We start from the raw sequence: 125,840 nt of genomic DNA on the forward strand, positions 1-125,840 counted from the left end.
CTCTTTATTTCCCTATATAAACAAGTTTCTCTACTCATTTGTCCTTTTACATGTTGATATTGCTAAATAAATGCTTGAACATAAAAGTGAAGACTACTGCAAAGATAACTGCAACAAAAAAGATATGGGAAACAAGGCAATGTTTCAATTCGGTTAATGGTTTATTCATCGATCAACGAACTTTGTTCACACATTGAGTAGTACAAATCACAAGACTTCAAGACACAGATCAAGTTCCTATAAACAGCTTCCATTGTTTTCTGTCTCTTCTCTTCTTTTTTTTTTGGTTTTGAATTGAATTCTCTTCTATGAACAAAACGCTTCTCTCATCCAAAAATGAGTATTGGCGATTGGCTTTACATCAAACATGTTGCAAGCGAAAAAATAGTGTCCTGTTCTATTGTAAATCAAGATACACAAGTCTTTGTTGTAAAGCCTCAATTCTCGGATAACGAGTTATGGCGCTGGGATGGTCAATATTTATTAAATAAAAGCACTGGTCTTGTCTTGGATATCCGTAAAGGTAAAGCCATCACTTATCACAATACTCTCAATTCATACATGTCTCTGTATAGGTCGACTTCGATTTATTGAAGATACCGAGATTTGCTTATGTTCTAAAGAAGATTTAGTCAATCAATTATGGTTTGTCAATACAGACTATAAGCCTGCTCGTCATCTTTTTGGTAGAGAAATCCGAGCAAAGACTCCTCTTGGGAACACTATTCATTCTGTCAGCAATAGTGATTGGGTTCTTGAAGTCTGTGCTAAACAAGAAAAAGTCATTTTGTTCCCTTTACATAGCGACCCTTCAAAACGCCAACAACAGAGATGGGAATTTATTCCTGAAGAAGACATGCATTCGAATGAAGACGAAGAGCCTGGTTTGCTTTTCGAAATTGAATCTGTCAATTCAAGTATTGTTACACCTGTTGATTATTATAGTCCTGCGCCTTCTATCTCTACTCAATGTGATTCTTCTAAATTTGCTTATGGATTAACTCCAGCTAGAAAACGAGGATCCTCTCAATCTTCTGTCTCTTCAGGTCGTAAACAAAGTGTAGAAGATATGTTTAATTGTCAACATTTCCTTTATCATCCTAAACAATTTTGAATAATAAAACTAATGCCTTATTTACTGAATACATTTTTTTTCTCAATCCTGTCTAGAGATATTTTGTGCTTTTATTTTACAATCAAGAATTTTTGTGCTGGTATGATACATGTAATTAGTTGGAAGCTTCCTTGACTTTCTTTGCTGCTTGTTCCATCCATGGCTTGGGTGCTTGAGGCATAAGTTGAGCCTATAGAACATACATTAGTTATTCATACAAAACCAGTTTGATATTTACATTCACAAGAATCTTCTCGACAGTCTCTGTAGGTTGAGCACCCACAGTTAACCAATATTTAGCACGATCAAAGTTCAAGTTGATCAACTTGTTGCCTGCTTCATCAGGAATAGGGTTGTAGGCGCCAATTTTTTCGATAGGCTTACTGTTGCGTCCAGTACGAGCATTGGCAACAACAATGTGATAAAAGGGTAGATTGCGACGACCGTGGCGAGCGAGACGAATACGAACGACCATGTTGTGTATAAGAAGCTGGAAAAGAATTAGGTCCCCTTGCCCACTTTTTTTTTTTCTTTCGAGAGCATCAAACAAGTCACAATCATGTTTTTCAAGTACCGCTACTGGCCATTTTCGTGATTCAGTAAATGCATATCATAGTTATGAGTGTTTAAAAGCTTAGAACAGGAAACTTTTTTGTAGAATTGACTAAAAAAGATTCGTATAGACATTTTATTTTGAAACTAGAGCTCTTGAAAAGCGATTTTTGCTTGGTTCAATCTAATCTTCGATATCTTTTTGCGAGACTCATACTGGCAATGCCTGTCAAAGATTATATTGGTTTGATTTCGAGTGATAAGTGACCTCAAGCTGAAACAAGCAAAGATCTACAGTTTGAATTCAAATCCACTCAAAGAAACTGAGACAGAAAAGCAGAATGATTGGATTTGCCACATCAAAGCTATCAATCCAATTGACTTTTTTAGTACGCATAAAGCTTATCCATTTTTTCTCTCTTTCTTTTTGCTGTAAAATGAATGCATACACACACAAACCTGCTGATCTGAGTTTTAAGGCATTTCATTCATCATGTACAGTGTGTCCGACTCAAGATTACACAAAGGCTATTTTTTTTCTCGACTTCACGTTTTCTTTTCTTTCTTTCTTTTATTTCATACCTATAGACCGTCATGGATGAAAGTATCAGCCCTGCTTTGATGCGACTTCGCAACAAGCCCGAAACACCCCGTATCGATTTCTCAGTGTTCACACAAGAAGATGGCACTGTTGTTAGTACAAAAGATCGTGTTATTAAAGGTAGGAAAATTTAGGTTAAACACAGTATTGACACTCAAACAAGATGTCCCTGCACCTGCTGTAACATTACCGGCGGACGAAGAATTTTGGAGCAAAGAGAGACCTGGATTGCCCGACATAAAATTCTTGAAGGATCATTTTTACAGAGAAGGAAGGTTGACTGAAGAACAAGCATTATATATTCTCGAGAAAGGTACCGAGATCTTAAAGACGGAACCTAATCTTTTAGAAGTGGGCGCACCTATCACAGGTAAATGAAAGAAAAAAAGAATCATATTGATTGTCTATGTAGTCTGTGGCGATATTCATGGTCAATATTATGATTTAATGAAATTGTTTGAAGTGGGAGGCGATCCTGCTAATACGACTTATCTTTTTCTCGGTGATTATGTTGATCGAGGCTATTTCTCAATTGAGGTAAGTCTCCCTCTTTCTTTTTTTTTTATAAAATTCATACTAAGCAATGTCTAGTGTGTTTTGTATCTTTGGTCACTCAAGATGTGGTATCCCAACAGCTTCTTTTTACTTCGAGGTAATCATGAGTGCAGGCACTTGACGGATTATTTTACTTTCAAGATTGAGTGTAAGTTTGTAATAAAGAATGACTTTAAATAAAACTATACTAATCTATTTATAGGTCGTCACAAATACACCGAAAGTGTCTATGAAGCATGTATGAATTCCTTCTGTTCCTTGCCATTGGCTGCCATTATGAATAGACAGTTCTTATGTATTCATGGCGGTCTTTCTCCTGAATTACAGACATTGGACGATTTAAAAAAGGTAAAGAAACCAAGATAGATAATATGCTGATATGCTTCAGATTGATCGATTCCGTGAACCACCTACGCACGGCCTTATGTGTGATATTCTTTGGGCAGATCCACTAGAGGAATTCGGACAAGAAAAGAACAACGAGACGTTTATTCATAATCATGTCCGAGGTTGTTCCTATTTTTTTAGTTATCATGCTGCTTGTCAATTCTTGGAAAGAAATAATTTATTGTCCATCATTCGTGCTCATGAAGCACAGGACGCCGGGTAAGAAGGGAAAAAATAAGCATGGTTGTATTGACATGGCAATAGATACCGTATGTATAGAAAGAGTAAAACAACCTCGTTTCCTTCAGTCATGACTATTTTCTCCGCACCTAATTACCTTGATGTGTACAACAACAAAGCAGCTGTGCTGAAATACGAAAATAATGTGATGAATATTCGTCAATTCAACTGTACTCCTCATCCTTATTGGTTACCCAATTTTATGGATGTGTTCTCTTGGAGTTTACCTTTTGTTGGTGAAAAAAGTAAGGCAGAAAAAAAAGCTTAATTTGTTGTCTCACCTTATTTTAGTTACCGATATGCTTATTGCTGTACTTAATGTATGCAGTAAAGAAGAACTTGCGGACGACGACAAGAAACTTTTGGAAGACAAGACAAACAACGTACCCGATGATGCAGAACAACGCAGGATTGTCATTCGAAATAAAATCATGGCTGTTGGCAAGATCTCGCGCGTATTCTCTGTTTTACGTGAGAACTCTGAGCGTGTGATGGAATTGAAGTCATTATCACCTACTGGTAAGCTGCCTTTGGGTACATTGGCTTTAGGTGTGGAAGGACTTAAATCAGGTAAAGCATGATTGGAATACAATGATATGTACATACTCATTCCTTGTAGCTATTACTACATTCGAGGAAGCTAAGCGATCCGATTTGGAAAATGAACGTTTACCACCTACTCGTGAAGTCAAGGAACAATTACTAAGAGAAGAGACCGATAATAAAATCCGTACTGTAGTAGAAGAAGAAGATCAAGCCATGGAAGAAGTTGTTGATGCCATGTTTGATTAATAAAAAAAAAAGTCCCGAGAAACTTGTCCTTATTGTTTGTTACGTATGACAAGTATGAAGAAAAAGGAAAGCTATAAACATTTATTGAAAGGAAATGAAAACAAAGTCACTTTATATTATGCCCATTGTCATTTTAGGGCCTCTTTTCCTTTTCATTATTTACATTGATGAACGGAACTTTTCAGTACAAGCAAAAGGAACCTATGTCTTATTATCGACGTCCAACAGACGATTACCCATTGATGAACTACAGTCAGAGCAGTAGCACTTCAAGTTCTCAGCATACTTGGTCACCATCGCCAATGCAACAACGAGTACATCGAAAACCAGTGGCAAGCAATCCAGTCTATCAAGAGGTACCAACATCTATTTTGAAGTCTCATGCCAGTAAGAGCTATACTACTGCTGCTGATACAGTTCATCCCAACAGAATTAGGTCATACAGTCAAGTAGCACCTATTTCAAATAGAAATCATGCAAGAACTCGACGTCATTCTCAAGGCACTTGTTTAGTGAATGATCCTATTACTACTTCTAGAGTTATGTTAAAACAAACCTTGTTGGATGATAATCAATCTCTCACAAGTTATAGTCCTCATACTATCACTACTACTACTACTGCCACTACTACTACTACTAGCAGTAGTAATAGCAGTATCGTTTCTACGCCAAGCTCAAAACGTCATACTAATTTTTGGTATCCGCGCACAGACGATCAAACGGAGCCACTTGAACCATTGAAAAGAGGACTGAGCAAAAAGATTCGCCGCTTACTTCAACCTCAGCGCACTCAAATTGAGCAAGGCGGTTCGAAAGAACAATATCAAAAAGACTATCAAGAAAGCCTTGAACGATGCCAGTCGCCTGATAAAGACAATAGCTACAACCCTTTTGAAATCTTGAGGTAGGCCATTTCTTTTTCTACAGTACATTAAAATGACTATAGTCAAACATGGGATGCGTCCGGCCAACTCGAGTTGAATCAAGCCGAGTTTACACAGATCGATAACTATTCTTTTACTGTACAACAAAGAGGACCATTGCTGACGCCTGTCATTCTTTCACAAAAATTTCTGACAAGACCTTATAAGAAAGAAATAGCTAAAATGAGAGCCTTGTTTATCTGGCTTGTACAAAACATTCGGCCCGAATACCATGCAAGAAGAAACGACATGCTGATACAAAAACAACGAGAGATAGTAACACAACCACCAGCATCCTCTTTTAACTTAAGAAAGCGATTAAAAGAAATGACGCAACTGGACGTCGATCATCCGCTACTGTTGCAAGAAACAAGGTTGGACGCCATGAGTATTTTAGAAGAAGAAGCAACTTCCCTTGTTGTGAACACAAGAATGTTACCTGAATGCATGAATGAGTCAGCTGAAGAAGTACTAGAGAAAAGGAGTTGCAAATCGGCTTTTGGTATGGCGCACCTGTTGGTCAAAATGGCTCTTGCTGCTGGATTTGAGGATGCTCAAGTGGTTTATGGTTATTTAAAAGGTTATTATCAGGTAAAAAAAGAGAGAGGAAAGGAGGGGGTAAGGGAGTATGGTTAGATGGCAAGAAATATTGACTGCCATGTTGTTTAGTTCCTCAGGATACTACGGCCTCAGCATCTAAAAGCAAGTTGCCCATTAATCATGCTTGGTGTTCGGGTAAAAAAAAAAATAGCTATTCAAAGAAAGCACATCATTTAAAATGACAATAGTTAATATCGAAGGTGAATACCGCATGATTGACTGTTGGCTTGCATCGCCTTTCTATCCTCATAATGAAAACAAGTTGGAATCTCACTGGTTTCTGACAAGACCAATCGATATGATCATGACACATTTGCCTAAAAAGCCACTGAACCAGTTCCTAGATCCACCTGTTTCTCCTGCTGCATTTTTTGCATTACCCTATGTCCGAAACCCATTCTTTTGGCATCGTATTCAAATACTCAAGTATCATATGGAGCCAGAAGGCGAAGGCATTTTTTATGTAAGTCTCAAAATGGACTCCACAAACACAAGTTGTTATGCAGAAACAGAAGGTCAGGACGGAACCACCTTAAGAGGACTTGCACAATGTCTGACCGATGACCAAGACAACCAAATATGCAAAATTAAGGCTGTTTTGCCTCCTCAGCAGACATCAGGCTGGCTCAAGGTTTATGCGGGCCAAAAACCTATTCCTATCCATACAAACCATCATCATCAAGAAGTTGTCAACAAAACGCACTATCCTCTAGCCCTCTGTATACGCATTTCCTATCAACAGCCACGGCAAGAAGCATTTCATTTTGTTCAACTCTATGTAGATCAAAACGAGTTTTATATTCAAGAGCCTCAATGTCATCAATTGTATCCTCTACAGACATATCATTTCTGCATTAAAGCCAGTCGAATTGCGTACCGAGCAACACACCATAAACTAGCTTTAAAAAGTCCAAGTGGAAAACTAATGAAGCTGATGTACTCGCCACAAGATCAAACATATGATGGTATGGTCACCATATCTGAAGCCGGTAAATGGTCCCTTATTTGTTTACTGCATCAAACAGGAGGGTCCTATACTGTGGCCAGTTGGTTATGTAAGATCAATAAAGTTTTTCATTGATTAAACTAAACAAACAAACAAAAAAAGACATTTTATATTCAACAATACAGCAAAAAACCAGATTTAGTTTGATTGAAAATCATATTTTTGAGACCCATACAAAAATGTATACTTTTTAATGAAAATTGAGAGCGACACAAGTATCTTTTGACAGGCTAATTTGGAAACGGTTTATCAGAAAGACGGACATGAGAAACAGCCGAATTTCATGAGGACTTGGTTCAGAGAAACTAGCCGTTAAAGGTTCATATAGAATTTTTGTAAGGACTTCACAAGATCAAGCATATGATGTTATAGCTATTATCTCTCAGAACTGATATAGGATTTCTTAATTGCATCATACACAGGTTATGTAAGATAAGTAAAGTGTCTCACTGATAAGTTTATCAGGATAAAGGGAATAAGCATATCACATGGTGTCATATGCCTATAAGAAAAAGATAAGAGTAATGTTTTGTGTTGTTTGTATTGCTCATATTAGTATATACAAACAAAAGAAGAAGAGTTTTCCTTGTATATTCTTGTTACAACAAGTATCACAAACTATGCTTTCAGGAAAGGAAAGTCGGGCAGGGAAAAAGAGGGAGAGGGAAGGGGACATTTTTTTTCTATCTTTATCTAAATTTGTCTTATCTTTTATTACCTCTTCTTAGACTATATGTAAAATAAATCGATTTGCTTACTTTCTTCTTTTCTTTTCTTTGTTTTCTTTCTATCAAAAAAAAAAAAAAAGAAGCTGAATTTAATGCTTGTATCACATCAAGAGGGCACCAATAATTCGCCAAGCTGCAATAAAAAGGAATTTTCAGCACAAAATTATGCGAAATTATCAACTCCTTCAGCACCATACGGGATTGTTCCCAAAGAAAAGGTAAATATAGCATACTCCCCTCGGTATATTTTAAGCGTTTTGATAAATAATTTTTTTATTTCTTTTTTTTTCATACAGTATTCTATGTCAAACTTAGATGAGAAGCAAGTCCAAAAAGAGCCTTTTTCGTTATTCTTTACAACGAGTCATTTCTTTTCTCTTGTTCATGGTTATCTAAAATCATTCAAAAATCAGCACAATGACAGGAACCAGTCATTTGTTAAGAAACATAAAGGCCTGATGCCCCATACACCAACAAAAACCATTGATGCTTATATTACACCTCAAACAGTAACAAGTGCACCTATCAAGATTGCAGATAATGATGATTCTGAAGACTATATGTATCTTGGCAGCAGCAACGAGTCAAATCTGTCTTCTAGCTGGAGCTCACAAGGCTCTTCATTTGATCAACGCAGTCATCGCTCAAGCATAAGCTCAATGACATTATCCAATATCCTATGCGATTATTATGTCCAAACCCAAAAAAATCATCAAGATAATAACAGTGATGTTCCTCTAGAAACATACAAGATGTTTGAAGCCTCATATCCATCTTATTGTCGTTCTGGTAGCAATGCTGATGACGACGATGAAAGCTGGTTTATTGGTGATAATTTCCAAAAAACACGAGAATGGATTCAAGTAGTTGTAGATGAAGAATTGCAGCTGTCAACTGAAAAAACAGCAGAAGCAAGCTCAACAATAGAAATCAAGACAAGAAGCCTGCGTACCAACCCTGCTCATTTACGTATGATTATAGCTGAAGTGAATATGATGCGCTCCAACAAGATTGTTGGCCCATTAAAACCTCGAGGTTTCTTAGCTGCTAGAACTGATATATTTAAACCTTGTTTACCCAGTCCTTTAAAAAAAACATTTTCATCTTGTTAATCATATACCCCCCCACATACTCTCTTATCATATTAAAAAAAAAAGCGTTTTTTAATGTAAAAAAAATATACAAAAAATAGGTGATGAGTATATATAGTGTCACAACATGAACGTGTTTTGTATTATGTAGTGTTGTAAAGTGTCGAGTATTTTAGAAACCGGGGGCTCTAATCTGTTGTTGCTGTTGTTGTTGAGGTTGTTGAGGTTGACCATAAGGATTGCCAGTGCTCAACATCTAATGAATCATTAACATCTATTGGCCCCATTTCTTGTCATTTACTTACTTGTTGTGTACCCTGTTGTTGCATGGCTTCCTTTTCATAAGCAACCAAAGCTTGTTCTTTTTCAATTTCCAAAGCCAAAGGCAAGACTAATAAAAACATGGAAGTGGTGATAACCCAAGCACTCTTGCCAACAAAAGTAGCACCTGCCTTTCCCCAAGAACTCAAGGTAGAAACGCTATTAGAAATTCTGTTTCTGTGTTTGAGAGGAATGATATCCTTTAAAGCAGCAATTCTATCCAAAACAGACTCGTCTTCGTCGTCAAACTCGTCGTCAGAAAAGTCAGAGTAGTCGTCTTCACTGTAGACTTCAACTTGTTCATATTGCTCGGCAGAAACTTCTTCAAGCTTAACCATGTTTACTAGTAATAAGAATAATGAAAAAGAAAGAAAAGAGAAAAAAAAAAAAAGTACACTAAAAAGACGGTCTTTTTTGTGGCGGAGGGCCCATGTCTCTAATTTTTTTTCCTTTAGATTTTGACACTCAAATGGAGCATGAATTTTAACGCTAAAAAAGAGTAAGTCTTTTTTTTGTTAGTGCATTAAAGAGCATTATAGTCTATCATTTGAACGAATAAAAATGTCCTCCCTTTGAAATACAAGTTTATGTTCTCTCACTTACTTTCTTGTGTGACCATGTAGGTAAAAAGAAAGGTACATTGGTGATTCCGCGGGATAAAAAAAAATAATAATAATATAAAAATCACCCGTTTCACTACTACTTATTTTTCCTCTGGTCTATTGTTTTTTCTTCAAAGCATGAGACTTATCATTAGAAATGATTATGACGAAGTGTCAGAATGGGTTGGTAAGTAATATTAAATAAACCCAAAGAAAGAAAGGTATTGATTTTTTTTTGTGGATAGCACATTACATTAAAGAACGCATCAATCAATTTGAACCAACAAAAGACAGACCTTTTGTACTTGGTTTGCCTACTGGATCATCACCTATGAATGCTTACAGACGTCTAGCAGAGTTTGTCAAGGAAGGAAAACTATCATTTAAGCATGTTGTTACCTTCAATATGGACGAATATGTTGGCATACCACGGTAAAGTGATTTATAAATCATGACAAAAAAATTCTCACACACAGCTTCTTCTAGTGCTCATAAGCAATCTTATTATTCTTTCATGTGGACAAACCTATTTCAGCATATAGACATTCCTACTGAGAATATCAATTTCCTTGATGGAAATGCACCTGATTTGGAAGCTGAATGCAGACGTTATGAAGCTGAAATTGCAAAATATGGTGGCATTGAATTGTTTATGGGTGGCATTGGGCCTGATGGTCATATTGCTTTCAATGAGCCTGGCTCTTCCTTGACTTCTCGTACAAGAGTCAAGACGTTGGCTTATGAGACCATTATAGCTAATGCTCGATTCTTTGAAGGAGATATCACCAAAGTACCTAAATTAGCTTTGACAGTGGGTGTAGCGTAAGTATTAAATGTTATGCTGATCAATGAGAACTCAACTGGCTCTTGTAGTACAGTAATGGATGCTAGAGAAGTTTGTATTATTATTACTGGTGCTCATAGAAGGTAACAAAAAGAAAATGACTCATCGATCTCATGATGTGTAGTATTGCATTAGCTAAATGTATGGAAGAAGGTGTCAATCATATGTGGACAGTGTCTGCTATTCAAATGCATCCTAAAGGTTTGATTGTTTGCGATGAAGACGCTACTTTAGAACTTCATGTCAAGGTAAGAGTGAAAAAAAAAAGAGAAAGAGAGAAAGGAATAGTAACTCATATCCAACAAGACCGTCAAATACTTCAAATCGATTGAACATGTCCACCAGGCATTGATTGGGCATGAAAACTTGGGCTTACAAGGTGAACTGTTATCGACAAAAAGAGTGAGGTCAGATAAACTACAACGAGAAATGATGGTCAGAAAACTAATGGATCAAGAGCTCAATAAAGACGTAGATGATGATTTGGATTATGAAGAGCTTCACTATTCTCCAAAAAAGAAACGTCTTATTATCAGTAGCTCACCTTCACCTTAACATCAACTCACATTGTTCATTTCTTGCTTCATGTCATTGTAATTTATTTATTTACCAGTCTTTTATTTTGCTCCAAAATGCGTCGTCTAATACATCCTTGTGCTCCTTTACAACAACCTTTCCATTTTGGTTTGCCAAATAGTATAGTGTATCAATGCCTGTTTCTTTCAAATAAACTGGTAGCTTTTCATAATACAGACCAACATCGTTAGGTCCATGGCAATCATCAGAAAGTGTGAATTTACCACCCTTTTGTTGAATGGCTTGTATAATGTCTTTTTGTGGGTAAGCATCACGTAAACCCTTCTTCCAGGATCTTGAATTGATTTCAAACAATCCACCATATGCAATAACATAATCCAAATTGCGTGTCAAGCATTTCCAAACTTCAGGGTCTAATAGTGTTGCGTCTGCTACAGTTTGATTAGCAAAGAGTCGAATGAGATCAAAATGACCCACAATTTCTGGCTTGACAGACTGAAGCATGGCATATTGTTCATCAAAGTAGCGAATATACAGCTGTGTTAATTGACCGCCTATCTGTGTCAATGCTTGATTGAAAAAATCAAGCGAAAAATCAATAGGTATCGAATTAACATGGTGAAGAGAACCAATCACATACTCGATATGATGTGCTTGTCTTAGCTTCTCAACATGGTCTGCATAATTGGGCGTGATAAACTCGATCTCTGCTCCAATCAAGAGGTTTATCTTGTCCTTGTATACATCTCGAATACGTTTTGCTTCTACTTGAAAATCATGATAGGTTGTCTCCAATGATTTAGGTGTACATTGTGCCTGAAATGAATGGTATGTAAGTTAGTTTTGCATTTTATTTCTCTATTTCTTACATCGATTTCTTCAGGATAGAGTTCTGTATCGACATATCGAGGCATATGTTCGCTTAAACCATAAGTGTGAAATCCTTTGCGGATAGCTTCCTTGACAACGTCTTCTAAAAGACCATAACCATGTTTACAAAACTGACCCGAGTGACTATGAAAAGAATAAGGCATGGTACCAAAAAAAAAAAAAGAAGAGAAAAAAAAGATATCAGTCACTATTTGTATCATCGCTCATTTAATCGATCTTCACTATCAAATTTGATCTTTACAAGAGATAAAAAATATGTATGTCTACACAAGATAATAGGTTGATTAAAGGCTCTTATCTTTTGTATCAGGTAATGTCAAAGTCTAATTTCTTGACATTTAAACTAGAAAAAAATGACACCTAAAGACAACGGATGTCATTGGACGAGAACCTCCAATAAAGCAGTTAACAAATTGTGAGTCAGAGTTATTTTTTTCTTCTTATTTTCCTTGTTAAAACTTTAAATCACCCCCTTCTCTTTAAAACCATGTCTCATAACCGCACTGTCATTACTGAAGGTAAGCTTGAATGATCATGATCCTTTTAAATATTAAATTATTTTTACGGATCCAGCCTTAAATGAGCTTGATGATAAACGTATCAAGGGCATCAAGCCCCTTATTCCTCCTCAAATCTTGATGGAAGATATCCCTCTTACTTTGAAGGCCGCTCAAACTATTCTTGAAGGCAGAAGAGCTGCTGAAAATGTAATCAAAGGTTCCGATGATCGTCTTTTAGTTGTTGTTGGCCCTTGTTCCATTCATGATGTCAAGGCTGCTAAAGAATATGGTAAGAAAATGAAGTGGAGTTTTTTTTTTGCTTATGCTGCTTTAGCCAATCTCTTGATTGAATACAGCGAAAAAGCCAAGGAAGATCTCTTAATCATCATGCGTGTTTACTTTGAAAAGCCTAGAACTACTGTTGGTTGGAAAGGTTTGATTAATGATCCTTTGATGAACAACAGGTATATTGATACAGTGATATATGATATCTAATTATTGTTCAAGTTATGAAATCAACAAAGGTCTTCGTATTGCTCGTCAATTATTGTTGGATCTTGTAGGTTATATAGAAAAAGAAACGCAGTGATTCATTAGTATTTTATTTAGAACGAAATGGGTATTCCTACTGGCTGTGAATTCTTGGATACTGTAAGTACCTATACATGTAGCCCAGTTTTTCTTATATTTATTTAGATCTCTCCTCAATATACTGGTGACCTTGTTTCTTGGGGTAAGGCATTCATTCCATACAAAGATTACAACAACTCATCTCATATAGGTGCTATTGGTGCTAGAACCACTGAATCACAAATCCATCGTGAGTTGGCCTCTGGTTTATCTTGCCCTGTTGGCTTCAAAAATGGTAAGCTATACATCACTAAAACTGTATTCTAAGCCCTTGATGAACAGGTACCGATGGTTCTAATGGTGTTGCTTATGATGCCATCCGAGCTGCTAGCAATGGTCACCATTTCTTGTCTGTAACAAAGCAAGGTTTATCGGCTATTGTTCAAACAGAAGGTAATGATGCTTGCCACGTCATTCTCCGTGGTGGTAAAAGTGGCACAAACTATGACGCTGAATCTATCAAGAAGACAGCCGAAGAACTTCAAAAAGTCAAGTTAGCTCCAGTTGTCATGGTTGACTGTAGCCACGGTAACTCGAGTAAGGACCATAAGCGTCAACCTCTTGTTGCACAATCAATTGTAAGTTCAAAACAATAGGTGAGATTGTGTCTCATTTTTGAATAGTCTGAACAATTGGCTCAACCCAAGGTGACAGGTGATAACATTGTTGGTGTCATGATTGAGTCAAATTTAGTTGAAGGTAAAAGAAAGGAAAAGGATATGTAACATGATTAACTTTGTGGATCAGGTCGCCAAGATATTCCTAGCGAAGGTCCTCATCGCTTAAAGTACGGTCAATCAATCACTGATGCTTGTATTGATTGGGAAGATACTGTCAAGGTCTTAGACAACCTTCGTGAAGGTGTTCGTGCTCGTCGTGCTGCTAGAAATGCTTAAGAAAAGTGACTCAAAACTGTTTAGAAGATATACATAAATAAAACCAAAAAATGCTTGTTTTGTATCTAATTTTTAATGAGTATCTTCCATAAAATTCTTCGAATGAATTTTTTGCTCTTAACCCCTCCTCTTGGTTTCTCGTTTTTTCTTTTTCTTTACTCGAGCCTATGTCGAATAGTCCTAGCACACCAGACTTACCTCCTCCTCCCGAGTATGTCTTTCGGGAACATAAGGCTACGGTCAATCATGTCCACATCTTTGACAGAGATCAGCACTTTGCGTCATGGTAAAGAAAATACGCGATGACCAAAAGAAAGCTCACACTCTCTAGTGATGCTGAAGGTTGGGTTGTAGTTTGGAAAATGAAAACAAGACGACCTATATCAAAATGGAAAGCACATAAAGAAAGCTGCTTAAAGGTCACAACTATTGAAAACCACACACTGATAAGGTAATCAAAATACATGTACGAGACAGTCCATAAATAAAAAAGAAAAAGAATAGTCAGGGCAGAGATAACATGATTCATATTTGGAAATCATGTTTGAACGAACCTGAGCTTGTTTCTTCTGTTGTCTATAATGCTTTAGGTTTCTGTAAGTTTTCGTGTTACTCTCAAGACAATGGTAAGATAATCTTAAATGAAAAAAAAAATTAAAGCTATCCTGATTTTAGATTCAACCTTATTGTGTTTTCCTTCAAAAGACGACATTGCCATGGTAAGCGCCCATTTTATGCGAAAAAAGAAGACTAAATGGGGAAAGTTTGATATCTATGATTTGACTTATCAAAAATATGTGCTGCAAAATGTGGGAGGTAACACAGATATCGGCTCAGCTCGGCAAGGCGCCTGTATGGCACTACAATTGTTTCGAACATTAGATGCTTTATTTATAGTGGCGGGATACGAAAGTGGACAGGTAGCATTATGGCAAATAAAGCAAGATAAAAGCAGCCTGATTTGGTATAAACAAGAGCATCAAGAACCGAGTAATAAGAGAGAACACAGAAAGAGTGACAAGCAATTGACCAGCTTTTATTTTAGTTCTTGATCTGTCAATTGACAGCAACAGAGCGTTTCTTATATCTTCATCAGCAGACAACCAAATTTGTAAATATATGCTTGGAACAGGTGATGTTATCAAAAAGATAAAGATAAAAAAGTCTGGCGTTGTAGCACTCAAGATTCGTTCTGACAATAAGATTTTTGCTTCGGGTGGATATGATGGAAAGTAAGTACATTCTACTCTACAAGATGCTTATCTACTCTAGAATACGAGTCTTTTCTGTAAAATCAATGAAGCCTTTGGCTATCTTGTCTTACCATAAAAATACAACTTATGGACTTGATTTTGGCGCAGAAAACAATTGGCTGATGAGTGCAAGTCAAGACTATCGTATCAGTTTATGGAGCATATTTTAGTGTCATATGAACAGAAAGGAATGATAACGATAATAAAACTTAAGATTAACTGCCGATCTCTGGTTGGTCATGATTAACGTATTACAGACTTTTCCGAGTATTGTATTTGAATTGAAACTCCCTGACTACTTATCTATTCGAAACAACTATCTTCTATCACTTTGATTTATCATATATATATAGAGATTTGGGTTCTCTTTTCCTTTTTCTTTTTCTTTTCTATTTCATAAATAAATATGGACTCAGCAACAACATATAACGCAGGCGATATTGCTTGGGTCTTAACCTCTACTGCACTTGTCTGGCTTATGATCCCGGGTGTTGGATATTTCTATTCTGGCATGGCACGCAGAAAGAATGCTCTGTCATTAATCATGTGCTGTGTATTATCGCTGGTTGTTGTGAGCGTCCAATGGTTTATATGGGGCTATAGTTTAACATTTAGTAAAACTGCAACCAATGGTTTTATTGGTAATCTCGATAATGCATTCTTGCGAGGTGTATTTGGTGATCCTTCTATTTCTTCATCTGCTGTTCCTGATCTTGTCTTTTGCGTCTTTCAATGTATGTTTGCTGCCTTGACACCAGCTCTTGCTATCGGTTCTGCAGGTATGAAAAAAAGGCTATTTGTGTCACCTTTCTTATCTTTTTATCTTAGCTGAGCGTGCTCGTCTTTTGCCTATGATTATTTTCATCTTTATTTGGTCTACACTTGTTTATAATGTTGTCGCTAGTTGGACTTGGAATGTGAGCGGTTGGAGTGCCAAGTTAGGTGCTATTGACTATGCAGGAGGAGTAAGTTTAGATAAATTCAATTTGATCCAATAGACTTATAGTTTTATTTAGACACCAGTTCATATCACTAGTGGTTTTGCTAGTTTAGCTTACGCTTTAATTTTGGGTCGTCGTGAAGGTCATGATCACAAAAAGGAAGAATTCAAGCCTCATAACATGTCTAATGTTGTTCTTGGCACTGCATTGCTTTGGTTTGGCTGGTTTGGATTCAATGGTGGTTCTGGTTTAGCTGGTAACATTCGTGCTGCCATGGCTTGTGTTGTTACCAACTTGGCCGCTTCTGTCGGTGCCATCACTTGGATGTTGATTGATTACCGTGTAGAACGCAAATTCTCTGCTCTTGGTTTCTGTTCTGGAGCTGTAGCAGGTCTTGTAGCCATCACACCTGCTTCAGGCTTTGTAGGTCCTGCACCTGCTGTCGCCATTGGTTTCCTTGGTGCCTGTGCTTGTAACTTGGCTTGTCACTTGAAGCATTTGCTTCGTTATGATGATGTTGCTGATGTCTTTGCTGTCCATGGTGTAGGGGGTTACATTGGTTCTTTATTGACTGGTATCTTTGCTGAATCTTATGTAGCTGCTTTGGATGGTACTGAGATCGCCGGTGGTTGGATGAACCATCATTGGGTCCAATTAGGTTATCAACTGGCTGAGGCTACTGCTGGTGCCTCTTACTCTTTTGCGGTAACATTCCTTATTTTGTTTATTATGAACAAGATTCCTGGTCTTTCTCTCCGTGTGGATCGTGAATCTGAACTTCAAGGTTTGGATGCTGCAGAAATTGGAGAAATGGCCTATTATCATGTTGATAAGATTGTTGGTGTTAACCAGAATACAGGTGAAGAAACAGTCATGAAACAAGACGTAGAAGGCTATAACATGGAACCTCAAGCACAAGGATCTATGGGCTCTGAAAAACCATTCAACAACTCAAGCATGAACAATGTTTAAATTCTCTTTTGTATCATTTTATTTCCTATTATTACTTTTACTCTTATTATTACCATTTCAACTTTAATCTAATTTATCATGTACCATATATAAACGAGACAATTCAATGTCGTATAACACTGAAAATATATCTATTTTTCTTTTATCAAATGTGGCATCTATGAACCAACTTTTTGATGAAGAGACCAAAGCAAATAAGGATGTGAACATAGTAGTCAAAGTACAAACATCTGCCAAAAAACAATCCAAAAGGCAAACAGCAACAAAAAAAAGACATGTCTTGAATTAGGTAGTTAAACGTACATTGGTTATTTGGGGGTTTCTCGAGACGGCATGTGAATGATTTCATCAAGCTGTTGTACCTTTCCTTCTGGATTTATCTTTACTATAAAAAAATCAGCAATTAAACTGGAATTATGAATATAAGTTACTTCATCACATACTTAGTGAATGTTCTAAAGGCATTCTTTCATACCTCATGTATTATGAAGTTGAAGTGAATCCCCCCAGCATTTTGACATTTTCATAAGCAAACATTCTTATTTTCTGAATTAAGAGAGCAAGTATATTCTTAGCAAATCATTTTTATGAAGATAAGTAATTTAGTATGCATTACTTGCTCAAGTAACAGAGGCATGGCAAAAAAAAAAAAAAAAAAAAAAAAAAAAAAAGCTCCAACAGCGAAAAAAGATAAGTAGTCCTTCAAGTCTTCTTTTCCTTGGTATATAAAGGTAGTATGAAGCCTGTTCATGCACGCATAAGTGCTCTAAACACCTACAAACTATGTTTATTAACAAGCATGATACCTTTAGGGTTGCTTTGGACCAAAAGAAGCGATTTGTAAAATTTGACCAAAATGACCAAAATGACCAAAATGACCAAAATGACCTTTTGATCAAAGGGTACTACTCATGAAAAAAGCTCTACTTTGCAGTTTGTGATCTTCTTTTGTTGCTACAAGACGAAAAACCAAGCTATCGACAAGCTTAAATACTCAAAATGTGCGTCAGAGGCTCTAGTTTTTGGTGGATGTGTTTGCGTAACAGTTGTACTATAAAAATGGTATGCTAGAAGCGAAAACCCTTATAGACATTTTCGCCTATTTGCTTAATATTTTAGCAGCAAGGTTACTGTGTTATTTATATCAATAGGCTCAGGAAGCAAATATCTACAACTCTTGTCACTACACCAACGCCCAATAATTGCATCTTTATACAGTTCTCAACAAAAGCCCGATTTCTGATGCGGCGCAAGAAGAACTGGAGTTGTCTTTCATTTTCAATCTCCGTAAACCGTTATCTGGTATGTTCTATGTCCATTTATATTCGCATTTACGTTAGAAATGCCTATATTTCTGCTTTTCTACATTATTTGTCACTCAAAGTAACATGAAATACTTTATAAAGGCCAATTTTTGACAATTTCTATATGACATTTAGAGCAAAAATGCTCAAAAATGCCCAAACCACAGCTTAAACATACCAATCTTTGATGGACCATTATTCGGCAACGGCGTTATCAGAACAGCCTCTTTCTTTGTTTAAAGCATGTTCTTTCAATCCCTGAAATCGAATGGTACCATTGGTTTGGTTGTTTTGTGAAATTTATATTTTTTGAAGATGAAAAATAAAAACTCGATCGAGATTTTTTTTTAGAATGACCCAATGTAGGCCTGATCTAACCATGGCTCGGGCAGCAGCTTCTAAGCCTACTGCCTGACAGTCGTCTCTTTACGGTTCTATCTGTCTGCCAATAGAGAATATGGTCCGCTTACTGGCGTTTCGCCTTGGACAATCAACCCTTCAACCCTGAGTGGGTCATTTCCGACATTATTAGTCAGATTTTGATCTCACTACACCAACATTATTTGCTTGTAAACGTTTTTTGAGTCTCTCAAAGACTAATTTTGTGCACTCTTTTTTTTTTTCAGCTTATCCATGTTACGCCCCTCTGTGATGTGTAACTGAAACATACATTTTGAAAAAAAAAAAAAAAACTAATCCAACCGAAATCAGATAAGACCATGTCTAGATACTTCTTGCAAAAAGAAAACGAGTTTACTAAGATGAAAACATCGACTTGATTTGAGCATTGGATTCAAATTTGCATTCAAAGTACATTATACACTGTAATCGGTACAAAAGAGGTCCTTTTCAGTATATATTAGATAGTGAAAGGGTAGCTATTTATACATCATTCGATGCGAAAAATGCGCAAGAGTAAGTTCTGTTATAATATACGACATTTCTGAACCTGAAAAGAGCAACTTTTAGACATGATCAACAATGAATGTCATGGAAAAGAAGGATTCGATATTTTCAACCCTGCCTTTCTTTGTAGCTTGTGTAGTGAGCGTACCTTTTTGTCTATGCCGACACTTACAACCACAATCACGTTTTGATCGAATGAATACAAAAAAAAAAAAGTAAGAAATAAAAAGGCTAGTAGCCAGACGTAATACTGTGGTGTATTAAAGACAATATCACCATAGTTTAGCAAGTGAATGATGCTCTGTTCAACTCATACTGAAAATGAAAGACAGCAGCCCTGAGTGGATAAAGCCGTTGATACAAGTGGATTCCACGCATAGCTTTTATTACACAAAGACAGCAGCAAAAAAAGAGGGACATGCATAGCACAGGCATATTGTGAATTCTATCAAGGTAATCAAGCCTCTTCAGTTACTCCTTTTTATCTAAACAAGGGTCGATCAGACTCTCGAACAGAAACAAGAAAACTCAAAAAAAAAAAGTAATACACTATGAAGATTTACCAAGCCTCAATGAATATTCACGGTTGTCAATGGTAAACAGCCTAAACATGACAAGCAAATATACACTTAATAGCTCTTTGATGTGGTTCTATTTCACTATTGAGCTAAAAACAAAATGTACAGTATCAAAACGTCTTTTAGAGGGAAAAATAAATAAATACAATCACCGCTCAAATTGATCCAATCAGTATCGACTATTGAAGCAACCTGAATTCAACATGTACGTGTTTCATTCTTTTTTTTTTCTCTTACAATAAATACAATAACGCAAGCAACCATGTCAGACATGTCAGATGATGATTTCCAACCTCTTGAACCTACTCTTCAAAACATTTTAGACCAAAATTCCCTTCATTGGATTTTTGTTGGTGGCAAAGGTGGTGTTGGTAAGTAAATACAAGATAAAATATTCTTATTGACATGACTAGGTAAAACAACTACTTCTTGTTCTTTGGCTGTTCAACTTTCCAAGGTCCGTGAATCTGTCTTGCTCATCTCAACTGATCCCGCTCATAACCTTTCTGACGCGTTTGGACAAAAGTTTTCCAAGGAAGCCACACTTGTCAATGGCTTCAATAACCTTTACGCTATGGTAAGTACCTTCTATTGAGTGTGCATCATTCATCTCTCTTTGTCTAGGAAATTGATCCTACTTCAAGTATTCAAGAAATGATTGAACAATGTAAGTCAACGTTTATCATCATAGAAGATTAACTTGTTTCTAGCTGATCAAAACAATCCTATGGGTGGTATGATGCAGGATTTAGCTTATGCTATTCCTGGTGTGGATGAAGCTATGGGTTTTGCTGAAGTCATGAAGCAAGTCAAGACCATGTCTTATTCTGTTGTTGTGTTTGATACTGCCCCTACAGGCCATACACTTCGTTTCCTCTCTTTCCCTACCGTGCTTGAAAAGGCATTGGCCAAGATCAGTGGATTGAGTAGTCGCTTTGGCCCTATGGTGCAACAAGTATCAGGCATGATGGGTATGAATGCCAATCAAGAAGACATGTTCTCCAAATTGGAGGAAATGCGTTCTGTAATTACTGAAGTCAATAACCAATTCAAGGATCCTGTAAGTGCAAGCACACTTGTGCAATCATATGACTAACTCTGTTAGAATACCACTACTTTTGTCTGTGTCTGTATCTCTGAATTCTTGTCCTTGTATGAAACTGAACGTATGATTCAAGAATTGACTTCTTATCATATTGATACACATAATATTGTTGTCAATCAATTACTATTCCCTAAAGAAGGTAAGAATATACAAATACAATCTTTTGTTTATTAAATGGGTTAGGATCTAACTGTGAGCACTGTACTGTTCGACACAAGATGCAACAAAAATACTTGGATCAAATCTATGATCTCTATGAAGATTTCCATATTGTGCGCATGCCCTTATTAACAAAAGAAGTGCGTGGTGTAGAAGAAATCAAGGAGTTCTCCAAGATGTTAACCGAGCCTTTTCAGGAAAAGAAATAAACGTTAGCCAATCATATCTTTTAGAATTTTTTATCATAAGCCCCCTTTCTTTTTTTTTTTTCTTTTTAGCTTCTCTCTTTCTCTTATATCATGGTTGCTGAAACAAAGTTTTATGACATCTTGGGTGTTGGTCCTGATGCTTCAGAATCAGAACTCAAGAAGGCTTATAGAAAACTTGCTTTAAAATACCATCCTGATAAGGTTTGAGCTCCCCCCCTTTTTTTTTCCAAATAGCTCATCATCTTTCATTAGAATCCTGATGCTGGAGACAAGTTCAAAGAGATCTCTCATGCCTATGAAATCCTTTCTGATGCCGAAAAGAGAGAAGTCTATGATCAATATGGTGAAGAAGGCCTCAGTGGTCAAGGTGGCCCTGGTGGTATGAATGCTGAAGATTTGTTTTCTCAACTCTTTGGTGGTGGTGGTGGATTTTTTGGTGGAGGAGGTCGTCGTGGACCCCAAGGTCCTCGTCGTGGAAAAGACATGATGCATCAACTCAAAGTCAGCCTTGAAGATCTTTACCTTGGAAAGACCAGTAAACTTGCCCTTCAAAAGAACGTCCTTTGTGCCAAATGTGAAGGCAAAGGAGGTAAGGAAGGTGCTGTTCAAACCTGTCGTGGTTGTCATGGTCAAGGTGTTCGTATGATGATGCGTCAAATGGGTCCCTTGGTTCAGCAGTTCCAACAAACCTGTCAAGATTGTCGTGGTACAGGTGAAATCATCAATGAAAAAGACCGTTGTAAGGAATGTTTAGGCAAAAAGATCTTGAGTGACCGTAAAATCCTTGAGGTCCGTATTGAACGTGGTATGCGTGGTGGTCAAAAGATCACTTTTGCTGGTGAAGGTGATCAAGCACCCGGTATTATTCCGGGCGATATCATCATTGTCTTGGATGAAAAGCCTCATGCTAAATTCACACGTCAAGGCGATGATCTTATTTATGAAGCCAAGATTGATCTCTTGACTGCTTTGGCTGGTGGTCAGTTTGCTATACCCCATCTTGACGACCGTGTTCTCTTGGTCAATGTCATTCCAGGTGAAGCTATTCAGCCTGATATGATCAAGGTTGTGCCTTATGAAGGTATGCCTATCCAACGTATTGACAGTCGTGGCCATCTGTTTATCAAATTCACGGTTGAATTCCCTCAATCAAACTGGACAGATCAAGACACATTAAAGAAATTGGAGAGCATCTTGCCTCCTCGTCAGCCATTGCCTCCCTTGGGCGACAAGCATTTGGATGAAGTTGTCTTGGTGGATGCTGAAGGTTATCAAGGACGAGCTGGTGCCGCTGCTTATGATGAAGATGAAGATGAAGATCATCACCACCATGGACCAGGTGTCCAATGTGCTCAACAATAAAAAAGACTGTATTTTTTATGCTTGTTTATTACACTTGATATTAGGATTATGAATATTAGAAAGGGTGAGTTGGTAATAATAATAATTGTCTATTCGTCCTCTTCTTCAAGGATTTCATCTTCTTCAAGATAATCTTCATCTTCCATAAGTTCATCATCAGCAGTAGCTTCTTGGTATTGTTGGTATTCAGAGACCAAATCGTTCATGTTGGATTCGGCTTCAGTGAATTCCATTTCATCCATACCTTCACCAGTGTACCAATGCAAGAAAGCCTTTCTTCTGAACATGGCAGTGAATTGATCGTTCACACGCTTGAATAATTCTTGAATGGCAGTAGAGTTACCGATAAAAGTACCAGACATCTTGAGACCCACAGGGGGAATGTCACAGAGAGAAGTCTTGACACCGTTAGGAATCCATTCAACAAAGTAAGAAGAGTTCTTTTGTTGAACAGCCAACATTTGGTTCTCGACTTCTTTGGTAGACAAGCGACCACGGAAGATGGTGGCCACAGTCAAGTAACGACCGTGACGAGGATCAGAAGCAGCCATCATGTTACGGGCATCGAACATTTGAGCCGTCAATTCAGGCACACTCAAGTTACGGTATTGTTGAGAGCTAAAGGCAGTCAAGGGAGCAAAACCAACCATGAAGAAGTGAAGACGAGGGAAGGGAACCATGTTGACAAACAACTTACGCAAATCACTGTTGAGTTGACCAGGGAAACGCAAACTGGTAGAGACACCGGACATGACAGTTGAGACCAGTTCGTTCAATTGACCGTAGCCAGGGTTGCTCAACTTGAGTGTACGGAAACAGATATCGTAAAGGGCTTCGTTATCGATACAGAAAGTAGCATCACAGTTTTCAACCAATTGGTGAACAGACAAGACAGCGTTGTAGGGTTCAACCACAGTATCAGAGACCTTGGGAGAGGGCACAACAGAGTAAGTACACAACATACGGTCAGGGTATTCTTCACGGATCTTGGAGAGCAAAAGAGAACCAAGACCGGAACCGGTACCACCACCAAGAGAGTGACAGAGTTGGAAACCTTGAAGACAGTCTGTGTGTTCAGCTTCCTTACGAACCACATCCAAGACTTGTTCAACCAACTCAGCACCTTCAGTGTAGTAACCTCTAGCCCAAGAATTACCAGCACCATTTTGACCAAAGATGAAATTGTCAGGACGGAAAAGCTTACCATAAGGACTAGAGCGAACTACATCCATGGTACCAGGTTCCAAATCGACCAAGACGGAACGAGGAACATATTGGCCCTGAGATCCTTCGTTGTAAAAGACATTGATACGCTCAAGTTGCAAATCATTGTCACCAGCATAAGTGCCGTTAGAATCAAGACCATGTTCTTGACTGATGGTTTCCCAAAACTTTTGACCGACTTGGTTACCACATTGACCTAAACCAAAAAAAGAGTCAATCAAGGTATTTTTTTTTTTTCTATTCACTTACCAACTTGAACATGAATAATTTCTCTCATTTTAAACTAAACATGGTAAATAAATCATCCATATGATCTTAACCTTACTTTTTATATGTTTATAAAGGAAAGTCTATAATAACAGTAATAAAGAAGAAAACAACCAAAAGGAAAAAGAAAGATATTTAAAATCACAAACACGAGCAACGATTCCTTTTTTTTTTAATTTATTTTTAACCAATCGTTCCTTTTTTGACAACAAAATAAAAATTTCGTGTTACAACAGATGATTTATGAGGATGGATTCTTCTTGAGTTGTATTAAAGAGTTCATACAAGCATAGAGTAATTCTGGTATACCCTTTAAGCCTAATTCTGATAGATAATCTAGATATTCAACACGGTATTCCATATAACTGATTGAAACACCTCCTTTCTATTATTATTATTATTATTATTATTATTTTCAGGCACAGGACACTTACTTGATCCAATTGTTTTAAATAGTTGGCTGTGATAGGTTTATCGTGATACACATTTACTTTTTCATCTTTCTCTATTATCTATAAACAAAAAGGGGATTAGATATCATGTCTAACTTGAGTTGATATTTGCCTCCATAAATCGTTTTGAAAAAGAAACAAGTGCACCTGAATGAGTGATGGACAAGACGAGTTTTGAATCTACATGTTTATGTTGACAGAGTTGAATGAAATGTTCAATGTTCTTTCTATAGAAGAAGAGTAAGTGAAAGGATAGTTTGATACAAGTCATCTCTTTTTACTCTGTAAACGAAAAGGCTTGTTCGTTTTCTTTTGATTGACTGAGTCCTAGATTTCGCCATAGTGAATTACAGATGTCCATCATATAAGTATTAAAATGTTCCAAATACTCTTGTGTATGCTTTGAACTCCAATCAATCGTTTTGCGGTCATTTTCTTCAAAAGCAACCTTGTATTGATGAATAATGCCACATATTCTACTGACTGCCATGGCTGTGGTTGAAAAGAAATTACGGTGTACAAAAGTAGCTGCAGGAATAATAATATCGGGTATGTCATCTTGTCTTGAGATTTGGGCAACAAGTTCAAAGAAGGTAAGACCAGCATGCTGCATTAAAACATGGTCATCTTCAGCCAAAAGTCCAGAGACACATAGCTTATCTACATGCTCCACAAACTTCTGAATGGTACGGAAATAGTTGACATCAAACGAGAGTTTACCAAACAAGCTTGTTCTATTTGACATTAGACAATGCAGTGGATGGTTTACTTACAAATGATCTATACTTGTGTCTGATGCTTCTTTGCGTAAGCGTACATGTTGTTTCCAATCTAATGCCGCCCAATTCTTAAGCCATTCAGTGTAACACAGAATCAATTTTGATTTCCATTTCACATCAGATGCAACATACAATCGGCATAAAGGCTTCAGGATATATTCACTCAGCTCTTGAGCTTAAATTAGTCTGATGCGTATTTTATATAGGACTACCTTTAAAAGAAGCAGGCTTAAGATAAGTGATCAAAGTCAAGATTTCATCTTCATATTCATATCCATTCCATGTCTTTAGATAACGGTATAAAAAGATTTGTACTGCTGGTAACTGTGTCTTTGTAAACCGAGTAAACCTGACAAGGGTACGCAACATGTCTCCTAATTCTTGTTTACCAGTGTCTTTCTTATTGCCATAGATCAATAGATCAAACAAGATCTGTACAATATAGTAACTAAGTCGTGTTACAGCAGTACCTAGTAGTTAACTGTCAATAGACACGCTATCTATTATTATTATTTTTCTTTTTTTTTTTTTTACCTTCTGGGTCATAAAGTAATGCATATTGTAATGATCTCTTTTGTAATACCATACTCAATTGGTCTGATAAACCTACATGATCTACACTGTTGATCACATCAGACACATCCACCACACTTAATTCTTTTCTCGCTTCTTCAGTCGCTTGTTCCAGTCTCTTCTTCTTGGACATCCTGACTCGTTTCATAGTAGGCAGTCTGATTTCCCCTTTAATGATGTCTGTCTTGAACTGAATATCATTCTTCCAGAGTATTCGTAAATTGGTCAAATTGTGTTTCACTTGAGGCAGAGGATTCTATAGAAGGGTTATAGTCTAATAACAACAAAAGATGCTTACTCTAAACACAAGCATATCAGCCAATCTGACATTGTGTGGTACATTAATAGAAGCATCATATGTCTGATAAACAAGTAAAAGAGCAATCAATTCTGCATTATCTCTTTCTGCATCAATCATTTCTTTCCTAATAGACATCAGTATGTGAATAAGAAAAAGAAACATACAATCTTGTCACTCTGTATTTTGTAACATGCTCTTTCTTTGTCAGAAAGTAAAGTAAATGACAAAGACTACGTCTAATAGAATCATGTCAACTATCTTTTCTTGACTAAACTCACTTGCCTTAATTCTTCATAATGTAAATGGCGAAAAAAGACATGATACAAGTGATTTAATCTTTGCTTATCACTAATGACATCAAACACAGCAATCGTCCACTTTAACAATTCTGCCTAAACATACTATCAGTACTTGAATTCATCATAAGCAGGAACATACAAGCACACCCAGGTTTTGATCTCTTTGAGAAACAGATCCAATAATACGAATAATATAGTCATCGGCAATATCATCTCTGGGTAATAACAATTGAACGAGTCCTCTGCTCATTGAAGGTCCCAAAGAAAAAGACATGATCATTTCAAACACAATGTTGAATTCATCCTGATCCAATCCGAATTTCTGAATCAACGGTTTGAGTTCTTCAATACGTTTATATTTCTTTGTTAATGTGACCTTGCTGACGGCTATCGACAAGATGAGTTCATGGGTGAATAGACTTGAGGTGCTTACTTGGAAAAAAACCAGCAAACACTTGCTTCAGTAAAAGATCGACATTGCTTGTGGTTGCATTCTCAAGTGAGATGGTAACTCTTCTTCTTCGTCGTCTTTCTTTACGGATCATGTCTTCTTCATCTTCTTCACTGTTGTCATCGTCTTCCTCGTCCTCGTCGTCTTCTTCTTCTTCTTCATAATCGGGATCTTTTTCTTTATCAGTCTTTTCATAGTAATATTCTGATTCTAATTCAATGTCGCTCATGATCAAAAGAAACGCGTTAAAAAAAGGGACGCGATTTTTTTTTTAAAAAGAAAAAAAAAAAAGTAATGCTTTTTGATTGACTTGATCAATAGAAAGGCTTTCTTTTATGTTTATGTCTTAAGATTGTATTCACTTGAGTATGATAAGTCTAAAAGGCTTCTATTTTGTTGTAAATCAAAGGCTGAATAAAATACAACCCTCATGATTATTGATCTTTTTTTTTTTCATTTTCTTTATTCTATGATGAGCATACAAAGATAGATCTTAGCCAAAGTAGTCAATCCATAGATGTCTAAACAGTAATGTAATTGTGCTCAACGAAAACTTTAAAAACGTTAAAAATGTTAATAAAATGCTTGAACGACACACCATTTCTTGTAAAGAAGGCTACCGTTTTCAAATTTAGCTCAGTATTGGAGTGACTGACGCTTAAGGAGAAAGCAGGAAGCGTTTCATGAAAGAGCAAGGTAGTTATGCCTGAGATAGCAATGGCTAAAGCTAGATATTTTATCTCTTCCACTTATACTACGACCATTCTTGATTGAGGTACATTCAGGACTATATAATAAAACTAAAGACATCTTTCATGTTTCTGTGCCTTGTCGTTCCCTGCTTTCGGATCAACTGCTTAGGATGTTGAAGTTTCTGGAAACAATAGACATAGGTCTGAGATGTACCTTTATTTTAGTGCTAAAGTTGCCATCATTATGCGCCTTTTAGCTTTGTCTCAGTCTTACTTACCACTACTGTGAGATAACAAAAGATAATAGTAACCAAACTTTGTGTCGAGGCTTAGCTGCAACATAGCTTTCACTACTTCAATTATGGTTTACTGCTATAGAATAAGATAAGAGTTTCCTAAACCTAAGCAAGTCCAGACTATAAACGCAATGAAGTATTTATAGTGACACAAGTATACATGCATAAAATAACATGTATTGTGTCATAAAAACTTTTTTTAACAAGTCATAAAGAGTAGTTTTCATTAGAAATTACACCTAAAAACACAAAGAAAAAGGGAAAATATAATGATGACCTCAGCCAATAGATCTACAATGAGACAGCCAATAGGCCTGGATGTTTTTAGTGCTCTTGTTCTATCATTGCTCCCATCGAAAATAAATGACAGTTAACATATCATTCAATTTCCCTTTGCAAATGAATACATCATAACTACTTGTAGCCTTATTTGTGCATTCACATAATAGAAATCTATACTTTGTGTTAAGATGTTCTATGTCATAACCAAGTGCTTTATAATGTTATTAGGATTCCTAACATTTCAATACGCTTAAAGCTGTCCTTGTGCCCAATTTGTCTGACACTGAAAATTCATGATAGCAAATCAGTTTTTTGAACGTAAATGCTGTTCTTTTTTATTGATTGGCTGAACCTGATTCGACTCATACTCCGCTCATTTACTTTTTTATTTTTTTTTCTGTGTTTTTTGGTTTCTTTCTTTCATTGACAAAACGCGCGCATCATGTCTTTGATTCGTTTCTCGACACTTGTTTTATTGGTAGCCTATTTGGCTGGCACACAAGCTTTATATTTCTACTTGGAAAATACGGAGAGAAAATGTTTTATTGAAGATTTACCTAAAGAGACCATGGTCATTGGTAAGACAATAACTTGAACCAACCTCGGTAACACGTTGATACATATAGGTGTCTATAAGGCAGAACAATACAATACCAATACAAACCAATGGGCCGAAAACCCTGAATCAAAAGTTGAGATTTCTGTCGAGGTAACAAGCACCACTATATATATATATATATATATAAAAGAGAGCTTACGTTAGGGATTAGGAACTTCCTGCTCGTCATAAAATTGTAGATACCAAGGGCAAGCCTTCTGGCCGCTTTACTTTTACTTCTCTTGAATCTGGCGATCATGCCATCTGTATTTCTGTTAGCTCCAACTCTTGGTTTGATAGCCACAAAACTGTAAGTGGTGGATATAGAAACAAAATGATTCATGTTGGTATAGAAAATCACATTGGACATGGACTTTGATGACCCAACTGATCACCATGACCATCATGCTGAAGGTGTTTCTGGTAAGTTTATTATATGATAAAATAAAGCTGATCATGTCAAGATTTGGTAAAGCGAGTTCATGAATTAAATGAGCGTGTTGAAGATATTCAAATTGAACAAAATGCTCAACGTGTAAGTCCAATAAGAGCACATTGGTGTGTTGTTTAACGGTGTTGATAGGAACGTGAAAGAGATTTCCGTGATCAATCTGAATTGACGAATTCTCGCGTTATTTGGTGGACTATTTCTCAGACTGTTGTTCTTGGTGTTGTCTGTTTCTGGCAAATGCATTATTTCAAGAACTTTTTTACAGCTAAGAAACTTGTATAAAATCAATAAATTGTTATCTTTAAGAATTTTTTATTTTATTTTATAGCTTTCAAAGCCTATACTATATATATATATATATATATATATAATGCATATTGTTTTATGAGGAGGAGAAGGAGGGTAACAATTAGAAATTTACATAATTATACAAAAGAAAAAAAAAAAAGATATTAAGCTTGAGGAACTTGTTGAGGTTTAAATTGAATCATGTTAGGCACAGGACGATAGATGTACTATATAGAGAATGTGAGAAAGAATATAAGAGAGAGAAAAGGCAATAGACTTACATCACGGTAAAGTTCATCAATTTTCATACGAACTAAACATTTACCAGGCACCTTGGCAGGTTCCATAAACATAGCCCACATGACATGATCCTTAGGAATCATGTCAGCCATATGTTGACGAACAATTTCCCAACCAACACCATTGTAATGCAAACCCAAGACACGAATCAAACGTTGGAACTGACAGTGGAATAATGTATGATACAACAACTTGGAGACTTCATCCAATGTTTGTGCTTCAACACAACTATCAGGCAAGATATCGAGTTCAACACCAGCTGACTTCTTGAGGGTCTCATTATGAACCTTGACACCACCAAAATCACGAATAACAAAGCCCTTCAATAAACCTGTCTTACGATCAAAGCGGGCCAATGTGTTTTGACCGTGAGCTTCAAAGGCAACACCGTTTTCAAGACAAGGAGGCAAGAAAGCTTTTAAAGCAAAGCTGACATATCTATCCTCGTATTTAGTATATATGTATATATAGACAGTGTTTTTCTTACCTAGTCAAGAATGCAACACGCTTTTCTTCAGTGTCAAGTCCCCAAACGTGAGTGACAAGTGTTTCATCTGTGTCGGGTCTTTGGATCTTTTCAACCAAGACACCACAAGGAATAAACAAATCATCTCTGTACTCAGGATCATACTCAAAGGCTTCACGAATCACACTACTGCAGTGCTTGGCAACATCTGTATCTTCATGACGGTAAGTAATAGTACCCAATTCACGTTCAATAGCAAGGACAGAAGCATCATACGTCAATTTGGGCACAATCTTGGAGAAACCAGGACCAAAATAGGTAGTGAAAGGTGTCACGGTACGCAAAGCAGAAGAAATCTTGACACCCAGACAGAGCTTGACACTAAGACCAGGCAAAATATCAGGACGAGCAACGGAGCGCAATGAAGCCAAAGCCTCGACAGTGATACTGTAACCTTCAGGGAAAATCAAAGCATCGCTGAATTTTTGTTCAATATTGGGCAATTGGAGTTCGTGGATGGCGATATAGACATAATCAGGATCGTATTTACTGCGCTCGGCCTTTACGTTGTTTTCACCGCAACCAGCTTCAAAAAGAGCATTGACGAGCTTATCAGACAAGCTTTCGTAGTCACCACGAAGAACAGCATTGGCTCTGGGGACACCTACAAGGCGGACCTTGGGATGATCGAGATCATAGGATCCAGGAGAAAGTGTCTTCATAGGAGGGAAACTCTTACGAGCTTTATGCATCTATAGAAATGACGTGATGGTTAGTTCATGTTAAAAAAGGAAATTTTCAGAAACACTTGATGGTTATCAAACTACTTACAGGGTGTGTAGCATGGCCTTCAACAACAGACTGCTCCCAAGCGATAGTAGAAGAACTCAAATTGGGCAAATTTTTGGGATGGTCATAAGTGTATTCTAGGGAGAAATAAGGCATGTCAGTCATGATCTGAAACCTTGCCTTTGAACTTACTTTGAAAAAGAATGGAAGATCCAAGTTCTTGTCCGATTTGCTCGCGTAATTTAGCATTCACATTTAAATCGGTTGCAAAGCGACCCCATAAACTGACTGCGTCATAGCCATCGACCAAACTAAATTGTGTAGCATCTGAAAGCACAGTCTTGAGGACTTGCTTGACATTGTTTTCACCTGAGTATTGCGTGTTGACAGCATAGATATGGGGTTTCATATCGAGATTATCGACCAAGTCAATACGAGGACATACGATACCATTCCATTTAGCACAAACTTCAGGGTTGATGATAGGCAAACCGCGAAGAGGAACAACAGCCAAGACATCTTCCAAACGTACTTGGCTAGGAATTGTGTCCTCTTGGATGGTAGGACGTAACAATAAGCAGAGACCAACTAAGCCTTCTTCTTTAGAGGGCACAAAATAGACGGGAACCAAAGATTCACTTGTCAAACAAGCAACCAAACGAGATGTGGTAGCGAAACTAGCAAAGTGCTCGTTTTTGTTAAAATCAGTGGATGCGACGGGCATGTTTAAGAAAAAAAAAATTGAGAGATGAAAAAGAAACAAGTTTAAATTTCTGTCAACTTGGACTACTTAAATAAATAAGATAATCGGTGCTTTAAAGAAGCGAAAAATATGATGACACTACAAAAATTTTATCAGATCTTTATGAACATGATGTGTAACACTGTCACCTTTGAGCTTTGGTACACTGATGGCCATCCCTTTACCTGACCTATTTTACCTGACCTTGCTTTTCTACTATTGACACGAAAAAAAATGAAGAAAATAAAGTCATTCTTATCGTTTTGTCTTTGTTAAGATTATCAGATTTTACTGAAGAAAAACAAGCAGTAACAATAACATTACACAAACATGCATTAAAAAAGGGGGACCTTATTTTTAACAAGGTAAACCAATCTTGATGGTTACAAAATGATGATTAATAGGTACAGTTAGCCGCATAATAAAGTTTTTTTTTTTTTTGGTTTTAAATCAAGCAAATACTACTGTTTATAAACTGCTCTTATTTTTTTTTAGCTTCCGGCCTAGTACAGCACACAAAGGATCAGATTGTAACCATACGCAAAACGGGGACTATATAAGCTTATCCTTGATGCGTCGTCATTTTGTCCTACAATATGGTAGAAGGGCTGGAAATACAAACATCCCCTTTTTTTACAAGGGTGCTTGCGCCTTTTATGTTAGAGATTTCCTTTCTTTTTTTTTGCACTCCCAAATCAGCAACATATAGTTTTGGTGAGACTGGGGTTTTTAAGATGGGCATGATCAATGCATGGCTTTCTACTTTTACATATATGTCTCTGTCAACAATAACCATCCATTCAATTCACATATTCAAGCTGAGATAATTAGATTAAGATACCGTTCAGTCATGCTAAAGGTCAGTTTCTTGATCACCTAACTAAAACCTGACCATCAAAAAGAAAATGAAGCACAAAACAAATTCAATGAAGCATCTTTCTATGTTCTCAAGTTTCGATACTCAGAGATTGAGCTTATCCAATCAGTATTAAAAAAAAAGTGGCACCTACTAGATATCTGTCTTTTTTTTTTTATTCCTCCTCCATAAATAGTTAACATGGCTTACACAAATGACTAGCTGATTATCTTTTTGTCTTAAAAAAACAAAAATAGTCTATCTAGACTAACATTTTCCAGTGATTTTTTATTTGGTTATTGAAACAATTAGATTAATTTCTAGCTTTTATAAGCAGCTTGTGGTACGCATGCACACTGTATTTGTGTCTCCAACGTTAATTTTTTGTACTGCAATATAGGTTACATCTAAAAGCTTGAAATCGACAAGAGCCCTTATCAGATTGTCGTATGCCTTTTTAAACTATCAGATTAAGACCAACAAATTCCAAATAAACGCCATCATGGCTTCCTATTTGTTCCATAGCCTAGATTCGTGTGATTAAAGACATCACACAAAAGGAAATAGAAAGTGATCATCATTTGTGAGATTGTATTAAGCTGATCTTTATTTAGTAGGAAATTATGGAATTTATCTGATTTTTTTATCCTTTATCTTTCTTCCATGAACAATCTTCTCATTATTACTGCATGCATCATGATGTGCTGATGATTACAAGCTTTAACTTTACAGGGGCGCACTTTGAGCTCTGTGTAGCAAATAACCTTTTTCGTTTTGAAAGGCCTTTGATGGTATGATATAGACAAACCTAATGCTATTTTATCTTATTATTGTTTCGAGAAAAGAAATGATTTTCAGGGGGCAAGTAAAAAGAGCCGTTTAAATAAAAGCGTTGTTAACTATCTTTAGTTATCTGATTCAATAACAAAAAAAAAATAAGGCGCATCTCGCGTCCTACTTCATGTATGTACAACCAAACAAATTTAGAGATCTACTATGAAAAGAATTGCTTTAAAAGAAAAAAATGAGGGGGGGGGATTCTTTAGGCTGAAAAGTGATCAAACCTAACCCACGTTGTCATTATTGAATTGTAAGCCAACACTTGTAACCAGTTTTGTTTTCTTTGAGCAAAAGCATATATACAGTATGTTTGAGCCATACATATCTTTATACATGTGTATAGACAAAACAATTGTTTTCTGTATTTTTCTGAACAAAACATGCCTTTTGACCAAAAGGTACCACTCACGGAAAATGCTGATTTTGACAACTTTGATTTTTTTTTTGCCGCCACAAGACGAAAAAATGGAGCTATCGACAAGTATAAATACTCAAGATGTGTGTCAAAATCTCTGGTTTTTGGTGCGTGTACTTGCATGCTAACTGTACTATGGCAATGATGAGATATGGATGAAAACCCTCATAAACATTTTTATTGATTCTCTCAATATTTTAGCAGCAAAGTTGCTGTGTTCTCTGGATCAATAGACTCAGAAAGCAGCCATCCACAACTTTTGTCACTATACCAAGGCAAAATAACTGTATCTTTATACAGTTCTCAACAAAAAGCTCGATCTTGATGCGGCGAAATGAAGAATCAGGCTTGCTTCCATTGTAATCTCCGCTGCATAGTCCCTCTGTATCTCTTGTGTCCATTTGTCATCACATTCACATTAGAGAATGCCTATTTTCTATTTGACTATGTTCTTTGGCACTCTAGATAGCACACTGTTTCTTTTGAAAGTCTATTGATAACGCATTATATATGACATTCAGAGCAAAAATGCTCAAAACACAGCTTAAACGAGCCAATCTTTGATGGCTCATTACTCGACAACTACATTATCAAAACAGTTTATTTATTTATTTAGAACATTTTCTCTCAATTCCAGGAATCAAATGGTACCATTGATTTGGCTGTTTTGTGAAATTTATTTTTTTGACCCATGGAGGATCACGAAGGCTCGTATTTAAATTGTTTTTATTGATGATATTTATAAATAGTCCTTTTGAGCGCACGACCTAATTTGGCCTTTAATCGCTCGGACTCGATCATTTCATAAGAAGGACTACTTAAACTGAAAAGACTCTTGGAGAATCAAGGGCAAAAAAGGCTTGTGAAAGGAGAGTGTTGGGCTAATGTTTTTTGTGGGCATATGTTTGTAACCATAGAAGGAAAAGCGATAATTGATTGGTTAGAGTCATGATCAGCGGTTCTATGTTAGCATGTTGTATAGTCAACTTGTGATAAAAGTGCGTGAATTGAGGTTCATTTGACACGAAGGCTCGTGAAGATGAAAAAAAAAAAACTCGATCAGAAAATTTTGGAATGACCCAATGTAGGTCTGATCCAACCTTCGAGTATTGACTCATTTGAACATTTCATTCTTTACTGTCCTTGAAAATGGACCATTTGGATTGAAGTCCTCACTTATTTCTATCCACAGATGTATTTTTCAGCTGATACGGTTTATCGCCTACTCTGTCTCGAACCCTGCCCTCCTTTCCTACTGCCTGACAGTCGTCTCTTTACGGTTCTATCTGTCTGCCAACGGAGAATATGGTCCGCTTGCTGGCGTTTCGCCTTGGACAATCAACCCTTCAACCCTGAGTGGGTCATTTCCGACATTATTAGTCAGATTTTGATCTCACTACACCAACATTATTTGCTTGTAAACGTTTTTTGAGTCTCTCAAAGACTAATTTTGTGCACTCTTTTTTTTTTTTTTTTTTTCAGCTTATCCATGTTACGCCCCTCTGTGATGTGTAACTGAAACATACATTTTGAACAAAAATATTTCACAAAAAAAAAAAATATGATCCAACCGAAATGAGACGAAGCCATCTCCAAGTACTCCCGAGAAAAAGAAAGCAAGTTTACTAAGATAAAAAAGGCGACTTAATTTGAGCATCGCCTTCAAATCTACATTCAAAGCTCATTGTACACTATAATCAGTACAAAAGAAGTCCTTTTTAGTAGATACTACTTATTAAGATGGCACTTGTTTTAGCACCATTTAGTGTGAAGAGCATTTTTGAGTAGAACTTATTATAATACATGATACTCTTAGGGCTAAAGAGAGTAACTTTGAGCACAACTAACAATGAATGTCTTGTAGGAGGATGCTACTGTATTTCAAACCCCAATGTTCATTTTCTTGCTCTCTGCTTTGATGACCACTCGTTTTCCCTTACCAACACTTGCAATGCTAGACATCAGATACGCATAAGCAGAACATAGTGTCATAGAGTGCTTGATACAACATAATTGTAGTTCAACAAGTGAAATTTACTCTCATCGACTCATACTGAAAATAAAAGACAACAATAAAGCAGCAAGCTTGCGTAGATAAAGCCGTTATACAAGTAGATTACAAGCATAACATTCGTCTAAGAATGCTTTTGTAAATAATTGAGCACGAATAGACAATTCACGAGCACGAGGTTTAGGCAAAGACATGACTTGATTGTAAGGCAAAAAGAAGCAAAGATCAAAAGGAAAGAAACGCACTTGTAAAAGATACAAAAAGAGCTTGACATACACAACATAAAAATATATTAGATTTGATTAGGATGATCAATTTTTTCGAGTCCTCTTGTTTTCTGAATGAGAGTTGATTAGATTCTCAATCAGAAATAAGAAATCCCCCTCCCCCAAAAAATAAACATACACTACGAAAACATACTGAGGCCTTGATTGAATATCTTCGTCACGTCTGAGAGAAATGGAGCTGGGAGAAAATATCTTGATACACTAGTAACACTTGTTCGAACGCCTCATAGACAGATACTTAAGGAACCAACTTGAGTAGATCAAACCTTGTGGTTGCGAGGCCTATTAATACCTCGTCTTCGTCTTTGTTATAGGTTCTGACCGCCTCTACAAAGTTGTCTACAGCAGTATTATAAACGTTTTCCTGAGGCATCAGTCATGAGTTGTTCCTCTGTTTAGTTATGCCTGTAATCGCCTCAGTGGTCTATTTTACTGATTCTGTTACTCTATGGTCCAACCAGACAGTTACTTGTAATTTGAAAGCATACAGATATGTTGGAGTAAAAGACTGACTTAAAGTTTCCCTCTTCTTTTTGCTTGTTACTTTTATATAATATTGTTAGTTCAAAAAATTCTATGTTCTCTGAGAAGACTGTCAGAACAATTGAAGCTGTAAAGCAAGGTTTAAAGGCCTTGTGAAAGATATTGACGAAGGCAAAGAATCTCAACTTTGGCTTTATCTAGGTGATGACCTAACAGCTACTTTTTCTGCTTTCACTAAGAATATACTGGTATTAGGCTTTGTAGTTATCACTTTGAACCTTTTTTCTTTTTTTATGAAGAAGTCCTAATAAGTGATTTCCATCTGGCTTGCCTTATCAAACGCAGAACACACTAGTTGAACAAAATGGTCGTATGATCAAAATACACAGCAGAGTGTTTATCGCTAAAATAGAGGCAAGTTAAGCGTTTCTAGTCTGCATACTGAGTACTAACAAACGCACTTTAGGGTAGCTTTGCTAAAATAGGTGTCACTGTGACTGAGGTCTCATTCAAAAATAAGCATAAGGTTTAAATGAAAAATGAATGAATACTATTGAGTATCAGAAAAATGTAAGTTATATATTGCATAAATTTTATGGAATATCTATTTTGACACTTTACTATGATTTATGTCTACTTATGCCATTGTCTTATTGGTAAAATGTCTTAAATTAATTGGAAAATCTTAGGTATCAACTTGTCAATCATACTGAGCTAATTAGAGATTGATTGGTTCATCTAATACAGATCCTTGTACAACAGTAGCCAGTGAATCATCTGGACCAATTCTACTATCTATGGAATAAAGATTCTTGAAAATCGTGCTGAACCCTGACATAAGTAATCTTCTATAAATATGAATCTACTGTTGACTCAATAAACCGCACTCTTTGATCAATCTTAATTTTCTTGCTCTTATTTTGACATTGATGAATTAGTAAGGAATAGCATGGATGAACACGTACAATCATGAGTGGGCATACGTAATCATGGATGAGCAAGGATGACCCTGGATAAGCATGGATAAGTAGAGAACAATAAAGTTTTTTTCTTGTATTATATTTTATAATTTTGAATTAAAAATAAAATATTAAATGTTTTCTAAATTTTTATTTTCGATTTTTTTTTTAATTTTATATCTAATTTAAACAAAAAAAAACAAAAAAAAAACAAAAAAAAACAAAAAAAAACAAAAAAAAACAAAAAAAAAACAAAAAAAAAACAAAAAAAACAAAAAAAAACAAAAAAAACAAAAAAAAAAACAAAAAAAAAATTAAACATTTTTCTTCCATTAATGAAAAAAATCCTCCGTATTTCAGTGAAGATTTGGCCAAAATCTTCCATCGCTTACGCTGCAGTGAAGAACCAAATTTTTTTAATTGCTTTTTACTTGAAAGCGATTATTTAACACAAATAGCACATTTGTGTATCTGCATAAATTTTGTCAAATCTATTGATTTAATTTTGAGCATACGGCTTAATTTAGTCTAGATTATTTGGACTTGATCAATTCGTCAGAACAATTAAATTAGATCAGACTAAACCCCTCTTAAGAGGACAAGGATAAGAAATGCATAGAGGAAAAAGTGCTGATCTGACGATATTTGTGGACGTATGTCTGTAGCCAAAGAAAAAAGAGAGATAATTGGTTAGTTGCTAAAAGGAGTAGAGTGTTTTTAGTAGTATGTTTCATAAAGACGATCTGTATAGGAGGGAATGCATAGAAGTTTATTCGATGCATGCTGTGAGTGAGTTGAGCATAGTATACATATATTAAGATACCGGATTAAGACACCGGATAACATGTGAATGATAGAGACCTGCGCCATAGGAACATGACTTAAGGCTACCTTCAGGCAATCAAACGAGTCGCCATCAAATTAGACAGATATAATCGAGATTGGCTCTAGGAAACCAGAGAAAAAAGTGTTGTTGACACCAATAAAGAATAGCATAGTCATAGTTGAGCAAACTCCATTACAACCTATTTGCACCAGACCTTTAGGGCTAGAGATGTCTCTGGTTCTGAAAGAAATTCAGAGGTAGGAAAAGATGTTTTGTCGTGGGACAACTCTACCAAAGAGAATATACTCAGTGGTGTCTTTCTCAGATACATTTAGTAGAGTTCCATCTATAGCCTAGTGTAGGATTATGCTCAATATATTAGTTTCGCTTAGGTACCGCTTAGGTGCCGCTTTGATCGAGAAGAAGCTGCAGAACTTTGCCAAAAAGAAACATGGTAAAACTCGTAAACATCAGAAGTCTTCGATGAGTGTAATGGGTTTCTCTCAGAAAAAATAATAAAAAATAATAAAAAATAATAAAAATATTAACGGTTATGCCGACATAGCAAGTATGCCATTTGCGTACTCAAAGAAATATTTTCTAAAAAAATAATAAAAACTACTTTTCAAAATACATCAAAAATATTTTCTGTAATGATAAAAAATAAAGAAATAAAAAAAGTATGAAATTTCTGATTTTCCTGTTTTAAATTAATAAACGAGTCTACGGAATAGTGATTTTATTGTTTTAGTTTGAAGAGATCACTGGTTTTCAGATTAGCTTATTAATTCAAAACAAAAAAAATCGAAAATCAAACCTTTTTTTTTAATTTTAAGCAGAAAAATCAGGAATTTTCTACTTTTTTAATTTTTATTATTGTAGAAACCATTTTTGTTTTATTTTAAAGTAGTGGTTTTTATTGTTTTTCAAAAAATCATTTTTTGAGTACACAAATGGCATACCTGTGGTTTCGGCATACCTGTTAGTATTTCTATTATTTCTTGAGAATACTTTTTTGTAAGTCTATCACACTGTTCCTAGAGGCCTGAGGTACACAGGTCCTTCAGTGATTTTTTCAATCGCTTACGCTGTATTAATAACTCTACAAAAAAAGTATTCTCAAGAAATAATAGAAATACTAACAGGTATGCCGAAACCACAGGTATGCCATTTGTGTACTCAAAAATAAAATATTTCTTAGCAAAAAGTAAACCCATTACTCTAAAATAAATCAAAAATGTTTTCTGCAATGACAAAAAATTAAAAAAGTAGAAAATTTTAATTTTCTGTTTCAAATTAATAAAAAAAAATTGAAAAATTGATTTTTTTTAAATCTATAACAAGAAAATTAAGGATATCCTTCTTTTTTTTTTTGATTTATTTGAAAATAGTGCTTTTTATTATTTTTCAAAAAATATTTTTTTGAGTACGCAATTGGCATATTTGCCATGTCGGCATGAATATTAACGGAATTGGGATTGAATAAAAATCCTGAAGATATTTTCTTGACATTTGTTGTGAGATGAAGAGGGAATAGATTCGCAAAAAAAAAAAAAAAAAAAAAAAAAAAAACGGTAGGACACAGAGAAGACCTGTTGGAGCTTGTATAGAGTTTCTGTTCTCAGAAGAAATATGATAAGATGTCGAGGTATTTATACTTTTTCTTCTCGGTCAAAATATTGTTTTGGGGTCAGCTTCTTGACTACGGATTGGTTTGCTAGATCAGGAGCGATTAAGAGAAATGCCTTTAGAGGAAGTTGTCAGCTCAGCCAATAGTACATGATCTGACCTGAACTTGAATAAACTATTACATATTTGTCAAATGCCAATGCCAATGTATTTGTCAGCTCTAACTGTCACTTTATGAGGGCCATTAATAATAACAAAGTCACTAGGTTCATAATCTCTGTCTATGAGGATGATGTAGTACTTCTAGTAGAATGAGCGAATGTCAGTGACTATAGATCCATTGCAATTGCCATAGATGTGATCTGGTTTTTTGCCATGATCATCATTTATTGATCTATGCATATGAATTCATATATGTTCACAACAACGATGAAGATGAAGCTATTTGAATTAAGACATTTCAACTTGATGCCTAATCTCCCTCGATTTGAGTTTTTTCTTTCATTAAGAAAGAACAAATATAGCGTTCAATGTGAAGAAACAGTCTTTTTTGCATCAGAAACTATTTCTGAAAGTATTCTAGCATCAATAAGTGTATCAGAGGCAAAATTAGCATTAAAATACTGCTACAAGATTTATAGAATGATATCCAAAGTAAAAAGTTGATTAAACAAGCAATCCATAAACACAGCAACTTACTTACAAACAGGGAAATAAGGTATGAATGGGTAAAGGCAGTTAGTCAGTTCATTCACCTTTGATTCAAGTTCTTTTTCATTTCAGCCTATCAAACAGATTTAGATAACATGTCTGTTATTCTCTTTTTACATACATGATTCAATAATACCTGTCCAAGCACGTTTGACAAACTCCTAATCGCATCTTTCTATAAGATTCAACAAGCATAAAGCAGGTTCATACAAAGTATGGTCATAAACTATCTCTAGTAACTTATCAGCAGACAAGAGCGTATCAGCTAGACTTGCAAGGTCTCGTTGAGCTTCTGTAGAGGGTTGGTTGGCTAGTACGTTGTGCGCATCAAGCTGAATTTGTGCCTCTCTCTATGTGTATTGAATGGCAGAAGCCTTTTGTTTGGTATGATCAGATACTGGAAACGAGGACACTTCATCACAAACAGTCTTGAGAAATAGAACACGGTGACTAAGAACTACTTGAGATACTCGTGTCTGTTGTGAACATATATGAATTTATATGCATAGATCAATAATTTGTAATATAATCACTAATAAAATGGTTAAATCAATAAGTCGATTAGAACCAAAACGGCCAAAAAGAAGTTCTTCTTTATTAAAGGTTATACTTTGTATTGTATTTATACTGTTTGTATGATAGTTGATTATCCTTGATTTGGGACTGAGTATGTATACACTAGCTAATCGGTTGAATGAATTAAGGTACACAAGAACTGGGTACATGATCAGGACACAGACCTCGCCTACCATTGGCATTAATGCAGATGTCAATTTGTGATTATGTGATGGTCTGATCTTTAACATGTTTAAACTAAGATAGAAGACATCCATCGAAGCTGCGGATAAAACTGTGATTGAAAGATGTATTTATACATGGCATCAATACTTAGTCTTTTAGGACATAACTAGTGTAAGAAGGGATAAATAATGCTGTGTATACAACATAAATGATGATCATGGCAAAAAACCAGATCACATCTATGGCAATTGCAATGGATCTATAGTCACTGACATTCGCTCATTCTACTAGAAGTACTACATCATCCTCATAGACAGAGATTATGAACCTAGTGACTTTGTTATTATTAATGGCCCTCATAAAGTGACAGTTAGAGCTGACAAATACATTGGCATTGGCATTTGACAAATATGTAATAGTTTATTCAAGTTCAGGTCAGATCATGTACTATTGGCTGAGCTGACAACTTCCTCTAAAGGCATTTCTCTTAATCGCTCCTGATCTAGCAAACCAATCCGTAGTCAAGAAGCTGACCCCAAAACAATATTTTGACCGAGAAGAAAAAGTATAAATACCTCGACATCTTATCATATTTCTTCTGAGAACAGAAACTCTATACAAGCTCCAACAGGTCTTCTCTGTGTCCTACCGTTTTTTTTTTTTTTTTTTTTTTTTTTTTTGCGAATCTATTCCCTCTTCATCTCACAACAAATGTCAAGAAAATATCTTCAGGATTTTTATTCAATCCCAATTCCGTTAATATTCATGCCGACATGGCAAATATGCCAATTGCGTACTCAAAAAAATATTTTTTGAAAAATAATAAAAAGCACTATTTTCAAATAAATCAAAAAAAAAAAAGAAGGATATCCTTAATTTTCTTGTTATAGATTTAAAAAAAATCAATTTTTCAATTTTTTTTTATTAATTTGAAACAGAAAATTAAAATTTTCTACTTTTTTAATTTTTTGTCATTGCAGAAAACATTTTTGATTTATTTTAGAGTAATGGGTTTACTTTTTGCTAAGAAATATTTTATTTTTGAGTACACAAATGGCATACCTGTGGTTTCGGCATACCTGTTAGTATTTCTATTATTTCTTGAGAATACTTTTTTTGTAGAGTTATTAATACAGCGTAAGCGATTGAAAAAATCACTGAAGGACCTGTGTACCTCAGGCCTCTAGGAACAGTGTGATAGACTTACAAAAAAGTATTCTCAAGAAATAATAGAAATACTAACAGGTATGCCGAAACCACAGGTATGCCATTTGTGTACTCAAAAAATGATTTTTTGAAAAACAATAAAAACCACTACTTTAAAATAAAACAAAAATGGTTTCTACAATAATAAAAATTAAAAAAGTAGAAAATTCCTGATTTTTCTGCTTAAAATTAAAAAAAAAGGTTTGATTTTCGATTTTTTTTGTTTTGAATTAATAAGCTAATCTGAAAACCAGTGATCTCTTCAAACTAAAACAATAAAATCACTATTCCGTAGACTCGTTTATTAATTTAAAACAGGAAAATCAGAAATTTCATACTTTTTTTATTTCTTTATTTTTTATCATTACAGAAAATATTTTTGATGTATTTTGAAAAGTAGTTTTTATTATTTTTTTAGAAAATATTTCTTTGAGTACGCAAATGGCATACTTGCTATGTCGGCATAACCGTTAATATTTTTATTATTTTTTATTATTTTTTATTATTTTTTCTGAGAGAAACCCATTACACTCATCGAAGACTTCTGATGTTTACGAGTTTTACCATGTTTCTTTTTGGCAAAGTTCTGCAGCTTCTTCTCGATCAAAGCGGCACCTAAGCGGTACCTAAGCGAAACTAATATATTGAGCATAATCCTACACTAGGCTATAGATGGAACTCTACTAAATGTATCTGAGAAAGACACCACTGAGTATATTCTCTTTGGTAGAGTTGTCCCACGACAAAACATCTTTTCCTACCTCTGAATTTCTTTCAGAACCAGAGACATCTCTAGCCCTAAAGGTCTGGTGCAAATAGGTTGTAATGGAGTTTGCTCAACTATGACTATGCTATTCTTTATTGGTGTCAACAACACTTTTTTCTCTGGTTTCCTAGAGCCAATCTCGATTATATCTGTCTAATTTGATGGCGACTCGTTTGATTGCCTGAAGGTAGCCTTAAGTCATGTTCCTATGGCGCAGGTCTCTATCATTCACATGTTATCCGGTGTCTTAATCCGGTATCTTAATATATGTATACTATGCTCAACTCACTCACAGCATGCATCGAATAAACTTCTATGCATTCCCTCCTATACAGATCGTCTTTATGAAACATACTACTAAAAACACTCTACTCCTTTTAGCAACTAACCAATTATCTCTCTTTTTTCTTTGGCTACAGACATACGTCCACAAATATCGTCAGATCAGCACTTTTTCCTCTATGCATTTCTTATCCTTGTCCTCTTAAGAGGGGTTTAGTCTGATCTAATTTAATTGTTCTGACGAATTGATCAAGTCCAAATAATCTAGACTAAATTAAGCCGTATGCTCAAAATTAAATCAATAGATTTGACAAAATTTATGCAGATACACAAATGTGCTATTTGTGTTAAATAATCGCTTTCAAGTAAAAAGCAATTAAAAAAATTTGGTTCTTCACTGCAGCGTAAGCGATGGAAGATTTTGGCCAAATCTTCACTGAAATACGGAGGATTTTTTTCATTAATGGAAGAAAAATGTTTAATTTTTTTTTGTTTTTTTTTTGTTTTTTTTGTTTTTTTTGTTTTTTTTTGTTTTTTTTTGTTTTTTTTTTGTTTTTTTTGTTTTTTTTTGTTTTTTTTGTTTTTTTTTGTTTTTTTTTGTTTAAATTAGATATAAAATTAAAAAAAAAAATCGAAAATAAAAATTTAGAAAACATTTAATATTTTATTTTTAATTCAAAATTATAAAATATAATACAAGAAAAAAACTTTATTGTTCTCTACTTATCCATGCTTATCCAGGGTCATCCTTGCTCATCCATGATTACGTATGCCCACTCATGATTGTACGTGTTCATCCATGCTATTCCTTACTAATTCATCAATGTCAAAATAAGAGCAAGAAAATTAAGATTGATCAAAGAGTGCGGTTTATTGAGTCAACAGTAGATTCATATTTATAGAAGATTACTTATGTCAGGGTTCAGCACGATTTTCAAGAATCTTTATTCCATAGATAGTAGAATTGGTCCAGATGATTCACTGGCTACTGTTGTACAAGGATCTGTATTAGATGAACCAATCAATCTCTAATTAGCTCAGTATGATTGACAAGTTGATACCTAAGATTTTCCAATTAATTTAAGACATTTTACCAATAAGACAATGGCATAAGTAGACATAAATCATAGTAAAGTGTCAAAATAGATATTCCATAAAATTTATGCAATATATAACTTACATTTTTCTGATACTCAATAGTATTCATTCATTTTTCATTTAAACCTTATGCTTATTTTTGAATGAGACCTCAGTCACAGTGACACCTATTTTAGCAAAGCTACCCTAAAGTGCGTTTGTTAGTACTCAGTATGCAGACTAGAAACGCTTAACTTGCCTCTATTTTAGCGATAAACACTCTGCTGTGTATTTTGATCATACGACCATTTTGTTCAACTAGTGTGTTCTGCGTTTGATAAGGCAAGCCAGATGGAAATCACTTATTAGGACTTCTTCATAAAAAAAGAAAAAAGGTTCAAAGTGATAACTACAAAGCCTAATACCAGTATATTCTTAGTGAAAGCAGAAAAAGTAGCTGTTAGGTCATCACCTAGATAAAGCCAAAGTTGAGATTCTTTGCCTTCGTCAATATCTTTCACAAGGCCTTTAAACCTTGCTTTACAGCTTCAATTGTTCTGACAGTCTTCTCAGAGAACATAGAATTTTTTGAACTAACAATATTATATAAAAGTAACAAGCAAAAAGAAGAGGGAAACTTTAAGTCAGTCTTTTACTCCAACATATCTGTATGCTTTCAAATTACAAGTAACTGTCTGGTTGGACCATAGAGTAACAGAATCAGTAAAATAGACCACTGAGGCGATTACAGGCATAACTAAACAGAGGAACAACTCATGACTGATGCCTCAGGAAAACGTTTATAATACTGCTGTAGACAACTTTGTAGAGGCGGTCAGAACCTATAACAAAGACGAAGACGAGGTATTAATAGGCCTCGCAACCACAAGGTTTGATCTACTCAAGTTGGTTCCTTAAGTATCTGTCTATGAGGCGTTCGAACAAGTGTTACTAGTGTATCAAGATATTTTCTCCCAGCTCCATTTCTCTCAGACGTGACGAAGATATTCAATCAAGGCCTCAGTATGTTTTCGTAGTGTATGTTTATTTTTTGGGGGAGGGGGATTTCTTATTTCTGATTGAGAATCTAATCAACTCTCATTCAGAAAACAAGAGGACTCGAAAAAATTGATCATCCTAATCAAATCTAATATATTTTTATGTTGTGTATGTCAAGCTCTTTTTGTATCTTTTACAAGTGCGTTTCTTTCCTTTTGATCTTTGCTTCTTTTTGCCTTACAATCAAGTCATGTCTTTGCCTAAACCTCGTGCTCGTGAATTGTCTATTCGTGCTCAATTATTTACAAAAGCATTCTTAGACGAATGTTATGCTTGTAATCTACTTGTATAACGGCTTTATCTACGCAAGCTTGCTGCTTTATTGTTGTCTTTTATTTTCAGTATGAGTCGATGAGAGTAAATTTCACTTGTTGAACTACAATTATGTTGTATCAAGCACTCTATGACACTATGTTCTGCTTATGCGTATCTGATGTCTAGCATTGCAAGTGTTGGTAAGGGAAAACGAGTGGTCATCAAAGCAGAGAGCAAGAAAATGAACATTGGGGTTTGAAATACAGTAGCATCCTCCTACAAGACATTCATTGTTAGTTGTGCTCAAAGTTACTCTCTTTAGCCCTAAGAGTATCATGTATTATAATAAGTTCTACTCAAAAATGCTCTTCACACTAAATGGTGCTAAAACAAGTGCCATCTTAATAAGTAGTATCTACTAAAAAGGACTTCTTTTGTACTGATTATAGTGTACAATGAGCTTTGAATGTAGATTTGAAGGCGATGCTCAAATTAAGTCGCCTTTTTTATCTTAGTAAACTTGCTTTCTTTTTCTCGGGAGTACTTGGAGATGGCTTCGTCTCATTTCGGTTGGATCATATTTTTTTTTTTGTGAAATATTTTTGTTCAAAATGTATGTTTCAGTTACACATCACAGAGGGGCGTAACATGGATAAGCTGAAAAAAAAAAAAAAAAAAAAGAGTGCACAAAATTAGTCTTTGAGAGACTCAAAAAACGTTTACAAGCAAATAATGTTGGTGTAGTGAGATCAAAATCTGACTAATAATGTCGGAAATGACCCACTCAGGGTTGAAGGGTTGATTGTCCAAGGCGAAACGCCAGCAAGCGGACCATATTCTCCGTTGGCAGACAGATAGAACCGTAAAGAGACGACTGTCAGGCAGTAGGAAAGGAGGGCAGGGTTCGAGACAGAGTAGGCGATAAACCGTATCAGCTGAAAAATACATCTGTGGATAGAAATAAGTGAGGACTTCAATCCAAATGGTCCATTTTCAAGGACAGTAAAGAATGAAATGTTCAAATGAGTCAATACTCGAAGGTTGGATCAGACCTACATTGGGTCATTCCAAAATTTTCTGATCGAGTTTTTTTTTTTTCATCTTCACGAGCCTTCGTGTCAAATGAACCTCAATTCACGCACTTTTATCACAAGTTGACTATACAACATGCTAACATAGAACCGCTGATCATGACTCTAACCAATCAATTATCGCTTTTCCTTCTATGGTTACAAACATATGCCCACAAAAAACATTAGCCCAACACTCTCCTTTCACAAGCCTTTTTTGCCCTTGATTCTCCAAGAGTCTTTTCAGTTTAAGTAGTCCTTCTTATGAAATGATCGAGTCCGAGCGATTAAAGGCCAAATTAGGTCGTGCGCTCAAAAGGACTATTTATAAATATCATCAATAAAAACAATTTAAATACGAGCCTTCGTGATCCTCCATGGGTCAAAAAAATAAATTTCACAAAACAGCCAAATCAATGGTACCATTTGATTCCTGGAATTGAGAGAAAATGTTCTAAATAAATAAATAAACTGTTTTGATAATGTAGTTGTCGAGTAATGAGCCATCAAAGATTGGCTCGTTTAAGCTGTGTTTTGAGCATTTTTGCTCTGAATGTCATATATAATGCGTTATCAATAGACTTTCAAAAGAAACAGTGTGCTATCTAGAGTGCCAAAGAACATAGTCAAATAGAAAATAGGCATTCTCTAATGTGAATGTGATGACAAATGGACACAAGAGATACAGAGGGACTATGCAGCGGAGATTACAATGGAAGCAAGCCTGATTCTTCATTTCGCCGCATCAAGATCGAGCTTTTTGTTGAGAACTGTATAAAGATACAGTTATTTTGCCTTGGTATAGTGACAAAAGTTGTGGATGGCTGCTTTCTGAGTCTATTGATCCAGAGAACACAGCAACTTTGCTGCTAAAATATTGAGAGAATCAATAAAAATGTTTATGAGGGTTTTCATCCATATCTCATCATTGCCATAGTACAGTTAGCATGCAAGTACACGCACCAAAAACCAGAGATTTTGACACACATCTTGAGTATTTATACTTGTCGATAGCTCCATTTTTTCGTCTTGTGGCGGCAAAAAAAAATCAAAGTTGTCAAAATCAGCATTTTCCGTGAGTGGTACCTTTTGGTCAAAAGGCATGTTTTGTTCAAATCACTCCATTTATATCAAGATTCTTTTCGAATTTTCTGTTTTGGGTACCTAAGCCCCGAAACAGCACCTTCAACTAACAAAACACAACAACAACAACAACTTCAACATAAACGACATAGTCGACAGACCTCCAGTAGAACCTTCTTCTGTACCACTGCAACCGACATCGCCTTCAGTTTCACCACCACTCGTAGACGTAACATCTGACGCACCTGTAACTATTTCATTCAGTCCAACTCTACCTCCCCCAAGGAAACGACTTCGATCAAATTCATTAGACCACAAATATAACTTCGTTATGAATACCCCTACTATCAAGAAGACCACCCCACGTGCGAAGCGTGTTGAACCTTACAGCAAACTATCAACCACTGGTAGTCCTTCCAAGGCTACTAGACAACAAACCGCCGCCCTCATTGCGGAAGCAGCTGCTAAGGCTGCTATACCCACCAGCTTGCAAGACCAGATGCTCTCGTTCCAAGCTCAACTGGCGGCATTTAGCCAAGACAACGAAGGGTTTCGTCAAGAGCTCTAAGACACTCGCTCTGCTTTAGCGGAGACGCAAAAGGCTTTGGCAGAAGCTTATCAACAAATTGCCGCCTTACAGTCCGCCGCCAACAGTCAGTCAGACTTGTCTCTGACTCAACCAGAGGCAATTCAAAATACAGATCATGATATGGCAATTCCTACTGATTCCCCTCCCTTGGCTAAGGGAATTGAAGCATCTCAATATGCCCATGCTTACAAACCTTCTGGGGAGCATGTCACTTTTGCTACAATAGCAAGACGTGCGCCCACTCGTCCTTCAAAACGCCTCTTTCCTCGTCAAGTGGCTAGCGTGGCCAGACAATTCATACCTGTGTCTACTGATCAAGGGTTCCAATACCTTTATCTCCCATGCAGACGAAAGCTCCCTATCAGAGACATGCGTCAACAATTTGCCCGCCTCGGACTTGATCGTGGAAGAGTCTTGGATATTCACTATCCTGATCGAAATGTCGTCGCCATCCTCGTACACAACGAGTACGCCTCCGCTGCCTCTGCTGTCTTTGAAAAGCATAATATTAAGCCTCTCCATGACTTTGATCCACTCGATCCAACAGTAGTCCGAAACCCAGCTTTTGCTGAGGCTTCTGAGGAAGAGCGCAGACAAGAAGCATGTCGTATCAACTCTACCAGAGCTCTATCCACGCTGCAGTACATCCGAACACCTGTCAATGTAGCGGTTGCTAGATCCTTTGCTAAAAAGAATTGGATTACCGAAGAACAACTCCGTGCCTTTCTCCCTCAGACCCAGCCAAAGTCTGCATTACATGAACAAGACCAAACAGACAATGATGCTCCAGCATTTATTTTCTCTCGCCCAACACCTGAGAAGATAACTGACGACTCAGAAATGCAAATTGATCAAACAAGTAGTTCTGAACCTCTCGCTGAAGGTGAAGCGAATTCACAACAATAAATATGTCGACTTCAAGCACAACCCAATCTCGTAAGTTCCCCTCACATTCATTTACTGACCTTTCTATATGTTCCCTTAATTGCCGAAGTTTAACAAAACCATCACAACCAGAAGTTAGCAGCAGCTTTATTCGATACTTGAAAACTAAACAACTAGACATCCTATGCTTCCAAGAAACACATGCCAGCAACATTACTATGCAACAACAACTCGACTTCCTTTCCAAACCGACTTTCTCAATATGGACTCAGCACTGTGGGATAATTAGCAACAATCCTAATATACAAATCACACCATACTTGATTACCATAGACCAAAGGGTCATCATATGTAATATTACACACACTTCTAACCTTTTTCCTCCATTCCTTCTAGCCAACATTTATGCTCCAGCGACAAAACGCCTAAGACAGTTCTTTTACAACGATCTGATGACTATGCAACCATTTTCAGATTTCTTTGATCCCCTCTCCAGTCCTTTACCATCAGAGGATGACGATACATCCACACCTTCCCTCATCATTGTAGGCGACTTCAACTACGACTTTCACTCATATTCTACCTGCAACCTTCCTGACAAAGAGTCTCCTATCAATTCATCCAGCATTCTTTCTCAATGGAAATGGCACTATTTGCTATCTACCTACTTTACAGAATGCACTCATGTGCTTCAACACGATCAACGAATTCCCACCTTTCGTCGTGGAGAGTCGGATACATCCACCATTGACTACATATTTGCTTCACCTTTCTTTGCTGACAACATTCTTTCTCATGACATTGAGTTTCTCTCTCCAAGATGGACCGATCATGCTTTCTCTCAGCTACTTTCCGCTTTGCACAAAACAAACAAGGTCGAGGTCTGTGGCGTGCTCACCCTAGTCTGGCCAAGAACTCTTACTTCATCAAAGCCTTGAACTCTGCATTGGATGATTATCATTCACTGATAGAAACCTTTTCTGAAGAGTCATGCCCCACAACACAACAACAATGGGATGTAATCAAACAGATCACAAAAACTATTGCAAAAAAGATTGGCAGACAACAAGCAGCATGGCGAGTTCGTCTGATGAAGCGTCTTCAACGCAAGCGCAACAAGTATTTCAAAGAATACGGTACAGCTCGCATTCCTCATCCACTCCTTTCAAACGTTGAAAAGAAAATTGCAATGGTACAAGAGGACTATGTCAACAATCTTGCTCTTTGTGCTGGTCGACACTGGAGAGAAAATGGTGAGACTTCAGCAGGTTACCTCAAGAGAACTATTGAATCCAAATCAGCTAAGAAATCCATGTCGCCACTCATTCACCCCATCATCGGCAACCTCTGTCAATCGACCGAAGAAATGGAAGATGCAGTCTCAACTTTTTACGGTCAGCTTTACTGCCCTGACCAGGTAAGTATGAAACATATTGCAGATCTCACTAGCACAATTCCTTCTAGTGACAGCATTCCAGATGTAATGCATAATCGATTATGTGCTCCCATCACCCTACAAGACCTTCAAGAAGGTGCGGCTAGAACCCCAAGTCAAAGCAGTCCTGGTATAGATGGGTTACCGTACGAACTACTTTCCATTTTATTGCAGCATCCACTTACTGGCGCTTTGGCCGTAAAGGTATACAATGATGCACTCACCTCCTCTAGATTTCCAAAGTCCTGGTTACAAACTTGTATGATTCTACTACCAAAAAAGGGCAATCTCTCTTCGCTAACAAACTGGCGACCCATTTCACTCATTAACGCAGATGCCAAAACTTTTACTCGATTAATCAATGCTCGACTTATGCCTTACCTCAACAAATATATTTCATCACACCAAATCGGATTTATGCCTGGTAGATTCATCGCAGAAAATGGTCAGATCCTACAATCGATACAAGCTATTGCACACCATGTTAATTCCAACTCTATTGCCCTTCTTCTCGACCAAGAGAAAGCTTATGATAGGGTCCATCCTACTTATCTGACTCAAGTTATGCATGCATTTAACATACCCCACACTTTCATTGAATCCATCACATCTCTTTTCTTCTCTACTGACATTAGTTTCAATATCAATGGTCATATCTCTTCCACAACAGTCCAACAACATAGAGGTCTCCGACAAGGAGATCCACTCAGTCCTTTATTATTCAACATTGCTTTCGACCCATTCCTTCGTTCTATTCAACAAAATCCTAATATTCAAGGTTTTGACTTTCAACTAGAAACCAAAAACCATCATCCGCCATCCTCCGTATCACCAAATGACCTCTCACTTTCCTTTCAACAACTACAACTAGACAATCCCTCATCTCCATCCTTCTCAGCACCACCTGTCAAAGTTCTCGCCTATGCCGATGATACACTCGTTTTACTTCATAATCGCCAAGACCTTCTATGCCTTCAACAATTAATTCACAATTACATGCTAGCCTCCAATGCTAAACTCAACTTCAACAAGACTACAGCCATTTCGCTGTCAGGTAAACCTAATCCAAGATGGAAGTACTTTTTAGCTTCACAGAACATTACAACTTGGCATGACAACACCTCGCCTGAAGCAGTTATTTATCTTGGTTATCCAATTTACTCCGGTCCCCATCAACGAAACTCACATATCGACAAATTATTCCGAACCATCCAGCAAGCATGTCTCATACACAGCACTAGAAATTTATATGTTAGAGGCAGAGCTACTGTCCTCAATTCACTCATTCTATCACGACTATGACATGTACTTCGCCTGCTTCCTCTCAACAAAACACAACAAAGCACATTGCAACGCCTCATCACTTCCTTCATCAACAGTCGTCGTTTTGGTGCCATTCCTTTCTCAACACTCATTTTACCTCGTTCTCAAGGTGGATTTAGCGTCATTGATCCTCATCTACAACAGAGAGCTCTTCAATGGCAATGGGTCTACCCTTTATTAGTTCCTCACTCTTTTGCTGTTTCTTTACCTTCACTTCCTTATCTCCAGTTTACCCTCTCTTTCTTCCTTTGTTCCCCACAATACCCTACTTACCACTGGCCTTTGTTATTCCCCTTTATACGAAAAAAACTTTCTATTGACATTCCTTACTTCAACCGTATTTTCTTAGCTATAGATTATCTACCCCACAACTTCTCCAATTGTCATGTTCCCCTTCACGTTTGCCTTCGCCTTCCACTTTCTGAACTTCTACATTCTATCTATCCTTCTCCACCTCCATCCAACCCTCCTATTTCTAAAAATGAATATTTCAAACACAATCCCAGTATGCTAGCCTTAACAGGTAATCACATTTTTGTTTTTGATTCTTCTAGTGAATGCCTTCGGTTTCGCTCTCGGCAAGAAGTTCCTCGTTTTGAATCGGCCACCTACCGCGCTTTACTACACTTTCGTCAAAAAAAGCTCTTCCTCAATCCCTTTGTCCTGTCACTCTTTTCTCCTGCTCCTCGTATTTCTTCCTCTTCTATTCTTCCTTCAACCTCTCACATTAGCTCCACTGATTTACAGTCATTCATTTCAACCCTTACATACTCTCAATTCCCCATTACATCTTCCACTCATTCTTATCGTAAATTATGCCATAGCTCCTCCCCTCCTATACCGCCTGATCCCCGCCTATCGCCTAACTGGAAACGCTTTTGGTCTCTCAAGATCCCTCTCCCTGCTCGCAATGTCCTCTACAGGATGCTTCACAACAAAGTCAACAACCGTTTTCACCTACATCGTCTTATGCCCCATACAGTTCCTAATAACTTTTGTATCCACTGTCCTTCAAATCTCATTACTTCCATTGATACCCTTGATCACTTTTATTTCCTCTGCCCTACCAAGTATGCTGTTTGGTCTCATGTCTTCTCCAAGTACATCAATCCCAACATCCGTGCACCTTCGGTCAATCTCCTACGTCAAGTCCTCCTCCTTCGGGTTGTTATCCCTCGTGTTTCTCTCCTCCATTTTCCTTCCTTAAGTACCTTCCAAATCTTTGCATGCACTGCTCTAGCCCTCTGGCAAGCTCACTGGCAATCTGTTTTTTCTGAAAACCCATTCCTCTCCAAAACTATAACCAAGACAGTTTTCCGCTTAGCAAATAAGCTGCATGATGAATCCCGCCTTGATTATGAACCGTAAATTCTCTCCTCCGCTTTCCTTTCTAGTTCCTCTCTCACTACTCATGATGTTCTCTCCATTTCAAGTATCTATCAAGCTCTCTTAAACTCTTATTCTTTTCTCAATTTCTTCTACCACAGGCTCATTTCCCATTCCTTAGTCTAGTTCTTATAATACCACAGTCTTTTCTTCCACTCTTTTGACGTCTAAAGGACTTAAAATAAAATTGGAGCAAGTCTCCCTTACAAAAAAAAAATGTTTTGTTCAAATTTTACAAGTCGCTTTTTTTTTTTTTTTTTTTTTTTTTTTGGTACATATCAACCCCCAAAGGTACCCTGTATGTTAGTAGACATGGTTTGTAGGTAGTTGGAGCTTCCATGTGTATATAAGCGGACTTTATGGCACCTTTATACGCCTAAGAAAAAAAAAGACAAAGATATGTCTTCTTTTTCACTGGTGAAGCATCCATCTGCATGTTGTCTCTATTTCCTGAGCAAGCGATGCACTACTACATTGCCTGTTCAAATAAAACACCACATCAAAAAAGAAAAAAAAAAAGACATTTGGCTTATTGAGCTGGTCACTCTTTAATGAACCGAGTTTTAGTCAAGCTAACTTGGTTTTTGTAGCAGTAAACTGCTCGATAAGCATTTGGTTGAAGTCCATGGTCTAGGTGTTAGTGTTATCAGAATTATGGTATTTATTTCTTAAATAATCATACTCAAGTTGCACCTTCAATAGGCTACAGGTCTTTTTTGTTTATTGAGAAACACAATGAAAAAGGTATTCTAGATTTTACAATATAATCAATTAAAGAATGACACCTCTGGGAGTGTAAGGTTCTTCCAAGTACTTGACATCTTCTTCTGTAAGCTTGATATCCAAAGAGCCAACAAGGTCGTAAAGTTGTTCAATTTTGCTAACACCCACAATAGGACTGCTGACATAAGGCTTGGTGAACTCCCATGCCAAAGCAATTTGAGCACAGGTAGCATTGTACTTTTTGGCAAGTTCTTCAACGCGGTCAATGATAGTATTGTTGCTTTCAGCTTGTGTGGTGGGGAACATGGACATAACAAAACGAGAGCCGCTTCTTGTGGTTTCTCTCTTTTTACCTGTGAGTTGACCCATAGCAAGAGGAGACCAAGGGATCCAAGCAATACCACTGTCAGAACAGTAAGGAGCCATCTCTCTTTCTTCTTCTCTGTAGAGCAAGTTGTACAAGTTTTGCATGGAGACGAATTGAGCCCAACCTCTCTTTTCAGCGACGTGGTTCATTTTAGCGAATTGCCAAGTGGCCATAGAGGAAGCACCAATGTAACGAACCTAGTGTTGTGTATTGGTCAACTGAATTTATCGTGCCGTCAAATCCCTTACCTTGCCGGAGCGCACCAAGTCATTCAAGGCTTCCATGGTTTCTTCAATAGGCGTGTTAGGATCAAAACGATGAATTTGGTATAAATCAATATAGTTTACACCAAGACGTTCCAAGGAAGCATCAACAGCATCAAAGATATGCTTGCGAGAGAGACCAAATCGATTAATCATATCAGGGTCTGTCTGAAGAGTGCTACGATCAGATTTACCAGTATCGTCATAGACAGGACCAAAGACCTTGGTAGCAATAACAACACGGCTTCGAGGGGCATTGAGTTCCTTTAAGGCTTTACCGAGAATTTTTTCACTATCGCCGTTGGAGTAAGTGTTGGCAGTATCGAAAAAGTTGATGCCCAAGTTGTAGGCTTCCTTGATATCAGCAACAGCTTCAGCTTCATCCTTGACCCAAGGACTCCATTTAGAGTTACCATAAGACATACAGCCAAGACAGATACGAGAAACCTTTAAACCAGTGTTTCCGAGGCGAACATAGTGCATTTTGGTGGTAGTAGTAGTAGCAGACATTTTTGAAGAAGAATAATGATCTATAGAGTTAGACTCTGCCTTTTTTTTTTATACCTTTTACTATATTACTAAATTGGACATGAATTACGTCTCAACTTGCCAAGTTTTCGAAATAAAGTTCAACGGAGATTGCAATACATCCGCTTGTCCCCACATTGAAATTCGTCATTGATTAAGCATTATAGACTCAAGTTTAATTTCGACTAGAGTTATTCAAACACCGTTATGAACTATGTCAGTTGAATACTATGGACAAAGTACATTATGTTTCAGAAAAAAAAAAAGATTTTGGTGAAGAGCAAGGGACTTTAAGTTATTTCAAAACCTAATCTATTTTCAGCAGCATTGGTTGTGTCTGAATGTCAATATCCCAACCAAATCGAAAAGAAAGCTTGTTTTTGTCAAGAAACATGATTTATTTACCATCGACTAAAGTCATCTACCCATGTTAAATCCTCTAAAGATTTCTTTTTATCATATTTCTTCATTGAATTTTGAGCATGCTCCCATTCTAAATTTCGCTTCAGACTTTCAGACAATGGGTCTGATGATTGTTTTGTGTTTGTTGGGATCTGAATGGCCTGTGTTTGTGTGGACAATAAGCCCGATAATAAAGAAGTCGTAAATGGTTTCTTGGGTCTCTTCTTCTTGAAGTCAGATTGATAGGCGTCTTCATCAATATCTGAATCTGATTCTTCAATTGAGGATATCATTTCTTTCGGTGTTTTTGTTTGGTTTATTTCAATAGGCATATGTCAACAGAAAGGGAATATAAAGAAAGAAAGAAAAAGTGTAATTCTCGGAGAAACGTCTTTAATATCTTTTTTGTAGGTGTCAGATTCACTTGTCATAAGAAACAACTTGTTTTTAACGTGATATAAACAACGCGTAATAAAACATGGACGCGTTTAATATAATTCAATGCTGATCATTTGGTTAGGCAACCAATGATTGGCTAACAAAAGAAGATTTCATATGCTTCTTTTTATTTTAGTCCTTTTTTTTTATTCTCATAAAAAAAGAAGAAATGCAGAACAGGATTAGTAAATGCCAATTAAGAAAGAATAAACGAGCAGACAGACTACGTGATCTGCTTCAACTTACACCATCAGATTCTATTCTTCTTGATGCTTGTGCAAGAAAACAAGCGAGTGATGGTATGACTTGACACTCTACAAAAAAAAAACATATCACTCACATAAACACAAGTCAAGGAAATATTAGCTGCTTTGCCAGAAATCAACCCAGATACCATTCGAGATAAACATTTGAGAACACCTTTACATATTGCTTGCAGTCGAAGGGATGATTTTTCAGTGGCAACCTCAATAGCACAACTACTTGTACGTGCAGGAGCTGATGTGAATAATGGTGTAGGGGATGTAGATGGACTTTCACCTTTACATATGGGTAAGGTGTGTTGTATGGAATAACAAAAAAAGCTTATTGTTTTTCATAGCTGTGTTGGCTGGTAATCATCAATGCGTATTGATGCTGTTACACGAAGGTAGGTATGTGTGGTGTGTGTGTGTGTGTGCATCGATCTGATAAAATTAAATCCAATATATATATATATCTATATATATATCTATATATATAGGTGCCAATATACCAGCTACAGATCCTTTTCGGTTAACACCTCTCTTATTGGCTAAATTGAAAATGGATAATTTGAGACAATTTCGTCGTACAGTTCCTGGAGAGAATGAATGGACATCAGAAAGTGCTAAAAGTGAATATCAAGATCTAGAGTCAGTAAAGTATATTTAGAGTGCTAAAATAGATAGCCTAAAAAGAAAACTCAATATTAGAGTAGATTACACAAGTCCTTGTACAGCACTTAGCCAACAAACATATGACATCTTTTGATTTACCTTCCTATGACAGTTCTTCAGGTTATTATGGATTATCTGATTTCTTATTCTTGAGAGAAGAAGATCAAGATCTAAAGGACACCATCACAGCCATGACAGATAAATTAGCCTTGATAGGTATGAGTGATTCCAAGACAGATGAAGAAATCATACAAGATTCTGTTAAAGGATTAATAGAGAAAGTAAAGCAATTAGGCATTAAGTAATAAAAATTTTATTTGTTCTTAATCACAAGTCCATCTGAAGTAGAGATAGAAGTATTTGTAGGACTAAGAAGACTTGCTGAAGAAGAATGTGTGGTATTTAAAGTAGGCTCTAATCGATCAAGATAAAGTTGCATATCCTTAAGGTATTGCCTAAGAGACCTTTGTTCTGTCTTGCCAAACACAAATCCCACTAAAAGAAATACGATGGCCAATGCTGAAAACAAAACCAACACAAGTCCAATCAACATGCTCATGAATATACTAGGTGCAATCAACAGACTTGTCCATGTTGCAAACACAATCAACAGAGACAAGGCAAACCAAAACAGATGACCATTGGCTGTTGTTGTTGCTCTATACAGGTCCTTTTGTAACAATCGAATCATGGGTTTCAATTGACCAGGCACTAATTCTGTTGTGGTAGGTTTGGCTAAAGCACTTGCTATGGGAGCAAACTGACTATTGAGTGCACTGGATGTCTGATTTGTGATCTGAAAGACAGAGAGTACACCAAAATGATCCGAATAACTCTTGTTGGTATTGGGTATAGGTTCATACATCACAACTTGGGATGATTGACATTGAAGTTGAGGGGATCTTCTATAGAATATATAGTCTAATCGATCCCCTATATCTTTAGCATAAGGCTCTTGTTTAAGCAAGTGTTTAGACCATGTATTGATAGGTGAATCACAAGTGATACCAAACTGTTGAATGCAATCAAAAGCAGTTAATTCTTGACTGTCTGTAACATCTCGATGCATCTCAAGCCAACTGTCTGTCATAAATCCATGGTGCTTTAACAGTTGATAGCAATGGCTGGTTGGAATACTATTAAAATCTCCTGCCTTATGTTCATGTCAGTATCCTATATCATCACTCCTCCTCCTTATTAAATCCATACCAGAATAACATGTCTACCTTGTGCAGCAGACATTCTGACACTATTGGCTATTTGCCAACACTCTGTAATTCGTTGTGCTTCATAATCATCTTGATCTCCATAAGCAGCTTGTAGCTAAAAGTTTTTTTTTTTTTTTTTTTTTTTGTTTCAGTACAGTGTTAACTTGATGGTGTATCACTTACATGCGTCGTATAGACATCGATAAGCCCAATATCTGGGTGGTCTACACAGACAGAACCAAATCCTTTACCAACATAGAAATCACCTTGAAATATCTTGAGTGGTCTACCAGCCAATGTAAACTGAACATAATTCGAACACACAATAGGGAAACGAGACAACAAGACTAACCCACTTCCCAGCGTACCACTAAATAGAAATAAGATTCAGACGATCCCTTAATGTTTACCTATAAAAATATCTTGAATAAGGCAATACACTTTCTGTTGTTTCTTTGATAGTATCAAAATCAGACCACATCCATACTTCTTGAAGAGCAACAAGGTCATAGTCTTGTTGACTTATGTAGTCTGCAATAGCCTGTAAACGGAACTTTCTTTCTTTAGAAACAACAAAAAGACCCCTACAAGCGTATCAACAGAGGATAAACATAAGAAGAAGATGTTACCAACAATTCAAAGACAAGACAGTTAAATGTTTATCAGGTTCAATATTCATCATGTTGATAATAATAATGATAAAAAAAAAGAAAAAAGAAAGAATTTAAATTTAAACGCCCTATTATTATTTAAGCATCTTCGACAAGCTCATCTTTAAGTTTGTTTTTTACAACATTCAATACAGTTTGTTTTCTGTCCAAAATATCGTCCAAATCATTTAAATAAGTCTCGAAATCATCGCGTGTCTGTGGGTCTTCTTCTTCTTGATGATCAAATGCGTCTGGTATTTCATATTGGCTCTTTACTTTAAGACAGAGGGTTGCAATCATCTTTTTCTCTTCTCTTAGACAACCTTCCATTTCTTGTACTTGAGCTCGGTGAAGATTAATAAATCGACGCATACGTGTATATAAAGATTCCTGCACTTCTTCTGTGGGCTTCTTGGATAATGGTGTTGAAAAGAACGGATCTTCCATTTTTTCTGAAAATACTTCAGCAGGTGGTGACTCAAGTCGCTTCATGTATTTCTCTTGTCTTTGAGGAGATGCTTCTGTGGTTGTATAATGTCGATCTGAAGTAGGTGTAGCAAGTGCATTGGTCGTCACTTCAGTAGGGAAATCAACTTCAAACAGGTTCTCGGATACTTCATCTTCCCAATGAGCATCAGAAGTAGTCACACTCTGACTATCATGGTTGCTCATCTCCGTATCTTCTGTTGGCTCGACTGTCTTTTGTTCTTCTGTATTGACCAGACGAGGATCAGACTCACCTCTCAGCTGTTTAACTCTGTCTGCATAACGAAGTGTGTTAAGTGTATGTTCACTATTGGCATTGTTCGGTGAAATAGTAGCAATCATGCATGTTCTTGAGTTGCCTGTAAATGAGTCCCTGAGTACCTGAGTTAATTTACTGCCTCGAAAGGGTGTATGGTTCTTGTTTTGATCTAAGGCACGAATGCACTCTTTTAATGCTAGCAGGCTCTTGTTGATTTCGGCTCCTTCCAATCTATCCAAAAGTGAGTGGATGATATCCATAGACCTAATGCTTACCTTGTCTTGGTATCACCATCACCTCGGTCTGCTCCTCTTTCACTACCAGCCAAATCAATAAAACTCAGTTTACCATGCAGTTTGCGCGTCTGTTTCTTTTTCAACAAGACTTGAAGCACAGCATGCGATCGAGATGATTTGTTATTCGCCCCTGTCTTGCCTGTTGTTCTTCCTGCATTGCCGTATTCAAACACAGACTTCAAGTCTTGTACACTCTGAATAGGTTGTTCACGAAGACCGGCAATGACCACATTCCCATTTCCATCTTCACGGGCAGTCAATCGTTGCTTGTTGTTTAACAAGTCATACAATTGGCCTTGATAGATTTCATAAAACCCGACACTTGCCTCTAAATGAGTATACTGATTGGACAGTAATCGAAAGATATCTTGAGCAGCCAAGACATAGAGACCATGGGTGGGATCCAACATGGTGTAGGTCTTTCCAGACCCTGTTTGACCATGAGCAAAACAAGTAGCCTTACCGCCTGTAAACACATATTCCACCAAAGGTTTGGCTGTTCGGGCATAGATTTGTTGATTTGAGGTATGGACATCAAACGCTTCATCAAATGTAAATGTATGTTTTTCAGTGTATCGTGTCAGATCAATGCGTTGTTTGGGTGCGTTAACTTGAATGGTGCGTGTGCCTACCAGAGGTGCAATGTCTTCTTGTCCTGCTAATTCTCGATTGTTTAAAGGTCGTTTTCGAACACAGACACGAATACGTTGTTGTAGCTCGGAATGGACCGTAGTGTTGCGATGGACAACCATGGTCTGTTTTTTCGATGCCATAAATTCTTCAAAGGATCCTTGTTGTATTGTCGGTGGTGGTAGTGGTACTTCCATGGTCGATTTAGGTCGCTGTGTGATGGGAATACCATAGGCATCCAGTAGTCGAGTAGAAGGTCGTTCCATCACCGGTGCCTTGAGTGGCTCTTGTTCTTCAGTCAAGACAGATTTGGGTCGTGTTGGTTTTTTAAGTACAGGACTTGCTGGCTTCATTAGGCTAGTGCGCGCTGATGGGACGCTGTTTTTGATGGGAGATCGAATAGGACGTACAGGTGATTTATACAGGTACATTGATTCTCGTCGTGATGTCAAAGGTGGGGGTAAATAAGATAATCTTCGATCACGCGACGACATCTTGTTGTTTGTATGTGCTGGTGATGGAGGTGTACGCATGGGTGCTTGCGGTGCTATGGTCATGCGTCGTGCCTTTCTTTCAGGTGAGACAGTAGGTGGTGAATAACGCTTTCGAGTAGGAATCAGATCATGATTCGATCGAACAGGTGTCTTTGGTTTTGTCGCCATGGGTGTCTTTTGCGCTTGTTTGAGATGGGTTGTCAAGGCTTTAAATCGTTGTTTGTCTTCGCCTGTCCGAACACCTAATCGAGGATAATCTTGTTCTGAAATCTATGCTATCATTGAATCACTGTCTCTTGTCCATACTTTCCTTTTACCTTGGCTATACTGTTCAAGTTGATGATGCCTTCTCTAAATAAACTAGATAAATGTGAGTATCATGATATGAAAAGTAGCGTCTTCTATTACACTGGATAATACTAGCGTAAAGATTAGTATGATACGATGCTTATTTTATACATACATCTTCTAATTCGTGTCTTTTTAGAGCCTCTAATAATGAAGAAGCACTCATGTAGGTTGATGTTTCTAATGATAATAATAATAATAAAGAAAAAAAAAGAGAGAGATAAAAGCAGCCTGATTGCTAATTTTAGAGTACGACACGCGTAGAACACCGCGTCTTCTTTTGGATCGTGTTTTCATATTTATTTATTGTCGGGGATGTATGGATCCTATCTTTCTGGTAGAGACGTGTAAAGGAAGTTACTCTGTTTGCTTGGGTTTATTCTATCCTAAATCGAAACATTATCTGTTGAGTTTGTAAAGATAATGGCATTGAACACAACTATAAATGACAGCAAACAAGTTTCTTGTTGTCATTTACGTTGTCAAATGATGTAAGGTTTCTTATGTCCATAAAGCCAATGTATTTATTCATCATTTTCTCTTATATTAGTCCTATCAAGACTGAATACTTTTACTTTGATAAATATATACTTATGGCTCCTGACATAATGACAAACACTCTTTCAACTCTGGAAGAGAAATATGTGACGGGCCTATTTATATATATATATGTGTGTGTGTATGTGTGTAAGCCATGCTTAAATTTATACATTTTCTTTTTTCTTTTCTTTTTTTTTTTTTTCTTACATCTTTCTTTGCATCTTTCGTAAGCTTCTTGTCCTTTCTTATTCTCTTGTCATAAAAGAGGAGAAAAAATGAAACGATCTTACGAAGATTCCAAGGAAGAACCACGTCCAAAGCTCCACCGAGTATATGAAGGTTCTCCGCTTAGTAGCGTACCATCACCTGCTTGGTCTGCCAATTCAGCATCACCTGCTTATCGTCCTCAACCCAAGCATGTTCGCCACTTTAAGGGTTGCTCTAAAATAACAGACTATGAATTTTTAGATAAGCTTGGTGAAGGTACTTTTGGGTAAATATTCAACAAGACACGAAAAAAGGTGGTTTAACCAGACAATGTCTAGTGAGGTTCATAAAGCAAAAGATAAACATACCAGTCAATTGGTAGCTTTGAAAAGAATTCTTATGCATAATGAAAAAGAAGGCGTAAGTGTTATGTTCCTGGTTACTATAGTAACCATCTTTTAGATTCCCATCACAGCCATTCGTGAAATCAAAATTCTAAAGCAACTCTCACACAAGAACATTGTACCATTAAGTGATATTGCTGTAGACAGAGGCGATCCAACACGCAAAGAAAAGGGCTGTATTTATATGGTCTTTCCTTACATGGATCATGATTTAGCTGGTTTATTAGATAATCCTAAAGTCAAACTCAATCAACCACAGATCAAGACATATTTGAAGCAATTATTAGAAGGCACAGCCTATCTTCACCATGTAATTCAATCTATAGATGAATGCGTATATACATATACTGACATGTTTCTTTCTCATAGAATAAGATTCTTCATAGAGATATGAAAGGTACTCAAAAGTAAAGAGATTAGAATACATATAATCATTCAAATCAAATCAAAACAATAAGCATTGGTATACTCAATTACTTCTATAGCTGCCAACTTACTTATTAACAATGATGGTATCTTACAAATTGCTGATTTTGGTCTTGCTCGAGGCATGGAAGATGAGAACAAAGAATATACAAATTGTGTTGTTACACGATGGTATAGACCACCAGAACTCTTTCTGGGTGAAAGACGCTATACAAGTGCTATTGATATGTGGGGTGTTGGGTAAATTCTGAAGCGAGACTCCTTTTTTTGTTTGGGTATACTGATGTATTGGATAGCTGTGTGTTTGGTGAACTACTCAAGTCAAGACCTATTTTACAAGGCACAGATGATTTGGACCAATTAAAGAAGATATTCCATCTCTGTGGTTCACCTACACAAGACAACATGCCTGGATGGGATATGCTTCCTGATGCGAATAAGGTCCGATTTGAACCATCCACAAGACATGTGCGTGAAGAATACAGTCACTATGATACACTTGCTGGTGATTTGATGGACAAGTTACTTATTTTAGATCCCAAGAGAAGATTGACTGCACTAGAAGCATTAGAGCATGATTATTTCTATACAATGCCTTTACCAGCAGATCCAGCAGAGTAAGTTTTTGTTTTGGTCTAAATGTTTTCTTACCATGTTTTTATCTAGCTTACCTAAATATGATGCCTCTCATGAATTTGACCGAAGAAAAGTGAAAAAACCACATCGCAATTAAATAAATCGTTTATTTTTTTTTTTTTTAAGGAGCTTCTACTCGAAATACCCATATCCATTGACCTTGATCCAAAATAGAATCAGGCACTGTGATCACTAGTTTATCATGCCATTGCTTCCATGCTAAAGATGGTGCTGATTTGAACCCCATATGAGTGATACGTGATTCAGGATGTAAAGGAATAGCTGTCTTGACAATCACACGTTGATCTAAAGGTCTCGAGAAACAAAAGATAAAAAATGACTGGCCATCATTCGACTGAGTAAAATACAATGTCTGCCCAGGTTCATGCATATCTAAGCTCGTCACCCAATAAGGGATTGAATTGAAAATACTTTCGTCTACTGCGTCTAACCATTTGCCTATATCAGACAGTGTCTGTTTCATGACATGAGGGATATGACCTGAACCTTCGGGTCCAATATTGAGTAAGAAATTACCTCCTTTGGCGACAACAGAGACAAGTTCTTGAAGTAAAGATACAGTGGATATGTATTGATCATGTCGTGTTTGATGGTTATATCCAAACGAATGAGGATCAATACCTCTTGTTGATTCCCAATATCTATATCGAGCATATAAACAAAATGGCATAATTTTTTTTTTTTTTTTTTTTTTTTTTTTTACCTTGGAGGTACATAATGAACATCATTGTATTCAACTGTTGTGAAATCAGAGACTGAATTACCACATCGATCATTGATTGTCACTTGTCTTTTTTTTGCTCTTGCTTCATTGAAAAACTTGGCTTGCCAAGCAGTGGAGTTATGGATGGCACCAATATCGCACCACATAATATCTGGTTCAAATTCACGTATTAATTCCAAAAACTGAGGTACTTGAATGTCATTCACAAAATCAGAGACAAAGGCACCACCTGTATAAGGAACCACTTTGCCTGTATAAGGATTCACAGGTGGACCATGCCAATGAATAGAATCATCACGATAATTAGGATGATACCATTCAGGCAAAGAAACTAAGCAGAGAAATAAGCTTTTGATCTTTCTTTCTGTCTCCCTTACAATAAGTGCCTCGCTTTAAATGTGGATAATGGGTTTGAGCAACATCAAATAATTCTTTCACAAAGTTTCGGTAAGGGTTTAATTGAACACTGGATCGATTGGATACATGCGTATCAAACAAAGCTATACCATCATGATGCTTTGTCGTAAATACAAAGTACTTTGCACCACTGGCATCAATGATATCAAGCCATTGGACAGGATCAAACCTGTCTGGTTTCCATGCTTGAATGAAATCGTCGTATTCTACATCAGGACCATAAAAAGAACGATGGTACTCAAACGTAGCACTGCCTTTTTGATGGTAATTCCACCAATACCATTCTGCATAATCAGCACCTACGGGAGCCCATGAAGGTACAGAATACACACCCCAATGAATAAATATACCGAATTTAGCTGCTTGATACCATGTAGGTACCGAGTGACCTTGAAGTGAACTAACCATAGGTTAAGGAATAGACATCCAAAAAAAGAAAAAAAAAAGAGCGACTTACGCTTCTGTGGGTGCATAGTCTGGAACACCAATCTCAATCGAATCAAAAGCAACAGGCAGGGCCATTGGATTTCCTTCAGCATCAATCACTTGCACAAGAATAGCTTGTGTTCCTCTCTGTTTTCGCACTGTGTAAATAGCAACGTCTACATTCAAGATATGGCCCGGTGCTAATCGTCTTATGAGACCATACGTATGTGTCTTTAAAAGTGCACCTGTCACATACACATTGGCATGTTGGATCCAGCCAGGACTTGTATTATGCACTCGCACCGTGACAATTTGATACTCTCTCTTTTGATCCGTGGATGCTTTCCAGCGATGTGTTCCTTTGGCTGCAACGATGGTCATCACAGACTGAGCGGATAAAGTGGTGATACCAAAAATATGAAGTGAAGGAGCAAATGAACCAACTGCATGCGTGGAAGGTAAACGCACATGAGAGACTTGTTTAGCAGGATCGACCAAGACAGGCACAAGAAAAAGCAGTGCATGAGCACCATGGTTGAGTGTGCAAGTAATAGGGTCCAATCGATGGATCTGTTCTGCATGACTTGTTTGCCAGTCTGGTAAATGGAGGGTTGTTGTCGTGTATGATCCATCTTGATAGACTACAACTATATCCGTCGTCAAAGGACCATGGTTGACTGTAGCCAGTAAATACATGGCGCCTAAACGAGAGGCTACATGAATGACTTGACTTTGGCTGACAATGTTATCACGGTGGCTTTTGGATAGTTTGAAATCTATATTACCTATAGAAACAACGTCGGATTGAAGTAGAGGACAATCAAAGTAGTTGCCTGCACCATCCATATTAGAGCCAGATCCTATACCTTTATTGTTGACATAGATACTAAGATCGAGCTGATGTTGTGGGTTCTTTTGGAGTGTGGCAAGTACAGAAACGATAAGGACAAAAAAGAAGAAGAAAAGCATAAAGAAAGATAAAAAGAAAAAAGAGGAGGAGGGGGGGGGATATAGTATTGTTTATTTGCTAAATGCTGAAAGTTACACAATAATGCATCATATACAAACGCTAAAAATTCACACATGCGTTATCTGGAAAAGTTGTATTTGAATGTTATGCTTGAAATGAGGAGGATGCAGTGGGAGATGGATAATGATGACGACGAAAGGCATTTTGACGCATGGCGTCTTGACGAGCCATTTGAAAAGCAGTCAAGTAAGTAACAACCATATGGTCTTCAAGACATGTCTTTGAAATAAGTGCCTCTTCAGACAATAAAGGGGATGATTTATGCAACGTAAATGAGACATGGTTTGTTTCCGTGCTGGCTTTGGTAGGTAACACAGGCTCAGATTGACTAAGAGCAGCAGATATCGAGCGTCTTCTTTGATCAACATGAGATGCAGCCCGAGGACGATTGGCTTCTGTACCGGGTAACTGAATATCTTGCGCTGTGGGTACTTTGTTGGCTGGGCTTCCTTTACCACGCCTGAATTGATAGACACTTCCAGGCACATATAACAATGGGTATCGGGGTTCTTTATTATGGTATATTTCTTTGCGACGGGCTTGTATGATACTGAAGCACTCTTGACGAAGTGAAGGGTTGTTGTTGACCTTGTTGGCACCTCCTAAACCATCCAAGGCAATCACCGAGTCCATGATGAGCTCCTTCGCGCAGGAAGCCGTACCATACGATAAGCGACCCACAAGGTCATCTTGACATACGAAACTGTCAATGTGATCTTTGTATTTCTCGGATAAATCAAGAGATACACTGGCTGTTGGAGCATAACTGTAACAATGGACCTTGAAGTCTGGATTATTCGATAGTTCTCGAAGTTGTTCAATGTGATCCACTACCATCATGGTCAGGACAGCAGCAGTACCTGCACCCAAAGAGTGTCCTGTAATAATAAAAGAAGAAACACGGCGGTTACCTGATTCTGTTTGTTCGCCCACGTACAGGAAGATTTGAGGAATAATGCGAGTAAAAAACCATTGAGCAGAAGCAAGGATACCAGAATGAACAAGACCCCCTTTCCAAGGACGGTATTCACATACTAAATCAGTAATACAATCATACAAACTCTACAGCCATGAGTTAATAACCAATATCTCGCCTAATGAAAAGGCTGCTTACCCAAGTGCCTCGAATACCCAAGACGACTGCTTCATGTACATGATCATAAGAAACAAAATAACTGGGTTGGAATACAGCTCCTTTACGCAGACCATATTCATAACCAAGCAAATCTTCTTGAGGTATCTTTAGATAGCGTACAATGGCTTCTTTGTTTGACTTTGTCTTTACAACATCTAACATAGCTTATCAACATGTCCGCTTTTTTTTTTTCTTTTTTTCTTGAATGACTTACCTTTTAGATATTTAGCATAATCACCTAGATAAGAGATACCACGCCAGCCCTATGATATACATGAATACAAGTCTCTCTTGATGAACATCACTTACATAAGCAATGATCGCATGCCCTAAAAAGTAATAAGCTTCATCCAAAAACTTGAGATCTGTCACTTTTTCAGCAGGTGGTGATCTGTCCATACAAGTCAGTCTTTTTTTTTTTTTTTTTTTTTTTTTTACCTTGGAATTTCAGCATAAAAGTTTTGTAATAGCCCTAAAGAAGAAATTAACTGAAGAATGGTAATTTTGAACCCTTGACCCTACACAAACAAATATGAATGAACAAATCCAACCTGTCTTTGACTTACAAAGGCATGAAATATTTTGACAACGGCTCTTAATAAAATTCGAGTTTGAGGACTCACGACCATGCCAATCATACGGTCAAGACTAGGGTGTGAAATAGCCACTTCTTCAAAGGACTCATTGATCCATCGAAAAGCAAAGTTTTTATCACCAAAGTTATGGCTTTTGATACTGGCTGTATCAGACACAAGTTCGGTCTGTTTCTTTTTGTTTTCACCGTCTAGTTTAGGGAAATCAATCTTGAGTTGCTCAAGATTGATATTGTTGCGACGAAAGCCTTGGTTTAGATTCTGATGAAACATAAAGTCCACACTGGACTCACTTCGAGGCAAGACATCCAACGATTGTTTCGGTTTCGGTGTCAGTGGCGAAGAAGAAGAAGACTCTTGAATGGTCTGTAAGTCATCAACAACCACAAGACGTGGTTCAACTGCATCATGATAGTCTTTTCGAGAATAAGACGTACTGCTGTGTGTACTACTACTGCTACTATAAGTACTACTTCTACGACTGCTTTTTCGAGAAGTTGTCAGAAACGAGTTGAAAGTGTCCATGGATCGATTTGAATGCGTGAAATAAAAAGGAGACAATGTATCTGATTCAGCATCTGTTGGTGGGTGTTGGAAAGAATACCGTACTCTGACTTGAATGGAACCAATATAAGGTGTCATTGAATTCTTACTATGACTCGGGTGTAATTCATAGACAGGCATGTCCTCTTCTTCTTGTTCTTGTTCTAACTCGGTTTGTTCTTTTTCTTCATTTTTTGGTAACAGTAAATGAGGACGAAGGTTGTTTGTGTATTGAGTGAATCTTGCCATGTTGGGCATATGTGATTTTAAGAATGTATGTGGTAATTGAATATGAGCAGGCAAATAACGCTTGACATGATATTCATACATTGGTAGAAACCTAAGGTTTGTTAATCCTAATGACTATATGTGTATATACAACCTACGTGATAAACACATCTTCTCTGTCTTTTAATTTAGCAATCTTTAGTTTTGCTTTGCCAATATGCTTTGCTTTTGATCTCCATTTGCTTCTTTTATCATATAGATCGAGCTAAGGTTTACTGAGTTAACCCATAGATATCTAGTCAAAGAATGATGTTTTACCTCGATAGTATCAAATAACTGGTTATGATAAGAAATAGTAAATAAAAAGCCTTCATTCCAATTTCCATTTGCATGTTTTGAACGAGAAGAAAAGTAGTGTTGTGAACCCATACGAAGTCTCATGAGGGGTCTTTTTACAACCACATCACTTCGAACATTGAGCAAGTCAATCTAGTGTTGATCAATACATAAGCTGTGTATATGATAAAAAGAGAGCGTACCTGAAGTTTACCAGGTAATAATTGAGCATTGGCTTGAACTGCTTCTCTTTTATCCCATTCTTCTCTTAACTTGTTTAAATTAGGAAGTGAAAGTCTTCTTTGTATATCCATACAGACAAAAAGAAAAAGAGAAAATAAAGGAGAATATAATTAAATATTTATAAGATTGGAGAATACACGTGTACTTTATTATGACAAAAAAAAAACCATTTTTTTTTTAAATAGACTATACACACACACACACATAAAATGATCTAATTATTTACAAAACGTTCTTGTTGTTCAAGGCATCAAGGGCAACAACGATACGGTCAACCATAGAGGTTTCAGCAGCACGGATAAAGACACGAGGATCATAGTACTTCTTGTTAGGCTTGTTGGCACCTTCAGGGTTACCAACTTGGCTTTGAAGGTAATCCTTGTTCTTTTCATAAAAGCCACGGAGACCAGACCAGTAAGCCCATTGGGTATCAGTATCAATGTTCATCTTGACGACACCAAAGGAAAGAGCAGTTTGGATTTCTTGGTCAGAAGAACCAGAACCACCGTGGAAGACAAAGTAGACAGGCTTATCATCTTGAGACTTGAGTTGTTCCTTCACATAGGCTTGGTGCTTACCCAAGAGTTCAGGGTGAAGCTTGACGTTACCAGGAGCATAGACACCGTGAACATTACCGAAAGCAGCAGCAATGGAGAAGAGAGAAGTAACTTCAGAGAAGCGACGGTAGATTTCCCAGATATCTTCGGGTTGAGTGTAGAGAGAAGCATTGTCAACATCAGAGTTATCAACACCATCTTCTTCACCACCAGTGATACCGATTTCCATCTCGAGAAGACACTTCATGGGAGCCATACGCTTAAGGTACTTGAGACAGAGTTCAATGTTTTCTTCCATGGGTTCTTCAGAGAGATCCAACATGTGAGAAGAGAAGAGGGGTTCACCATGAGCCTTGAAGTATTCTTCATCAGCAGCGAGCATACCATCGAACCAAGGCAAAAGCTTCTTGGCACAGTGGTCAGAGTGGATAACGACGGGGATACCATAAGCCTTGGCAACAGCACGAACATATTGAGCACCAGCAACAGCACCGAGAATAGAAGCTTCTTGGTTCTTGTTGTCAATGGCCTTACCAGCAACATAAGCAGAACCACCGTTAGAGAATTGAATGATGATAGGAGATTGGTTCTTTCTGGCAGCTTCAAGAGCAGCATTGACAGTACTAATAGAAGTGTGTGTAAGTTTATGCTAAACACAAAAAAAAAAAAAATTTGAAACATGGCTTTGGGAAACAATATAAACCAGAATGAGACATTCGGAGTTTGTTCCCTAGTCATGTTTGTATATCTTTTACTTACCTAGTGGAAGTACAGTTGATAGCAGGAATAGCGAACTTGTGTTCCTTTGCTATTCTTGAATTTAATTTATCTGAATTTATTATTTAAACTACTTACCGTAATCAAAAAGCTTTTTGAGGTTGTCACCAGTAACAACACCAGCAGGAACGATATCTAAGAGACCCATTTTTTATATATATATAAGTTAATACAAGAGAGAAGAAGAAAAAAGAAATGACAGAAACGCGTTCTTATATATTTTTTTTTTTTCTTGTCAAATGATTACATCATTCTAGATCAGCGCTTTAAAAAAAAATGAACACAACAAGTGATCCGTTTAGATCAAAATAAAACTATCTGAATCCCCTGTTATCTGACAAACTCAGTCCACTTATTTTTGCCTAGTTTGTTTTATGTTGAGATCATAAGAGTATTTCTTCTTCTTGCAGTTACCCGTTTCTTATATAGATTGATTTGATATTGATTAAATCTTTTTTTTTTTAATTTCCCGCTTACTATTATTTGTCTCCTCATTATATTTTGTTAAAAAGTGAAATGTCAAGTTTATTTACTATATGAAGTGCAAATGTATAATTATAATGTTGGTTTTTTTTTTTGAAGAATGAGAAAAAGGGAAGGAGGAGGATCTAATAAATACGAAACAGAGAGAGAGAAAAAAAAAGAGAGAGAGAGAGAGAGACAAGAGTTATTTTAACAAGCATATCTACATAAACAGAAATAGACGCGATTAGATCTCTCTTTTAAAATTACCCTGATTAAACTACTGATAAGCAATTTCTTTTTTTTTTTTTTACCTTTTTGTCCATTCGCGTGCTATGCTATCATGTTCTTCTCTGTTTGTCAAATATTCTTGAGCAATAGAGCCTACCAATGGATCATCTAATCATGCTTGTTAAAAAAAAAAGACGGATTAAAAAATAATGACTTACGAGGATTAGCATCTGTCAATAAGGAACAAATCGAGAGCAAGACCTTTGAGATAGTTAATGCAGGAGACCAATTGTCTTTAAGGATATCGAGACAAATGGCACCTTGACTGTTGATATTACAGTGATAAATACGTGTTCTAAACACGACCTAAGACACGTCGTAAATAAATAAATCATTTGATGGGACTTCTTTTTTTTTTTTTTACCTTGGGAGGTTTGAAAGGGTATTCTTGAGGGAAATGAACATCCAAGAAAAAGATACCACCAGCATAAGGAGAATCACTTGGACCAGCAATAGTAGAAACCCATTCGTATAGATTATCGCCTTTAGGACCAGCACTACAGAAAAAGAAAAGAAGAAGGTAAATCATCAATACGCTTGCATTATTTTTTTTTTTTTTTTTATTTTATGCTGTCACTCTACCTGCAATTGGAAGGAGGATCAAGTGAAATCTCTGCTAATTCTTTGGAAATTCTATATTTGTGTTAATCTATGCATAGTTCCCTTTCTTTATTTACCTTTTAGCACTGCTACTAAGTGATTTTCCAGCAGAGGACTTCTTCTTGATGATCTTCTTTGTAGAGGGAGGTGTAGTAGGGGCTGGTGAGGCATTGTTGGAGCTACCAGAGTCGCTTACAGTGGTAGGAGCCGTTTCTTTTACTTCATTAACGTTCTTGGTACGGTTAGAGCGTGTTGAGGCCATATTCCTATTCTAAAAGACTTTATAAAACGTAGGAAACAAAGAAAAAGGTAGGTTGTTGGATCAAGATTCACAAGATGGGATGAACAAGTCTAATGGAGGGAATCTGAAAAAGACTACGTGAAAAATTTTTAACAAGAGAAAGGGGGAGGAAAAAAAAATTAAGATAGACTGTGACGCGTTTACTGACTTTTGATTGGCTCAAAGAATGTTGCGTAGTCTACTCTCTCTTCCCCCTCTCTCTCTTTAGCTTAAAACAACAATAATACGATAGCATCTGAATCCTTTTTTTTTTGTTTCTTTTTTTGTTTTGTTTTAACAAGCTTTTTTATTAGTATAAAAATATAAGTTTATTTTCTTGAACTACCAAGTTCAAAGTTAAACATTGAGATCTATGATGAGATACAAGAAAAAGGAGCATAGAAATTGTTTTAGCGCAGTACAGAAATGGTTTTGGTGACGCGCGAATAAATTCATTCCGTTCTTTATTCTTTTTTTTTTTTTTTTTTTGTTATTTTTTTCTATTTTTTCCTTTTTACTTGTAATCAAGTCTCTTATAAGTCATGCAAAAAGAGGCTCCTAAAAAGGCTTTCAACTTATAAGTATTCTAGTGTGTATCATACGCGTATATTGACATTCTATCTTTCTTAATACAAGTCATGAACGTTTTGTACTTGAAGTGGATCCGAGTCAACGTTTTATCAAGGTAATATAATCGTGCGCACCAGACAGAGCCATAATAGATATTCTGGATAGGGTCTAGCAGAACTTACGATTCAACCTTTAAATAAACTGACCAACTTACGAGTGAACTGTCGACAATGCAGTAAGCATCACTCGACTTATCATCGCACCTATTAACACTGTATAGAAATAACCCAAGTCCTGTTAAATGATACACCTGTAGAATATGACTATGTAGATGCTGTATCTGATCTTACTTTGGGATCCAACACCACCATTGCACATCATCAAGTCTATAAAAGTCGATATTTAAATGCTTTACGAGATGCCAATGAAGGTGAATTAAATATCAAATTACCAGCAAACTGTATTCAACAGGCAAGTATCGACAACAATCTCTCTCTGTATATATATATATATGTGTGTGTGTGTGTGTGGTTGATAACCATCCCATAGTTACCTGATAAACCAGCAGCAGAATCAACAGAACCCAATTATGAGCCTATTGTGATTCAAATTCAATATACCCTTGAAGATCCACGCAATGGTGTTGTGTTTGTTCAAAAAGACAATGAGACTGCACCTTATCGACACAATCATGTCTATACAGTCCATCAACCGTTACCAGGGGCAACTCGTTCATGGTTACCATGCATTGACAAAATATCAGAAAGATGTACGTGGGATATGGAATTCATTGTGCCTCGAAAGGAAGATCATTCAGTGCCTGAATACGATGGAGAAGGTGCATTTGATGAAGTAGAAGGCATGATGGTTGTATGCAGTGGTGATGTCGTTGAACAAGTCATTCATCCAACAGACGCATCCAAGAAGATTGTACACTATAGTCTATCCGTACCTACACCAGCTCCCTTTATTGGGTTTGCTATTGGCCCATTTGAGATGATTAAACTATCACCCTCTCAACTACAGGAAGAAGTCATGACAGCAGCTGATTTAGACGAAAGTCAACAACAGAGTCTGATGGCTGAAATCAATATGATGTCAAATATTTATGCATTTGCACTACCAGGACTTGAAGAAGAACTGAGTGTGACTTGTAGTTTCTTGATGCATGTAAGTTCAATCCAAGGGAAATATATGCAGTCAATAATACAGGATAGGCGATGCATTTTTATACTCAAGAATATGGTTCCTATCCATTCTCAGACTATAAGCTTGTGTTTGTAGAAGATGCTTGGTCAGATACTACTTCATGTGCTTCTTTGGCTATCTGTAGTTCTCGCTTGTTACATCCATCTGATGTGATTGATCAGATCTATAGTACAAGACGTGAATTAAGTCAGGCACTTGCCAGACAATGGTTTGGTATCTACATTGTTCAGAAATCATGGCCTGATACTTGGCTTGTGCGTGGTTTAGCCAATCTCATGGGTTCCTTGTTTGTCAAGCGACATTTGGGTAACAATGAATACCGTCTAAGACTAAAGAAAGACATGGAACTGTGCTGTATGTTGGACATCAATCGCCCTCCTCTCTATAACCCAGCATTGCCTTATCCTTTGGACCCTGAGGACCTGGATTTCATTGAACTCAAAGCTCCCTTGGTGATTTACATGCTGGACAAAAGAATGTGTAAAGGTGGTGGCACACTAGGCTTGTCTCGTGTGCTACCCAAAGTGCTTGTGTCTGCCATGAGTGGTGAATTGGCACAGAATGCGATTAGTACACATTACTTTTTACGTCTTTGTAGAAAAGTCAGTGGGTTTGATACCAAAGTGTTTGCTGAACAATGGATCTATCGCAGTGGTTGTCCCAAGTTCTTTTTCAGTTTTCATTTTAACCGTAAAAAGATGGTAGTCGAAATCTTTATGCGACAAGAAAATACTAATACACAACTACTGGCCAGTCAAGATCACTTGTCTATCGGGGACAATGTTACTGCCAACTATTATGAACTCATGTCGCCCATCTTTACTGGCAATCTCACGGTCCGCATTCATGAAGCCGATGGTACGCCTTATGAACACATCCTTGATATTCAATCGATGGAAAACAAGTTTGAGGTTCAGTTCAATACAAAGTATAAGCGTATTCGTCGAAACACCAAGCGTTTCTTGGCCAAACAAGCTGCTGCTGCTGCTGCTGTAGCAGAAGAAGAACAAGAAAACGAAGAAGGGGATGGGACAACAGTGCTTGGTATTATTCCCAGTTTAGGTCTTGGTATGCCTGTGTTTGAAGATCCCAAACAAAAAGGAGAATGGCATGTGGTCGAATGGGGTCAAGATGAAGAAGATACAAGTGGTGCTGCTAGTGCCATGTTTGATTGGATTCGATTGGATGCCGAATTTGAATGGCTCTGCATTTGTGATTTCAAACAACCTGATTATATGTGGGCTGCTCAATTGACCAAAGATCGGGATGTCGTTGCTCAGCATGAAGCTATTGACGCTCTTAAACATATGCCTTCCAGTCCAACATCGACCAGTTTGTTGCGTGCTGTATTGGATCCAAAGTGCTTCTACAAGATTCGCATGGAAGCGGCGTATGGTCTAGCAGCCTGTGCTCGTCCTTCCCTGAACTGGGTAGGCTTACATCAACTCAACAAGATGTTTCAAAAGCGCTTTTGTTTCCCTGTCAGTAGTCTTACGCAACGCGCTATGGATCAGGATGATTTACCTTTAACCAATTCGATTCCAAAGCCTAACAATTTCTCCAACCTGTCCGACTATTTCCTTCAAAAGGCGTCTGTGGTTGCCTTTTCACAGATACGGGATGATCACGGTTTAACGCCTGTCCGTATCCGTCAATTCTTATTAGACTTACTCAAGTACAATGATAACATTGGCAATGAGTTCTCTGACTGCTACTATGTGGCTACCTTAATTTCTTCTTTAGGTGATGCGTTAATACCCTCGTCAGATAAACCTGATGCATTACATTACGATAGTCCTGAAGGCCAACAAGTCACTGCGGCAGCCAAGGCAGAGATTGAACGTTTCCGTACACTGGACTATGTGATCCCCACCTACCACAATACAGTCACCGTCACTTGCTTACGCACGATGACCAAACTGATGCTGAAGGGACTCATGCCTGTGAATCTATCGATGTTTATGCAGTATACACGCTATGGTAATTATCTCGATGTTCGATTGGCTGCTTTAGACAGCTTGCTTATTCTCTGCGGTCTTTCGGATGCTGTGTTGAATCGGTATTTGTTGAACATCATCAAGGAAGATCCTTGTGTCTATGTGTGTCATTATGTGGCTCGTGCCATGCTGGCATGGTTGGGTTTGGCTATTCGAGAGAATTCAAGTGTGGTCACAGTGCCTACACGGGCCATGGAAGACTTTTCTGAAGAAGATGGGCGTATTGTTGTGGATGATGATATTGGACCTCTCAAGAAGACACCTCAGCAAGAATTTCAAGCAAGCATTGAGAATTTACGAAAACGGTTTGAGAACAATACAGCATTTCAACAGAACTTGTGGGAGTTGTTGAAGTAAGTATCATCCTTGTTGTTTTTGGGCGAGAGCACTCATCGTTTCTATAGTTCGGCTGAAAATGCTAAATTGGATCACTGTATTCGTAAATATTTACTTCAGCTTTGTGAATACATGTTTAAGCCAATTGATGTTGGTCTCAAGGTAACCATTCGTGTGCCTACTTTACCTTCTACACAAGAAACAAAAGAGGAATCCTCGACACCTACAACAATTCGCCTTAATAAACCCAAACCAAAGGCTGAAGAGAAACCACACAAAAGTCATAAAAAGACAAACAGCGTTCAAATCAAAGCAACTCAAGATGTACCCGAGAGTTCATCTTCTGATTCTGAAAGTCAATTGATTGATATTGATATTGATGAGCCTGTGGTAGAACAACCTCTTCCACCTCCTCCTCCTTCTCCTCCTATTACTGTGAAACAACCCACTCTTCCTGCGAAGCAACATTCGCCTGAACCAGTGCCACCACCTCCCGTGTTGACTCTTTCTAAACCCAAGCATAAAAAGACAGAAAGTGGAGAGATATCTAAAAAGGACCGTCGTATTATCAGCAAGATCAAAGTGCGTCATGATAAATCACCTAAATCCACTTCTGTTTCTTCTACTAAAATACCCAAGACTGTAAATAATTCAACTGAAGACGCTCGCTTGAACGAGTCTCCTACCAAGCCAAGTACATCCATCAAGCTAAACATGCCAAACAAAGTATCCAAACCTACTATACATATTCCTCCATCGACGCCTGTAGAGAAACCCAAGCCTAATAAGATTACTATCACTGCACCCTCTTCTTCACCTGCTCCTGCACCATCCACTACTGTGACTCGTGTTATAGAAAAGCCTAAGCCAAAGCCTGTTGTTGCATCGCCCAGTACTGTGGAAACGCCTAAAACTGTATCACCTACTGCAGCGATCAATCCTAGCATGAATGAAGCCAACAAAAAGAAATGTGAGCGTGTGCTTAAAAAGCTATGTGCTCATCAAGCTTCTCAACCCTTTATTGATCCTGTGGATGCTGTTGGACTCAATATTCCTCAATACTATGAGATCATCAAACGGCCCATGCATTTGAGTGCCATTCGAAAGAACTTTCAAGAAGACAAATATGCCACTATTTGGGAATTGGAACGTGACATTCGACAAATTTTTTGGAACTGCTATAGCTTTAATGCGCATGAATCATGGGTAGCTAAACAATGCCAAGCATTAGAAGCCTTTCTTAATCAAGTCTGGGCTGCTGAATTTGCTCATCCCAATGCACTCAAGGGAGAAGATAAGCGTATTGCACAAAAAGTAGTGAACAAACTGACATTACATGATGCTGCTGCTTTGTTCAATGAGCCTGTTGATTTAGAGGCTTTGCAAGACTATGCCACAATTGTGAAACATCCCATGGATTTGCGAACCATTTGGGAACAATTGGAAAGTGATAAATACACTTCGCTCAAGGCATTAGATGCTGATATTCGACTTGTGTTCAAGAACTGCTTTACTTACAATGCACCAGGTACTTATGGTAATGATCAAGGCAAAAAGCTGGAAAAGTATTATCAAAACATTAGCCGTGAGATGCGTGCTCGTATTGCAAGTGCTGAGGCGCCTCCTCCACCACCACCACCTCCTCCTGCTGCTGCTGCTGCTGCTACTGCTGCTGCTGCTACTCCAGTGTCAACTACCAGTTCTACTCCTGCTGCTGCTCCTGCACCAAAACGTGCTCATTCATCTACAGCAAAGAAGATAGAAGAACAACCACCTAAAAAGGTCAAGTCAACACATACTAAAGTCGAGACTACCAAAGATTCTATGGAAGTTGATCCTGTGGTTGTCAAATCACCTGTAGTTACTAAGTCACCTTCATCGAGCATGGCTGAACCACCAGCTAAACTCCATCCTGTCTTACAATCCAAGATGAAGGCCTTACTTTCAAAGGTCATGAAAAAACCAGAAGCTCTTGGTTTCTTAGAACCTGTAAGTTTACTCTCTTTTTTTCTTTTGTAGATGTTCACCTTATTTTAGGTTGATCCTGTTGCCTTATGTGTTCCTCATTATCCTATGATCATCAAGAAACCTATGGATCTTGGTACCATGTAAGTCATTGAATAAAACGTTTTGATTTAACAAGGAGACAATAGGATGAAGAAACTTAACAGCGGACAATACAAAACTGTCAAAGAATTTGAAAGCGACATGCGATTGATCTTTACTAACTGTTATACGTTTAATGGATTTGATCACTTGCTATCACAGCATGCTAAAACTTTAGAAAACATTTTAAACAAAGAAGGCCCTGCCCTGAGACGTAAAGAAGAAGAATTAAAGAACGAAGCCATCACAAATACAACAGTTGTCCATACATCAAACGGCCATACGAAACCATCTCCAGCTGTGGCTACCACACCCTCTACACCACCCGTGGCTACTAGTCCATCCAGTGCCACTTCGCCCAACTTGGTAGAGCTTCGTAAATATAAGTCCGTTCTCGATCGTTTACGCCATCATCCTCACTATTTTGCATTTGGTGCACCTGTTGATGTCGAATTACTGCAGATTCCTACGTATCATGATATCATCAAAAAACCTATGGATTTCGGTACCATTCGTCGTAAACTCGACAAGGGCAAATACACACATCCTGATCAACTATTGAAGGATGCCAAACAAGTGTTTATCAATTGTTACATGTTTAATATGCCAGACGATGTTGTGACACAGATGGGTAAAGATCTACAGGCTGAATTCAATCGTCTTAGTTCTTCTCGAGGATTACGCACCATTCAGATTGATTTACCGACAGAAGTAGGAGGTCTTTATGCAACGAACATGGAGACAGATTCTACTCTGTAAACAGTAGAGGGATAGTCAACTAAAAAAAAAAAAAAAAAAAACTTGACTAATAAAACTTATTCAAATAAACGGTATCAGCGTTTATATTTACTTGTATCATCATCAAAATACACATTAAAGTAATACCAGAATTACAAAGATGTTTCTTAAATACGTTCGTGTAAGTGGGATGACTTCATTTGAACTAGGACTACTTTCTTACATTTTGGAATCTGATGTTCTAGTCAAATCAATTGGTTTTAACTTGTTGTAATTGATGACTTTATTGAAAGGGAATGTACACATGTTGGTTTCGAAAGGGTTGTAAACATTACGTAAAGAAAGAAAGGATAAGTTTATCTATCAAAAGTTTCTAATACTTCATTCTTGTTTGTTGCGTTTTTTATGAAGTATATATATACAGAGAATCAGTTTCATTTGGCGCAAAGTATCATTGATCTCATCAAGTCATGCAAAAAACCCCCCATGTCATTTGTAATAAACACACTTTTTGTATCAAAAAAGTATATGCACAAAGGTAACATAAAGTCTGCTTATATACACATGGAAGCTCCAACTACCTACAAACCATGTCTACTAACATACAGGGTACCTTTGGGGTTGATATGTACCAAAAAAAAAAAAAAAAAAAAAAAAAAAAAAAAAAAAAAAAAAAAAAAAAAAAAAAAAAAAAAAAAAAAAGCGACTTGTAAAATTTGAACAAAACATGCCTTTTGACCAAAAGGTACCACTCACGGAAAATGCTGATTTTGACAAGTATAAATACTCAAGATGTGTGTCAAAATCTCTGGTTTTTGGTGCGTGTACTTGCATGCTAACTGTACTATGGCAATGATGAGATATGGATGAAAACCCTCATAAACATTTTTATTGATTCTCTCAATATTTTAGCAGCAAAGTTGCTGTGTTCTCTGGATCAATAGACTCAGAAAGCAGCCATCCACAATTTTCCTTAATGCACTAAAGGCAAATAACTACGTCTTCAGGTTGTTCCAAGCAAAATTTCAATCTCGGGTGCTTTTTTTTGTAGTGCAATTTCGGTGCTCACGAAGAATCCGAGTTGGTTTTATTTTCAATTATCGATATCCAATCATTGTGTGTGAGTTTAATGCTTTAATGTTATGAGATTGCCGGCCTTTTTTGAGACCTTTGTTCCTTTAAGCACATCAACTTGTATCTTCTCTGAGTTTATGCATCTTGAATAAGCGTTGTATCTTTTAAAGAAATTGATAACGAGTACGTCCGCCTTTGACAACCATAACTACTTGGCATCAACATATAATTGGTTAATATCTGTCACTAGTTTACCTCTTTTTTGTTCTCTGCTCTTTCTCATTAATTAATGTAAATAACAATACAACTATTTACCTATTCTAGGATTTTATTTCTGTTCATTTGAATAAAGTGTATCACTGATCCTTCTTACCAAGAAAATTTAAGTCACAAAAGCCAACGTCATCTTTTTTTTTTTTGTCGGTAGCATCAGTTGGTGCTTAGAGTCGGCAGGCCTAATCTTTTTTTTTTTATTGCCCTTTTTTTTTCCTTACAATAAACTATGCTTCGACACTCATTACGCTTGAGACCTTCTACAGCACGTCAAACCAGTTTGAAGAGCTTTTCTGCTGCCTATTCAACTTCTCTTCGCCCTACTGAAAAGTCTGTTGCTCCTCAAGTCGAACAGTCAGCCAACCGTGCCACTACTTGGTCCGAGACTCAACGTCCCAAGTCTGAAGCTTTAGCTGGTCCTCGTTTCGAACAAACCGACCTTACTACTCAGGTAAACAAACAGAAAAGAGAGAGAGATAGAATATAGAATTTGATAACTTAAATTATACATTAGCCCAACCCTATGGCTGCTATTGACCTTATTGCTGAAGAACCCATTCGATTTGTTAATAAGCGCATTGCTCACTGTGATGGTGGTAAAGTGTTTAAAGATTGTCTAGTTTTTTTTTTTTTTTTTATTTATTCACGATATCATTAGGTGGTGGTGTTTTAGGTCATCCCAAGATTTATATCAACTTGGATAAGCCTGGACCTCATGCTTGTTCTTACTGTAAGTGATGATGATTGTAATAATTTATTGACTTTTCTTTCCTTATAGGTGGCATTCGTTTCCAAAAGCCTGAAGGCCATCATCATTAGAGAAAGAGAATGACAATCCTAACAATAATAATAAAAAAAAGAAAGAGCAATGTATAAAAGTCTTATTGGTTCAAAAATATAAATTAAATGAAATGCAATATTTCCTATTCCTCTTTCTTTTAATTATTATTATTTTACACTCTTTTGTTTCTGTAAATTATGGACGACTTGTTAGACCTCAACTGGTCAGCACCTTCCTCTTCCCCTAAGCCAACACCCCCTTCTTCCAAGCCAAAAGATGCATTTGCTGACTTGCTGTCAACTAATAAACCAGCAGAAGCACCCAAGCTTTCTTTATTAGAGCAACAAAAATGTCAACAAAATACGTCACCTTGGCTTACACCTATTCAAGCCAACACCAGTATACCTACTCAGACCAATATACCTAGTCAGGCCAACACGCCTGTTCGAGCGAATACACCTACTTCAAGAACTACTTTGAGTGCTGCTCCCTCTCCGTCACTTTCTACACTCGAAGTCAATAAAACAACTACTTCTTCTTTTGAAGACTTACTTGACCCTTTTGGTAATAAGAAACCAACTCAAGAAAAGAATACTTCTTTAAACCAAATGTAAGTAATACAAATATAAAAAAATGGCGTTGATTGACTTGTCTGTAGACGAACACAAGGCAGTTCTACACCTGTTTCTCAAAGTGACAACGATTGGGATTTTGATTTTCTGGACACAAAAGCAACCGTAAACACAAACATAGCGAATGACCCATTTGATATGGAGTCACTAGTTCAACAGACGACACATATTGTAGAAGAAGATGATAACCCATTAGGCATATTGGCCGAACCGCCTTCTACCAAAGCACCTTCAGACAAATCTACAAGCCCTGTTGTCACAAACACTAAACTCGATGATGATCAAGAAGATGAAATGATGGCACATTTGATTGATATGGGATTCAGTTTGCAGGAATCAAAATTTGCTATAGAAGCCACAGGTGGTCAGGATCTTCAGGCAGCTATTGATTTATTAGTTCAGAATTTGGAAACAGCAAAGCGCCAACAACCTACAAGGAGCAGTGCACAAAATACTTCTGTTCCGAACAAACAGGCTGAAGACAGACCACATAACCAAACTGAGAAAATCGTATCTCAGGCACAAGAATTAGGTGGATTTCTTTACAAGAATGCCACTTCTTATTTTAAGGCAGGACGTGAAAAAGTAACAAAGGTTGTAGTGGATTGGCAAGAACAACAACGAGCACAAAGATTACAGGAGCAAAAGCAAAATGCCAGACCTAAATGGATGACAGATAAAGACATAGACATGACAATGGATTCTCAAAAAGTGGAAAGATTTGCAGATGATGACGATGACGATGACGATCATGAAAGACAAAAGAGACAGCGTGAGAAAGCGGCTGCCGCTCATCGTATGCGTCAACAAGAAAAGGCTAGAAAAGAGACATTAATCTCAGAAGATACTTATGTTTCACCTTCTCGTCATCGTCGTCCCAATAGCGGAAGATCAACACCAAGCCAACAAAACCCTTCTCATGTGCCTTCAAAGCCTGCTCCATCACCTGTGAAACCTGCCCACCCTCCTGCTAAACCTGTCAACCATGTCCGTACACGACCCATCGTCAATGCTTCATCTGACATAATGACAAAGACAAACGAAGCAAGAGAACTCGGCAATGCCAAGTTCAAATTAGGTCAATTTGGTGACGCCGAAGCTGCTTACACTCGCGCTATTGATATGCTGCCCTCAGGACACGACCACCTTGTCTTACTATGCAACAATCGAGCTATGACACGCCTCAAGATTGGTGAGTACAAAAAATGTGTCGAAGATTGCGACACGGCCATTGATCTTGCCAAGCAAAGTGGTGATGGTAGCACAGAAGTAGAAGGTGTGGTGATTGTCTGGCGAGACCAAATCATCAAGTCTCTGTATCGTAAAGCAGAAGCATTAGAAAACATCGAAAAATATACAGACGCTTTAGGTGTGTATAATGAACTTGTCAAACTTGAAGGTACTGGTAATCCCAAGATTAATCATGGTATGGCTCGTTGTCGACAAGCTTTGAACACAAAGAAAGAGCCTATCAAGAAATCAACACCATCATCATTATTGCCATCATTACCACAACAACAACAACAACAACCAAAACAAGACTTGATGTCCATGTTTGATCCTAATATAAACCCACCTGATATGCCCATAGTATCTCAAGAAGAATTAAGCAAAAGTAAAGCAGTAACTGCTATGCGTGCCAAAGCTGCTGAACAAGAGGCAGAAGAAGCAGAGCGTCTAGAAAAGACAGATATGGTAAATGCCAAATTAGTTGCTTGGAAGGCTGGTAAAGAACAAAATCTACGTGCATTATTGGCTACATTGGACACATTGCTTTGGCCTGGTGCTCAATGGAAGGGAGCTCAAATGAGTGAACTTGTGAATCCCAAGAAATGCAAGGTGTGTTATATGAAGGCTATTGGCAAAGTACATCCTGACAAGGTAAAAAATAGAGTCTACACTGGGAAACTCCCCTTTTTTTTTTCTGTACTAATATATGCTGTTAGCTTCCATCTAATGTTACTGTTGAGCAAAGAATGATTGCCAGTGGTATCTTTGCTGCTTTGAATGAAGCATGGGATGCTTTCAAAACTCAAAATCAAATGTAAAATAAATTTATAGATCGATTTTTATTGCATGATAACCGTATCGCGATCGTCATAGAAGAAAAAAGTTCCCCATGTAAAAAAAAAAAAAAAAAAAAAAAAAAAAAAAAAAAAGTACTTTTCTGAAACTACACTATAAAAAGAGTCTCGATAAAAAAAACATGTATTTTTCTCTTTATTGATAATACTATTTAAATGTCTTCTAATAAGTTTATTGCTTGGGCTGGTGTTGCTAAAGGCAAATCTCTTGAAAAGAAAGAACTCGAATTAAGAAAATGGGATGAAGACTGTGTAGAAATCGATATCACTCACTGTGGCATCTGTGGAAGTGATATTCATACTTTGGATGAAGGAGATCAATGGGGCAAGACTGATTATCCTTGTGTTGTGGGCCATGAAATTACGGGCAATGTTACTCGCGTTGGCAAGAATGTATCGCATGTTAAAGTTGGTGATCGTGTAGGCATTGGTGCTCAATCTGGTAGCTGTCATCATTGCTCTCATTGTAATGAGGGTATGGAAAATCTATGCTATCAAGGCCATGTAGGTACTTACAATGGCAAATATTACAATGGCAGCAAATCATATGGTGGCTATGCTGACAAATGGCGAGGCGATCGTCGCTTTGTGTTCAAGATTCCTGATCATCTGTCCAATGAAATTGCTGCCACTTTCTTTTGCGCTGGCATCACGACTTATGCTCCCTTGAAGCGCAGTGGTGTCAATGAGAAATCGGTTGTTGGCATTATGGGCATTGGCGGTTTGGGTCATTATGGTGTTCTTTGGGCAAAGGCCATGGGTGCTAAAGTTATCGGCATGTCTTATAGCGATAAGAAGCGTGAAGTAGCTAAAGAACTTGGTTGTGATGAGTTTTTAGTTACTAGTAATGAAGAGGAGATGAAGAAATACAAAAAGCAGTTGACCCATATACTTTGTACTGGTTGTAGTCCTGATTTTAAGTGTAAGTCTTTTGTTTTGAAAACCAATAGTTTGCCAACACTTTTGTAGGGGCTGATTATCTTTCACTTCTTCATGGTAATGGCTATTTCCTTAATGTCAATTTCCCTGAATGGGAGTTTCCTTCTATCCCACCTGTTGTGTTGATCTTTAATCAATGCTTCATTCATGGATCAGCCATTGGTTCACCTGCTGAGATCGAAGATATGCTTAAGTTTGCTGAAGAAAAGCAAATCAAGCCTTGGATTCAAAAGTACCCGATGAAAGATGTTCAAAAGGCTGTAGACGACTTCAGAGCTGGTAAACCCAGATTTAGATTTGTCTTGGAGAACTGATAGCTTCTCGGGTCATTTTCGGTACCAGCAGAATTTTACTTGACATCAAGATGTTAGCAGAAATGTAATCATTCCAAATAAAGTCAATTTGTCAAATAACAAGGATATATAAAAGTATGATTTTAGGCAGTTCAATTTAGCTTTACTTTCTTGAGAGTTTTTATATATGTCTGCTACTACTACTACCACCAAAATGTACTATGTTCGCCTCGGAAACACTGGTTTAAAGGTTTCTCGTATCTGTCTTGGCTGTATGTCTTATGGTAACTCTAAATGGAGTCCTTGGGTCAAGGATGAAGCTGAAGCTGTTGCTGATATCAAGGAAGCCTACAACTTGGGCATCAACTTTTTCGATACTGCCAACACTTACTCCAACGGCGATAGTGAAAAAATTCTCGGTAAAGCCTTAAAGGAACTCAATGCCCCTCGAAGCCGTGTTGTTATTGCTACCAAGGTCTTTGGTCCTGTCTATGACGATACTGGTAAATCTGATCGTAGCACTCTTCAGACAGACCCTGATATGATTAATCGATTTGGTCTCTCTCGCAAGCATATCTTTGATGCTGTTGATGCTTCCTTGGAACGTCTTGGTGTAAACTATATTGATTTATACCAAATTCATCGTTTTGATCCTAACACGCCTATTGAAGAAACCATGGAAGCCTTGAATGACTTGGTGCGCTCCGGCAAGGTAAGGGATTTGACGGCACGATAAATTCAGTTGACCAATACACAACACTAGGTTCGTTACATTGGTGCTTCCTCTATGGCCACTTGGCAATTCGCTAAAATGAACCACGTCGCTGAAAAGAGAGGTTGGGCTCAATTCGTCTCCATGCAAAACTTGTACAACTTGCTCTACAGAGAAGAAGAAAGAGAGATGGCTCCTTACTGTTCTGACAGTGGTATTGCTTGGATCCCTTGGTCTCCTCTTGCTATGGGTCAACTCACAGGTAAAAAGAGAGAAACCACAAGAAGCGGCTCTCGTTTTGTTATGTCCATGTTCCCCACCACACAAGCTGAAAGCAACAATACTATCATTGACCGCGTTGAAGAACTTGCCAAAAAGTACAATGCTACCTGTGCTCAAATTGCTTTGGCATGGGAGTTCACCAAGCCTTATGTCAGCAGTCCTATTGTGGGTGTTAGCAAAATTGAACAACTTTACGACCTTGTTGGCTCTTTGGATATCAAGCTTACAGAAGAAGATGTCAAGTACTTGGAAGAACCTTACACTCCCAGAGGTTTGGTTTACTAAGCATCCTTTGTTCCTGCTTATTCATTGATTGGTCCATAGTAAGAGATTGTGGGAAAAATTCATTCCTACTGTTGTACATTTTCAACTTTGAATAAGCAATAAATAAATGAAAGAAAGGCTTTTGTTATAATAAAGAACTAAACAATTCATTCTTGTCAAATAGACATTACTGTATAGCTTATTGTTCTTGTTATATTAATAAAGGTATTCATTCATTCTCTCCCATCTAATTGCCCAAGCCACTTAAACATTCTAGGTCTTTCTACAATGTCCTCTTTCTTCCCCCCATCTTCTTTCAAACTCATTTTTTTTCTTCCGGGGCAAGAAATATTAAAGGCACATCCTGCATTTTTCTTTTTTTTCTCTTTCGTCTTTCTTTTTTTCTTTGAAACAATGAACCGCATGATTGCCTCCAAGACTCGTTCTTTGGCCAACTCTACTGGCGTTCTTCGTCGTCTTTACTCTACACACAAGGATATCAAGTTTGGTGTTGATGGTCGTGCTGGTCTCTTGCGCGGTGTTGACATCTTAGCCAAATCTGTTGCTGTCACTTTAGGTCCCAAGGGTCGTAACGTCTTAATTGAACAACCCTATGGTTCTCCCAAGATTACCAAGGATGGTGTTACTGTTGCTAAATCCATTGTTTTGGAAGACAAGTTTGAAAACTTGGGTGCTCGTCTTGTTCAAGACGTTGCCAACAAGACCAACGAACTTGCCGGTGATGGTACTACTACTGCTACTGTCTTGACCCGTGCTATCTTCTCTGAAGGTGTTAAGAACGTCGCTGCTGGTTGTAACCCCATGGATCTTCGTCGTGGTGCTCAAATGGCTGTTGATGCCGTTGTCGATTTCTTGAAGCAACACACCAAGATCATCACTACTCCACAAGAAATTGCTCAAGTAGCCACTATTTCTGCTAATGGTGACAAGCATGTAGGTGAGATGATTGCTCAAGCTATGGAGCGTGTTGGTAAGGAAGGTGTCATCACTGTCAAGGCTGGTAAGACCATTGACGACGAATTGGAAGTTACTGAGGGTATGCGTTTCGATCGTGGTTTCATCTCCCCTTACTTCATTACCGATACCAAGACTCAAAAGGTCGAATTCGAAAAGCCTTTGATCTTGTTGTCTGAAAAGAAGATTTCTTTGCTCAGCGATGTCATGCCTGCTCTTGAAGCTGCTGCTACTCAACGTCGTCCTCTCTTGATTGTTGCTGAAGATGTTGATGGTGAAGCTCTTGCTGCCTGTATTTTGAATAAGCTCCGTGGTCAACTTCAAGTTGCTGCTGTCAAGGCTCCTGGTTTTGGTGATAACCGTCGTAACATTTTAGGTGATATTGGTATCTTGACTCAATCTACCGTCTTCTCTGATGATGTTGATCTCAAGTTGGAAAGAGCTACCCCTGACTTATTCGGCACTTCTGGCTCTGTTACTATAACTAAGGAAGATACTATCATCATGAACGGTGCTGGTTCTAAGGATATCATCACTCAGCGCTGTGAGCAAATCCGTGGTGCCATGGCTGATTCTAGCACTTCTGAATACGAAAAAGAAAAGCTTCAAGAACGTCTTGCTAAGCTCTCTGGTGGTGTTGCTGTCATCAATGTCGGTGGTGCCTCTGAAGTCGAAGTTGGTGAAAAGAAGGATCGTTTCGATGACGCTCTCTGTGCTACCCGTGCTGCTGTTGAAGAAGGTATTGTTCCTGGTGGTGGTGTTGCTCTCTTGAAGGCTGCTAAATCTCTTGCCAACTTGAAGGGCGCCAACTTTGATCAACAACTTGGCATCAACATTATCCGCCAAGCCATTCAAAACCCTTGCCGTACCATTGTTGACAATGCTGGTGGTGAAGGTTCTGTGGTAAGTGGTAAGCTTCTTGAAGAACACCCTGAAAACATCAACTGGGGTTACGATGCTTCTACCAACGAATACTGTGATATGATTGAGCGTGGTATTATTGATCCTACCAAGGTTGTTCGCACCGCTTTGGTTGATGCTTCTGGTGTTGCATCTCTCTTGACTACCACTGAATGCATGATTACTGATGCTCCCACCAAGTCTACTAGTATGCCTGCCGGTATGCCAGGTATGGGAGGTATGGGCGGTATGGGTGGTATGGGTGGCATGATGTAAAATGCCATGACTATCCTTATTTTATACCTAATATACAACATGTACATTACATAATCAATAAAAAAAGTTTTCTTTAATTCTCAAGATTTTGTCGGGAGGGAAAGCATGGCGACACAATCAATGCGCATTATCATGTAAATTAGAAACTAGTTTGTGTAAGGTTCAAACTAGTTTGAGTAGTTGCAACACACGTGCATTAAGAAGATATAGCTGCTCAATGTAATATACGGGTCTGGATTGTATCACCTATAAAACTCTATCAAAAGCATTATCTGAGCGTCCAAAAAAAAAGATATAGAATGTCAATTGTGTTCATACAAAAAAAAACCCAGGAAATGTTTGTGTTACCCTACCGTCACAAAAATTCGTTTTATTTGAATAAAAGAGCTACAAGAATAAGAGAGCACAGTAGAATAAAAAAGAAAACAAACATTGCAATTATTCAACATCCGCCCAATGTGCTGTTTATTAATGAAATAAGTGTGGGAAGTAAATTATTTCTTTTAGTCATTGCTAATTTGTCTTGCTCAAAGAGCCTAAAAGAGGAGATAAATATACTACATTCATGTTACTACATACGAAAACGGCAAAATAATTTACCGTCTCTCATTTCAACTTTTTAGAAAGTGGGGACCATGTCACACTTTTTTTTTTTATTTTCCCTTCTTTTTCCGTTTTATCGTGCAGCTTTATTTTTCTTTCTTTCTTCTTTTACACTAGTTGCTACTGCTTCTTGTAACACTTTTTTGAGATAGCCCCCTGTTATTATGTTGGTTACGGAAACCTTCCATGGTTATATTGAAACAACACAAGATGTTTTATTAATTTTTGAAGGCTGTCGACGTGGATTGCTTCCAAGGATATGCAGACGTCTTCAGGAACGAGAAAGAAAAATGATTAGATCTGGTTCCATTTTTGTTTTTGATGAACGAGAATCAGGTAATTTTAATTATTCTCTGTTTCAATGTTATTTATTTTAAATAGGCATTAAGCGTTGGACAGATGGTAGAGTCTGGAGCCCATCACGTATATTGGGTAACTTTTTGATCTATAGAGAATTAGACAAAAAGGCAACAGGTGAAAAAAGAATGTCTAATAACAGCAACATCATGTCTTCTCCAGCCAGAAGAAGCTTCAGTCTTGATAATACCATCATTGACAGGAACAAAGAGCGTCAACTTATTGGCAGTCTGTCCGACTCTTATCGATTTAAAGAAGATGGGTTGATAAAGAAGACAATGTCTGTTATCGTGAATGGTGTTGCTCAACATTTAATTTCGTACTATGACCCGAATGAAGTCTTACAAGAAAAATTACGCTCTCCTTCTTCGGTTCCTGAATTAGCCAGTCTAGAGATTTCACCTGAGTTACTAGTTAAACAAAACTTTCGTATACCACCTCTTGTTGAACCTACCTTTGATCAACATGATCATCTTCCCCATCCTCACCATCAGCAACAATATCATCACCAACAGAATCAAGGTCCTCTTACTCCTCCTGATCCTACAGCCTCTTCTAGTTATAGCCGTGTAATGCATCCACTTCGCAGTATGTCTGTCGGCTCAATCCGTGGTCATGAACAAATGATCATGCGTAACGAGGGCATAATCTATCATCCATACCAACAACAACAGCAACAGCAGCAGAGAATAGCACCCCAATCTCCTTCGATTTCAAATCATTTCCAACATTCTCCCAGCTCAAATAACAATAGCAATAGCAACAATAATAATATACCTACTAATATTTATCACCATGATCACCATCCACAGCATAGTAACAGTAGTATGTTTCCTTCTTCAACAAGTACGATGCCATCTCCTTCTAGTTTGACCTCTTCTCCAAGTACACCTATGCTCTCTCCTGCTCGGTATCAACAGCAACAGCAACAGCAACATCAACGCCATTATTCTGCTTCTTCTATTTCCTCCACTTCACTTCCTCGATTTGATTCTCGTAATTACGCAGCAACTGATTCCTTTTTTGATCGCTCTTCATCCAACTCCATTAGCCAAGTTATATCTGGTCCTTCTGTTGATAATTACCAGTCACCACAACCATCAAACGAAAGATTTGCTTCACCCAATCTAGGTCAATTATTAAATCCTATTCACCCACTCAATAACAACAATAGCATTTCTACTCATATGAACACTGCTACCAGTAATGCTACCACTGTTGATACAACCAATGACCATACTACAACAAGCAGCAGTTCTCCTTCAACTCCCCCACCTACAAGTGATGCATTTTTACATGCTCATCAACAACATCCCTATGATTACAATACAGTTGTTAATCCTGCGCCTACTACTAGTTCTTTACGCAATTATTCGAGTCCACATCATCCAGAGAATAATGAGAATACCCAGCCAATACCTCATCCACACCACCGTCAACACAGCATGAGTGATATGGGCAATGAACATCAAGGTGATGGAGTGAATGAATACTACATGAATTATTATCAACGTACTTCACTACCAAATACGCAAATACATAATAGCTTTATGTTCCAGCAACAACAGCAACAGCAACAACAACGACAACAACAACATCATCATCCTTTTTCAACTGGTCAATAAGGCTTTTTTTCTTTCTTTTTTGTTTGCTTTCTTTTTTTATGCATACAATTATATATACATACAATTATATATACATACGCACACACTTTATATATATACATATTCATGTACTTGCATTTGTAAGATTAAAAAAAAGTATATGCGTTATTTCAGATGCTTCTAGATTGAATGGTTACTCAGAATATTTATAGCTGTTACACATACATAAACATGCATTTGTACACAGCTTACAACTCTTTTTTTCTATTAACTTTATCACCTTATGCATGCAACTTTATCTTCAGATTTTTCCTGGATCATTACTATTAGGCTTGTGGTCATGTATTATATTTCTTTGTTCATGAACAATGATGATACTTTGATAGATCATCAAATTGGTTTTATCAAATCAGTCTTTTGCTTTTTTCTCCTTTTTTTTTCAATGATGCAAAATGATGAACATCACAGTTCATTTCGTCACCATAAAGATGTATATATCGTTCAATTAACTATAAAAAAATGTTTGATTTGACCCTTTATTCGTGTTACCCTTGTATGACAATATTTATGCATTAAAAATTTTGCTAGGATTTTTTGATAAAAAATCAATTGTTTTTTTGTTTGATATTCGATTTGATTCTGCTATATTGACTGCATCTTCCATAGGGATATCTCTCTCTTTGGCATAAGATTTAATGGCTTGAATGACTCTACTTCTTCGTCTGTAGAAGGTCCTGTCTCCATCATTCCAGCCCTTATGGTGTATATTCAAATATTCAATGGCAGGTTTCCCATCTAAACCGATTGTCCATTCCTTGTATAGATCACGAAGTGAACGAACAGTGCGACTTAATTTGTATCGCACAGGATGGCGGTCCAATGTTGGAAGAGGACGAACGAAGTTTGGAACAGGTGAACGAACTGGGCTGGTATTTCTTTCGGAACAAATGGTTGTGGTGACTAGATCAGAAGGGGTATTAGTAGTAGGAATAGGAGCTTGAGTAACGGGAACAACTGGGTCAGTAGGAGTGCTCATGTTTGGGGCATTCGGGTTTGGAATATTTGAGTTTGAAATAAGCTGAGTAGGAGCTGGAGCATGAGAGCCTTCTGGCCAACCAATATTTAACTGAAGTGGATTTCTGCCAGGTCCATTAATACTAACTTGAAGTGAAGCTCCTTGAGGAGCCATACTGTCTAGCTTAGTATTTATCTCTTTCAACTGAGCAAACAGCTCTCGAAAAGACTCTTCTTGCCTTCGAGCCATCTCTGTTAGTCGTCGCTCTACTCCAGGTATAAGACGACGCAATAGCTCATTATCTAGTTCCTGCTGTGCTTCTGTGCTTCTAGTTTTATTGTTTACAAACACTTGTTGTATACGGTTTATGTACGTACCGTGTAGACCTTTCATGTGCAGATTGGCCATCTGTGTTGTTAAGATGAGACATAACGTTGTTGAGAAAAGAAACGCATATCCAGGAGATATGACTGGGATCCAATTTATTAGTGAGATCGTTTCCCCCCTTTATTCCCCTATTTTTCCTTTGATTCTTTTTATTTTTTTTTCTCTCTTTTTTAAAAAGTAAAATGCTGATACATGTCAATAATGAACCAGTTACACGGTCCAGTGCGAATGAAGACAGATACTACGTTGGCCTAAAACTATTAAGTGTTTTTAGTATGGGCTGTATTGGTTCAGGCCAAATGTTTTTGCCTATTTTTTATAGAAAAGTCCTAGGACTTGGTACTGATAAAATTGGTTTTATATTCTCTATCAGTAGGTAAAAACGCATTGAATAATCTATTGACTGTATAAAGCGCCCCTTGTATCATTGACTGCTATGCCTTACTGGACTTGGCTTGTCGATAAAACAGGCGAATACAAAAAAGTCATGATCCAAAATATGTTGATTGCCTTAGGGGTATGTTTAACTATCAAAAACATGGTAGCTAACAGCACTACTAGTGTATTTTATCGATTGCGTTTGTTCCTTTTGCTTCAGACAAGGAATGGATACATATTGTACTGACTTCAATGGGTTGCTTTGGTTATGCTTTCTTTGGGTATCCAGTGATTGCAGTGCTTGTTGATGCTGTGATTTTGAGAGTATTGGCAGACAGAAAAGATTTGTATGGACGACAAAAGATAGGCGTACCCATTGGGTTTGCTTCTTCTGTTTTCCTGACTGGGTTTTTGACAGAAAAGCTAGACTCACTTTATGCTCTCTTCATTGTATTTGGATTTTCCTGTATTTCATTTATAGTGACAGTGATATTCACTAACTTTGATCCACCCAAGTATAGTATGGCAAAATACGGTACTACTTCTCTATCGCCTCAAGAACAAATAGTCATTGAGGACCAAGATGATGACATTAGTGTAACAAAAGCAAAAGAAGGATCTATGTGGCACTTGTTGCAGACACCAGAATCTGTTCAGTTCTTTACGTTTGTTGTCATGCTTGGTTCTGTGATTGCTGCTATTCAAGCATTTCTATATCTGTTTTTTGAAAACGATTTAAAAGGAACTTCTTCCATGTTGGGTTTGTTTGGACCATTAGGAAGTAGTACCGAAGTTATTTGTTTTTTCTATTCAAAACAAGTAAGTGTGTGTGTGTTTATGATACTGTGTCTTATGTTTTTTAGATTTTGTTACGTTTAGGTTCTCGTCGTATGCTTATTGTCGCCCAATGTATCACTGTCTATCGTTGCTTGACTTATTTTGTCGCTACCGAATTGACTTTTGGTGCATGGTTGACTACTACTACACAATTACTCCATGGTATCGGTTTTTCGATGGCTTGGAGTGCAGGTGCTTTACAAGCAGATCTGTATGCCCCTCCTCATTTAAAAAGCAGCGCGCAAGGCTTACTTAATATGGCTTTTAATGGAGTGAGTGGCCTGAATGTGTTAGTATGTGGTTATATATATGAAACATATGGTAGCAGGTCTATGTGGGCTTTTGTTTCTACCATGGGTATGTTTAGTCTATTTTTGTATCAATCAGTTTATTTGCGTAGTACGCTATTCTCTTGGATATCAGAATTTATCAAGAGAAAATTCATTGTGTAGTTTTTTTTTTCAGGCGCCGTTTCCTTTCTAAACGCATGATTTATTGTTTGGTGCAAAATAAAAAAAAAATAGCTTCCCCTTATTTCTTTACTTTTGTTTGCACACCCTCGCCCCTTTTTTTCTTTTTCTTTTTCTTTTTCTTTTTCTTTTGTCTATTTTCTCTCTCTCTCTCTCTCTCTCTCTCTTAACCATGTCTATTGTAAGTATATCCTATTCTTTTATACAAGTTTTATTTAATGTTTGTTTTAGAACCGTGAAGATCAAGTAAAGTAGTTTTCGTATATATATATATATATATTCAAATATCTAAACATGTATAGGTTTATATGGCAAAGATTGCCGAACAAGCGGAACGTTATGATGGTAATGTATCACTTTAGAAAAAAACAATATTCTGATATATGCTTCTCTTAAAGAAATGGTTTCTTGTATGAAAGACGTTGCCAAGGTAAAAAAAAAAAAAAAAAAAAAAAAAAAAAAAAAAAAAAAACAAGTTTTTTTTATGTGTTTATCTCACTCGTTCATATAGTTGGATGTTGACTTGACTGTCGAAGAACGTAACTTGCTTTCTGTTGCATACAAGAATGTGATTGGAGCACGTCGCGCATCCTGGCGTATTGTTTCATCTATTGAGCAAAAAGAAGAAGTCAAAGGCCATGAAGCCCAAGTTACAAAAATCAAAGAATACCGAAACAAGATTGAACAGGAACTCTACGATGTCTGTAGTGACATTCTTAGCTTATTGTCTGACCATTTGATTCCCTCCGCACAAGATGGGGAAGCCAAGGTGTTTTATTACAAGATGAAGGGTGACTATCATCGTTATGTTGCTGAATACGCTACAGGTGAAGCACGCAAAGATGCTGCTACAGCTGCTCATGAAGCCTATAAGTCAGCTACAGACGTTGCCCAGGTCGAATTGGCCACAACACACCCTATTCGTCTCGGTCTTGCTCTAAATTTCTCTGTCTTTTATTATGAGATTCTAAACTCACCCGATCGTGCTTGTCACTTGGCAAAACAAGCCTTTGATGATGCTATTGCTGAATTGGACACTCTAAGTGAAGAATCTTACAAGGACTCGACCCTTATTATGCAGTTATTAAGAGACAATCTGACTTTATGGACTTCAGATCTTCAAGAAGGTAATGTATAAGAAAGAAAGAGATTATGATGTATTGTATCTTACAATACTCTTACAGGAGAAGCTGATAAGGGCGAAGAAACAAAGCCAGCAGCCGAATAAGGTTTATTCTCAATAAAAAAAGCACTTGTTTGTTTATTATTGTCTTTAAAAAAAGTATATATTAAAGTGATACATGCTATAAATCTTTGACTGCCTTTATATCATTGTCTACCAAGTCAAGGTCTTGTCTCAAAACCCAGTCTTTATAGATCCATACCATATCATCCCAACTGAATTCTTCTAAACCTGCCTGTTCCTTTTCAGGATTGCCTGCAGCCATCCAATGAACAAACTGGTCAGCATGACCACCGTGTTTTTCTGTTTCTCTTAAGCAAGCCTGAAGAGCTTTGAGGTCTCTTTCAAATCTAGCTTTGACAAAATCGATACTCTTGTTCCAACGACTTGTAGTAAAGATATGTATCGCACGATGCATAGAGAGGTTGGCTAAATGATACCGCATGTCTTTTTCAGTTGGATTTCTTGCTGCAGAAAGCATAAATACAGTGGCCATACCAGACCATACGCCATAATCTAACTTGCGTTCTCTTTGATACTGCATATAAGCCTCTATGGCTTCTGTATATCTTCCAATCAAAGGGTAAAACTTGCCTCTAAGCAAAAAAAGACCTGTATCTTGTGTATGCTATACTGGCTATGAGACACGCAGAATGGTACGTAGATGACTTACTGATTTGTTGTTGAGCAATTCCTCTAATACATCAAGTCTGTTTAATTTAGCAGCACAGTGTATAGCAATCTCTGACATTTCTTTTGTGCCCGAGACTTTGCATTCTTTATTCGTTTGAGCAACCCGTATGAATCCGAGTGCAGAAGTCAAAGCACGATCATACCGCTTATAAAAGTAATCGTGTTCAATAGCATTTCTGACTTGATTGGGACCATGTTGCTCTAACATGAGTTGATCGATCGTCTTGTCATGATTGTGAAACCACTATAGAGAAATAAATATCAAGCAAGTCTCATTCTGATTTCCTTACACCATCCGTCTCTACTTTGGCATCGTAATCAACTTGAGAAATGTTGATCTTTTCTTTTTCTTTTGTTACAAAGTCTTCGTCATCAAAGTCGAAACCTAATAAACCGTCTGCCTCAATGTCTGACATGCTTGAAAATTTTTATGATAAAAAAAGAAAAATCAAGTTTTGTTAGTCTATTTTTTTTTTTATCATTTAATCATGATACTCCAGAGTCTTGAAGCAATAAAACACATTAGACTCAAATACACTCATTGTGCACCATAATTAGAAAAGCAGAGCATGTCTTTTGGCCTTTTATCAGAATTCGTACAATAAGCGGGCTAGTTTCTTTTTTCTGTACTTTTAGACGATTTAGATATGTTGCTTGTTAAAAAAGGTGCAATTACAAACATTACAGCAAAAAGGGATTCTTCATGTATCTATTTTTGCTTGCAGGAAATATACTTGTGCATTTTTGAAATTCCACTTTCAGGTACACCTTGGTATCTTTTCATAATGATGAGTTAGTATCTTCGTACTACATTCTGGCCATGTCTCCTCTCAAACTGATCCATACGTTGAATAGGCAGCATACAATTAGTTTGAAAAAAGAAAGGGAGCACGTAGACTACAGCGAGTATACCCAGAGTGTTTGACAAACTAAAAATAATGTGCACCATTAAAACCCCGTAGAGATAAAAAGATCAAGTCTTTTTCTCTTTTCTTCTTTTCTTCTTTTTGCTAACTTTCTTATGCATACATACATTTAATTCCTTTAATACTAGAAAACTGCTTTATACATTTGATAATATTCATATATATATATATATCCCACTTAATTCCCCTCCCCTCTTCCTTCTTTATTGTTGCTTAATATCGCGTCACAAATAATGACTTTAGGTACTCTTGTCATAAACTATAAGTTTAACTGAACTTTGTCATCTAGATGAACACTATATTTGTCAAAGAGCTGCCAACGCCATCATCTCCGAGATCGGGCCTTACCGTGTTTCAACTGACGCTTTACAGGCTATTAACCAATTTCTCGATGAATTTATAGTCTTGTTATTAACATCTTCATTATCGCTCGACCTTTCACAAATCAAATCTGTCGTATTTAATTTGCTACCTTCTACATTGGGAAAAAACGCTATTGTAGAAGCTGAGCTAGAAGTAAAGACATTTACGGAAACCGAGTCAATTGATTATGAACTGTATGAGCGTATGCGGAATTTCAGTGGAAGTGAATTTCCATTAAGTGAAGCATTGCCCTTGTTGAGAGAGAAATGCTTTGAATACTGTACTTTAGCAGACAAGGAGGATCAGCTTTATTTGCAGAATTCTATTCGTCAGAAAAGAAATGAACTGGACATGAATGTGATCATTTCACCTATTGTAGCTATTTATGTCACAACAGTCATGGAGCATATTGCAGAATATTTATTGACGGCAGTGGCAATGTCAGCAGAACATGAAGATACAGACTATGTGCGTGTCAAGGAAGTGTTTCTTGCTTTAGTAGATGATGTCCAGCTAGGCAATGTGTTTGGACGTATGGATCTAAAAGACAAAATGGGGGTAAATGCAACTATATAATGATGTTATATTCATAGTTGATAGAAACGAGCAGGATTCTTGAATAAATTACCTCAGCAAAACAGAAAGAGTGTTCCAGTTGATCAACAGAATCGCAAGTATTATTTGCTGTCTTATTCTTTTGTTATTAATTACCTGTTACACAGCTGAAACTGGTTCATTTTTGGACATCACATTTGACGACCTTGATTTGGACTACCTTGAACAAAATCCCCGCAAGAGCACCATGTCAGTTCAGTCCAGAGTGCCTGAACAATCACGACCTCAGTCGATTATATCTAATTACACAAACAACAATAGAAAGTCCACTTTTCACTTGTTTAAAAATAACCGTAACTCGTTCAGTACGGATGTGCTACCACGTGCTTCTTCGCCCGACCCAAGCACTGTGTATGACCCAGATACGCCCATGAATCTAAACTTTGAAGATTTGATAAAATCAGGTGGAACTGTCAAAGTATCATTGACACCAAACCGCTTAAGATCCATTGAGGTCAAGGACCAGACCAAAGAGGAAGACACCCCCTGACCTGGGAACGTAGGTCTATCTCTTCTCCTCGATTATCAGCAGCTAACATCACAAAGCCCACATCTCCTTTGTCACGTCAAAATAGCTCAAGTGTCCAAAAGAAGCATGAGGAGATGGAAGTTCCCAAAGTGAATACTCGTCCTCAAACACCTTCTTCACTTGGCAGAAGTACATTTACAGTGAATGAAGCCAACCGATTTGAAAGTCCTCGTGAAGCACCTAAACCGCCCATGGCTGCAGATCCTACGGTTCCTGCCACCATCCCCTTAGCAGCTCCTATGACAAGACATGATTCTATCAAGGCCAAGGTTACAGCGCCTTTGCCTAAGCTGCCTTCTACACCAGAAGCCATGGATACCAAACCAAGCAGCATTTCTTCTGTCCAAAGCAATGGATCCATTGTGTCAGATACTTCTTCAGCACCCAGTAGCACCACTTTGGCTACAACAGCTTCAGTCAAGAGCACCATCTCTTCTCTAGAGCAGCCACCTTTGCCTAAACCCTCCAAAAATGCTACTCCTATCAACACAAACGGAATGGTCATTCGCCGTAGTAGTGTAAGTAGTAGAAAGAGTCGAGAAAACTTGCGCAAATTGAAAGAAGAAGGTGAAAAGCAACAAGCCTTGATAGATGAACCTTTGCCTACACCACCTACAGATATTCCTCTCTCTCCTGTTCCTCCTTCTAAAAAGGAACGAGAAGAAGTGGTTGAAGAAGAAAAGCAAGTGTTGTCAGAGGAACCTCAACCCATACCAGAAGATGCCAAAGAAAGCAAAACACAAGGGCCACCTGATACTGTTATGTCTCGTATAAAAGAGAGCGATACACTTGAACGTCCTTCGAGTATGGTAGCCAAGCGTGCATCTATGGTTGGCAACAGTCGTCGTCGTTCTTTGCATGAAAGCTACGCTGCCGAAAAGCACCAAGACATTTTAGTACGTCAACGTATGCCTGCGGTCGGCTCAGTCAGTGTCTCTGTCAAACAATGGGATGACATCCTTAAGCCTGGGGAACAACAACCAGATCTAATGCCACCTGGTTCTCATCGTCGCTCAGTACTTAGACAATTGCGCCAACAGCAATTGAAAGAACAACAAGAGATGTTGGAACAACAAGGTCAACTTCCTCCACCTCCTTTGAATTCTCTTTACCATAACCCCAATGCTTCCAACAGCAACACTATTTTAGACAAAGTACTCAAGTTTGAACGTGCTTCCTCGCTGGACGATGTGGCACATCAACGCGTCTCTCATATGCCTCGTCGAGAACGCTTTTTGTATTTGCAGCAGGACCCTTCTGCTATTGAAAGAAAATCAGGTGTGTTTACCAGCAGTGGACCCAAAGCAAGAAACTCTGTACTCTTGTCCCGTCCAAAAGGGGTAGATCAAGGTATCCAAACAGATCCTATTGATGATAAAGCCAAACAGAAACGTAAGCAAAAAGAAGATAACGATGATGAAGACGAGCATGGACTTATTGATGGTGACGAAGAATGGTTTCTTCAAGATGATGAATGGGACGAACAAGAAGAAACAGCCATTGTAGAATGGTTATTAGGCGAGTAAATACATGTTGTAATAAAGGCTTTCAAAGCTTTGTTTCTCAAATTAATTGGCCAATCAAATCTCAATACATCATTTGTTTTATACATGTTCTCTTTATCTTTTTTTTATTTCTCTTTCTTTCTTTAGTTTAATACAAAATATGAGTTCCTTATTATTGCCAACTATTTACCTTGGTGGCTGTATTGCTGCTATGAGTGCCTTCTCTTATGTGTACCGTAGAGCTACAAGTAAGTAAAAAAAAAAAAAAAAAAAAAAAAAAAGAGAAGTGTTGATCATCTTGACTAACAACTCTTGTAGTGATCCAGTCTTATGAAGCTTGGTTTCCTATCAACACTCAGAAAGAAGAATATATTACACTCTTGAACTGTGATCCAGCTGTACCTGAACATCATTTGCGTGCTGCACTCTTGCGCCGTGCTATGGAAGCTGTGCGTCGTCTTGTCCAAGTTCAACAAGAAAAGCCCGCCCTTCAACAATTAATGAAGACAGGTAGTATTGGCGATGATCTGTGGCGTGAATTCAATGTTGCAGAACAAGAAATCACTGCTGAATTACAGGAAATTGCTGTGGAAGCCAATACATTTAAAGAGAATTGGGGTCAAACTATCTTCAGTACAGCTGCACAAATGCTAGAACATGAAAAACAAAAGCAAATGCAACAAGATATGAAGACAATGCTGGAACAAGAGACTTTGCGCAAAAAGAAACAAGATGAAAGAGAGGCAAAGGAAGCAAAGGAATATGAATTTAAAGAGCAAGAAAGACGCGAAAAAGAGGCAAAGAAGGCAGAAGAGGAATTGTTAAAGATGGAAGAACAAGAAAAGAAGGCATCTAATAAGAAAAAATAACTATAATGACAAAATAAATGGACGTGTGTATTCAGCAATCCCCCCTAAAGTATTGTCTCCTAATGTGTACGACAATATTTTTTTTTCTGTCTTTAAGGAGAGAGAGAAAAAAAACCTGCTTTTAATGCTGGTATTTTAAATATAAACAGTGCAACGTTATCTTTATTTACTTTCTTCCCTTTTTTTCACTTTTTCTTTGTAAAATGGTAGAAAGTTCAGCTCCAATCCAAGTCGACTATGGCATTGTTGGTCCTGATGTGCTAGAAATTGTTTCCGAATTAATTTCTTTACTCTGTATCACTGTACTAGCTACTGCTATTGGATCCAAGACCTCTGGGGAACGAATTAAGACTATCAATTATGGCCGTTTCATGGTCATTTTTCTGTATTTAGTATCTTGGGCCTTTGCTACAACATCTGTAGTTGTTGTCTCTACAAATAATAGTAAGCTGAAAAAAAAAGAGCTATCAAATACCTAAACATATTGTATAGATAATATGGTCTCTTGTACATTGGGCATGCTTTCTTGTGATATTTTTTATGCCGGTAGTAAAATCGTAGTTTATGCATGGTTAATTGAACGTATCTATTTGGTCACTGCTGTCAAAACTGCTCGCTTAAGAACATGTCAATATCGATTTCATCTTGTCTTACTGTGTCCCTATATTATTATTTTTGCTCTCATGTTGACATATAGAAATATTTATTTAGAGTCTGATGGCAAATGCACTATTGGTTTGCAACTGATTGCAAGTGTACCCTTATTGGTGAGTTTATCATGATCATCTCTACATGTATTTACAATTCCCTTTTTTTTTTTTTAGATTTATGACTTTGTAAGTGTTCTTATGCATAAAAATAATAAGGGGGTATAGTACTCGTAAACTGATAACATTCATAGATTCTGAATCTCTACCTTACTTGGCTATTTATGGCTCCTTTGATGAACATTGGCCTTAGCTCAAGAACTAACTGGAAACGAACTCGACTGTATAAGCTCGCAAGAAGAACCCTAGTAGCATCTGTTGTATCCTTGTTGATTTCTTTTGCTAACGTGCTTGTTGTTGTGATTACACACGGGCACGAAAGAGGTCTTGTTTGTCTTACCATGTGTACAGTCGATGTGACAGTAAGTTTATACAAATCTTACTGGCTTTACAGGCATACTGAACATTACTCGATCGTATAGATTAACGCGGCTACGGTACACTGGGTAAGAAATAACATAGTTTGTGACAAAATGTATTGAGTCTATTGTTCTATTTTAGGTTACAACAAACCACAAGGAAAGCAGTAAAAGTGGTGGTCTTGGTAACAAGAAAACGTTTCATACTGCAGATCATATGTCTGCAGAACTTACTTTTGACGCTGAACCTAATCCCATAAGTGACAAGCCTAAATTTGCTGATTTTGGATCTGTTCAAATTGACCGTGATAGTAAACTAAGCGCTAACAGTAAAGAACATCACCTTGAAGAAGATAGCGGTAATGAAAGCATTCGCTCCACGCAGGTCTCACATATAAGCGCAAGACCGTTGCATAGTTATTAATATATTCGTTAATAAAATCCTGTACATGAAAACTTGTTTGTTCACCTCCTTGATTTTTACACACAGACTAATTTGCCATTGTATTAATCAAGAAGAATAGACTAAACAGGTTTCTTGCAAAAAAAAAAAAAAAAAAAGGATTTTTTTAAAAGAGTGATTTCTGGCGGACTCGAACCGCCGACCGTCTGCGTGTTAAGCAGACGTGATAACCGACTACACCAAGAAACCGGTTTTTATTATTTTTTTCAAATACACTTGCTGTTTTTGAAAAAATCTCTGCACCTGGCCTATTAAACCGCGTTTTTCTTTTTTTATTCCAACTTTGCAAATTTCTACGCACATTTTGGTACCAAAAACGTCCCAGTCCGACAACTCTAGCACATTCACTACCGCGATTCCCCTCATTTCGACATCGCAACAACATCATCTCGACATTAGATCGTCATCTACAAACAACCAGTTACCAGACAAAGCTCAAACTTTGTCAGAACCTCTTTCTTCAATTACCAAAACTACTGGTAAAATTTTAACCCGATCAGGTAAGCGGCTGCATAGTTCACTTTCGCCATCACTGATCCCTGCTGACATGACGCGTACCCTGCCTCGATCTCGAGTTGATGACGTCAGCACCCCTTCGAGATCAGCTCATCTCGATCTCGACAAAGACGTTGTCTTTGACTTTGGTGTTTCTGTTCCCCCTTCTTGCTCTGGTGTTGACTCTTTACCAGAAGTAGGTAATGTTGCTTTGCTCTCTTCGGTCCCTTCGGTTTCTTCTCTCTCTCCTTCCCCTCCTGCTTGGTTTGCTGCTTTCCAGGCCAAGTTTGAGCGCCATGAGGAGCGCTTGGCCCAACTGGAGTCCCTGGTCGCCGAGAACTCTGCCCTCAAGAAGGAGCTGGCTGCCGCCCGTTCTAGAATCTTGGAGCTTGAGTCCCAAGCTGGCTCGTCCACTGCCTCTCCCTTGGAGAATGATCTGGTTGCTGCTCCCTCTTCTTCTGTCTCGCCTTCTGCTGCTGGCTCCAAGTGGGCTCAAGTTGCCAAGAGGAACCCTACGCCTGCGGAGGCCTTTGGTAAGTCTAAGAAGTCCGACTCCCCTTCGGTTGCCAAGGCCAAACCCAAGGCTAGGATCACTCCTAAGCAACGCAAGGCCGCTGCCCGTATCTTTTTGGTTTCTTCTTCTGTCGCTGGTACCGGAGTAGATGGTCCTCGCTTTGAATACGTCTACTTGCCAAACAAGTACCGTGACCGTCTCTCCGCCTTCCGCCGCAAGCTGCGACTGATCGGGCTGGATAACAGCCGTGTACTTGATGTGCACTATCCGGCTCGTAACGTCGTAGCCTTGTTGATCCATTCGGCCTATAAGGAGGATCTCCTTAAGGTCATGGCCAAGTACTCGCTTCCGGTCTTGACTGACTTTGATCCTTTCTCTGCGGCCAACGTCAAGGATCCTGCCTTTGCGTCTTTGGATGCTGATGCTCTCTCTGCCAAAGCACGCGAGTTGCAGCAAGCTCGTCTTGTTCGTGCTCTTGGCTACATCCGTGAACAGGTTCGTAGACAGGTGGCCTACGACTTTGTCCGTCAAGGTTGGCTGACCAAGGAGCAAGCTGGCTCCGTGGTTGGTTCTCTCTCCGCTGTGGCTGGTGCTGGTGCTGGTGCTGGTGCTGACGCTCCCTCTGTCTCTGCTTCCAGTATGGATTTTACCTTGGCCGGTGATGGTGAACCGGTCTCCTCCTCTTAATGAGTGAGGTACCTATGGCTCCTTATGCTTCTATGCCCCCTTCCTCTCCTTCTTCCTATGACTTCACCATGACCATATGGAATGCTAATGGTATTGCTCGTCAAGCCATTAGCACTGTAACCGACTACCTCTATGACTCTTCCCTGATTTTCATCACCGAAACCTGGCTTCTTCCTCCTCTCCGCTTCCCTACCTCTTGGCAACAGTATCACACCTATGGGCAACCTGTTGCTGACTCTTTCCGTGGCAAGATGGGTATCTCTCTTTTGGTCAATCCCTCTTGTCCTTATCCTGTTACTCCTCTTCCGTCCTCCTCTCCTTATGTCTTTTCCTGCCAGGTTTCCACCTTTCTCATTCATTGTGTCTATGCCCCTCCTTCCTTGACCGATGATGAGTTTATGTCTCTCCTTATGTCTCTCCCTGATCGCACCCATGCCTCTCAGACCAATGCGTTCATTTGTGGCGATCTGAATGCACGTAGTGTTCCCTTCTTGGTGACTCTCGAAGCAACACTCGTGGTACTCGATTGGCTGAATGGGTTGAAGAAGCTGGTCTCTTCTGCTGGAACTCTCTGCTGGCCAGAGGTGTTCCTACCTTGTTCTCTGCTGCTCGCATGGCCAATGCTCAACCTGGGCACACTAGCTGGAGTAGTGTGATTGACCTGTTCATCAGCTTTGATGATCTGGTCCATCCCTCTTTGGTTGTGCGTGATGTTGGCCTTGGCTCTGACCATGTTCCTGTCTCTCTCTCTTGCTCTCTGCCTGGCTCTCTGCCGCCTGCTCCTGTCGCTCATCCGCGTCTTTTATGGAAACTGTCTTGTCTGGATGATCACAAGAGTGTAGAGCTGTATCAGTCTCTTTTCCGGTTGCATAGCGCGCCGATCAAAAATACACTCTTGGCAGAAGTTAAGTATTCGATTGAAACGGCCTACGGGCAACATAGCAGTCGTACCTCTACTCACGCATCTTCTCCAACCGAAGGGGCTATCCCTGACGTTCATTCTATTGCTAGTAGACTCACTGATACCATCCACCGTTGCCTCGATGAGTCGGTTGGTCGCAAACTACCACGGCCTCCTGGTAACAGCTGGTTCTGGACTGCCACTCTGCAACATTTGGTGGATGCTCGTGAGGACGCCCGAAGAACTTGGAAACGAGCTTCTGACGGTGTTGGTAAGGCTGTACTATGGAAACGATATCTCTTCTGCTGTGACCAGTTCAATGCTGAGCTCAAGCGTCGTCGTCGTGAGACATGGAAGCAGTTCTGTGACAAGCTTTCTTCTGGTTCTTTCTCTGACACCACGGCCACCATCAAGCGGTTGCGTCGTAGTCGGACTACTTCTCCTGGATTCTCTCACCCAGAAGGTCCTGCTGTGGCTGCTACGGTGATGTCCAGTCATCTTCGCTCGGTGTTTGCTGGTGATCACTTGCCTTCTGTTCGTCCGTCTGCTCCTCCTCTGCCATCTGGTCCATGTGTCTCTTCATACCGCTCGGTATCTGCAGTCGCAGTTTGGTCTTGCTCTGTCTTTTCTCTTCCCTCTGGTGGCGCTGGTGCTAATGCTGATGTTGATGATGGGTGTCCCTTTACGGTCGAGCTAGTGTCTGACACTATCAAGAGAAGCTCTCTCGCCGTAAGGCTCCTGGTGTCGACCATCTGCGTACTGAGATGCTGTTGCCCATTGTTGATGACTTGTCTCCTCTCTTGGTCTTGCTCTTTTCTCTTTGCTGGTTCTGGTCTCGGTCCTCTGATTGGTGTACTGCCCAGGTGGTGCCCATCTACAAGAAAGGTGACCCTCTTGATGCAGCCAACTATCGGCCAATTAGCTTGACTTCGGTCATGCGCAAGCTGATGGAGCTGTGTCTATACCCTGACCTGTTGGACTCTGGTCCCCATTGGACATAGTGCAAGGTGGCTTCCGTGCCAATCGTGGCACTCTTGATCAAGCCTTGTCTCTACATGAGTTGTGTCGTCAGCACGCTGATGATCACTTTGGTGAACCTCCTGTCCTATGTTTCTTGGACATCAAGCAAGCATACGATAGCGTGGACCGCAACGTTGTCTGGCGTGCTCTTGAGACCTATGTCTCTGATCCTCTGCTTGGTCTGCTTCGTTGTCTTTTTGACAATGTGCAGGTGGAGGTCTTGGTGTCTGGTGCTCGCTCTCCTTCCTTCTGGCCTGGTACGGGGGTCTTGCAAGGCTCTATCCTGTCTCCGTACTTGTACTCTGTGTACATCAACTCGTTCCCTGCTGCTCTGCGATCTGTCTCTCTGCCTCGCTCGCGTGTGTTTGGATCCATGCCTCAACGCAATATGATGGCCTCTGGATCAACTCACTGCTCTATGCAGACGATGTGGTGTTGATTGGCACTGCTGAGACGATGCCTCGCCTGCTGAAGAAGGCCGAAGAATACTCTCTGTCGCTTGGGTTCAGGTGGAACCCTTCCAAGTGCGTTGTGGTTAATCCACCCCCCTCTGGTCGCTTTTCTTCCCTCCGGTTGTATGGCGCTGCTCTTCCTGTTGCCGAGTCTTTTGACTATTTGGGCTTGCCCTTCAATAGCAAAGCTCACTAGATGCTACCCTGTTGGTCCAGCGTAATGCTCGCTCTGCCATGGTGGCTATGCGTTCTGGTCTACAACCGTTGGGTGTCCACTCAACTGGCTTTTCCCGTTGACCTCTGCTCGGTTGTATGCCACTTTCATACGGCCAAAGTTGGAGTATGGCCTTGCTATCTCTTCTCTCTTGGTGCGCGACCTCAAGGTGATTGAGCGTGCTCAAGACCAGTGTCTCCGACTTGCTTTTGGCGGTCACTCGAAGGCGTCTACAGTGGTGTTCAAGCATTTGACCCACTTGCCTTCTATGAAGGAGCGTGTTGCCATCCTTGGCTTCAAGATGTTGGTGCGTATGCAACAGCTGCCACCTGATACTCTTATTCGGCTATGCTACAGCATATCGCCTCTGCTCCTGCTGCTCCTCGCTTCCGGTGGCCCAAGTTGTTGAAGAACAACCTCATCTGGAAGCTGGTCTGCCACTCTTCTGTCTCTCCTTCTGTCCCTCGCTTTGCCTCTTTGCAGCAGTGGATTGCTACCTCTGGTGGTGATCCCAAGCCTGCCATCAGGCATTATCGTCGTGCCTACTTGGCTGGTCTTCTGGCTAGACCTGATGGCCTTGTTCTCTTGCGTGCTTGTCGTCCCTCTTGGGCATTGACCCCATCCTCCTGCTCCGATGACTGTGTGGGAACGTAGTCGTCTACTTCGGTGGAAGATGGGTTGGCTCCCTGCTCGTCCTGTGCCTTGTCGTTGTGGTCATCCACACGCTCGCGTACCACTTGCTCTCTTGCCTCTCTGTTGCCTCTCGTCTTGGTGTTGCTGCTGATGCTCAGCCAAATCCTCTGGATTTGTGCTGAATCAGCTACCTCGGCTCGGCTCTCCCCATCTCCAAATGACCAACGTCATTCTGCTCTCTCGTGCGCTGGTCCTCCTGGTGGCCAACTCTCTGTGAGATCATGCTGGAGATGGAATGATCTGTCTTCCTGACGCTGAGTTCAGTCCTGTCTCAGTCACTTGGTCTTACCTTCTGGAATGGTTGCTCCTGTCTTTTAAGCGTTGCTCCTCCTGTTCCTCTCTCTACACCTATCTGGTGTAGTTTGAGTCACTTTTTTTTTTTTTTTTTTTTTTTTTTTTTTTTTTTTTTCTTTTATTTTTTTTTTGTATTCTTGTTCAGTGATTTTACTATCTGCTCTTTATTTTTTTGTATTCTTTGTTCCTATGTTAGTTTTCCTTACTCTTCACTGCTCTTATGACTAGACATTTGCCCCCATAGGGATCAGTCTTACAAGTCATTCTAATAAAAATAAAATCTTTTGCCTACACCAAGAAACCACCTTTTTCTCCGGTTTTTATTATTTTTTCAATTCACTTGCTGTTTTTGAAAAAATCTCTGCACCTGTCCTATTAAACCGCGTTTTTCTTTTTTTATTCCAACTTTGCATATTTTACGCACATTTTGGTACCAAAAACGTCCCAGTCCGACAACTCTAGCACATTCACTACCGCGATTCCCCTCATTTCGACATCGCAACAACATCATCTCGACATTAGATCGTCATCTACCAAGAACCAGTTACCAGACAAAGCTCAAACTTTGTCAGAACCTCTTTCTTCAAGCACTAAAACTCTGGTAAAATTTTAACCCGATCCGGTAAGCGGTTGATTTTCCTCTTTCTCCATCTCTGATCCCTGCTGACATGACGCGTACCCTGTCGCGATCTCGAGTTGGTGACGTCAGCACCCCTTCGAGATCAGCTCATCTCGATCTCGACAAAGACGTTGTCTTTGACTTTGGTGTTTCTGTTCCCCCTCTTGCTCTGGTGTTGACTCTTTACCAGAAGTAGTAATGTTGCTTTGCTCTCTTCTGTCCTTCGGTTTCTTCTCTCTCTCTTCTCCTCCTGCTTGGTTTGCTGCTTTCCAGGCCAAGTTTGAGCGCATGAGGAGCGTTTGGCCAACTGGAGTCCTGGTCGCGAGAACTCTGCTCTCAAGAAGGAGCTGGCTGCCGCCCGTTCCAGAATCTTGGAGCTTGAGTCCAAGCTGGCTCATCTGCTGCCTCTCCTTGGAGTGCATGGAGATGATCTGGTTGCTGCTCCCTCTTCTTCTGTCTCGCCTTCTGCTGCTGGCTCCAAGTGGGCTCAAGTTGCCAGAGAACCCTACGCCTGCGGAGGCCTTTGGTAAGTCCAAAAGTCCGACTCTCTCCTGTTGCCAAGGCCAAACCAAGGCAGATCACGCCTAAGCAACGTAAGGCCGCTGCCCGTATCTTTCTCGTTCTTCTCCTGCTGCTGCTGGTACTTGTGTAGACGGCCTCTTTATGAGTAGTCTACTTGCCAACAAGTACCGTGACCGTCTCTCCGCCTTCCGCCGCAAGCTGCGACTGATCGGGCTGGATAACAGCCGTGTACTTGATGTGCACTATCCGGCTCGTAACGTCGTAGCCTTGCTGATCCATTCGGCTACAAGGAGGATCTCCTGAAGGTCATGGCCAAGTACTCGCTTCCGGTCTTGACTGACTTTGATCCTTTCTCTGCGGCCAACGTCAAGGATCCTGCGTTTGCGTCTTTGGATGCTGATGCTCTCTCTGCCAAAGCACGCGAGTTGCAGCAAGCTCGTCTTGTCCGTGCTCTGGGATTCATCAGAGAACAAGTACGTAGACAGGTGGCCTACGACTTTGTCCGTCAAGGCTGGTTGTCGAAAGAACAAGCTGGCTCCGTGGTTGGTCCTCTCTCCGCTGTGGCTGGTGCTGGTGCTGGTGCTGACGCTCCCTCTGTCTCTCCTTCCAGTATGGATTTTACCTTGGCCGGTGATGGTGAACCGGTCTCCTCCTCTTAATGAGTGAGGTACCTATGGCTCCTTATGCTTCTATGCCCCCTTCCTCTCCTTCTCCTATGACTTCACCATGACTATATGGAATGCTAATGGTATTGCTCGTCAAGCCATTAGCACTGTTACCGACTACCTCTATGACTCCTCACTCATTTTCATCACCGAAACCTGGCTTCTTCCTCCTCTCCGCTTCCCTACCTCTTGGCAACAGTACCACACCTATGGTCAACCTGTTGCTGACTCTTTCCGTGGCAAGATGGGTATCTCTCTTTTGGTCAATCCCTCTTGTCCTATCCTGTACTCCTCTTCCGTCCTCCTCTCCTTATGTCTTTTCCTGCCAGGTTTCTACCTTTCTCATTCATTGTGTCTATGCCCCTCCTTCCTTGACCGATGATGAGTTTATGTCTCTCTTATGTCTCTCCCTGCTCGCACCCATGCCTCTCAGACCAATGCGTTCATTTGTGGCGATCTGAATGCACGTAGTGTTCCTCTTCTTGGTGACTCTCGAAGCAACACTCGTGGTACTCGATTGGCTGAATGGGTTGAAGAAGCTGGTCTCTTCTGCTGGAACTCTCTGCTGGCAAAGGTGTTCCTACCTTGTTCTCTGCTGCTCGCATGGCCAATGCTCAACCTGGGCACACTAGCTGGAGTAGTGTGATTGACCTTTTCATCAGCTTTGATGATCTGGTTCATCCCTCTTTGGTTGTGCGTGATGTTGGCTTGGCTCTGACCATGTTCCTGTCTCTCTCTCTTGCTCTCTGCCTTGCTCTCTGCCGCCTGCTCCTGTCGCTCATCCGCGTCTTTTATGGAAACTGTCTTGTCTGGATGATCACAAGAGTGTAGAGCTGTATCAGTCTCTTTTCCGGTTGCATAGCGCGCCGATCAAAAATACACTCTTGGCAGAAGTTAAGTATTCGATTGAAACGGCCTACGGGCAACATAGCAGTCGTACCTCTACTCACGCATCTTCTCCAACCGAAGGGGCTATCCCTGACGTTCATTCTATTGCTAGTAGACTCACTGATACCATCCACCGTTGCCTCGATGAGTCGGTTGGTCGCAAACTACCACGGCCTCCTGGTAACAGCTGGTTCTGGACTGCCACTCTGCAACATTTGGTGGATGCTCGTGAGGACGCCCGAAGAACTTGGAAACGAGCTTCTGACGGTGTTGGTAAGGCTGTACTATGGAAACGATACACTATGGCGGATTAGTTGTTTGACTTTACTAATATTGTTCGCAAAACAAACAAGAAAAAGTAACTTTTTTGCCAATGTTGTTCGAAATGTCAACAACTTTTATTTTATTTTTCTAAAAAGCAAGTCATATCATTCAAAATTATTGATTTTCTTGTTTGTGGGGAACAAACTTGTTCGTTTTGTCAACAATAAAAGTTATGAAGCGACAAGTACTGCGACAATGATAGTAGCTTTATGAGTAAAAAAAATTTTTTATTTTTTCTTACAAGTACAATAATACTAATAATGTTTCTTATAAAAAACAAAAAAAAGGGGTTTGCACAATACAATGCGTTGATGCACTTCTAAGAGTTTGACATGAGACTCATCTAAAAAGAGTATATCGAGTTATGTAGAATATTTAGCAATTGTTTAGGTTTTTTAGCAAAAAATAATTTTTTGGTTTTTCTTGCAATTGTCTTTCTGTCTTACAAATATGAACCAAACGACTATCTACAAAACCACTCAGATGCAACAACAAGTTTCCCAACTCGAAAAAACAATCGAATCACAGACTCAAATACGTAATGGATTGATGCATTTATTAGCACCCTCTTTTGCCTAAAGTGATAGTAATGAGATCAACAGTAAAGTTCTTGAAGCAGCTCAATAAGGTAAAAAAAAACAAGCTACGTCTTTAGAATATGTATAAACATTTGTTTTTGGAAAATGCAGCAAGAGAAGGCGGTATTGCCCACTCTCTTCATCTAAAATTGATGGGCTTCCGAGACATTCCTAGAGTACTTGAGGAAGCAACAAAAGCATTCGGCTCTCATGGAAAACATAGATATGTTACGCCACGGTTGCGTTTGCTTGCCCTGATCAACTTATTCAAGAAAGAAAGAAATATCACTGATCTTTTAATTGATGATAAAGTAAATGAGAATGACTACAGGATCCTCAGAACAATTGCAAATAATACCCACGATGAAATGGAGTTAGAGTTGCTGAAAGCTTTAAAGAAGAATGACAAAGCAGCTGTGTTGCCTTTATGGTCTGAAGTGTCTTCTGCTCTAATCGCAAAATACACATTTAAGCTTGAAAGCAATGCAGCTACTCATGGCTTTCATCTTCAAAGATGTCAGCATTCCTGGGCAGCCGGTCTATTGCTCTTCAAAACACACAAGCACAGAAGTAATAGAACAAGAAATAAGGCTTCTGTTGTTGAAAGAGAGAATAACTCAAGGATCAGGTATAATAAACGCAAAACATGCATTCATTGAAATTTTAAAATGCCTAACAAGAATTAAAACTATACAGTGAAAACCAAGTTAGTGTTGAATCTCTTCAAAGTGAAAAGCCGTCTTTGGAGTACGCAAACCTATATTGTGGTGATGAATTTGAGGATTCTGAAGAAGACATTTTTTTCGGAATGGAAAACAACTGTTGTCCTTGTTCTCCTTCTCCACCTCTTCCCTCTTCTCAACCTAAGAAAAGGGCAAACGCAATGAAGACAAAAGCCAATCAGCCAAGTCTAAGCGTACAAGAAGAAGTAACAAAAAATAGTCACGACCTTAAATAATAAAACAATTTTTTTCCATCATCTTCTTTTAAAACGTTTATATTATAGATAAAGTCCACAGCTCCTAAATCCAACCTACATCCAGAAGCTTAAACTCTCTGAAACCTTATGATTGCATAACATCGACTCATGGGCTTACTCATCTTAAGAATTAGACAGTACTTCCAGCGCTTTTTTAACAATCTGAAGAATTGCTGCGCTTCTCTTTGATTGGTATGGAAGAACGCATTTTCCGCAGTAAAGTCTTTTTTTCTCTAACATAGCCATAGACAAAAATTGATATACTACTGGGCCTTTATATAGATAAAAAACAAAAGTCGAAACCAGAGTTAGAGTGTAAGTAAACATATAAGAGCTACTTGTTTTCTTTTTGTTCCAAGTTTTGACATGAAATGTCACATCGCCTGGTACTGGTACTGGTGAGTGTTGTTTTGGAAGAGAGTTTTGACATTGCCTTGTTCTAATTCAATTAGTTTGTTTGTTCTATATGTTTAGATGAGATTAGTCTGCTTCCATTTAAAATCAAAGTATGTTTAATCTATTTTTGCTACTTGAAAGCTAACAAAGCGCCTTTTATTTTCTAGATTCCAAAACAAGTTCTTGCTGTCTCTTGATTTATAGTAAGTTTGATATGTTATTACACACCTTTAATACACTCAAAACCAACTTTTTTTTCCTCAAAAAAGAATGCCCTCCTAAAGGAATTGACTATTTATCCGTACAAGAGATGCACTTTGTCAGGTAAGTTTGATGGATAGCAAGATGGTGGTTTTTTCTTTTTTATTATTAAAAAAAAACCATATACTACATACAAATTATTTTCTGTGTCTATCAGTGTTGTCTCAATTCCGAATGGCAAAGCGAATTGCTCATTTAACACTCTTGCCTCGCTTGTATACTTTTGTTTTTATTAGATTCAAGTAGTGCTTCTTTTCTTTTACTATTTCTCAATAAAAGTATCGTTTTTTTCCATTTATATTAAGTGCCTAATTTCTAATAATCCTAAAAAAAATAAGTGAGATTACGAACAATGTTGGTAACTAAAGCACCAAAAAACTTGGTTGTTTTGTAGCCAAAGTTGTTCCAGAAGGAAACAAGTTATTGCTGTTTTGTTGCTAATATTGTTCGCTTTTCGAACAATAAATTTAGTTGTTTTGTTACTAAAGTTGTTCGAAAAGCGTACAAATAATTTGGTAACATTTCGAACAACTTTGTACGTTGAAAAATTGATGCCAGCTATTTCTCAAACAACCATTTTGCTGTAAAAATTGGTAATTTTGCGAACTAAAATTGTACGTTTTGTAACTAACTTTTCCGCCATAGTGATATCTCTTCTGCTGTGACCGGTTCAATGCTGAGCTCAAGCGTCGTCGTCGTGAGACATGGAAGCAGTTCTGTGACAAGCTTTCTTCTGGCTCTTTCTCTGACACCACGGCCACCATCAAACGGTTGCGTCGTAGTCGCACTACTTCTCCTGGGTTCTCTCACCCAGAAGGTCCTGCTGTGGCTGCTACGGTGATGTCCAGTCATCTTCGCTCGGTGTTTGCAGGTGATCACCTACCCTCTGTCCGTCCGTCTGCTCCTCCTTTTCCCTCTGGTCCCTGTGTCTCTGTCCATACCGCTCGGTATCTGCAGTCGCAGTTTGGTCTTGCTCTGTCTTTTTCTCTTCCCTCTGGTGGCGCTGGTGCTGATGCTGATATGGATGATGGGTGTCCCTTTACGGTCGAGCTAGTGTCTGACACTATCAAGAAGAAGCTCTCTCGTCGTAAGGCTCCTGGTGTCGACCATCTGCGTACTGAGATGCTGTTGCCCATTGTGGATGACTTGTCTCCTCTCTTGGTCTTGCTCTTTTCTCTTTGCTGGTTCTGGTCTCGAGTACCTAATGATTGGTGTACTGCTCAGGTGGTGCCCATCTACAAGAAAGGTGACCCTCTTGATGCAGCCAACTATCGGCCAATTAGCTTGACTTCGGTCATGCGCAAGCTGATGGAGCTGTGTCTATACCCTGACCTGTTGGACTCTGGTCCTCCATTGGACATCGTACAAGGTGGCTTCCGTGCCAATCGTGGCACTCTTGATCAAGCCTTGTCTCTACATGAGTTGTGTCGTCAGCACGCTGATGATCACTTTGGTGAACCTCCTGTCCTATGTTTCTTGGACATCAAGCAAGCATACGATAGCGTGGACCGCAACGTTGTCTGGCGTGCTCTTGAGACCTATGTCTCTGATCCTCTGCTTGGTCTGCTTCGTTGTCTTTTTGACAATGTTCAGGTGGAGGTCTTGATGTCTGGTGCTCGCTCTCCTTCCTTCTGGCCTGGTACGGGGGTCTTGCAAGGCTCTATCCTGTCCCCTTACTTGTACTCTGTGTACATTAACTCGTTCCCTGCTGCTCTGCGCTCTGTTTCTCTGCCCCGCTCGCGTGTGTTTGGATCCATGCCTCAACGCAAGTATGATGGCCTCTGGATCAACTCACTGCTCTATGCGGACGATGTGGTGTTGATTGGTACTGCTGAGACGATGCCTCGCCTGCTCAAGAAGGCCGAAGAATACTCCTTGTCGCTTGGGTTTAGGTGGAACCCCTCCAAATGCGTTGTGGTCAATCCACCCCCTCTGGTCGCGTTTCTCCTCTCCGGCTGTATGGCGCTGCTCTTCCTGTTGCCGAGTCTTTTGACTATTTGGGCTTGCCCTTCAATAGCAAGGCACAGTTAGATGCTACTCTGTTGGTCCAACGCAATGCTCGCTCTGCCATGGTGGCTATGCGTTCTGGTCTACAACCGTTGGGTGTACACTCGACTGGTTTCTCTCGCCTGACCTCTGCTCGGTTGTATGCCACCTTCATCCGGCCAAAGTTGGAGTATGGCCTTGCTATCTCTTCTCTCTTGGTCCGTGATCTCAAGGTAATTGAGCGTGCCCAAGATCAGTGTCTCCGACTTGCTTTTGGCGGTCATTCGAAGGCGTCTACAGTGGTGTTCAAGCATTTGGCCCACTTGCCTTCTATGAAGGAGCGTGTTGCCATTCTTGGCTTCAAGATGTTGGTGCGCATGCAACAGCTGCCGCCTGATACTCTTATCTCGGCTATGCTACAGCATATCGCCTCTGCTCCTGCTACTCCTCGCTTCCGGCGGCCCAAGTTGTTGAAGAACAACCTCATCTGGAAGCTGGTCTGCCACTCTTCTGTCTCTCCTTCTGTCCCTCGCTTTGCCTCTTTGCAGCAGTGGATTGCTACCTCTGGTGGTGATACCAAGCCTGCCATCAGGCATTATCGTCGTGCCTACTTGGCTGGTCTTCTGGCTAGACCTGATGGGCTTGTTCTCTTGCGTGCTTGTCGTCCCTCTTTGGGCATTGACCCATTCTCCTGCTCCCGATGACTATATGGGAACGTAGTCGTCTACTTCGGTGGAAGATGGGTTGGCTCCCTGCTCGTCCTGTGCCTTGTCGTTGTGGTCATCCACACGCCTCGCGTAACCACTTGCTCTCTTGCCTCTCTGTTGCCTCTCGTCTTGGTGTTGCTGCTGATGCTCAGCCAAATCCTCTAGATTTTGTGCTGAATCAGCTACCTCGGCTCGGCTCTCCACCATCTCCAAATGACCAACGTCATTCTGCCTCTCTCGTGCGCTGGTCCTCCTGGTGGCCAACTCTCTGTGAGATCATGCTGGAGATGGATATGATCTGTCTTCCTGACGCTGAGTTCAGTCCCTGTTCTCAGATCACCTCTGGTCTTGTTCTATTGGAATGGTTGCTCCCTATCTTTTACAAGCCGGTTGCTCCTCCTGTTGCCTCCTCTCTCTACACCTATCTGGGTGTAGTTTGAGTCACTTTTTATTTTTTCTTTTCCTTTTATATTTCTTCCTATTGGAGTTTCTTTCACTTTTTTCAATCTTTATGATTGTTTTTTTTTGTATTCTTTGTTCTAGTGTTAGTTTTCCTTACTCTCACTGCTCTTATGACTAGACATTTGCCCCATAGGGATCAGTCTTATAAGTCATCTAATAAAAATAAAAATCTTTTGCCTACACCATATCCCCAACTAGATGCTGTCATGTGTGCATGTTTGTTTTGGTTCGCTTTTTCGTTCTCTTTCGCGGTTTTTCTGGTGATTCTATTATGTTAACAAATCTTTAAATTGGAATGGTACATGTCTCTGATGTTCTTTAAGGTACATACAAAGTTTGGTGTGATTTGGTCTAAGTCTGATTGTACAAAAGTGTTCCAAAGGTCTCGGCCAATGGTTCTGTCTTCTGTCAGACCCAATCAGATTCGAGTCAAAACCACTGATCGGTGTGTCAATTGTTGGGTCTGGGTCTCAATTGTTGTACTTTTTTTTTTGGTTCCTTATTTGTCCTACTTCTTCCGTATTTTGTTTCATGATATTTTGCTGTGATTTAATTGTGTATTTTATTTTATTTTATTTTGTTTATTGTATTTGACAGTTCATCTCAGTTTGAATCTGTTGAATTTTATAATTTAATTGTATTAATTGTTCTCCTGTTTGACATTTCAAACGTAATTGCTTTTTTGGGCAAGTTTGATCTGTTCTAGATTAATGACAAGCAATTGTCTTTGTAGAAATTTATTCTAAAGAAAGTATAAAAGCTTAAAGAACTTTAGAAGGAATAAAAAATATCAAGAAATCAAGAAATTAATCTTTAATAATCGAACTTTTTTTATAAATTTTATTTTACATATATCTTCATTGTCTTTTGAAGGAACTGTGCCTAAGGTTATAATCTCTCTATTTGTGTCTATCTCTCTATAATTACAATAGTCTTTACAGTCTTCTGTTGTTAATTATTGGTTTATCTCTTTTATTTGTTGGTCTCGTCGTTCAAGGTAAACACAAAGGGAAAAAGAGGGAGTTGTCAATGCTGACGGGTTTGTTGGTAAGTGTCAAAATGTTAAAATTTTTATTTTCCAAGTCAGCAGGAAGCAATATAATTGGTACGCCTTTTTAAAATGAAAACTCACAATCACTCTCAGAAGATCATTAAATCACATGAAGCAATCAATCTCAAAATGGAATCAAGACGAATCTTAATTGTTATTCCTTTAAGCGAAATATTATCATCCCAGAAAACAAATCAAACAAAATTACCCTATCTTTCCTTTCTCTCGATAGTATCAATCGACTGACATTTTTTTTTATTTCTTATTTTTATCGAATCATATATTTTAGTCAAACAAAATAGTATAAATATCACATCACATATTTTTCAATAAAGGGAGAATCTTATCATCATCTAAAATATAAAAAAAAAAGAAGAAAGGTTATTTTTCTGACTACTTAATTGAAGAAGAAATCTGGAAAATCTTGGGAAGATTGGATTTATCTGTCTGTCAATTGAAGTTGTTGTGAACATATATGAATTCATATGCATAGATCAATAAATGATGATCATGGCAAAAAACCAGACCACATCTATGGCAATTGCAATGGATCTATAGTCACTGGCATTCACTCATTCTACTAGAAGTACTACATCATCCTCATAGACAGAGATTATGAACCTAGTGACTCTGTTATTATTAATGGCACTCATAAAGTGACAGTTAGAGCTGACAAATACATTGGTACTGGCATTTGACAAATATGTAATAGTTTATTCAAGTTCAGATCATTTGTTATTGGCTTTGGCAACTTCCTTTAAAGGCATTTCTCTTAATTGCTCTTGATCTAACAAATCAATCCGTAGTCAAGAAGCTAACCCCAAAACAATATTTTGACCGAGAAGAAAAAGTATAAATACCTCGACGTTTTATAGCAATTGAAAGATAGCATTTTCTTGGAGAAATAAAAACCTATACAAGTTCTAACGGACTTTCTCTGTGTTCTTACCTTTTCTCTTATTGAATATCTACTCTCTCTTCATCTCACAACAGAAGTATACAAGAGAAAGGAAAGAAACAAATAAGAAAGAAGAAAGCTACTATACAATATTGTTAATTGGAGTCTGTCCTTGGTAAAACTCCTGTCTTAGTAACTGGTTGCTCTGGGAAAGAACATACTTGGTAGTTATCTGAAGAAGGATGCTTTTGGGAACATTTATTAACATTATCATGTACCTTAGTTATTTTTATCTTATATTCTATTTGTTTTGTTGTCAATTGTATTTTGAATTATTTGTACTGGATTTGTAAGTGAAAATCCATTGATGAAATCATGACCGTTTACATTCTGTAAATAGGCTTTTTTTTTTCTATTTTTTTGTTGATTCGACAACATCAAGACTCATACTCGCAAACAATAAAGAACACCTTCAAAATATCGACTAAATTATCATTATACCTTGACAATGCTACTCTTCTGGTCCAGCGTAATGTTCGCTTTGCCATGGTGGCTATGCGTTCTGGTCTACAACCGTTGGGTGTCCACTCGACTGGTTTCTCTCGCCTGACCTCTGCTCGGTTGTATGCCACCTTCATTCGGCCTAAGCTGGAGTATGGCCTTGCTATCTCTTCTCTCTTGGTCCGTGACCTGAAGGTGATTGAGCGTGCTCAAGATCAGTGTCTCCGACTTGCTTTTGGTGGTCACCCGAAGGCGTCTACAGTGGTGTTCAAGCATTTGACCCACTTGCCTTCTATGAAGGAGCGTGTTGCCATCCTTGGGTTCAAGATGTTTGTGCGTATGCAACAGTTGCCTGCTGACACCTTGCTTGCTGTGTTGCTTGCCCACATTGCCTGTGTCCCTACTGCTCCTCGCTTCCGTTGGCCCACGTTGTTGAAGAACAACCTCATCTGAAAGCTGGTTTGCCATTCCTCTGTCTCTCCTTCTGTCCCTCGCTTTGCCTCTTTGCAGCAGTAGATTGCTACCTCTGGTGGTGATCCCAAGCCTGCCATCAGGCATTATCGTCGTGCCTACTTGGCTGGTCTTCTGGCTAGACCTGATGGCATCGTTCTCTTGCGTGCTTGTCGCCCCTCTCTGGGCATTGACCCCATCCTCCTGCCCCCGATGACTGTGTGGGAGCGTAGTCGTCTACTTCGGTGGAAGATGGGTTGGCTCCCTGCTCGTCCAGTGCCTTGTCGTTGTGGTCATCCACATGCATCGCGTAGCCACTTGCTCTCTTGCCTCTCTGTTGCCTCTCGTCTTGGTGTTACTGCTGATGCTCAGCCAAATCCTCTGGATTTTGTGCTGAATCAGCTACCTCGGCTCGGCTCTCCGCCATCTCCTAATGACCAACGTCATTCTAACTCTCTCGTGCGATGGTCCTCCTGGTGGCCAACCATCTGTGCTATCATGCTGGAGATGGATATGATCTGTCTGCCGGATGCCGAGTTCAGTCCCTGTTCTCAGGCCACCCCTAGTCTTGTTCTTCTGTGTGATATAATCACTAATAAAATGGTCAAATCAATAAGTCGATTAGAACCAAAACGGCCAAAAGAAGTCTGCTTTATTAAAGGTTATATTTTGTATTGTATTTATACTGTTTGTATGATAATTGATTATCCTTAATTTGGGACTGAGTGTGTATACACTAGCTAATCGGTTGAGTGGATTAAGGTACACAAGAACTGGGTACATGATCAGGGCACAGACCTCGTCTACCATTGGTATTGATGCAGATGTCAATTTGTGATTATGTGATGGTCTGATCTTTAACATGTTTAAACTAAGACAGAAGACATCCATCGAAGCTGCGGATAAAACTGTGATTGAAAGATATATTTATACATGATATTAATACTTGCTCTTTTAAGGCATAACTAGTGTAAGAAGGGATGAATAATGCTGTGTATACAACACAACAGAAAATTTTGTGTGGTATGTTGAGATCCTATGGTGGAGAAGATAACGTTCCCAGTCAGCATCCTTGTTTCCATTGAGTGAAAATGCTTCTGTTTTGGCTTGGTTGAACTTCGCATTAGACACATTTGCGTACTGTGTGAGGTGATACTGCAACCTGGTGAAATCATCTTGTGTCTTTACTACGACACAGACATCATCTGCGTAAGCAATAGTTTTGACGAACAGAGAATTCCCATCAAATTCGTATGCATATCCGATAAACTCCCGATCCTGTTGTATGGAAAGTAGAAGGGGTTCCAAAGCCAGGTCGAACAAGAGAGGAGACAGAGGATCACCCTGACGTAGGCCCCGTTGTTGGAAGACTGTCTGCGTAAAGTAATCATTGATGTTAACTTCGATTAGATTGCCAAGGAAGAAATTGTGCACACATCTAATAAATTGGCGGCAAAAACCAAAACATTCCATAACTTTCATTAAGTAATGTGGGTTTACTCGGTCATATGCCTTTTCTTGATCAAGTAGCATGCCTATACCTGGATATTGACGGTGGCGGGATTGATGAAGCAGTAGATGTAAAAGCAGTCCATTTTCGCCTATAAACCGACCTTTCATAAATTCTGTCTGTGAGCACTGAACGATATGGGAGGTGATGGTGTTCAAACGAGAATTCATTACCCGGGAAAGTATTTTCGCATCACAGTTGATTAGCGAGATCGGCCTCCAGTTCTTTAATTCAGATAGATCCCCTTTTTTCTGGCAATAGTCAGACTCTAATATCCTTCCAAGAAGCTGGTGTACAATTGATGGTCAAAGCACTGTTGTATACCTCTAAAATTAAAGGATGTAGAATTGGCATTTGAAACAGGATCCGAAGAAATTGATATCCCAAACCATCTACGCCCGGACTACTCTGTTTCGGACAACGTTTAGCTTGGTCCAACAAATCTTCAATGGTAATGGGTGTCATTAGGTGATCGTTTTGATCATTCCTCACCATTTTATCGAAGTTCACAGAAGCTAGGTATTGATCTATCTCGCTGTCGGCGACTTGGTCTAGAGTGTATAACTGTTGGTAGTATTCTCTTACTACTTCACGCATATCGATGGGATCCGAAGTTCGTTCCACTGGTATCTCGATTTTAACAGTAACGATATTGGTGCCATGAGGTGTAGGTCTCTGGACAGACGCCATATACTGCTGTGCTGACCGTCGTTTGTATAGGTTCTTCAAATATCCAGCATCCTTTTCCCCTCTTTCTCGCCATCTAATACCAGCCTTAAGCCGTTCTATCTCCACTAGTTCTTCTTGCAATTGGCCCAACTTGGCATTGATAGGTCCAATTAACTGGTATCTTAAAGCAGGTGTCGGCTTTCCTCTCAAAATCTTGTTACGCTTCTTTTCTAATTGTGTAATCGTTTTCTTCCTCCAGTTCACATATTCATAACTGTAATTTTTAATTACTTTCTTGGTAGCAGCTTTCACTCGATCCCATTTTTCCGCCGGTGAAAGTGAGGGTTCAAACTGTCGAAAATAGTGTAGTAAATTGAATACTTTCTTATGAATTTGTTGTTGTAATTCACGATGATTCGAGTAGGCGGAATTTGCTCTCCACAATCCAGGTCCCGTTGGTGATTGTCCCACAACCAATGTCATATCTAGTATCGAATGATCTGACCATGCTGCCTTCAGACGAGTGATGCTAGTGTCTTTCAACTGGGGCTGCAAAAATTGTCCCAAATATATATAATCGATCACTGAAGTCACTATCGATTGCTGTTGTGTTCTTTGGAAGGTTGGTACTTCGGTTAAATCATTCATATGCATTGCATTCGAAAAGTGGACATCTAACAAATTAAGCCATGCTGACGATGTCGCGCTAGCAAGGCTTTGTGGTCGTAGCAGAGAATAGTTGAAGTCCCCAGATATGATCAGACGATTGAAATCGATTCGATCTTGTTGATCATAGAGCATGGTGGTTAACCTATCGAAAAATTCTCGTCGTGTTGATCTCAATTGTGCGGGAGCATATATGTTCAGTATATAGAAGGTTTCAAAGAATTGTTGAGGATGATCAATTCGACATAGTTGAAAGCGATCATCATTATAAACATGGTCTGTGTTAATGAGTGTAATTTTAAAATTTGTTGATAAAGAGACAATACCGACATGTTTAGTCCAATGTGAATATTGTGGTTGAAAATGAATGTTTAAGGATTGAATAAGGTCAGGTGTTCGAGCTTGAGTCTCTTGGAAGCATATAATATCATATTTTTTGTTCGATTTCAGAAATCGTATATAGTTGGATTGAGTCTCAGGTGATCCGGATTTAACCAGACTGTTGGCATTGAGTGAAGCATAGTGGCATATAATATCTTTCGACATATTCATTTAATTATTGATTGGTTTGGTTGACCTCCTTGAAGAGGCCATCATCCTTCTGGGTGCAAGTTGATCGACGGGGATGAATACTGGGTGAGTTTGACTGCTGTTCAACATGGACATGATTGTTGTACCATGTAATCAATGCTTCTGCTCGTGCAGTTTCTTTATTGAGACGCCATCATATAATAGATAAGTTACCATCATTTCCTTTGGCTTGGAAAGGGGTAATTTCATTAGCTGCTTGCACTTCCGCGAAAGCCTGTTCAATTTGGGCAGGATTATACCCTTTTAGAGTGTCAACATAGGTTTGGATTTCCTCCAAATATCGAAGGTCATTTTCGTCATCAGTACATTCCACTCTGTCATCCATGTGCATGTCCTCTTCGTTTGGATCCTCTTTCTCTGAGTGTTCTTTCTCTGGAGTATTATTCATTGCAGTGACATGAGGTTGGTCTTCCTTAGGTGCTGGGGACTCGGATGACTGTGCACGGTTGGTGATCTTACGTTCAAAAGACTTGCCTGTTTTTTCTGTCCTGTTTCTTGTTTGGGATGTTTGTCGAATTCTTTCGGGGACATTCGTAAGATCGGTGTCCTTGTTCATGGCAGGAGTAACATAAAATGCGAGCTCTAGAAGTTTCACAAGTAAATTTGGTGTGACCATCTTGATGGCAATATCGGCCCCACATTGGCATGTTGTTCCAAGTGGCTCGGAAGACTTCAGTACTTGATTCCATCCAACTAATCTGGTGACTTAGCTGTTGAAACCTCATGGAGGGAGGAGTATTCTCGGGCTGATATACGTCAAGTACTGCATATCCGCTACCCATAAAGAACCCGGTTTTCTTCTCGGTGGTAATTCCAATATCTAAGATGGTTCCAAAAATTGCTAAACTAGTATTAAGCCCACTGAGTACCTCTTCTGAAGTAAACATAGGCAAATGAGAGAGCTTTAACCTAATGACTTGTGATTGGTCGGTAATCGCTTTGCAAGGAAGTACTTGCAGCTTTGATTCACTGAAATAGATACCAGTTCGAGCGATGTCATTTACGTCGTTGGCATCAGTCACGTAAACTTCGAGGTAACGAATTGCTCCATCACTAAGAGCCATACAAGCGTGTACTTTAGGGTGTTGTTTCTTTAACTCGACCATACACCGTTGATCAGTATACTGTTTTTTACATTCAGTAACATTGGAAAGGTATGCTCCGTCTGAGCGAGAGGAGCGATAAATTCTGGTTTGCAAAATACGAGTAATATCATCATTCACTTCTAGGTGAGGAGTGATATCGTTGTGGATGAGGGGCACGTTTTTAAGACGTGCCGCTTCAGCATACGTTTTATGCTTTGTTTTTGGTACGGAAGAAAGCATGAGAGATATTTTTAATTCTACAGATCTACATAAAAATGCAATTAAAGCTCCGAACTAGTTAAAAAAAACAATTGAAAATTAGTTCTGTCGCATATGAGAGAGGAGAGAATCTCTTCTGAAGGCCAAGAAGTACACAACATGATTGCTGTCTTATTAATATTGACTCTAGAGGTCAAATCGAACATTTGATTCAGCATAATTCTTTACCCGAATGATTACGTAAGATATATATATATATATATATTTATCAATATGAACATCATGAAATACTATTTTTGCATTGAATAAATAGAAAGAGAATGACTCATTTTAGTTGTTGTCCAACGTCTAACATTATCTTTTTGGTTTCAAAGAAAGCTACTTTTACTCATTCTGTAATGATATTAATCCGTCACCTTTAACAATCGCTTAAATGATGCCCTTTGGTGTCTTTTCATTTTAGTTAGCCCCTCTCTTTTTTTTTCTTTTTTTTCTTTTTTTACTATTGTAAGTTTCTTTTTACGAGACATATTATAAGTGAACTTTCATCTTTTTACTTTTGCATTAAAATATAAAAAACGTGATAATTTATGCTAAATGTCACTTGTCAACGCTAAAAATTTAGTTTTTTTTTTTTTTTTTTTTTTTTTTTAGCTAAAAGTATGGTACAAGAGTTATAGTATATATTAAAGGGGAATAAGAAAGCAAAGGGCTATTCGTAACGTTGACTCTTGCTGCCCGTAAAAGGATAGCAGATGAGATATTTGAAACCAGGAAATTTTTTGTTGATCTTCTCAGGCATTTCTTTTGCTCTCTTCTTTCTCATCATTCGGTCATAAAGTTCAAATTGACGACCCTTTGCGACATTATTAGGAAACCACCATTGAGATACAAATGTAACCACATAACGCGGCAAAAAAGCAGTGACAATCGCCAGCAAAAACGTCATCCAGAACGTACCACTGCCAAAAGTCATAGCAGCCATACCATAGATTGCTACAGAAGGGAAAGCACCGTAAATAACAACCCAAAGAAAAACAATGAGGATTTCAAGCCCGACAAAGAAGAATTGCCACCAAGTCCAATAATATGTGTTGAATCCTGGCATGATGTTTGCTAGAATGATGGCTGTAACTGCAACGGACGTTGAGAATTGGAGCATAGATTCAGAGTGGCCATTAGCGTTTGGATTGCCACCTATATAGAGAAAATAGAATGCGTAGAATACGACGACAGATTGCCAAACGCCATCAAAAAAATACAACCAAAAT

The 125,840-nt window shown here is 38.5% G+C and overlaps 46 protein-coding genes and 1 non-coding gene across 47 annotated transcripts in view; 29 read left to right on the forward strand and 18 right to left on the reverse strand.

Annotated features, from left to right (window-relative positions):
• B0P05DRAFT_552756 (uncharacterized protein) lies at positions 1-1,143 on the forward strand. Its single transcript, XM_051579505.1, has 2 exons — positions 1-523; positions 576-1,143. The coding sequence occupies exons 1-2, from the start codon at positions 337-339 to the stop codon at positions 1,112-1,114; spliced, it is 726 nt and encodes a 241-aa protein (XP_051432162.1). The 5' UTR covers positions 1-336; the 3' UTR covers positions 1,115-1,143.
• Positions 1,144-1,153: 10 nt separating this feature from the next.
• Positions 1,154-1,612, reverse strand: B0P05DRAFT_552759 (30S ribosomal protein S16). The gene is made up of 2 exons (XM_051579506.1): positions 1,353-1,612; positions 1,154-1,304 (listed from the first exon to the last, which is right to left on the reverse strand). Exons 1-2 carry the CDS (start codon positions 1,587-1,589, stop codon positions 1,230-1,232), a joined length of 312 nt encoding a protein of 103 aa, XP_051432163.1. The 5' UTR covers positions 1,590-1,612; the 3' UTR covers positions 1,154-1,229.
• Positions 1,613-2,061: 449 nt separating this feature from the next.
• Positions 2,062-4,325, forward strand: B0P05DRAFT_204338 (serine/threonine-protein phosphatase 2B catalytic subunit A1). Its single transcript, XM_051573215.1, has 9 exons — positions 2,062-2,387; positions 2,431-2,637; positions 2,680-2,804; positions 2,859-2,970; positions 3,025-3,170; positions 3,211-3,428; positions 3,474-3,694; positions 3,741-4,019; positions 4,069-4,325. Exons 1-9 carry the CDS (start codon positions 2,261-2,263, stop codon positions 4,239-4,241), a joined length of 1,608 nt encoding a protein of 535 aa, XP_051432164.1. The 5' UTR covers positions 2,062-2,260; the 3' UTR covers positions 4,242-4,325.
• A 1,364-nt stretch (positions 4,326-5,689) lies between these two features.
• B0P05DRAFT_475498 (uncharacterized protein) lies at positions 5,690-6,845 on the forward strand (the record flags this gene model as incomplete). Its single annotated transcript, XM_051574844.1, has 3 exons — positions 5,690-5,755; positions 5,842-5,899; positions 5,953-6,845. The coding sequence occupies 3 exons, from the start codon at positions 5,690-5,692 to the stop codon at positions 6,843-6,845; spliced, it is 1,017 nt and encodes a 338-aa protein (XP_051432165.1).
• A 1,111-nt stretch (positions 6,846-7,956) lies between these two features.
• B0P05DRAFT_589674 (uncharacterized protein) lies at positions 7,957-8,610 on the forward strand (the record flags this gene model as incomplete). The annotated part of the gene is made up of 1 exon (XM_051582751.1): positions 7,957-8,610. One exon carries the CDS (start codon positions 7,957-7,959, stop codon positions 8,608-8,610), a length of 654 nt encoding a protein of 217 aa, XP_051432166.1.
• A 48-nt stretch (positions 8,611-8,658) lies between these two features.
• Positions 8,659-9,298, reverse strand: B0P05DRAFT_552767 (mitochondrial import receptor subunit Tom22-domain-containing protein). Its single transcript, XM_051579507.1, has 2 exons — positions 8,895-9,298; positions 8,659-8,845 (listed from the first exon to the last, which is right to left on the reverse strand). The coding sequence occupies exons 1-2, from the start codon at positions 9,246-9,248 to the stop codon at positions 8,762-8,764; spliced, it is 438 nt and encodes a 145-aa protein (XP_051432167.1). The 5' UTR covers positions 9,249-9,298; the 3' UTR covers positions 8,659-8,761.
• Positions 9,299-9,650: 352 nt separating this feature from the next.
• B0P05DRAFT_475712 (glucosamine-6-phosphate isomerase) lies at positions 9,651-10,911 on the forward strand (the record flags this gene model as incomplete). The annotated part of the gene is made up of 6 exons (XM_051574858.1): positions 9,651-9,699; positions 9,758-9,944; positions 9,999-10,334; positions 10,386-10,439; positions 10,481-10,604; positions 10,663-10,911. The coding sequence occupies 6 exons, from the start codon at positions 9,651-9,653 to the stop codon at positions 10,909-10,911; spliced, it is 999 nt and encodes a 332-aa protein (XP_051432168.1).
• A 51-nt stretch (positions 10,912-10,962) lies between these two features.
• Positions 10,963-11,927, reverse strand: B0P05DRAFT_475446 (polymerase/histidinol phosphatase-like protein; the record flags this gene model as incomplete). The annotated part of the gene is made up of 2 exons (XM_051574839.1): positions 10,963-11,709; positions 11,763-11,927. 2 exons carry the CDS (start codon positions 11,925-11,927, stop codon positions 10,963-10,965), a joined length of 912 nt encoding a protein of 303 aa, XP_051432169.1.
• A 344-nt stretch (positions 11,928-12,271) lies between these two features.
• On the forward strand, positions 12,272-13,810 carry B0P05DRAFT_580764 (3-deoxy-7-phosphoheptulonate synthase; the record flags this gene model as incomplete). Its single annotated transcript, XM_051582041.1, has 10 exons — positions 12,272-12,302; positions 12,358-12,573; positions 12,619-12,748; positions 12,792-12,843; positions 12,894-12,935; positions 12,981-13,017; positions 13,066-13,149; positions 13,197-13,492; positions 13,538-13,613; positions 13,662-13,810. 10 exons carry the CDS (start codon positions 12,272-12,274, stop codon positions 13,808-13,810), a joined length of 1,113 nt encoding a protein of 370 aa, XP_051432170.1.
• A 167-nt stretch (positions 13,811-13,977) lies between these two features.
• On the forward strand, positions 13,978-15,233 carry B0P05DRAFT_475685 (WD40-repeat-containing domain protein; the record flags this gene model as incomplete). Its single annotated transcript, XM_051574855.1, has 7 exons — positions 13,978-14,096; positions 14,142-14,261; positions 14,315-14,436; positions 14,486-14,529; positions 14,575-14,800; positions 14,856-15,042; positions 15,083-15,233. 7 exons carry the CDS (start codon positions 13,978-13,980, stop codon positions 15,231-15,233), a joined length of 969 nt encoding a protein of 322 aa, XP_051432171.1.
• A 232-nt stretch (positions 15,234-15,465) lies between these two features.
• On the forward strand, positions 15,466-17,110 carry B0P05DRAFT_552790 (ammonium transporter AmtB-like domain-containing protein). The gene is made up of 3 exons (XM_051579508.1): positions 15,466-15,842; positions 15,892-16,028; positions 16,080-17,110. Exons 1-3 carry the CDS (start codon positions 15,470-15,472, stop codon positions 16,974-16,976), a joined length of 1,407 nt encoding a protein of 468 aa, XP_051432172.1. The 5' UTR covers positions 15,466-15,469; the 3' UTR covers positions 16,977-17,110.
• Positions 17,111-19,868: 2,758 nt separating this feature from the next.
• B0P05DRAFT_552794 (ATPase GET3) lies at positions 19,869-21,304 on the forward strand. The gene is made up of 6 exons (XM_051579509.1): positions 19,869-20,135; positions 20,178-20,341; positions 20,389-20,431; positions 20,475-20,824; positions 20,870-21,008; positions 21,053-21,304. The coding sequence occupies exons 1-6, from the start codon at positions 20,027-20,029 to the stop codon at positions 21,235-21,237; spliced, it is 990 nt and encodes a 329-aa protein (XP_051432173.1). The 5' UTR covers positions 19,869-20,026; the 3' UTR covers positions 21,238-21,304.
• Positions 21,281-22,607, forward strand: B0P05DRAFT_552799 (uncharacterized protein). The gene is made up of 2 exons (XM_051579510.1): positions 21,281-21,438; positions 21,490-22,607. Exons 1-2 carry the CDS (start codon positions 21,328-21,330, stop codon positions 22,597-22,599), a joined length of 1,221 nt encoding a protein of 406 aa, XP_051432174.1. The 5' UTR covers positions 21,281-21,327; the 3' UTR covers positions 22,600-22,607.
• A 1,004-nt stretch (positions 22,608-23,611) lies between these two features.
• B0P05DRAFT_552807 (uncharacterized protein) lies at positions 23,612-24,229 on the reverse strand. The gene is made up of 3 exons (XM_051579511.1): positions 24,149-24,229; positions 24,073-24,106; positions 23,612-24,019 (listed from the first exon to the last, which is right to left on the reverse strand). The coding sequence occupies exons 2-3, from the start codon at positions 24,082-24,084 to the stop codon at positions 23,822-23,824; spliced, it is 210 nt and encodes a 69-aa protein (XP_051432175.1). The 5' UTR covers positions 24,085-24,106; positions 24,149-24,229; the 3' UTR covers positions 23,612-23,821.
• A 352-nt stretch (positions 24,230-24,581) lies between these two features.
• B0P05DRAFT_552830 (Mis6-domain-containing protein) lies at positions 24,582-27,249 on the reverse strand. The gene is made up of 8 exons (XM_051579512.1): positions 26,634-27,249; positions 26,478-26,587; positions 26,360-26,431; positions 26,193-26,319; positions 25,856-26,150; positions 25,534-25,791; positions 25,316-25,490; positions 24,582-25,276 (listed from the first exon to the last, which is right to left on the reverse strand). The coding sequence occupies exons 1-8, from the start codon at positions 26,772-26,774 to the stop codon at positions 24,820-24,822; spliced, it is 1,635 nt and encodes a 544-aa protein (XP_051432176.1). The 5' UTR covers positions 26,775-27,249; the 3' UTR covers positions 24,582-24,819.
• A 1,317-nt stretch (positions 27,250-28,566) lies between these two features.
• B0P05DRAFT_552836 (emp24/gp25L/p24 family/GOLD-domain-containing protein) lies at positions 28,567-29,572 on the forward strand. The gene is made up of 5 exons (XM_051579513.1): positions 28,567-28,793; positions 28,842-28,924; positions 28,986-29,123; positions 29,167-29,348; positions 29,397-29,572. Exons 1-4 carry the CDS (start codon positions 28,658-28,660, stop codon positions 29,251-29,253), a joined length of 444 nt encoding a protein of 147 aa, XP_051432177.1. The 5' UTR covers positions 28,567-28,657; the 3' UTR covers positions 29,254-29,348; positions 29,397-29,572.
• A 62-nt stretch (positions 29,573-29,634) lies between these two features.
• Positions 29,635-31,862, reverse strand: B0P05DRAFT_552840 (IucC family-domain-containing protein). The gene is made up of 5 exons (XM_051579514.1): positions 31,300-31,862; positions 31,150-31,244; positions 30,340-31,070; positions 29,834-30,290; positions 29,635-29,779 (listed from the first exon to the last, which is right to left on the reverse strand). Exons 1-5 carry the CDS (start codon positions 31,829-31,831, stop codon positions 29,717-29,719), a joined length of 1,878 nt encoding a protein of 625 aa, XP_051432178.1. The 5' UTR covers positions 31,832-31,862; the 3' UTR covers positions 29,635-29,716.
• A 6,759-nt stretch (positions 31,863-38,621) lies between these two features.
• B0P05DRAFT_475505 (uncharacterized protein) lies at positions 38,622-38,777 on the reverse strand (the record flags this gene model as incomplete). The annotated part of the gene is made up of 1 exon (XM_051574845.1): positions 38,622-38,777. A coding segment is annotated over one exon (156 nt), but the record flags the coding sequence as incomplete, so codon positions are not given.
• Positions 38,778-43,580: 4,803 nt separating this feature from the next.
• Positions 43,581-43,736, forward strand: B0P05DRAFT_475710 (uncharacterized protein; the record flags this gene model as incomplete). Its single annotated transcript, XM_051574857.1, has 1 exon — positions 43,581-43,736. A coding segment is annotated over one exon (156 nt), but the record flags the coding sequence as incomplete, so codon positions are not given.
• A 10,947-nt stretch (positions 43,737-54,683) lies between these two features.
• On the reverse strand, positions 54,684-55,932 carry B0P05DRAFT_552859 (NADP-dependent oxidoreductase domain-containing protein). The gene is made up of 2 exons (XM_051579515.1): positions 55,364-55,932; positions 54,684-55,312 (listed from the first exon to the last, which is right to left on the reverse strand). The coding sequence occupies exons 1-2, from the start codon at positions 55,884-55,886 to the stop codon at positions 54,795-54,797; spliced, it is 1,041 nt and encodes a 346-aa protein (XP_051432181.1). The 5' UTR covers positions 55,887-55,932; the 3' UTR covers positions 54,684-54,794.
• A 981-nt stretch (positions 55,933-56,913) lies between these two features.
• B0P05DRAFT_580773 (uncharacterized protein) lies at positions 56,914-57,966 on the forward strand (the record flags this gene model as incomplete). The annotated part of the gene is made up of 5 exons (XM_051582043.1): positions 56,914-57,043; positions 57,096-57,296; positions 57,346-57,393; positions 57,508-57,641; positions 57,703-57,966. The coding sequence occupies 5 exons, from the start codon at positions 56,914-56,916 to the stop codon at positions 57,964-57,966; spliced, it is 777 nt and encodes a 258-aa protein (XP_051432182.1).
• Positions 57,956-59,576, reverse strand: B0P05DRAFT_552870 (Endonuclease/exonuclease/phosphatase). Its single transcript, XM_051579516.1, has 5 exons — positions 59,499-59,576; positions 59,280-59,453; positions 59,053-59,239; positions 58,871-58,984; positions 57,956-58,814 (listed from the first exon to the last, which is right to left on the reverse strand). The coding sequence occupies exons 1-5, from the start codon at positions 59,549-59,551 to the stop codon at positions 57,975-57,977; spliced, it is 1,368 nt and encodes a 455-aa protein (XP_051432183.1). The 5' UTR covers positions 59,552-59,576; the 3' UTR covers positions 57,956-57,974.
• Positions 59,577-59,579: 3 nt separating this feature from the next.
• Positions 59,580-62,245, reverse strand: B0P05DRAFT_495777 (P-loop containing nucleoside triphosphate hydrolase protein). The gene is made up of 4 exons (XM_051575379.1): positions 62,148-62,245; positions 62,002-62,103; positions 60,540-61,954; positions 59,580-60,495 (listed from the first exon to the last, which is right to left on the reverse strand). The coding sequence occupies exons 3-4, from the start codon at positions 61,850-61,852 to the stop codon at positions 59,619-59,621; spliced, it is 2,190 nt and encodes a 729-aa protein (XP_051432184.1). The 5' UTR covers positions 61,853-61,954; positions 62,002-62,103; positions 62,148-62,245; the 3' UTR covers positions 59,580-59,618.
• A 519-nt stretch (positions 62,246-62,764) lies between these two features.
• Positions 62,765-64,355, forward strand: B0P05DRAFT_552875 (kinase-like domain-containing protein). Its single transcript, XM_051579517.1, has 7 exons — positions 62,765-63,065; positions 63,118-63,199; positions 63,242-63,493; positions 63,553-63,580; positions 63,669-63,849; positions 63,906-64,226; positions 64,276-64,355. The coding sequence occupies exons 1-7, from the start codon at positions 62,848-62,850 to the stop codon at positions 64,340-64,342; spliced, it is 1,149 nt and encodes a 382-aa protein (XP_051432185.1). The 5' UTR covers positions 62,765-62,847; the 3' UTR covers positions 64,343-64,355.
• Positions 64,356-64,366: 11 nt separating this feature from the next.
• Positions 64,367-65,815, reverse strand: B0P05DRAFT_475635 (alpha-L-fucosidase-domain-containing protein; the record flags this gene model as incomplete). Its single annotated transcript, XM_051574853.1, has 3 exons — positions 64,367-64,907; positions 64,970-65,321; positions 65,368-65,815. The coding sequence occupies 3 exons, from the start codon at positions 65,813-65,815 to the stop codon at positions 64,367-64,369; spliced, it is 1,341 nt and encodes a 446-aa protein (XP_051432186.1).
• A 1,007-nt stretch (positions 65,816-66,822) lies between these two features.
• B0P05DRAFT_205101 (uncharacterized protein) lies at positions 66,823-69,888 on the reverse strand. Its single transcript, XM_051573216.1, has 8 exons — positions 69,681-69,888; positions 69,521-69,627; positions 68,565-69,474; positions 68,437-68,516; positions 68,308-68,389; positions 68,213-68,261; positions 67,978-68,153; positions 66,823-67,925 (listed from the first exon to the last, which is right to left on the reverse strand). The coding sequence occupies exons 1-8, from the start codon at positions 69,801-69,803 to the stop codon at positions 66,948-66,950; spliced, it is 2,505 nt and encodes an 834-aa protein (XP_051432187.1). The 5' UTR covers positions 69,804-69,888; the 3' UTR covers positions 66,823-66,947.
• A 275-nt stretch (positions 69,889-70,163) lies between these two features.
• Positions 70,164-71,423, reverse strand: B0P05DRAFT_475555 (fructose-bisphosphate aldolase, class II; the record flags this gene model as incomplete). The annotated part of the gene is made up of 3 exons (XM_051574846.1): positions 70,164-71,121; positions 71,258-71,306; positions 71,354-71,423. The coding sequence occupies 3 exons, from the start codon at positions 71,421-71,423 to the stop codon at positions 70,164-70,166; spliced, it is 1,077 nt and encodes a 358-aa protein (XP_051432188.1).
• A 624-nt stretch (positions 71,424-72,047) lies between these two features.
• On the reverse strand, positions 72,048-72,890 carry B0P05DRAFT_475557 (ubiquitin-conjugating enzyme/RWD-like protein; the record flags this gene model as incomplete). The annotated part of the gene is made up of 5 exons (XM_051574847.1): positions 72,048-72,136; positions 72,187-72,334; positions 72,393-72,525; positions 72,611-72,661; positions 72,706-72,890. The coding sequence occupies 5 exons, from the start codon at positions 72,888-72,890 to the stop codon at positions 72,048-72,050; spliced, it is 606 nt and encodes a 201-aa protein (XP_051432189.1).
• A 518-nt stretch (positions 72,891-73,408) lies between these two features.
• B0P05DRAFT_598794 (uncharacterized protein) lies at positions 73,409-79,906 on the forward strand. The gene is made up of 9 exons (XM_051583184.1): positions 73,409-73,485; positions 73,542-73,593; positions 73,644-73,713; positions 73,759-73,949; positions 74,028-74,648; positions 74,696-77,037; positions 77,089-79,009; positions 79,058-79,128; positions 79,174-79,906. Exons 1-9 carry the CDS (start codon positions 73,451-73,453, stop codon positions 79,883-79,885), a joined length of 6,015 nt encoding a protein of 2,004 aa, XP_051432190.1. The 5' UTR covers positions 73,409-73,450; the 3' UTR covers positions 79,886-79,906.
• Positions 79,907-81,440: 1,534 nt separating this feature from the next.
• B0P05DRAFT_589700 (zinc-finger domain-containing protein) lies at positions 81,441-82,030 on the forward strand (the record flags this gene model as incomplete). The annotated part of the gene is made up of 4 exons (XM_051582752.1): positions 81,441-81,662; positions 81,726-81,807; positions 81,870-81,941; positions 81,990-82,030. The coding sequence occupies 4 exons, from the start codon at positions 81,441-81,443 to the stop codon at positions 82,028-82,030; spliced, it is 417 nt and encodes a 138-aa protein (XP_051432191.1).
• A 119-nt stretch (positions 82,031-82,149) lies between these two features.
• On the forward strand, positions 82,150-84,744 carry B0P05DRAFT_205421 (uncharacterized protein). Its single transcript, XM_051573218.1, has 3 exons — positions 82,150-82,602; positions 82,651-84,505; positions 84,571-84,744. The coding sequence occupies exons 1-3, from the start codon at positions 82,190-82,192 to the stop codon at positions 84,670-84,672; spliced, it is 2,370 nt and encodes a 789-aa protein (XP_051432192.1). The 5' UTR covers positions 82,150-82,189; the 3' UTR covers positions 84,673-84,744.
• Positions 84,745-84,786: 42 nt separating this feature from the next.
• B0P05DRAFT_552900 (chaperonin 10-like protein) lies at positions 84,787-86,087 on the forward strand. The gene is made up of 2 exons (XM_051579518.1): positions 84,787-85,630; positions 85,678-86,087. Exons 1-2 carry the CDS (start codon positions 84,865-84,867, stop codon positions 85,959-85,961), a joined length of 1,050 nt encoding a protein of 349 aa, XP_051432193.1. The 5' UTR covers positions 84,787-84,864; the 3' UTR covers positions 85,962-86,087.
• A 40-nt stretch (positions 86,088-86,127) lies between these two features.
• On the forward strand, positions 86,128-87,219 carry B0P05DRAFT_589703 (NADP-dependent oxidoreductase domain-containing protein; the record flags this gene model as incomplete). The annotated part of the gene is made up of 2 exons (XM_051582753.1): positions 86,128-86,652; positions 86,704-87,219. The coding sequence occupies 2 exons, from the start codon at positions 86,128-86,130 to the stop codon at positions 87,217-87,219; spliced, it is 1,041 nt and encodes a 346-aa protein (XP_051432194.1).
• A 320-nt stretch (positions 87,220-87,539) lies between these two features.
• On the forward strand, positions 87,540-89,349 carry B0P05DRAFT_552905 (hsp60-like protein; the record flags this gene model as incomplete). Its single annotated transcript, XM_051579519.1, has 1 exon — positions 87,540-89,349. The coding sequence occupies exon 1, from the start codon at positions 87,613-87,615 to the stop codon at positions 89,347-89,349; it is 1,737 nt and encodes a 578-aa protein (XP_051432195.1). The 5' UTR covers positions 87,540-87,612.
• Positions 89,350-90,022: 673 nt separating this feature from the next.
• On the forward strand, positions 90,023-92,080 carry B0P05DRAFT_495817 (Gti1/Pac2 family-domain-containing protein). Its single transcript, XM_051575380.1, has 2 exons — positions 90,023-90,288; positions 90,334-92,080. Exons 1-2 carry the CDS (start codon positions 90,117-90,119, stop codon positions 91,932-91,934), a joined length of 1,773 nt encoding a protein of 590 aa, XP_051432196.1. The 5' UTR covers positions 90,023-90,116; the 3' UTR covers positions 91,935-92,080.
• A 338-nt stretch (positions 92,081-92,418) lies between these two features.
• B0P05DRAFT_552912 (transcriptional activator of glycolytic enzymes-domain-containing protein) lies at positions 92,419-93,403 on the reverse strand. Its single transcript, XM_051579520.1, has 2 exons — positions 93,306-93,403; positions 92,419-93,256 (listed from the first exon to the last, which is right to left on the reverse strand). Exons 1-2 carry the CDS (start codon positions 93,356-93,358, stop codon positions 92,479-92,481), a joined length of 831 nt encoding a protein of 276 aa, XP_051432197.1. The 5' UTR covers positions 93,359-93,403; the 3' UTR covers positions 92,419-92,478.
• A 22-nt stretch (positions 93,404-93,425) lies between these two features.
• On the forward strand, positions 93,426-95,064 carry B0P05DRAFT_205520 (major facilitator superfamily domain-containing protein). The gene is made up of 3 exons (XM_051573219.1): positions 93,426-93,832; positions 93,877-94,512; positions 94,557-95,064. Exons 1-3 carry the CDS (start codon positions 93,752-93,754, stop codon positions 94,980-94,982), a joined length of 1,143 nt encoding a protein of 380 aa, XP_051432198.1. The 5' UTR covers positions 93,426-93,751; the 3' UTR covers positions 94,983-95,064.
• Positions 95,065-95,317: 253 nt separating this feature from the next.
• On the forward strand, positions 95,318-96,221 carry B0P05DRAFT_205582 (14-3-3 family protein epsilon). Its single transcript, XM_051573220.1, has 2 exons — positions 95,318-95,430; positions 95,512-96,221. The coding sequence occupies exons 1-2, from the start codon at positions 95,401-95,403 to the stop codon at positions 96,136-96,138; spliced, it is 657 nt and encodes a 218-aa protein (XP_051432199.1). The 5' UTR covers positions 95,318-95,400; the 3' UTR covers positions 96,139-96,221.
• An 83-nt stretch (positions 96,222-96,304) lies between these two features.
• On the reverse strand, positions 96,305-97,292 carry B0P05DRAFT_580784 (uncharacterized protein; the record flags this gene model as incomplete). Its single annotated transcript, XM_051582044.1, has 3 exons — positions 96,305-96,795; positions 97,012-97,120; positions 97,167-97,292. The coding sequence occupies 3 exons, from the start codon at positions 97,290-97,292 to the stop codon at positions 96,305-96,307; spliced, it is 726 nt and encodes a 241-aa protein (XP_051432200.1).
• A 593-nt stretch (positions 97,293-97,885) lies between these two features.
• On the forward strand, positions 97,886-100,917 carry B0P05DRAFT_552922 (uncharacterized protein). The gene is made up of 5 exons (XM_051579521.1): positions 97,886-98,045; positions 98,092-98,723; positions 98,766-98,835; positions 98,888-99,234; positions 99,327-100,917. The coding sequence occupies exons 1-5, from the start codon at positions 98,036-98,038 to the stop codon at positions 100,833-100,835; spliced, it is 2,568 nt and encodes an 855-aa protein (XP_051432201.1). The 5' UTR covers positions 97,886-98,035; the 3' UTR covers positions 100,836-100,917.
• Positions 100,918-100,960: 43 nt separating this feature from the next.
• On the forward strand, positions 100,961-101,861 carry B0P05DRAFT_514805 (Pre protein translocase subunit Sec66-domain-containing protein). Its single transcript, XM_051575676.1, has 2 exons — positions 100,961-101,062; positions 101,133-101,861. The coding sequence occupies exons 1-2, from the start codon at positions 100,975-100,977 to the stop codon at positions 101,681-101,683; spliced, it is 639 nt and encodes a 212-aa protein (XP_051432202.1). The 5' UTR covers positions 100,961-100,974; the 3' UTR covers positions 101,684-101,861.
• An 8-nt stretch (positions 101,862-101,869) lies between these two features.
• Positions 101,870-103,335, forward strand: B0P05DRAFT_552929 (uncharacterized protein). Its single transcript, XM_051579522.1, has 6 exons — positions 101,870-102,127; positions 102,176-102,450; positions 102,508-102,519; positions 102,585-102,812; positions 102,873-102,896; positions 102,952-103,335. Exons 1-6 carry the CDS (start codon positions 101,887-101,889, stop codon positions 103,231-103,233), a joined length of 1,062 nt encoding a protein of 353 aa, XP_051432203.1. The 5' UTR covers positions 101,870-101,886; the 3' UTR covers positions 103,234-103,335.
• A 52-nt stretch (positions 103,336-103,387) lies between these two features.
• B0P05DRAFT_t85 lies at positions 103,388-103,461 on the reverse strand. Its single transcript has one exon. It is a non-coding gene; the product is annotated as a tRNA-Val (tRNA).
• B0P05DRAFT_514811 (uncharacterized protein) lies at positions 103,460-104,968 on the forward strand (the record flags this gene model as incomplete). The annotated part of the gene is made up of 2 exons (XM_051575677.1): positions 103,460-104,300; positions 104,430-104,968. The coding sequence occupies exons 1-2, from the start codon at positions 103,820-103,822 to the stop codon at positions 104,966-104,968; spliced, it is 1,020 nt and encodes a 339-aa protein (XP_051432204.1). The 5' UTR covers positions 103,460-103,819.
• A 4,239-nt stretch (positions 104,969-109,207) lies between these two features.
• Positions 109,208-110,586, forward strand: B0P05DRAFT_552974 (uncharacterized protein). Its single transcript, XM_051579523.1, has 5 exons — positions 109,208-109,458; positions 109,488-109,652; positions 109,681-109,699; positions 109,814-109,944; positions 109,974-110,586. Exons 1-5 carry the CDS (start codon positions 109,360-109,362, stop codon positions 110,340-110,342), a joined length of 783 nt encoding a protein of 260 aa, XP_051432205.1. The 5' UTR covers positions 109,208-109,359; the 3' UTR covers positions 110,343-110,586.
• A 1,632-nt stretch (positions 110,587-112,218) lies between these two features.
• B0P05DRAFT_598808 (uncharacterized protein) lies at positions 112,219-113,157 on the forward strand (the record flags this gene model as incomplete). Its single annotated transcript, XM_051583185.1, has 1 exon — positions 112,219-113,157. One exon carries the CDS (start codon positions 112,219-112,221, stop codon positions 112,795-112,797), a length of 579 nt encoding a protein of 192 aa, XP_051432206.1. The 3' UTR covers positions 112,798-113,157.
• Positions 113,158-125,214: 12,057 nt separating this feature from the next.
• B0P05DRAFT_553032 (uncharacterized protein) overlaps positions 125,215-125,840 on the reverse strand; it is a 4,719-nt gene continuing 4,093 nt past the window's right edge. The window contains exon 5 of the mRNA XM_051579524.1: positions 125,215-125,840. This exon is cut by the window's right edge and continues 94 nt beyond it. Coding sequence (XP_051432207.1) covers positions 125,282-125,840 — 559 coding nt within the window. The 3' untranslated portion in view covers positions 125,215-125,281.

Source organism: Gilbertella persicaria (genome assembly GCF_025201335.1).
Source record: "Gilbertella persicaria strain CBS 190.32 chromosome Unknown B0P05scaffold_37, whole genome shotgun sequence".
Classification (NCBI taxonomy): Eukaryota; Fungi; Mucoromycota; class Mucoromycetes; order Mucorales; family Choanephoraceae; genus Gilbertella; species Gilbertella persicaria.

Excerpts from the sequence above, each read along its gene's own strand:
- B0P05DRAFT_552756 (XM_051579505.1), top strand. The coding sequence starts at position 337 with ATGAGTATTGGCGATTGGCTTTACATCAAACATGTTGCAAGCGAAAAA. Across the intron at positions 524-575 it reads TGTCTTGGATATCCGTAAAG|GTCGACTTCGATTTATTGAA; the intron begins GTAAAGCCATCA and ends GTCTCTGTATAG.
- B0P05DRAFT_552759 (XM_051579506.1), bottom strand. The coding sequence starts at position 1,589 with ATGGTCGTTCGTATTCGTCTCGCTCGCCACGGTCGTCGCAATCTACCC. Across the intron at positions 1,305-1,352 it reads TCGAGAAGATTCTTGTGAAT|GCTCAACTTATGCCTCAAGC; the intron begins GTAAATATCAAA and ends TATGTTCTATAG.
- B0P05DRAFT_204338 (XM_051573215.1), top strand. The coding sequence starts at position 2,261 with ATGGATGAAAGTATCAGCCCTGCTTTGATGCGACTTCGCAACAAGCCC. Across the intron at positions 2,805-2,858 it reads GAGGCTATTTCTCAATTGAG|TGTGTTTTGTATCTTTGGTC; the intron begins GTAAGTCTCCCT and ends AGCAATGTCTAG. Across the intron at positions 3,695-3,740 it reads ACCTTTTGTTGGTGAAAAAA|TTACCGATATGCTTATTGCT; the intron begins GTAAGGCAGAAA and ends ACCTTATTTTAG.
- B0P05DRAFT_552767 (XM_051579507.1), bottom strand. The coding sequence starts at position 9,248 with ATGGTTAAGCTTGAAGAAGTTTCTGCCGAGCAATATGAACAAGTTGAA. Across the intron at positions 8,846-8,894 it reads AACAACAGGGTACACAACAA|ATGTTGAGCACTGGCAATCC; the intron begins GTAAGTAAATGA and ends ATGATTCATTAG.
- B0P05DRAFT_552790 (XM_051579508.1), top strand. The coding sequence starts at position 15,470 with ATGGACTCAGCAACAACATATAACGCAGGCGATATTGCTTGGGTCTTA. Across the intron at positions 15,843-15,891 it reads TCTTGCTATCGGTTCTGCAG|CTGAGCGTGCTCGTCTTTTG; the intron begins GTATGAAAAAAA and ends TTTTTATCTTAG. Across the intron at positions 16,029-16,079 it reads CTATTGACTATGCAGGAGGA|ACACCAGTTCATATCACTAG; the intron begins GTAAGTTTAGAT and ends AGTTTTATTTAG.
- B0P05DRAFT_552794 (XM_051579509.1), top strand. The coding sequence starts at position 20,027 with ATGTCAGACATGTCAGATGATGATTTCCAACCTCTTGAACCTACTCTT. Across the intron at positions 20,136-20,177 it reads TGGTGGCAAAGGTGGTGTTG|GTAAAACAACTACTTCTTGT; the intron begins GTAAGTAAATAC and ends TGACATGACTAG. Across the intron at positions 21,009-21,052 it reads ATTACTATTCCCTAAAGAAG|GATCTAACTGTGAGCACTGT; the intron begins GTAAGAATATAC and ends TAAATGGGTTAG.
- B0P05DRAFT_552799 (XM_051579510.1), top strand. The coding sequence starts at position 21,328 with ATGGTTGCTGAAACAAAGTTTTATGACATCTTGGGTGTTGGTCCTGAT. Across the intron at positions 21,439-21,489 it reads TAAAATACCATCCTGATAAG|AATCCTGATGCTGGAGACAA; the intron begins GTTTGAGCTCCC and ends ATCTTTCATTAG.
- B0P05DRAFT_552830 (XM_051579512.1), bottom strand. The coding sequence starts at position 26,774 with ATGATCATGTCTTTTTCTTTGGGACCTTCAATGAGCAGAGGACTCGTT. Across the intron at positions 26,320-26,359 it reads AAATACAGAGTGACAAGATT|GAAAGAAATGATTGATGCAG; the intron begins GTATGTTTCTTT and ends GATGTCTATTAG. Across the intron at positions 25,491-25,533 it reads TAAGCCTGCTTCTTTTAAAG|AGCTGAGTGAATATATCCTG; the intron begins GTAGTCCTATAT and ends TTTAAGCTCAAG.
- B0P05DRAFT_552836 (XM_051579513.1), top strand. The coding sequence starts at position 28,658 with ATGTCTTTGATTCGTTTCTCGACACTTGTTTTATTGGTAGCCTATTTG. Across the intron at positions 28,925-28,985 it reads AAGTTGAGATTTCTGTCGAG|GAACTTCCTGCTCGTCATAA; the intron begins GTAACAAGCACC and ends GTTAGGGATTAG. Across the intron at positions 29,124-29,166 it reads GGTTTGATAGCCACAAAACT|AAAATCACATTGGACATGGA; the intron begins GTAAGTGGTGGA and ends ATGTTGGTATAG.
- B0P05DRAFT_552840 (XM_051579514.1), bottom strand. The coding sequence starts at position 31,831 with ATGCCCGTCGCATCCACTGATTTTAACAAAAACGAGCACTTTGCTAGT. Across the intron at positions 31,071-31,149 it reads AAGGCCATGCTACACACCCT|ATGCATAAAGCTCGTAAGAG; the intron begins GTAAGTAGTTTG and ends TCATTTCTATAG. Across the intron at positions 30,291-30,339 it reads CGTGTTGCATTCTTGACTAG|ATATGTCAGCTTTGCTTTAA; the intron begins GTAAGAAAAACA and ends ATACGAGGATAG.
- B0P05DRAFT_552859 (XM_051579515.1), bottom strand. The coding sequence starts at position 55,886 with ATGTCTGCTACTACTACTACCACCAAAATGCACTATGTTCGCCTCGGA. Across the intron at positions 55,313-55,363 it reads TGACTTGGTGCGCTCCGGCA|AGGTTCGTTACATTGGTGCT; the intron begins AGGTAAGGGATT and ends ATACACAACACT.
- B0P05DRAFT_552870 (XM_051579516.1), bottom strand. The coding sequence starts at position 59,551 with ATGATGAATATTGAACCTGATAAACATTTAACTGTCTTGTCTTTGAAT. Across the intron at positions 59,454-59,498 it reads GTCTTGTCTTTGAATTGTTG|GGGTCTTTTTGTTGTTTCTA; the intron begins GTAACATCTTCT and ends ATACGCTTGTAG. Across the intron at positions 59,240-59,279 it reads TATTCAAGATATTTTTATAG|TGGTACGCTGGGAAGTGGGT; the intron begins GTAAACATTAAG and ends ATTTCTATTTAG.
- B0P05DRAFT_495777 (XM_051575379.1), bottom strand. The coding sequence starts at position 61,852 with ATGGCGACAAAACCAAAGACACCTGTTCGATCGAATCATGATCTGATT. Across the intron at positions 60,496-60,539 it reads GATGGTGATACCAAGACAAG|ATTGGAAGGAGCCGAAATCA; the intron begins GTAAGCATTAGG and ends ACTTTTGGATAG.
- B0P05DRAFT_552875 (XM_051579517.1), top strand. The coding sequence starts at position 62,848 with ATGAAACGATCTTACGAAGATTCCAAGGAAGAACCACGTCCAAAGCTC. Across the intron at positions 63,494-63,552 it reads GCACAGCCTATCTTCACCAT|AATAAGATTCTTCATAGAGA; the intron begins GTAATTCAATCT and ends TCTTTCTCATAG. Across the intron at positions 63,581-63,668 it reads TCTTCATAGAGATATGAAAG|CTGCCAACTTACTTATTAAC; the intron begins GTACTCAAAAGT and ends TTACTTCTATAG.
- B0P05DRAFT_205101 (XM_051573216.1), bottom strand. The coding sequence starts at position 69,803 with ATGAGACTTCGTATGGGTTCACAACACTACTTTTCTTCTCGTTCAAAA. Across the intron at positions 69,628-69,680 it reads AGTTATTTGATACTATCGAG|CTCGATCTATATGATAAAAG; the intron begins GTAAAACATCAT and ends AGTAAACCTTAG. Across the intron at positions 69,475-69,520 it reads AGAGAAGATGTGTTTATCAC|GTTTCTACCAATGTATGAAT; the intron begins GTAGGTTGTATA and ends AACAAACCTTAG.
- B0P05DRAFT_598794 (XM_051583184.1), top strand. The coding sequence starts at position 73,451 with ATGCAAAAAGAGGCTCCTAAAAAGGCTTTCAACTT. Across the intron at positions 73,950-74,027 it reads CAGCAAACTGTATTCAACAG|TTACCTGATAAACCAGCAGC; the intron begins GCAAGTATCGAC and ends ACCATCCCATAG. Across the intron at positions 74,649-74,695 it reads CTTGTAGTTTCTTGATGCAT|GCGATGCATTTTTATACTCA; the intron begins GTAAGTTCAATC and ends AATACAGGATAG.
- B0P05DRAFT_205421 (XM_051573218.1), top strand. The coding sequence starts at position 82,190 with ATGGACGACTTGTTAGACCTCAACTGGTCAGCACCTTCCTCTTCCCCT. Across the intron at positions 82,603-82,650 it reads AATACTTCTTTAAACCAAAT|ACGAACACAAGGCAGTTCTA; the intron begins GTAAGTAATACA and ends ACTTGTCTGTAG. Across the intron at positions 84,506-84,570 it reads GCAAAGTACATCCTGACAAG|CTTCCATCTAATGTTACTGT; the intron begins GTAAAAAATAGA and ends ATATGCTGTTAG.
- B0P05DRAFT_552900 (XM_051579518.1), top strand. The coding sequence starts at position 84,865 with ATGTCTTCTAATAAGTTTATTGCTTGGGCTGGTGTTGCTAAAGGCAAA. Across the intron at positions 85,631-85,677 it reads TTGTAGTCCTGATTTTAAGT|GGGCTGATTATCTTTCACTT; the intron begins GTAAGTCTTTTG and ends ACACTTTTGTAG.
- B0P05DRAFT_495817 (XM_051575380.1), top strand. The coding sequence starts at position 90,117 with ATGTTGGTTACGGAAACCTTCCATGGTTATATTGAAACAACACAAGAT. Across the intron at positions 90,289-90,333 it reads TTTTGATGAACGAGAATCAG|GCATTAAGCGTTGGACAGAT; the intron begins GTAATTTTAATT and ends TATTTTAAATAG.
- B0P05DRAFT_552912 (XM_051579520.1), bottom strand. The coding sequence starts at position 93,358 with ATGTCTCATCTTAACAACACAGATGGCCAATCTGCACATGAAAGGTCT. Across the intron at positions 93,257-93,305 it reads GCACATGAAAGGTCTACACG|AAGCACAGAAGCACAGCAGG; the intron begins GTACGTACATAA and ends CAATAAAACTAG.
- B0P05DRAFT_205520 (XM_051573219.1), top strand. The coding sequence starts at position 93,752 with ATGCCTTACTGGACTTGGCTTGTCGATAAAACAGGCGAATACAAAAAA. Across the intron at positions 93,833-93,876 it reads ATATGTTGATTGCCTTAGGG|TGTATTTTATCGATTGCGTT; the intron begins GTATGTTTAACT and ends CAGCACTACTAG. Across the intron at positions 94,513-94,556 it reads GTTTTTTCTATTCAAAACAA|ATTTTGTTACGTTTAGGTTC; the intron begins GTAAGTGTGTGT and ends TATGTTTTTTAG.
- B0P05DRAFT_205582 (XM_051573220.1), top strand. The coding sequence starts at position 95,401 with ATGGTTTCTTGTATGAAAGACGTTGCCAAG. Across the intron at positions 95,431-95,511 it reads GTATGAAAGACGTTGCCAAG|TTGGATGTTGACTTGACTGT; the intron begins GTAAAAAAAAAA and ends TCGTTCATATAG.
- B0P05DRAFT_552922 (XM_051579521.1), top strand. Across the intron at positions 98,836-98,887 it reads TCCAGTTGATCAACAGAATC|CTGAAACTGGTTCATTTTTG; the intron begins GCAAGTATTATT and ends CCTGTTACACAG. Across the intron at positions 99,235-99,326 it reads ACCGCTTAAGATCCATTGAG|CCCACATCTCCTTTGTCACG; the intron begins GTCAAGGACCAG and ends AACATCACAAAG.
- B0P05DRAFT_514805 (XM_051575676.1), top strand. The coding sequence starts at position 100,975 with ATGAGTTCCTTATTATTGCCAACTATTTACCTTGGTGGCTGTATTGCT. Across the intron at positions 101,063-101,132 it reads TGTGTACCGTAGAGCTACAA|TGATCCAGTCTTATGAAGCT; the intron begins GTAAGTAAAAAA and ends CAACTCTTGTAG.
- B0P05DRAFT_552929 (XM_051579522.1), top strand. The coding sequence starts at position 101,887 with ATGGTAGAAAGTTCAGCTCCAATCCAAGTCGACTATGGCATTGTTGGT. Across the intron at positions 102,128-102,175 it reads TGTTGTCTCTACAAATAATA|ATAATATGGTCTCTTGTACA; the intron begins GTAAGCTGAAAA and ends CATATTGTATAG. Across the intron at positions 102,813-102,872 it reads TGTGTACAGTCGATGTGACA|ATTAACGCGGCTACGGTACA; the intron begins GTAAGTTTATAC and ends TCGATCGTATAG.
- B0P05DRAFT_552974 (XM_051579523.1), top strand. The coding sequence starts at position 109,360 with ATGTTGCTTTGCTCTCTTCTGTCCTTCGGTTTCTTCTCTCTCTCTTCT. Across the intron at positions 109,459-109,487 it reads AGTTTGAGCGCATGAGGAGC|AACTCTGCTCTCAAGAAGGA; the intron begins GTTTGGCCAACT and ends CCTGGTCGCGAG. Across the intron at positions 109,945-109,973 it reads ACTATCCGGCTCGTAACGTC|GAGGATCTCCTGAAGGTCAT; the intron begins GTAGCCTTGCTG and ends TTCGGCTACAAG.